The sequence below is a fragment of the Magnolia sinica genome, chromosome 2, assembly GCF_029962835.1.
Source record: "Magnolia sinica isolate HGM2019 chromosome 2, MsV1, whole genome shotgun sequence".
Taxonomy (NCBI): Eukaryota; Viridiplantae; Streptophyta; class Magnoliopsida; order Magnoliales; family Magnoliaceae; genus Magnolia; species Magnolia sinica.
The window spans coordinates 135,520,239-135,664,417 of NC_080574.1; the positions used below are offsets into that span (position 1 = coordinate 135,520,239).

General features: G+C 40.4%; 8 protein-coding genes and 1 long non-coding RNA gene across 10 annotated transcripts; 3 read left to right on the forward strand and 6 right to left on the reverse strand.

Annotated features, from left to right (window-relative positions):
• The first annotated feature begins 16,426 nt into the window (after positions 1–16,426).
• On the forward strand, positions 16,427–18,208 carry LOC131237787 (pentatricopeptide repeat-containing protein At1g77360, mitochondrial-like). The gene has a single exon (XM_058235778.1). It carries the CDS (start codon positions 16,496–16,498, stop codon positions 18,014–18,016), a length of 1,521 nt encoding a protein of 506 aa, XP_058091761.1. The 5' UTR covers positions 16,427–16,495; the 3' UTR covers positions 18,017–18,208.
• Positions 18,209–26,938: 8,730 nt separating this feature from the next.
• Positions 26,939–40,615, reverse strand: LOC131237788 (cyclin-B1-2-like). The gene is made up of 4 exons (XM_058235779.1): positions 40,382–40,615; positions 40,168–40,268; positions 28,948–29,045; positions 26,939–27,228 (listed from the first exon to the last, which is right to left on the reverse strand). The coding sequence occupies exons 1-4, from the start codon at positions 40,613–40,615 to the stop codon at positions 27,128–27,130; spliced, it is 534 nt and encodes a 177-aa protein (XP_058091762.1). The 3' UTR covers positions 26,939–27,127.
• A 4,612-nt stretch (positions 40,616–45,227) lies between these two features.
• LOC131228104 (uncharacterized) lies at positions 45,228–45,833 on the reverse strand. Its single transcript, XM_058223939.1, has one exon. The coding sequence runs from the start codon at positions 45,831–45,833 to the stop codon at positions 45,228–45,230; it is 606 nt and encodes a 201-aa protein (XP_058079922.1).
• A 2,812-nt stretch (positions 45,834–48,645) lies between these two features.
• Positions 48,646–49,807, reverse strand: LOC131237789 (uncharacterized). Its single transcript, XR_009167420.1, has 2 exons — positions 49,596–49,807; positions 48,646–48,876 (listed from the first exon to the last, which is right to left on the reverse strand). It is a non-coding gene; the product is annotated as an uncharacterized LOC131237789 (long non-coding RNA).
• Positions 49,808–67,305: 17,498 nt separating this feature from the next.
• LOC131228126 (putative B3 domain-containing protein At3g49610) lies at positions 67,306–67,899 on the reverse strand. Its single transcript, XM_058223959.1, has one exon. The coding sequence runs from the start codon at positions 67,897–67,899 to the stop codon at positions 67,306–67,308; it is 594 nt and encodes a 197-aa protein (XP_058079942.1).
• A 17,618-nt stretch (positions 67,900–85,517) lies between these two features.
• On the forward strand, positions 85,518–94,803 carry LOC131237790 (protein CHUP1, chloroplastic-like). Of its 2 annotated transcripts, none has more exons than XM_058235782.1 (9): positions 85,518–86,046; positions 86,493–86,581; positions 86,911–87,678; positions 89,334–90,665; positions 90,741–90,872; positions 91,431–91,612; positions 91,833–91,944; positions 92,788–92,931; positions 94,510–94,803. In XM_058235782.1, exons 1-9 carry the CDS (start codon positions 85,947–85,949, stop codon positions 94,609–94,611), a joined length of 2,961 nt encoding a protein of 986 aa, XP_058091765.1. In that variant the 5' UTR covers positions 85,518–85,946; the 3' UTR covers positions 94,612–94,803. The 2 variants fall into 2 exon arrangements, with proteins under 2 accessions (XP_058091765.1, XP_058091764.1); XM_058235781.1 differs by having other exon boundaries at positions 85,519–86,046; positions 86,905–87,678.
• A 2,348-nt stretch (positions 94,804–97,151) lies between these two features.
• On the reverse strand, positions 97,152–105,892 carry LOC131237791 (uncharacterized protein At1g26090, chloroplastic). Its single transcript, XM_058235783.1, has 7 exons — positions 105,552–105,892; positions 100,342–100,485; positions 100,164–100,238; positions 99,824–100,020; positions 99,576–99,744; positions 99,074–99,478; positions 97,152–97,574 (listed from the first exon to the last, which is right to left on the reverse strand). Exons 1-7 carry the CDS (start codon positions 105,786–105,788, stop codon positions 97,443–97,445), a joined length of 1,359 nt encoding a protein of 452 aa, XP_058091766.1. The 5' UTR covers positions 105,789–105,892; the 3' UTR covers positions 97,152–97,442.
• A 7,969-nt stretch (positions 105,893–113,861) lies between these two features.
• Positions 113,862–114,595, forward strand: LOC131230700 (oleosin G-like). The gene has a single exon (XM_058226631.1). The coding sequence runs from the start codon at positions 113,905–113,907 to the stop codon at positions 114,400–114,402; it is 498 nt and encodes a 165-aa protein (XP_058082614.1). The 5' UTR covers positions 113,862–113,904; the 3' UTR covers positions 114,403–114,595.
• An 11,134-nt stretch (positions 114,596–125,729) lies between these two features.
• Positions 125,730–126,347, reverse strand: LOC131230709 (uncharacterized). The gene has a single exon (XM_058226642.1). It carries the CDS (start codon positions 126,237–126,239, stop codon positions 125,772–125,774), a length of 468 nt encoding a protein of 155 aa, XP_058082625.1. The 5' UTR covers positions 126,240–126,347; the 3' UTR covers positions 125,730–125,771.
• Between the last annotated feature and the right edge of the window lie 17,832 nt (positions 126,348–144,179).

Sequence of the window (144,179 nt, forward strand, 5' to 3'; positions counted from 1 at the left end):
CTTGCACACGCTCGCCTATTGGAACGTGCACATGTGGCAGATTATGTTTACGACTTTGGGCTGACGACTCTAGGGAGTAGCCGTGGGAGCGTGCCTGATGTCGGACGCACTTTCCGGTCTACCGCCTATTGTAGGTGGAACCCTGTGGGGCCCACTACGATGTCCATGAGAAATCCATTCGGTCCATCAGTTTTCTCAGCACGTATTATGAGAATAGCACGAAAATGAGACGGACCCAATACTCATCTGGGCCACGGGACAGGAAACAGTGAGGATGGAGACAGCCACCGTTGAAACCATCGTGTCCATAACGTCAATGTTCCAGAGATGCTGTCACTGTTTTAGAGATGAAAAAGGCACTAATGGTGATTGACTGCCATTTTTAAGTTGTGGTGTTTCTACCATTTTACGTAAGAAGCACCCCAAAGTCCACACAGCCTGTACAAGTCATGGGCCCCACTTTGATGGAATATTGCTCGAATAAAATAAGTAGAATTTGCAATGCCAGATAATTCATTTATAACCGTCCTTTTCCGCATCATTTTCATGCTTAGGAAATTTTGGGTCAATTTGATTTTAAGGCTATTCTCTATCCGAGGACGTGTAGTCAGAGATGGACGGTCATATTTTTTAATTTTTTGGGTCCTTACACTTGCTCCGGTGGTAGACTCTTAGGAGTTCCAACACCCGGTCAAGGGTTCTGGGTACCTATAGGTGGTGAAATTCCACTATGGGGTGATTGTGTGGGGGTGTGTGTGCGTGTCTTAAAAACAAAAAAAGAAAAAAGAAAAAAAGGGTCTAGTATATGTTTTATTTACTATGTTCATGTATGTTGAACGATTATTTTAAGGCATGAGCAAAGTAATCCAGGCTAAAGTGGACCACACTACATAAAGCTGTGGGGATTGAAAGCCTACCATTGAAATGTTCTTATGTTTTCACTTCATCTATGTCTACATGGCCTCATGAACAAGTTGGATGGGCCTTTAAGAAGTTTTCAACGGTAGACTTTCAATACCTCTTCTTTCGTATGGTGTGGTCCATGTAAGCCTTCAATTTGCCTCCTCTTTGGGCACAAGTTCTAAAACGATCTGTTGAAATGGATGGACGACATTGATATAACATATATCACAGTACGCCCCACCAAGTCAGGACCGTTGGTCTCCAGCTAAGTCCTGATGGGGTAGTACAAATGTGCGTCCCAATGTGAGGCCCGTCCCTCTGCAAATTCCCCAGGTCTGGTGTCCGGTGATATGCAACCTACTGCTTGATGGGCCCATCTGATTTCTTGTGACATCAAGCCTGTCTTGTAGGGTTCCTCAGAAGTCACACCGTGAAGTTGGAAGCTTTGAAATTTTTGGATAATTGTCCCTTTCATTTATTTTATTTATTATTATTATTATTTTTTTTTTGGTATGGTGTGGTTCACCTAATGATTATATAGGCTTGATTTTTAGAGCATCGTTTTATCATGGTGTGTAGGGTTATACACGAACTGATCTCACTCAGTTAGCTTGCTCGACTCGACTTGAAAAAGCTCGATTCGACACGGTTCGAGGATGAGTTTGAGCCGAGTCAAGCTGATTTTTTGAGCTGGAAAATGAATTCGAGCCAAGTTTGAGCGGCCCCCAGCTTAACTTGACTCGGATCGAACCCAACTCGAATCGAACTCAGATCGAACCAGTTTGGTGACTCGATTACTTTGATATTGATGTTGCTCACCAAGTATTTGTTGAAATGACTTAAAGAAGTGTGGCTAGTGGCAAGGAAAGTATGTATATGAAACTAATACCCTTTTTTTCTTGATTTTTATGTTGCTTAGAAGGTATTTGATAAAATACCTGTAAAACCATGGCTGTTATCTTAAATATAGTAAGATTTTAAAGGTGCAGTTCAGGTGTTTGTGAAAATGCCTCAATGGCGAACTTGGCTCAAACTCAGCTCGAGTTGCTGACCAAACTCAGCCGAGCTGGCCAATCAAGTTTGAGGACCTAACCGAGCCGAGTTTGAACTGAGGTCAGCTAGTGGTTTGAGCCGAGTCAGCTCGACTCGGTTTGGATGTACAACCCTAATGGTATGACTTGTATAGTTCATGAGTTAGACAGCATATACAAAACTCGATAGGCCCTGTCATAAGAAAAAATAGACAACCACTCAAACACTTCAAATTCATGTGGTGGCCCATGTGATAGTTGGATCAAGCCTCCTCTAGGGGCATCCAACTTTCTCTATAAGGCTCACCTAATCCATAGGTTGGATGCCATGCCCACACCTAGGTGGGGCCTACACCTAGCACTTGCAAAATGACCAATTTCCTATGGTATAATTTACCTTATTATTATTGTGACATGTCACAACTTACAATGTAACGCTCATCCAACCATTGGGATGACCTATGGTGTTTGCGGATCAGTGTGCTGGCACATACTTGGGCTGATACGGGCACACTTTTGCTTTAAATGGGACCATTGACAACTTTCCTTGTTTGCTATCCATTATTTGCGCACACCGGCTAAATGTTATCATTAATCAACACCGTCTACCATGTGGGGCCCACTTTAGGAAGATTTGCAAATATCTTCTCAAATATTTTGATATATCCATTTTCCAAATGGCAACATGTCATGTATAGAATATCCAATTAGTTCAGGAGTTGGACTGCACCATAATGATCACTTCGTATGAATATCAGGGCGTATTTGCTTATCAAAGGGACATAACATTAAAATTTATAGACAACAAAGGTAATGATTGTTGGAGTTAGTGCCATGGAAAGCCATTCTTGCCCTTATCTACTAGCTACATGGATGTGATTGGGTGGATCTCATCCATTAGTTGTAGTGACCATAGGTCCTAGATTGTACATGCGATATGCTTTTAGACATATTTAGTGTCTATTCTCATTTTATGATCATTGGGTTTGTTTAGAGTAATTCATCTCTAATTTTTGGGAACTTGAGATTGGACATGATAGTCACTACCTAGGAGATTCGTGATCCATGGATTTTAATACCATGTTAGATCATGACAGTCACAAGTGCGAGGGACACACCCGTGGATATTGGTTTATGAGATGAACGGTTATCTTACGTGAGAGAACTTACTTGAGTCATAATTGACGGTCTTCACCATCGGGAGCTGACTTGGTGTCAGTTCATGCCTTGCCCTTATACCTTGCACAAGAGTGTGAGTGTGCTATATACAAAAAATTAAGGTTTAAACCTTTGGTCACTCAATTGGTGGATCGAGATCTAGTCAATAATTTGGGGGTTCATTAGCCTGGACTGTGATTATGAAATCAGAACTTGATGATGCATGAAAAATGGTGTGATACTTCGAGCAGAGGACATGTAAGAGTTATGATCTTGATTGATCGGCTTTGGTTTTTCTTATGATGCCTATGTGATGGCCAATAAAGTGAACGTAGTTAGATACTCCCATCAAGAGTCATTGATTCTTACATGAGCCAATAAGGGATTCACTAGTTTGCCTATGAACATATTTATGGCTTTGATATAAATGGATTAGGGATTTAATTTATCAAGTGATTTTTCTAATGGGGCATCACTGTAAACGTTTTGATCAGTTTTTTAATGATTTTTCATTGTCGAAGTTTTGTTTTAACTATTAAAAATGTTTTGAACACACTTGATGATAACTTGATTGCTCAAATTTGGTTGTCTACTTTTTATTAGCATGGGATATAATTATTAGTTGATATGCTATAATAGTGGAGAAATTGAATCATGAGTATATACATAGATTATATGGATTGATGAACTTCCTCCACACCGGGTTATACTGAAATCTATAGGGTGGTGGAGCACCATACTGGGTACACCACTCAACCTTAACCCTTCTTTATTTACATGATCTTATCCCAAAGGAGATGAATAGCTAGCCCTTGACGTACCCACCCCATGAGACATGTGAGTATAAGCAAAAATAGAAAGTTTGAGAGAGAGAGAAAGAGCGGAGATCCACTCCACCCTCTTTTATTATTCTCACGTGTGGTCCACTTATGTAGATAGTATATATCTTCATTGGTACCTACCATATGATTAGACATTGGGCTATCTCGATTCTCCAATATCGAGATAAGCATGGAGAGACTAATTGGCTTAGGAGATCAACATTGATAAATCGGTATCGCGAACATCTCATTCGTGCACATCATGTGCATGTATGATTTCTACCGTTTATATATTTTGTCATATCGTGGAAATTTGATGTTATTACAAATGAAAATTCTTGGGATGTGTCTCATGGGCAAGTTGTATTTTACTATTGTAGACACCCCACCTATGCTAGTATCTTGAGAAAGCTAAGATAACCCAAGAACCATGATCATATCCTAAACCAAGCCCTAATCCCAGCCTAAACCCTAATCCGAACATTAAACCATCGCCTAAGCCAAAACAAACATGCAAAACACACCCATTTGAGCCCAAAAGCCCAAAAGAAGACTTTCGGACAAGCCAGAGCACCAAACAAAGCCCATTGACCAAAGCCTGAACCAGACCAAGCTTGGGCGGTAGTCCGACTACTGCCCGCAGTAATCCGACTGCCTCTCCAGAAACAGATAGGTGTCTCCTCCGAGCAACAACCATCTCTTATCCTAAAGTCAACTTTTATATGAATTTACCTCCCCCCCAGCTTACTTTATTTACCATTTTACCAACCCCCAAGAGCCAATGAGAGCATGCCACATGGCATTCCTCTCTCCTCAACTAATCCCAAACCACCATGTCAGCTTTTACCCCTCACAAACCCAACAATTACCACAATGCCATCACAAAAGGCTATAAATAGCCATCTCCCCTTCACATTTCAGACGACACAACAATCCTACCACAACCACCTCATTTCAAGAGAGAGAAGGAAAGAGAGGAAGAGAGTGAGGGTGAGAAGGAGCTCTCAAGCCTCCAAGTTCGGATTTTTTAGCTACCCCTTAGCCTCATCCCCACCATCTCAACCCCTTAGTCTTGACTGGATTGACCATGGTGCAATCTATATCTTAGCCTACTTAAGATCAAGCTAAAGATCTTTTCATTTTTTTTTTACATACAAGCATTCATCATAACATCTATTCCCTTCTCAACCCCCTGCTTCTTTAGATCTCTAGTGGACGTATTCTCTGTGACTTGCCGTACATCGGATCCTGTCAGAAATTTCTAGCGATCTAGTACACTTTTCTTTCCCTTTTCGCATAAGCATCATCACATCTGCTTTATAGATGCATCATTGGACGTATGCTCTATGGCTTGCCGAAATCTCGGATCTTGCCACATAAGAAATCCACGTGTGCCTAGTCTTACTTCGACCACATCATTCATCCCTTGAGATTTTCTTACAACACCAAATAGAGACCGTACATTTGTACGGGCAAAGAGGGTACCTAACATCTTCCCTCTTTGTAACCGAAGTCCCTTAATTGGAATCTCGAATCGCAAACTAGGAGTCAATCTAAGGTAGGAGAATCTTTGGATTTCTCTAACCTTACATATTCCGCGGGTTCTAACCGATTGCGGGATTTTGAGATTAAGTGGCTAGTGGCGACTCCAAAACTGACAATCAAGGTTATATATCTCCCCACAACATATACACAAGAAAAAGGACAAAAAACCAAGATCACCTAAAGAGCGTGGGCGCCGATCTCCCAGCGTTCACAACTATATTTAACTGCATTTGTACGTTAATGACCCAACAATGGCTAAGTGCAATAAGTCGTCCACTAAATGAGTTTAACGACCTGATTTTTATACCAGGTGATCATCATAATTCATACACTAAAATATATAAGACAATTGAGTTTAAAAATATTTAAGCCAAAATCCATACTCATGTACTACTCTTTATTTGCTTTTGAAAATGTTGATTTGAAAATCATCCACAGGTGATGTTATATTAAAATCTAGTAACGAAGACCTCTATTATGATACTTTTAGAATAATGTATTTCTATTCAAGTGAACTTTAAAACCAATTAAATAAAAGACTATTAAATATGCATGAATATGGACGTTGGAAAGTTTGGTTTACATAGGACTTCCAACGTCAGCATCATACAATTCCTCCAAGAAGCTTTTGGATGGTTGATATTTGATAATTGATACTTGACTACCTAAAGCATTTTATAATTGGGTCGCATTGTTGTAAAAGGGAGCAGATGAGATGTGCCTTTACCATGGGACCCACTTTGATGCTTGTATTCTATATTCACATTGTGCATTCCTTTTGCCATATCATTTCATGCCATGATCTCAAAATGAAGCAGATCCAACTTTCAGGTGGACTATGCTATGAGTAATGATGGTGATTGACTATCAATGGGACATAAGATTTTTGGATCCAGCTGATATTTGTTTTTTTTTTTTCCCCTTTATTCAGGTTTATGTGACATTATCAACAAGTTGGATGACAAATAAACATTATGGAAACATTAAGGTGGGCCCTAATAAGCTTCTAACGACAAGACGTTCAATCAACATGGTTTTCTATAGTTAGCCTGGGAATTAGAACTGATTTATTTTTGGGCTCATGTCATGAAATGGTATGGCGAGACCTACAGTAAGGGCCACACCATCTTGGGTGAGGCTGAGATTGCAACTAATCTGCTCCCGCTGTAGAAGGGTTGCAACAAGGATGGTGACTATCAAGTAATTTCATCAATTCCTTCTTTGAAGAAGAACAACATTCCAACTTTTGAAATGAAAGCCTAAATGTTCAATTTTTGTAACAATCCTTGTTGAATTAAAACTCTCATTACTTAAATATCTACCTAGAAAATCGAAATCCACTGTTGAGTTATGTATCACCGAATCAAATTGAATACTTTATAAATGAATTTTGGAGATATTCTCTTGTTTTTTGTCTTATCTTTTTCACATGGATCACTCTAACGCCATAGTGATCTACAATAGATGTTGGAGTTCACTATAGGGGTGCACATAGAACCGGCAAAACCGGTAAATCAGACCGGAACTGACCAGACCGCATGGTTTGGTCCAGTTGTGAAGTGCATTGATTCCGGTTCTAAAAATTGAAGAACCAATTAGATCGAATTAGTTCTCTGTTCGGGGTTTTATAGAACCGAACCGGACCATAGGATTGAACATAGAGCCAGACCCTTTGGTCAATAAATATTTAAATTTAATTTATTAAAAGATAAAAAACTAGACCATTCATCAAATGGATCACAAAATGAATAGACATTGATAAAAAAATTATTTTGAAAATAAGAAAGGATCATAAAAACAAACCATGACAAGATTACTCTATGTGAAAATTTCCAATAAAGGAGCTTGGCTCGGATTATAAAAAATAAAAAAATCATACAATTGGGCTGGATTATAAAAACAAACAATGCAGTTGGGTTGGATTATAAAAAGCCAAGAATTGTATAACTGAACCGGTTTTTTTTACTCCAATTAGGTTCTAGAGTGCAAACAGTCTGATTTTGGTTATAGTTTTCCTGAACCGTTGGGAACAATTGGGCTCCGATTTCACTCAAAAATCAGACTGATTCGAACCGTGTGCACCCATAGTTCACACCCCCACACACTCACACAATATTGGAATTTCCCTACAATGGGTACTCGAAACCATGACCTACTGTCAAAACCCTTGTGAGTCCACTAAAGGAAACTGCTCTTGTATTTTATCCTTATGTAAAGCCACCATTCCGATGTGAGAAAAAACAACTGCGGATAAGGTGATTTGCTATATTAGCCACACGCCTTGACGCACAAACATCCGCCACTTTCAAGTTCCAATGCTTGTATAAAATACACCCGGCATCGATATCATGGTTATTTAATTAAAATAAAGAAATGATCTATTGGGATATGCTTTCACATGCACATAGTTGCATTTGGACTTGCCATCCAAATCACCCGTCAGGACCCTCCATCAGACTCAGTCCACTTTTTATGATCTTCCTTGAAAAAATCATACTTATCTGATGGTCCAAATTGTTTAGACAGTGGCATACAAAAATTAATGGACAATATCGTAAATATAAGATATGCACAGTCGTAGGTGTTCAAGACCATCTGATTGCTGTGATTTTTGCATAGAAGATGATGAAGAGTGGGCTGGACCTATCGGACGGTCCAGATAGGTGATGTGGAAGCTCATGAGTTCAAATACAACTATGTGCATGGGAACGTTCTGTACATTTAGATTACTGGATCATTTCTCATTAAGATGAGAATGAAAATAATTAGTTGATATATGCTCAAAGAGTACAGAGCATTCATGCACGTACACACCGCCACTTTAACTGTGGCATACCTGTATTGTAATCCAAGCCGTCCAAGTCCTGGAATCCACTGCAGATGGAGTACATCCCAAAATCAAATTGACTGGACGTTCCTAACCAATTAATGGTTATTTGTTTATTAAGCTTGGATAGTCACGTCTAACGGCCTAGCCACTGTTTAAATAGTCGTACGGACCATTTAATGCTGATCTTGATTTACCACCCATCTTCGGTCGGCCACGTTATTCGAACATTGTAGATTATAGGAGAACTGAGACGCAGTCGTATGTCGCGTACGGACGCGGATTGCGTACTACCCCCGCCCATCCCTAGCTCCGAACGGGCAGTTCTGTGGGCGGTCCACCGTGATTTATCTGTACATCCAAACCGTCTATCCCTTTTATCAGATTATTTTATGCATGAAAACAAAAATTAGGCAGATCCAACGATCAAGCCGACCACACCAAATAATAAGCTTGGTTGCATTAAAATGCACAAAGCATTAAATGTCAGTTGCATTAAATGCAATAGTCATCTGTGGTGTGGTCCATTTGATCGTTGGATCTGTCTCATTTTTGTTCTGATGAATTAAAAGAATCTGATAAAAGGGATAGACGGTTTGGATTTACAGATAAATCACGGTGGACCTGCCTACAGAACTGCCCGTTCGGAGCTAGGGACGGGCGGGGGTAGTACGCAATCCGCGTCCGTCGCGTACCGCATGATATAGAGAATAAGGTCATTAGGACAAGATTAGTTATAAAACGGTTTTGGTAGGATACAACGCCCAATGGACCACAGCTACTGTATGGGGCGGGTTTTCACCAACGATTATATCTTAATTAATGATCTGAACCGTTCATATTCTGGATTCTACGCTACAGGAGCCATCCTTAAAAAAGTTTATTGAATGGATGATTGTGTATAAAGATGGATTTGAATGGCTAGTATTCAAAGCCAAGAGTCACAGGTTAAGCACGATTGTAAGATCGTAACCTTCCGTGGTAATGAGAACATGAATGGTTCAGATCATCTTCTAAGATGCAATCTGGAGTGAAAACCCACATCCATATGGTACTGTAGAGGGGAGCGTATCCTATCAAAACCCATATTAATTTATGGTAATCAGCCAATCAAGGACAAACAACAAGATGCCGTGACACGTGGTCCTCGTAACCCACACCTTAGATTTGTCTAATGGCCTTCGCTCTCGGGACACCTGTTATCTGATCTATAGAATAAGGTCCTTTGGACGAGATTAAGGGATGTGATCTATTGGGCTAAGCGCATGAAAACCTTCCCATGCAAATATTGTATTTGGACTGGTTGGGATCCATATCACCGAACTGGACCGTCCATTAGGTCCAGCCCATCCTTCTCCGACTGCCATTCGAAAATCCTGCAATCAGATGGCCGTAAGTGTCAGTATTATAACCTATCTATTATGAATGATCTTGTCCATCTATTTTTTGCAAGTGATTTATTGGGCGGTTTAGATTAAATGATTAGTATGATTTTTCTAGTGGCAGGCTATTAAGAGTGAATTGAACCTAATCTACGGTCCAGATAAGCGGCTAGGATGTTGATTAGTCCAATTGCAACTATTTAGCCCATTAGATATTTTCTCCAAGATTAATTAGGGAATTGTGGATAAACAACACACGTGAATGTCAGTAATCCATTGGGTGATCGTCGAGCAACTCCCAACAACCATCAAAATCAAACACTTGAGAATTCATGTATGTTCTGACACGTGTCCACACCTTACATTTATATAATGCCTATATTTATTGAATATGTGGATCGCCTGATCATCTCACAAGGATGCCACATCGAAGAGGGAAGCACAACTAGCAGAGAAATGATTCAGTGCTCCTGAATGTACGGGACATTTGGATACTCCGATGGATCCATGTCTACTGTTCATTAACTGCAATGCAAATTTCACGGGCCATTGGGTAAAATCATAATCATAATCGTCCATTTTCCAATCAATCTATGGAATAAGTAGCATTGTCTGGCCTTAGTTGCATGAATATTCTAACTAACCAATATTCAAATTGCTGAGTGGCCCCAGCTAAAGTTCGCTCAAATTGTTGATTGGACTTATTTTTTAATTTTCTTTTTTATAAATGATCTTAATCATTCATTTTATAAGCTATTGATGGGATGGTTAGAACCATGGGACCAATGCGATTTTCCATATTAGCTCTTAAAATCTGTGCTGGAAGTCAGAACCAATGGACATGGATTGATTGTTTGGGCTCCACAGGTGTCCCAATCTAACTACGAGCACCATAACATATAGTGCAACGAACACAAGCTTTAGTTAGTAAACATTCCAGTATTATGTTTTTTTTTTTGTTTTTTCCAAAAAACATTATGCAAATGACTAATTTTAAAAGAGGCAGATTACCTAAACTTATTCATGCATATTGCTTGCTTATTCGCCTTCCTATGCACTATTGCATGTGTGGGGCCACCATCTTGTATGTGAGTATATAAAACCCGCGAATTAAGTGGGCACCACTATGCTGATGCAATGCCTAATATTCAGATCTATCCAATAATTAGGGGGGTGATGTAGAGCAGGTGTCCGACAGTTTCATGCACAGGATAGTTTTGAAAAGGCCCGATCGACAACAAAAGTGATCCGGACTGTCAAATCTTAACTCGAGTGTATCTCACAATTCAGAATGAATTATCGGACGTAAAATATATAATTTCGAAGTAGGACGAGCTACTTTACCAACCCAACTCGGATTTGTGAAATACCATCAGATTGACGATCATTTTCCTATTTTAATTCCGTTTTTATTATAAGTAGTAAGTTTTAGTCTGATTATAAATCTTCATCCAAAAACAGCGCGGTGAAGCCAAATAGAACACTTACTATTTTTGGCTGAAAACCTTTTGTATTAGTAGACATCGTGACCATAACCTTTCGTATTAGTAGACATCGTGACCATTTATAAACAGTAAGTTGTGAATTCTAAGAGTGTTAGTTGTATTTTGATTCTAAAATTTCTCTCATTGCTTGGTATCCTTATTTTATAGGATGTGAATTCATTTATTTCATTCATTAATCAAATTATGAAATTTATAGAATTTATTTCTATTTTTCTTATTTTTTAACTCATTGATTTGAGAAGTCTATGTGAAAGTCTAGAGAAGCTCCATGGATTCGAAGTAATTATACCTGAAGAAAATGGTGATCGGCCTCATCAAATTCATCCCTATGTCAGTGGGGCATGCACCATCATAAAAATAAAATAAAATATCACTGAAAAACCTCCAATTCCCATGGTGCCCAACCAATTGTTGACTTAACTTGATTTTTGAGTTGTTCACAAGGCCTTGGTGGACAGGTTGGATGCCACTAACACCATAGTAGGCAAACAACACCGTGAAAAATAAGCTTTTTATATAAAGGTAGAGTAACCTGCCTAATTTTAAAAATAATTTCTTAACATATACTCAATGACATGTTTAAGAGCTCATAGGCCTGACCTGAGCTCAACCCAGTCCTGCACATTTATAATTTCAAGGGCATTTTTTCATGTATTCTACATGATGGGGCACTAATGAACAACCCAGGGCTTGACAAAAGTAGGTCCTTGGGCTCAGGTTCTTGGGGTGTACTAATAAATAAGCCATGTATGATGACATTGCTCTTTTTATTGAGCTAGCTTTGATTGAGCTTGTTCTTCTTCACCTCTCTTCAATGCGAGAAAAAACCACAAAATGTGAGGGGACCAAAGCTCTTATATCCTAAGTAACGTAGTGGGTGCGTGGTTAAAAGAGAATTCATCGCCATTTTCTTTTGAACAAATAACCTCTAAATCTGTAAGGAGGGAGAAATCTTAATAAATAAATAAATAAATATGAAAAACAAAAGTGTTATTACTAAATGACAGAGTCTATTTACAAAACTCTTACCATGACTTCTATAAACCCTTAGCTCTAAATTTGTAATATTTTAAATTATTAAATTTATTAAAAATAGCAAAATTTTTAAAAATGATACACAATTTTATTTTAAAAGTAAAAGATAGCTCCAAAAGCGACATATTTGAAAAACCTTTCAAGGGTCAATTGTCATTTTCATTGGCTAATACGTAGAGCACATTATATTTGCAAAACAGATGACCATCATAAAATTATAATAGTCAAAAGTTATAGCACGCACTAGACCTTGAATTGAAATTTCTTGCCCATTTTCTTTGATCTTGGTGTTCCATGAGATTTTCATTGACTTGTCATTCATCTAGAAGGATTTTAAGGTTCAAAGAGACTGTAGTTCTCTCATAGATGTCTCCTTCTTCAAGCATAGCTGCACTCTAATTCTCATTGACTTCATTGGCTTTAGAGAAGCGGTCATACTAAGATTCCACTGCATGGCCAAGTGAATATGAAGCAGGGAAGAGAGTGAGAAGGTGAGGAGAGATCGCCGTTTTTCTTAAATGATTAAAACTTTGAATCCACAGGGTTATTCTTGAATTCCATAATTCCCAATTATATCACTTATATATATTTTAAAAAAAAATTATAATAATTAAAAAAAGCAGAATGCTAATCCTAATAAAAGTCCTAATTCAACTAGTACGATTATACACAATTTCTAAGAAGGTTGCATATACTTACTACTCTAAAATGAAATAGATCAAAAAAAAAAAAAGTAGTAATTTTTTTCTAAAATTACAATTTGAATTGGAATGGAGCATTTTCTTACAAAATGGACCGATGCAACCTACTATGGGGTTAGTTGACCCGAAATGACTGATTAAAGTAAAGATTGATAGGTCGTAATGACACTCGGATCAAAAGTTATGCCTAATTTATGGTGCACATTTCAAGCGATAATTTCTCCCTATCTAGAATAAATTTCTTCAAAGTGAATGTGCTTGAGGCTCAATTACATCATGCCCATTGAAGGATTGGGCCTTGATATAACGGACCATGTCCACTTCCATTCGGGTTTCCAAGCCAAAAAAAGGTACGCAATCTACTCTATATCAAAATAGTGCATAGGATGTATGACACTATCACATGAAGGGTGGCCCCACCAGTGTGATCATCGCTAAAGATTGAACAGCTGGTTTTGATCCAGTTAATCAAGACCATTGATCTATAATGGCCTACAAAACTAAAGTCTTAGAAATGTCTAATGAATATCCCAGATCTACACAATCATTACAGGCTTGCAAATGATCTTCCCCTATTTTTGGCTCATGAAGATAGAGCATATGCAGTCTACTTCAAGCCTTAAAAAAAAAAAATCTCTCTACCGAACTTGAATCCAAACCATCCAAAAAGTAGGACCCACACGCCACAAAATTATAAAATCTAATTGATTAGATAGTCCTGACTTCTTGTCAATGAACATTTGTGCTGAATTTGCATTGTTTGACTGTTTTCTGCTTTGACCGCCATTACATGTCTACCAACCGTCCATTTGGTATCACATGCACGTCGCTATTACTGATTTATAACTCATCCATGCAAGGCCCACTATTTGTAGGGGCTAATTAAACCATACGTGTGACAGGTGTATGGATCATCAAGCAGAGCATCTAAGCTTTTCTCCATCCCAAACCCTCTCTGCTAGGGGTGTAAACGGACAGGGCCAGCCCGGGAAAGCTTTGTCCAAGCCCACCCCCATTGTTCAACTTCGGCCCAAACCTAGGCTCAGCCCATGACGGGCTAAAATAATCCAATCCGAATCTGGTTCGGTTGGAGAGAGAGAGATGGGAGGTGTGGGTTGGAGGAGGGGCAGTATGTGGAGCGGTCTTTAGTCTTTAGTAAATAGTAATATCCCTATGCTTGGATGCAGTGGATGCTTTACCACACTACTTCATTGAAGTCCATAGGTATCCTCGGGTACCCCAAGCTCGGGTATGTTACCCCATGTTAGGCTCAGGCCCAAAAAGAAGTCCATAGGTATCCTCGGGTACCCCAAGCTCGGGTATGTTACCCCATGTTAGGCTCAGGCCCAAAAATCAGCTCCATTCGTGATACATGTGGACCACATAGTTTGATATAGGGCAACGTTTCCCCTCCAAACTGTTTTCATTAGTTTGGTCCACTAGGCTTTGGGATGGTGTATCATGGTTGGAGTGGATTTCAGATAATTATTATGGTGGGTCTTATAAAAATCAAGAGTGGACATCTCTCTCCTAGTTCTTTCCCTTGTTGTGGGCCGCTTTAATAATGAGTTTGGCCTTATGCCTAACTTGTGATTTTGTATAGAAAGGTCGGAGTAGGTTTCACATATCTATCATAATGGACTCCTAAAAAATTTAAGGGTGGGTGTGCTTTCCAACTCTTGTCTTTTTAAGGGGTCCATCATGATGTGTATGTGAGATCCACTCCGACCATTGGATGTGTAATACCACATTAGGCCCAGGGCCAAAATATCAAGCCATGACTAAATAAGGTGGGGCCACACATCCACCCTTGATTCTTCTAAGATCCACGTGATTATTACATGAAATCTACTCCAACCATAAAATGCTACACCAAAACCTAGGCCCTAAACCAAAAAAATCAAGCCCAAATATGATTTAGGTGACTCGAAGGAAAACAGTTTGTAGGGTGAGCATTACCCTATAAACTATTTCTAATTGTACGGCCCACCTAATAACTGATGGGACTATTTTTGGGTATGAGAACTAACATATGATATACCTTGCGGGTGGATTTCATGTAAACACCATGGTGGGGCCTACCGTGCCAATGACCTTTTTCTTCTCTCCCTAAGGTAGGTGACTCCAAGGAAAACAGTTTGTAGGGTGAACATTACCCTATAAACTATTTCTAATTGTACGGCCCACCTAAATAACTGATGAGACTATTTTTGGGTATGGGAACTAACATATGATATGCCTCGCGGGTGGATTGCATGTAAACACCATAGTGGGGCCTACCTGTGCCAATGACCTTTTTCTTTTCTCTCCCTAAGGTAGGTGACTCGAAGGAAAACAGTTTGTAGGGTGAGCATTATCCTATGAACTATTTCTAATTGTACGGCCCACCTAAATAACTGATGGAACTATTTTTGGGTATGGGAACTAACATATGATATACCTTGCGGGTGGATTTCATGTAAACACTATGGTGGGGCCTACCCATGCCAATGACCTTTTCTTCTCTCCTTACTATTAATTAACCATTAATTAATGGATAATTGCTAAGCCAGTTGAATGCAATTGAGAGTTTTACTTTTTATATCACAAAATTGCCCTTGCAAACGGTAATAAGTTGAGTAGGTGAACAGGCTATACTGTACATAAGGGTGTACATGAATTGAGTTAGCTCAGTTAGCTCGCTCGACTGGGCTCGAAAAAGCTTGATTAGACTTGGTTCGAGTTGAGTTTGAGCCAAGTTGAGCTGATTTTTTGAATTCGAAAAAATTTCAAACCAAGTTTGAATTTGCCCAAGTTCGACTCGACTTGATTCGGATCGAACACCAACTCGAATTGAACCAGTTCGGTGACTTGGTTACTTTGATATTGACGTTGCTCACCAAGCGTTTGACGAAATGACTCAATGAAGCGTCGGCTAGTGACAAGGAAGGTATATATATGAAACAAATACTATTTTTTAAAAAAAAATTTTGATGTTGCCTACAAGGTATTTGATGAAATACCTGTTAGCAATTGCTACTGTTTTACATATAGTGAGAAATTAAAAGTGCACTCCATGTGTTTGTGAAAGTGCCACAGAGGCTCGATCTTGGTTTGAATTAGCCTGAGATGTTGACAAAACTAAGCCGAGCTGGCTAGTCAGCCTGGAGGATCGAGCTGAGCCAAGTTTGAGTTGGGGTCAGCTAGCTGCTGAGCCAAGTCAAGCTGTGCCAAGCTCGACTGACTTGTATACACCCCTAACTGTAAAGCTTGGCCCGGCCTGAATATTAAGCCCAAGCCCAGTCATTGGGCTTATACCTCAGCAGAAGCTGGCCTAAGGTGGGCCTGGCCTGAAAGCCTGACCGACAGCCCAGCCCTAATTCAATCCCCGCTGTTCGGGGGTGGCGTGGTCCACCTGAATTTTGGATCTAAATTATTTTTGGACTCAGTGGATTCCTCACGGGCCGTAGGCCCCACATAAGCTTTCGACCACGGAAACTTCTTGTGGGCGGGGGGCACAGCAATTCGCGTCCGATTCTCCCTTCCAATCTTCCAGTCCCTCCCTCTCTCTCTCTCTCTCACAGCAAGACAGCAGCATCCGAAAAAAAATGTCTCACAACAGAAAACGCTCCCACAACGAATCCCCTCCTCCCACCACCAAAAAACCTCACCACCCCAAATCACCCACAGCCGCTATCCCCACAACCCTCCCACAACAACAACCACAACCAAACAACCCAAAACCCCCCACCTTCCCATCCTACCTTGAAACCCCAAACCTCCCACCCAAAATCAAACTCCTCTGCCAAATCCTCTCCACAACTTCTCCCCAGTCCCTAGAATCTACCCTCACCGACACCGGCATTAGCATCTCCTCCGACGATGTCGAATCCGTTCTCAAGCTCTCCTACTCCCTCCCCGGCCCCGCCGTCAAGTTTTTCCGGTGGGCCGGCCACCGCCACCTGGCCCACCGCCACTCCCCTTACTCATGGAATCTGATTATCGACCTCCTTGGCAAGAACCTCCTCTTCGACGCCATGTGGGATGCTGTCAAGTCCATGCGCTCCCAGTCCCTCCTCTCCCTCGCCACCTTCGCTTCTGTCTTCAGCAGCTACGTCGCAGCGGGCCGAGTCGACGAGGCCATCATGACCTTCGAGGTCATGGACCAGTACGGCTGCCCCCGCGACGTTGTCGCTCTCAATTCCCTGCTCAGCGCGATCTGCCGCGACGGGAAGACTGCCAAGGCGCAGGAATTCTTTGATTTGGCCAGGGCCAAGGTCCGGCCAGATGCGGATACCTACGCCATCTTGCTCGAAGGGTGGGAGAATGAAGGGAATGTGCAGAACATACGGCGTACGTTTGGGGAGATGGTGGTCGTGATCGGGTGGGACCCCATGAATGTCCCGGCTTATGATTCGTTCCTGAACACGCTGCTCAAGGGGCCTGGCGGGGCCCGCGAAGCGTTAAAGTTTGTTGGGGTTATGAAGGAGAAGCGGTGCTACCCAGGAACAAAGTTCTTCAGGAATGCATTTGAGGAGTGCTTTAAGACCAGCGATGCAGACACTGCATCTGAGCTCTGGGAGGAGATGAAGAGCCGGGATGGCTGTGTGCCCGACACCCAGATGTACAATTCGATGATTGCACTGCAGTGGTATCGGAACAAGGTTGACATTGCCCTGCGGCTCTTCGATGAGATGGCTTTTAAGGGGGCATTCCCGAACGAGCAGACGTACAATGTGATGCTCCAGTTCTTGCTCAAGAACCGGAAACTGCGGGACGCGGAAGTTATTTTTGATGAAATGGTGAAGAATGAGTGCCTACCAAATAATGCGAATTGTGAAATGGCGATACGGGTGTTCTTGGGTTCGCGGGATCCGGACACCGCTATCAAAATTTGGAAATGTATGGTTGGGAATAACATTGGCCCATTGGAGAGTAGTGCAAATTTCTTGGTGGTTGACCTCCCATTCTCACATAGGCTTCCGGAGGCAAAGAAGTACGCAGAGGACATGATCGAGCGGGGAATCAAGTTGAATTCTTCGACACTGTCGAAGTTGAAACAGAGTCTCGTGAAAGTAGGAAAGGGGGACTTGTATGATCAGCTTCTAAGGAAGTGGAAATCTCATTAGGAAGAAAATGCCTTTGGATTACTGTGATTTTTGGAATTGCCCAATTCACAGAATGTTTTCATTCATGCATATGTACATGCTCCAGCTGTTTGGCTGTGAATTGTGGAGAACTTCGGGTATGGCCTGAACTGCCTTTTTTATAGGATTTATTTCTCTTTCCTATCTCATATACATTGAATCTATATTGGTAGATGCTTTGGATGCCACAGCTGTTCTAATTGTTAAGTAACCACCAAGTGTGGAATATGCACTGGAGGGTGCGAGCCAGTGAAACTGTTGGACCTAGGCCAGTGGGGCCCACCGGTGAGCAATCAACAGTGGGTGGGTCCCATAAGTTTAGGCTTCTTACGGCCTCGTCCTTTTCTCTTATATTTCAAATTTATCTTTGAATATATATATATATATAAGTATTGCTTTGAATTGGTTTTAGTCGAAGTTTGTGAAAAATCAAGTTTTCAGAATAACTCGATAAGTTGGATAAGTGTGTATGTTGGCCGAGTACTCCAGACCGGGAGTTAACTCCATCTAGTGTGGTCATGCGGACTAGGACAGGCATTGCAAAGCTTGAGTTATTGAGTACTAGTTAGGTAGTCACCTAGTACTTAAGCACCTGTGAGAAGATTATGGTGATCCAGCTGGTCCCACCTCTCTGATTCTTTTGATCGTGATGTTTGGTCTTTGATTGTTATTAGACAAGTCAGATGGACAAATCTTTTGTGCCTATCCCACAATGTAATTGAGTGGGAGATGTTGGACCTAGGCCAGTGGGGCCCACCGGTGAGCAATCACTAGTGGGTGGGTCCCATAAGTTTAGGCTTCTTACGGCCTCATCCTTTTCTGTTATATTTCAAATTCATCTTTGAATTTGATTTTAGATGGGAGATAGGGATAAGACCGGATTATCTGGTCTCATCCAATCTCTCATTCTTTCCTATAAAAGGATGAGACTCTCTCCTGTAAGAGATATGATAAGTAATACCGAGAGTATACGGAGAGAGATATAGTGTGCACAGTAGTCTGTCCATTTTGGCTTGACCTTGGGATAATATAATCCATAGATCGCAATTCGGGGCTACTTATACCGTAGGATCAGAGGTGTGAATAGATCCATCTGCTCTAGTAGTAGATAGGCGGGCCGTTGGAGCATCAATCTTCTGCTTTGTGAGGGTTCTAAAACTCGTGTAGACCGTCGGATCTTGAGGGCTCACCTTCTGCGCTTCCCTACAGAAACTAGTTGTCTTTCTTTGTTAGGGTTCTAGTCTTAGAAGTAAATGTTTGTTAGATACTTAGACTTCTCTTTTCGAAAGAAAAAATATTCATCTAGTTAATATGCTCCTCCTGGGATCGAGTCTTTTGTGGGTGGCCACAGGTTTTCTTTTCTTTTGTGAAGATAATGAAAATTTATTTAAAAAAGAAAACAATGTAACAAAAAAGGTAATGGATTTCCCTAGCACAAGGATACATGAATCACATGCTTGGTGAAACAATCTGCAACATCATTTGCCTCTCACTTAATATGGGCAAACAAAATGTTTAACCTTGATGCCAGACTGCTCATTAAACACAAACTCTACTCCAACGGTTCGAATACATGCCATGATATTTCTTCAGTCACCTTCCATAGTGACTTGCTGGGAGACACCCCTGCTATAATACTTGATTCTTCCCTAAGGGCTAAAGATTCCACATTTTAGCAATTCCAACAGGAATGGGGTCTGAGGAAGTGGTCAAGATCAGTATTTGAAATAGCATATAGCATATAGCGTGGCATTCAGCCCTCTATTGTGTATAGCATAACTGCGTAAGCTACGTCATATATAGCATAAGTTACATGATACTTCTATTTTTTAATTAAAATAATAGGACAAAATACAATAAATAGTAAAAGTAAGTACAAAAACAGCAACAAGCCTTCACTATGATGATGGGATGCCCCAAAAAATCAGGCCTATCCAATCATCAGATGGGCCACACCATTGAAAACAATGTACAACCACCTAAAAAACCTTCACTATAGTGTGGTTGGCCAACATGATGGTTGGATCCACCCTGCTGGACTGTGTGGTGGGTGACACTATGGAAAACAATGGCCAACTGTCAGCCACCTAGGAAAATCAAGCCTATCCAACCATCACGTGGGCCATGCCATAGAAAAAATGCACAGTCACTCAAATACCTCCACTGAAGTATGGTGGCCCACATGATGGTTGGATAGGTTGCATGCTATGCCATACACACACCGCAGTAGGCCTCACACAGAAAAATGTTATAGAACAATCCTATCCTACAACATTTGCATAGGAACTGGTCTCCTAAAAAGAAAAAATTGAAAATATCCCAGAAGAACCATAAATCTTCATCCAAAAATAAAAAGAACTCATTAACAGATATTAAGTGGCAAGAGCATACCTCTATCAAGCTCAAGAAGAGATTCCATCAATAATAATAATAAAAAAAAACTGAATTTTTGAGCTTCATATCTGCATGGACATGAAAAGGGGAAAATTTGATATTTCCTTCATATGGGCTCTGTTTTTTTTTTTTTTTTTTAAAATAAAATTAATTAATTAATTTATTATATATAAAATAAAAATAGAACAAATCAACATTCTTGTTGGGCTGATTGATAGGTCAAAATCTCCTCTTCAATGGCTTTGTGGATTTCTAGAATTGAAATGTGGTTTTGGGGGTTGTTGGTGAAGTTGCGGCAGAGAGCTTAGGGCTTGAAGTTGAAGGGGTAGGCTTCACAATCATAAGTCTTTTCTTTTATAAAAGCTGGGCTGTCTGTCAAATCGGCCGCTGGCACTGATCTTCCTTCATGGTTTTTTGTTTAGCTTTGTATCCTTTCCTGCTTTTAGCAGCTTTTCAATAAATATTTCAGTTATCTCTCTCTCGCTCTCTCTCCAAAAAAAAAAAAGTTCATGACTCTTCTGCTGTATACTTGTCAAACTTGTAGAGATAGTTACAGTTGCCTGATAGGTGTGATTCTAGTAATATACTCTATCCACAATAGGACTCACAGTTTGAATGGCCTGGATAGCTCTATTTTAGTGCTACATCCTACATGTGAGGAGGATAAGCCACTGCCATCTTCTAATTGGTGCTCAACTAACACAGATGTATAGAGCCAAAATCTTAAAATTTTGGAGGTTTAATTGTTCCTTATGCTTTCACTACATGCTACACGCTGTATTGCATACGCTGCACTACAAATAGCTTGCACAACATAAGACTTGTGCCATCTGGCTGTGCTATGTAGCACTGCTGCCACACTATGCTATGTAGCATACGCTATCATCGCTATTCAAAACATTGACCTGGATAGCACCTTTGTTTTCTCTTATAATTCCATGCAGGAATGGCTAATAAGATCCTCACGACAAATGACCTTCAAAAAGGTTCTACTCCCTAACAATTACTTTAGGGATTTTTACCACAAAATTCATGGGGATTCTATATTTTACCAAATAATGCCTAGACGATTAGAAATTACATGGAGGTGCTTTTTGATGGTTGAAATTGCAAAATGCCCTCGTTTAATTTTTTCTTTAAAAAGTAATGGAAGGTGAGACTTGCGGGGCTCACTTGGTATGTGTATAACATCCAACCCATCCAATGTATGCACCCCACCATAGTGATAACATGAAAAAAATTCAGGCCGAAAAATCATTAGATGGCCTACACTTGAATTTGGATATTTTGAGTGGTGTATATTATTTTTCATGGATTGGTCCACCTTACGATAGAATCTGCCATATTTTTGGTTTGTGTAATAATCATGTTGGTGTGCATGTGTTGGAGGGGTTGGATGTCGGGCACACTCTGTGTGAGCCCCACAATCATCAATTCTCCTCTTTGTAAAGAAAAAATAAAGGAGGCTGGTAATATGATTTCTCCTCTGAAAAAGCACTACCTGGGAATATCTGTTCCACGGGGCATTATTTGGTAAAATCTGAATCCTCGAGGAATTTTGCAGTAAAAATCCCTTTACTTTATGTATTGCAATTTGCAAGAATGTAAAATTGGTTGATCATCTCTCTCCATTGCGAAGTCACTTTCTGCATTTGGTCCTTTGAGCTCTTTGAGGTTAATTGGTTTCTTCTAGGGTCAAATGTTGATCTCATGGGAGGACGGGGCAGTGGGCCTTTCAAGCCTAGAGTCAAGATCTTGTAGAGGAAGCTATTGTGCTCCATCATGTGGGGTATTGGGAAAGAAAGGAACAACATAATCTCCAATAGCAAGCAGTTGATTATGGATCAAGTAATTGATAAAATTATCATTGGTAAATTTGGATTTTTAGGCCAATGATTTCAAACGGGTTTCTAAAGTCAGTATTGTTCAAGTGTGGAGGAGTACCATCGAAAGATTTTCAAAATCCACCCCAAGATCTAGAGCTTGGAGGGTGCCCTTCTTCTAGTAAGGTGGAAGCTCAATATCAATGAGTGCTAAGGAATGAGCATGGTTTCATTAAGTTTTCTTTCTCTGGGCTGGTGAGATCAGGAAACTCAAATAAGGCGGAGTTGTTAGCCATCAAATTTGGGGTGGAGTTTTTTTGCTAGTCTGGTTGGTGGGTCCAAGATGGAGGGCGACTCTCTTAATGTGATTGTTTGGGTTATGGGGAGAAGTGCTCCTCCCTTGGGAGCTAATGTTTGTTGTCAATGGCATAAGGTTGCCTCCAGTTCTTCAGATATTTCCCGTCGCATATCCCCCGAGAGGCCAAGTTTTGTAGATTCCCTTGCTAAGGGTTTCTTAGATCTTCTTTGTGTATTGGGTCCTTGATATCCACTGCTTTGGATCTTTTTGTATCTTTTGGCATGCTGGGCTTTCTTAATAAGATGTGTTGTTCTTGATAAAAAAAGTAGCTGGTTAATGATAGGTTTGATTAGGCTTTTTTTTTTTTTTGTTATTTTGTTATTGTACTATTTTGTATTGTGGTTAATGCTTGATATGCATGAACATCATTGTTTAGAAGAAAACAAGTTAAATGCGCACGCGCGGGTATGCTGTCTTATGCGCGTGCGGGGGTATGTTGTCTTTTGTGTGCGCGCTCGCACATGTGTGTTACTTTTAATTATTGCCTCTCACGTGTGCGACATTGCTATAGTGGGTATAATCATTTTCACTCTTCACACTCTTCTTTTGTGAGAGGTTTTTGTTGGGTTTATTGCAATTCACCAAAGATGACTAGAGTGAATAGTATCTTCTTGATGGAGTAGTTTTAACCATGGGTTTGTTAGCAAGTGACAATGAGGCTGTTCACAGGCATTCCTTCTTCAAGAGCAGGTCAAGTGTTGGCAGGAGAAAGGAAGGGGTTGCAAAGGCTAGATATTGATCGCTAGAGATTCTTGCCGGCTTTGCACCCGTGACCTTGATGAAAGTGTTTAGGTCTTTGGATGGCTTCAATGTTTTGTGGTAGTAGTGATATATATATATATATATATATATATATATATAGCTATGGGTGGTCATGGCGAACGGAAGCTAATGTCGGGGACTGCTAGATGTCAGAAGATGACATGGCAGGAGACTCTATATGATGAATGTGGAGAAATCTTGTGCATCGAGGAGTGAAGTGAGAGTCTGAAATATCTGGCTTTAGTTTGGAACAAGCTTGAGGATCTTCATTTGGAAAGTTGGTACCTTTCCATCCCAATAGGATATTGTGTAAGTGATTTTGAAGCGGGCGAGTTTCTAAAACAGTAGGTTGTTCTTGGGGAGACAAAGTGATGATGTGGTGGATGTGAAATGCGAGCGTGTTTTCAAAGTTTTGAGCATCAAGGGAATTGATGTACCTATGAATACTAAAGCTGGGAGAGGGCAATTTAAGTTTTACTTAAGGATGAGGATGAACTGAAATAGAGATAGAGATGGATGATGAAGGCAGGAGGGTTCTTTCTTGGTTTGTGACGCATATCAAAGCACACGGAAGCTAGCGAGAAAAGTATGTTAGGAGTGATGATGATGGGATATATATATATATATATGATGACGACAGGGGGACCCCGCCCCCTTTTAAGGCGAGACTATTCCCTGCGGATGCACACAATGACCCGCAAACCACGTGCATTGGATAAAGCATGGGGAGGGGAATCGAACTCAGATGATGATGGGATACTATGAATGGTGATGGTCTTTGATACAGTGTTGCTAATGCAGATGGGCTAAATGGTTTGATAATGATTTCATTTGTGTTGCTGATAGGCATGACCCGGTGTACAGATGCATTGATGAAATGTGTAGATCCCTTTCTTGATGTGAAGATTGGAGTTTGGTCATTTATGTTGCAGATGATTGGATGTGGTGGCTGGATGACTAGAAGATTGCATGTACTCTACATGATGATGGAGAAGGCAGTTTCAATTATAGTGATTGACAATATTCAAAGACAACCTGTCATGGTGGGGGTGAGCATTGAGGAGTGTTGGGTCACCACCAACTCTTAAACACGCAGCGACGGGGCTGGGCCTGTGAAATTAGTTGTAATCTTTATGGATTCAGGTTTGCTGTGATGTGGATTTCCATCTAATCTTGCCAGGTGGTTATTATGGTTTGTATAGTGTCCGGATTACATGTTGGACATTAGTGTGTTGCTTTTAAGCTTCTGCATCTCCATTTATTAGCTCCTTCCTTGCAGTACAAGGCATCTTGGAGCCAATTTTATGGAAAATTGCTGCTCGTCTCAACGTGAAATGCGCTTTTCCCATTTTCCAAAAGCTTTTCACCTTTAATATCTCACGTGGGCACTAATCTTCTCTCTGAACAGCTATTTGGGTGCTTCACCAAATGCACCCTAGTTGTTATGTGATCTGGATTCACATTAATGAGTTTTTCAGACCCTCAGTTGTGCCATGCTTGAAATCATTATTCATAAAAAGAAAGAAAGAAATGGTATTGCATGTTTGAACCGATTAAAAAAAAAGATAGAGAAAATAGATGTATCATGGCGTTTAGGCACCACCATGGTTTTTAAAACCTGCTAATGAAAGCCGAACCAATATGTGATTGATCAGAAAAAGAGAAGTTTTCAAAATGAGATGTGATGGATTCAGGTTTGCTGTGATGTGGATTTCCATCTAATCTTGCCAGGTGGTTATTATGGTTTGTATGGATGGGACCCATATAAATGCCTTGGATCATCAATGCATTGCCCCACTTGTACCGAGAGTGCGGTCCAGATATATTCCAAGAAATGCCTCCTGCAGGCCTGTTCGTGTACTTTCACATGCAACCCCATCTTTCGCAGAAATGGGGTCAAAACAAGGAGGTCATCCATGGCAAAAAAGCGGGCAGGCCACAACGTCAAAATTCATGGCCAGCTGATGATCTCAGTCAAATGTATGATTTTGGTCCACCTAATGAGTTGATCGACCTTATTTTCACGGTAGGAGGTATCTTCATATCATCACCTCTCTTTTGCACGGGGTGGGCGCCCTGCACACTAGAAGTTGTCGGTAAAGACAGGCTGTACGTGGAAATTCAGATACAATTGCTGCCTATGATCATTTCTTAAGTTTGGCAATTCTCATTTCTGCCTTCTAGACCACTGCAATCTTCAGACTCTACAACCCGGTGGGGTTTGATGGTGAAATCTGTCCTATCTACTTCAAAGTTGTGATTGTTGTTGCCTGTTTTGGAATGGGGCCATCCTTCATATGCGATTCTCAAACGTTCAATTACACAAATCTGTTCTTTCACGTACTTGCTTGAATGCCGTTCACTTGAATATCGAATTCTAATGCAACATCTCAATGGGTTTTGCTTGGGAGGCCTGCAACGCTCCCTTGCCTCTCACAGCTCTACTGGACCTATTTCACACTTCTAGCGCAATTATAACCATTGGTTTCATGGGCCATGATGCAAATGGGATTTGTTTGGCCTCACAACGTTGCTAGGCAGAAAAATGGATGATCCACTTGCACAGTTGAAAGCCATCTGGTTAGAAAGAACGACTGTCGGCACTTTGACCTGCGTGAGCCACTGGCCCAATTCTCAGGCCACAAATACAGGAACACCTAATGAATGGCTTGGATCTCACTGCACTACATTCAGCACATGTGCGAAGAGAGAGCACATGGTACGGTTGCGTCTACCTTTCAATTACCTGAATCAATTATCATGGTCGATGAAACATTTGGCTAAAATTCTACATTGGGTAAGCCCAGTTCACTGCAAGCCTACCAGATGAATGATCTAGACCACTGAAAGGCAGGCCCTAGTCACATTGTCCTTTTAAAATACTGGCCTTCAGTCCAGTCGATCTGCTTTTGATTTGGTGATTTTCAGGACATGCTTTCATCACAGTGGACCCTCAATTTATTCCATCTCTATGGGCTGCTTGTCGGGCGGACAAGACACACCATGGTCGTAAAATACCCCTGAACAAATCCAGAAACACTCAAATCACAAAGCTAATGTGGAAATTAAGAATCTTGAAATCCCATGGATTTGGGTGTAACAATCATGTGAACTAGTGTCCCACCAGATTAAAAAAAGTCACCAAATACAATTGCAGTCTAGTGGAGATGATAAAGATGGCCAATCAACAATCGGTAGCATTGCTCATGAGCAAATGCTAGCAGGCGCTTTGAATACTAGCACAAGCTCCCCAGCAGGCATCACACCCCATGGGGCCCACATGTGAAGATGGTTGATGATCGGTACTGTCCACCTGCACACCATTGTAGAGGGCCGTGATCCTTACTAATGATCTGTGGAGTTGACTGCGAACCATTAAAAGTTCTCAACTAACTGTCAACATGCAACCATGTCTATATGGCAAAAATCACCTGTTCAGCTTAGTTTTTGACTGCCCCATCAATGACTGTCCACAAAATGGATGGTTCCAATTACCTCTGTGCGCAAGGACTCATGAGGTGACGCATCCTGGATGAGCCTGAGCAGCGACTTGAATACAAAAAGAAGGTCGGAATTGAGGATGCTGAGTTACTGATTTCAATTATGCAATTTGATCGCTCCAGGACTGGAGTGCACACATATTAAACAACACTGATGTCCAACATCGACAACTGCAGTATTAAGAATAATATCATATGTTACTGTATGGTCTGGAGGAGATTGAAGCTGTAAAAATTTCTCCAATTCTGCATTATATCAGATGAAGGTGGGATAGACCGGCCCTTTCGAGAGGCCGAGGTGGACTTCCATCCCATGATGCATGTCTGCTGGCCGGAATGTCTCCGAGTCTTGCGGGTCTGCAAATGGCAAGCGAGCACACACACACAAACACAGAAGGGTTAGAGGAATGCTACATTTTTATTTTTATTTTTGAAGTTCATAATTATATACACAAGATCTAACAAGAGAGGAGATCCTCGGTCTGAGAAAACCAAAAACCATCGCAGCAGGCCAATCAACCGGTAGAAACTGTTGTGGTTCCCAATGTTTGATCCAGGTGCACAATAAAGTGGTGGTTGTCCATTGGGGAAGAAATGGATTCTTAGCATCCCTGGAAATCTGGACCATTTCTCTTAAATCTCATGAGTGACTGAGGAAACAGCATATATATATATGAGGGGATGTAAATCTTGACAATTGGGAATGATACTGAGGGGGTGTTTAGGTGTTTTCTGTTTTGGCAGATGGGATCATTGTTTTATGACTCCCCCAAGTTAACTCAGATTCAGTAGTACCTGATCTGGTTTGACACCATGAGTCACCCCCAAGTCAGGCGAGTCCCCAGCAGATTAAGCCCTGAATCGGGCAAGTCCAGACTCAACTCAGGGCCAAGCGAGTCAGTCACGGTCTTTTACACATTGATGGGATGTGCCCCGCCCTGTTCACTACACTATCCAACTCTTGGCAATTTGGCGTGCAATAAACCTTAACAGGGTCAGGTTTCCAAGAAGAGGGATTATATATAATATGCTTGGGGCAAAAGGTGGTATAGCACCATTCCTTTTCGGATTGTACAGGTGGGGCAAGTGGGGCCCATGGTTCAGTGAAACATTTATCTCATGGCCCACTTTGGATGGCCTATGCACCAAAAGTCCCTTAATATTCGAGAACTCTAATCCCATGGGGAAAGTGGGGCCCATGGTTCAGCGATCCAAATGTTGATATTACTATGGCCACACTTTGAATGGTCCATACACCAAAAATCCTTCATATTGGAAGAATCTTAACCCTTCATTCGTGATTTGTGAAGCTCACTCATGTGCAAGTCAGCTAATGCACATTCACCGCATATGCCAGTGTGGCAAACAGGTGAAATATCCAAGACATCCGTTGTGGGTGCCTTACTATGTAGATGCTGCTGTTGAAACATAAAGGTGTCCACTCAATATATTTGCCATGATATTAGAAATAAGTGGATGAGCCAGAAAATTCTGCCAATTCTTTTCACGACTGTACATTTGTTTCAGCTAATTGTGGCCCACCTGATTAGTGGACCGGCCTGATTCTTGGGATAGGGAATATGCAGTGGTACCCTTCTCATGGATGGCTTGGATATTGCACCAGTGTTACATGCTGGCATAAGTGGTGGTGTGTGCGCTAGCTGACTTGTATACCCATGTTGGCTTCACAAAGCTTGGATCATTCAATCTCAAGATTTTTTGGTGCATCGGTCATCCTTGGTGAGGCTCATCATATCAAGGTTTGGATCATCGAACCATGGATCCACTTGTACAAATAGATAACCCGAAAGTTGTCATAAAACCATCTGGCGTGAGCATTTTCTCTTCCAAGAAAAGTGCCTATCCCAAACGGGCTGCCAAATGGATGTTTAAGCATTCCACCATGGATATATGATTTGGGGTTTCCCTAAATGGACCATCAATCATTCACTTAGGCTGAATCGAAACAGGGTTTTCTTTGTCAGTAACAATAGAATTCAAGCCAAAGAAAAAAGAAAAAGAAAAAGAAAAAAAACAGAGTGGAAAAGCAAATTCCAAAGATGGAAGCATAGTTACCATTGAGGTAATCTTCAAAACCAAAGCAATCCAAACTACCAGTGAGAGCTTCCAAACCGAGCATGGAGGATGGCAAAGGTCCTGGAGGCCTTTGGAATCTGCAAAAGCAAAACAACAGCAGGCGAAGCCAAGCAATTTCTTAATAAAAAATTCGCATGCAGATTCCAAAGCAGCACTTATTACAGCGTTCTGGAATATGCATAGACTATCAACTAAAAGCAGATTCTAATGTATGTGCTCATGTTGAAGTATGTGGAATGGTTCATAACTTCCTAGAGTTTTTTTTTTCCCTAAAAGAGCAGCAATTTTGTTACAAAGCAAGGCAACGCAACTACCAGATTACAACACCACAATCAGGGCCAGAAACTCATTTCACCAGTGAGCCTGCTTCCACATTGGCTCCTCAACGCAACATTCACCACTTTAATCCATGAAGGTAAAACTTTTGGTAGTAAAATAACACCAATCATGCAAATATTGGACAATGAGGTACTAGAGGTGAGCAACAGAATTAGAAGCTCAACAACCCTCTCCAAGTGAGGAATAAATAGTAAATCTCCATGACAACCACTGAGAAAGTGCTATCATTTCTACTCCTGAAGACCCACCTAGAACATACTCTTTTATCTCCAACTCCATTGTGCTACTGATTACATTATACCATTGTTTCTTTTAAGGGGCATCACTGTAAAAATGGGCCTTTTGGTATGTAAAAAATGTAATATTACAATTTCCTTTACCCATTTGCTTTACATGTGTATTTGACTCTTATTTTCCATACCATAATTCTCTCTTAACCAGACACCCTGCCAAACAGGGCCTCAATCGTATCTGCGAGCTTCCAAGAAGTCAGTCCTACTAATCCACCTGACATGTCATGCACATCACCTTCCACTTCAGAAGTGGAGATATCTGATAAGGGAAAGGGGTTTTTGCAGTTGTCCCCACCCTTTTTTGCTATAGTAGAAATAACCACCTCCCTTCTCCATATTTGAAAATAACCCCCTACCTTTTGCATATTTGTGCAAACTTCCCCTGAGGTCAATTCTGTCAAAACATGCAGACAGAATGTGAAGATGCTGTTACATTTGGATTTTAAAGTTAATAAATGACCACTTTCCCTCCAATTTGAAAAGAAAACTTAGACTAAAAATCAATCAACTTTTTTAAACACGCGTCTCAGTGTGATGGTTCCATCTACCCATCCAAATCATGGGCCCACTTTAGATGGGCAATTAAACCTGATAAACGACTAAGTGATGTATCTTTTTCTGTCCTTCGGGGTTTATAGAACATTGCCCATCTGGTGAGCCCAATAGATGGGCCAGTTTTAGATATTTGCATCCATATATGCGTCGTGCATTAGCCTACAAATGAAAGGTTAGACATAAAACTGGGAAAAGTTGCACTGGTAAACTTCAACATTCCACGGATAAAAGTAAGTGGTGCCAATCTTCCTTGTGGTGAAATGTTCACTTCATGACACACCTATGGTGGATTGCACCAAATGGGTAGTCTGAAATCTGGATGATGATACACATTAGTGCAAGTACCATGGAGATGGGTGTGTCTATAGTATTATGTCCACCACGGTGGAGAAAATACGAGTCCTAGCATGGTGAAGCATTGAATAACCTGAGATACGTGTACCTAAGTGCAAGTATAATGGATATGGGCGTGTCTACAGTATTATGTCGAAGGTGTTCTGTATCCATTACAATACGGCCGTAATGGCCGATATGTATCAGCAGCAACCGTGACTGTTACGTGATATGGGGGTGAAATGACGTAGGTTGGTTTTTGGGACCGCAACAGCCATTACAAGGCATAACAACCGTTATTCTTCTCACTTTTCCCCCCACTTTTCTCATTCTAAAAACTTTCCAAATTCCTCTAAATCCCTAATTTCTCATCTTCCAAATTCTTAACCCTTAGCTATCCAAAACCCTAATTCCCCCATTCTACACCAAAACCCCTAAATTTCCCAACCCTAATTTTAAACCCTAACACTAATTGCCTAATCCCCCAATTCTAGCCTATCCAAACCTTAATTCATTTCAATTCTGATCATCCTAATCATAGTTTGAATTTATTAAAACCCGAACCATCCCTCCCATCCAAAACAGCCCTGCTATCGTGGGATTCTTAATGTGCATGAAGGGTTTACGCGTGAATCAAGTTATTGCCAACACTAGATGGGAGTTCTATCTCCCATAGGACCATTTTCCTCTTTATCTTATGATTATCTCTTTGTGGGAATGTTTATGGTCTGAATTTCATGCTAAGTTGTAAATCTGATTTTTCTTAAATTGTGGAAGGAAAGCCTGATTTTGCATTCTAATTATTTTAGTTAACTTGTTTGATGATCTCAATGCATTCATAGTAGTTTAGGGCTTCCGTCCTGCATCAACCCATACACGAAAGCTACTTTGTTAAAGGTCATATGAACAAGGAAATGGGAGGGAAACATGGTTCAGATCTGATTGCACAGTCCAGATAGGTGGTTGACTCATGCTTTGGTGTATCCTCAGAACACCTAAAGAAACTAAAAGGGTAAAGGGATTTGGAGGTGGGTTACAAGCATGAGGTGATGTGCAAGTCCAATGGAAATCAAACTGGCCAACAATGGCAGAGGTGGTGGTGCAACGAGCAGATTTGATGGTGATTTTGATGTGGACAAGCAAAGATGAATGGAGATATGATTTGTGATAATGGAATCTGATTGTTGTGGTTGTGCAGGGGTGATGACAAGAGATTGACAGCTAGATGGGTTGAGTCTATGGAGGTGGGTTTCTAACAATGGTGCCACTGCATACAGTGATGGGTTGGAGATCAGATCTAGCAGTAATGTTGACAAACAAGGTTATTGTGGTGGTAGCTATGGAAAAGGGTGGTAGTGAGGAATTGATGCAGGACATGTGATCTAACCATTTGGAATCAGGAGATTATTAACGGATTAATCAAAGTCAAATATAATAACAAGCCATTCTACCATGATTAAAAGAGTACCAAATAGATAATAAAATTCAGATTTACGTTAATTCACAATCCCACGCAAGCATAAACCACGTAAGCATGAAAATTCAAGGCCCAATGAGAGATTGGAATGGTGTGCCATAAAGACTGTTACGTAAAGGTAACGGTGGCAACCGTTACACGTTACGATGTCGTAACAGCCATAACAACTGTTTTTTTGTTATGGAAAAAATGACCTATAACCGCCATTAACGGCCTGTTACACCCCCTGCAAAGGCTATGACAGCCCCATAATGATTCGTTACGCAGCATGCATACATACATACATACATACATACATATATATATCAGATTATTTTTTTTCCAATATAATGAGGCAGATACATGTTTTTGGGATTTTTTTTTCAATAAAAAAGAGAGACTATAATGGCCATTATGGGGGCCATAACAACCGTAATGACCTGTATTGAAAAGGTAACGGTGGTGGCCGCTATGACCACCGTCACTGTTACAGGATACCTTGATTGGAACTCTCACATTAGCATAGGTTTGGTTCTAATTCAATGGGCACATTTGTGCAATTCTAGGGTTAGGGTTTCAAAGGGTTTGGGGAATTTTGGGGAAAATGAGAGATTTGGGAAATAAGGATTTAGGGTTTCATAGGGAATTGGGAATTATGGTTTTAGGTTAGGGTTTATAGGGTATGAAGATGGATTGAAGAAAGGGAAGAAAGCAGAGGAAGGGGCTAACTATACGGTCATATGGCCCTATCTGTATGTGTGGGGATGGTGGTGATGGGTTTGGTTTGGTGGAGTGATGGCTAGGAAAAGATGAATTTAGGTTTAGAAGGAAATGATAAAGAGATTTAGGGTTTATAGAAGAAAAGTGGTAGAGAAGAGATGAGAATTTAAATTTTTTTGTAAAAAAAAATACCTTTTAGAAAAGAATAAGATAGGGATGAAAATGATGACTAGGCTTCACACCAAATAGTCTCTTTTCACAAAGAATCTCAAATCACATGAGAGAGCATTTTCAAGCAAAAGAATTATTTTTCATTCCACCATTATGGGCTAGGGCTGGACGTCCCCCCATTTAGTCTCAACATCGGCCATGGTGGCCGGAGTTGAGCACGTGCGAGTACCCTTTCAATACTCCTGGAGAGCACTGGATGCTGCACCTGACCATCTACCTACCGCAATTGATGATCGCGTCAGAGACGGGTCCTTTCGGCAGACGTGTGGCGTGGAGGCGTCTCCTCATCACGCCTCTTTCAACGGTGTTGCAACACGTGGCACCGATCCCTGTCTTCAAATTTCGGAGATGGTGACACGTCTCAGCAGATATAATGGCATCCCTTGCCTCTCTGACCACTGCGTCAGTGAGCCAGGGACGCGTGGCGATACCGATGTAGCCAGTTTTGGTTTTGGCTTAGGCGTCGAGAGGATAGGGTTCGGACCCGATTTCGAACCCATTGCAATTTCGCAGCGCCCGGGACCCGAAGGATGCAATAAGGCCTCTTCGGGTTATGAGGCAACCAGGTCTAGGGTCGACTCATGCTTATCAGATCCGGCCCCAGTTAACCTTAACCTTTCTCTGGAGTCGAACACGATAGACGACCGCAGGTTAGTCTTTCATCCTAGTAACCCGACTAACTCTTATGTCGTTATTTCAGCTTCCTCCGGAAAGGTTTCCTCCTCAATCAATCTCTCCCCTTTGCAGTAGTATCCTTCTTCCAATCCAGCTTCTCTGAAGATGAAGTCGACGCTGTATCGTCCTCCGCTGCTCGATTTGGACTCCAGAAGGACCCCACATCTCAAAAGCTCCAAATTTGATCAAGGCTCGTATTAGTCCGAAAATCCGCCTTCCCCAGCTTCGCTATGTTCCTCCTCCCCCTCATCCCTATGCGATTGGTCAGATCAAGGTCTTCTGGCGCTTTTCCAAGACCAACCAGACATCGAGGTTCTAGAAGCGGAACCCCTACAGTCCCGTGCAGGATCTCTTTCGACGCAGGCAGAAGGTGGTATTGATAAGTTGGCAGACGACTCAGACAAAATTATTCTGCGTGATAAAATTCATAGGAAGAAGTGGATCAGAGATACTATAGGTCACGTAGGCAGGTCTCTCGGTCTATCTTTTGGAGACTGCCCGGAGGACTTCATAGCTTTGTTCCAATGTGTCGAGTCCAGTGGTCGACCTTTTTCAGCTTCGAAATCGCCCAGAAATCGTCGGTCCAAGTCCTGCAGCAACAGGGAATTGCAACGCCTTGCGGAAGGGCCGAGAATCTCAGAAGTTTTTGCTAGGAGGGGTATAGTTCAGGGTCCTCGAGGAAGCTCGGTTCCCCAATGAAGCTCATTTCATGGAATGTTAAGGGTGTGGGGTCCAAACAAAAAAGAAGATTAATAAAAGATACTTGTGACAGATATAATCCAGACGTCATTTGTTTTCAAGAAACAAAGATCAATAACTTTGATGACAATTTGATGGGCTCTCTTTGGAAGGCTAGAGATACTAAATGGGTAGTGCTGGACTCTAACAGTAACGCATGAGGTATTCTGGTTGCCTGGAAATCGTCCACCTGGTTGCTCCTCAGCAGTTGGATCGGCATGTTTTCAGTTTCGGTTACGCTGCAGCACATCTCCTCTGGGTTTTTTTTGCCTCCTCTCCTCAGTTTATGACCCTTCTCTAGAAGTGGACAAGAAGCAATTCTGGGAGGAACTCTCTGCCTCTAAACAGAAGTTTTTAGGCCCCTGTTGCATAGTTGGAGATTTCAACATAATCAGGTTCGCCGACGAGAAATCCCATGGGCACTTGGTTACCCCAGCGATGACTTCTTTTTCTCGGTGGATAGATGAGCATGAGTTAGTGGATCTACCACTCCTTGGGTTCAGATTTACTTGGTCCAATGGGAGAGCCACCCCCACGTTGTGTAGGTTAGACGGGTTCCTAGTCTCTCCTGAATGGCTGGATCGTTTCCCTCTATCCTCCCAATCAGTTCTTCCCAGGACCACGTCTGATCACTGCCCTATCATCCTTGATGTTGAGGAGCAAAACTGGGGTCCCAAGCCTTTCTGTTTTGATTGCTCCTGGCTTAAAATTCATGGTTTAGTCAGATGGTTTCCGATTGGTGGTCAGGGTTTTCGGGTTCAAGGCTTTGCAGGTTTCAGGCTTAGTTCTAAATTAAAGCTGCTGAAGGAAGCTCTAAAGCAATGGTATCTGAGGGAATTTCGAAGTAGGGAGTAGGAAGTAGAGTCTCTTTTATCTGAATTGCTCAACATTGATGTCCAGGTTGAAGTGGATCCAATGACTCCAGAAATTCAGTCCAGAAGAATCCAGCTAATCCAATCTCTTGCGGGCAAGGCCCTCGAAAAAGAGATATCTTGGATCCGATTGTCTTGGATCAAAGAAGGAGACAGGAATACGCGTTATTTCCACAGCATTGCGAGCATGCACGCTAGGAACAACAAAATCAGCAGTATTTTGGTGAATGGGATTCGTATAGAGGACAAAGATGCCATAGCAGATGAGATGGTCTCTTTTTACAGATCTTTGCTTAGGGGAGAAGATTGGTGCACGCCTTCGCTGGACGGCCTTCAGTTTAATAGTATATTAGCTGTGGAGGCTGACATGTTAGAAGCCCCATTTGCTATGGAAGAGGTTAAACAGGCAATCGACTCCCTCGATGGTGAAATGGCCCCAGGTCCTGACGGCTTTACGATTGTTTTTTTCCAACATTTTTGGGAAGTGATTCATAAAGATGTGATGGACTTTCTTTATGAGTTCCACAGCAGGAGCAAGATTTCTAAAGGTCTAGGGGCCACATTCATAGCCCTAATCCCGAAAATTCCTGGAGTTGCATCTCTCAGAGACTTCAGGCCGATTGGTCCGCTGGAAGGGCCCAACAAAATCCTCGCTAAAGTGTTGGCGGCTCGATTAAGAAAGGTCATTGGGAATATCATCTCAGGTAATCAGTGTGCTTTTATCTCAGACAGACAAATCGTGGACGCGGCCCTCAATGCCAATGAATGTCTGGATTCTAGTTCTAAATCTAGTTCGAAGAATATCGTTTGCAAGATGGACATAGAAAAGGCCTACGACCATGTTGACTGGGGATTTTTGCAGTATTTGTTAAAACGGATGGGGTTTGGGGAAAAGTGGAGAGTCTGGATGGGAGAATGCATCAGGTCAGCTCACTTCTCAATCCTTCTCAACGGTTCACCTAATGGCTTCTTCAAGAGCTCAAGAGGTTTGAGGCAAGGAGACCCCCTCTCCCCTTTTTTATTTCTTATTGTTGGGGAGGCGCTGTCTAGAATGCTTCTCGAGTGTCAATCGAAGGGCATCTTAAGCGGGATCAAAATCAAAGGCATGCCGAGGCTAATTTCTCACATTTAGTATGCGGACGATTCCTTAATTTTCTTTGAAGCTACGACTGATAAGGTGGATAACCTTCGAACCATGATCCGATGCTTCGAGGCAGTTTTTGGGCTAAAAGTCAATTTGGCGAAATCCAAGCTTTTTGGCATTAACATGGAAAGAGAGGAGGTCGAATCTCTCGCAAAAGTTTTTGGATGCTCCGTGGCTTTCTTACCGTCATCCTTTGTGGGCCTCCCCTTATGCCTAGGAACTCCGCCTAAAAGACTGTGAGAGAAAGTCATTTACAAATTTCAGATGTATCTTGCTCGATGGAAGTGCCAATATCTCTCTTTAGGTGGTCGCTTCACCCTAATTAATGCAACCCTCTCAAACCTTCCAATATATTGTATATCTCTTCTCAAGTGCCCAACTTCGGTGTTGGCCATCCTCGACAAATTAAGGCAGGACTTTCTATGGCAAGGCAAGGAAGACAGAAAAAAGTTTCATCTCCCAAACTGGACTGAAGTATGTCTTCATACCATTGATGGGGGAGCAGGGGTTAAAGATCTCAAAGCTATGAATAAAGCTTTACTTGGCAAGTGGACTTGGAGGCTAGGGGCCGAAGATGGGAATTTTTGGAACTCTGTTATCAAGGGCAAATATGGGAGATCAGCCGGTGGTTGGTGGACAAAAGAATCGTCATCCTACAGGGCGTCGACAATCTGGAAGGACATTTTGAAGATGAAAAGGAGGTCCTCTCCGGCGTCGGTTTTGTTCTCGGTAATGGAGCAAAAATCCATTTTTGGGAAGATATTTGGGTCGGGGACTTACCTCTTAAAACTAGTTTCCCGAATATGTTCCTCATCGCCTCTAGAAAAGACGCTTTTGTGGCCGATTGTTATTCAGTGGCTGATGGAAAGATTGTTTGGAACGTGACTTGCAGAAGGAGTTTGCAAGACTGGGAAATCCTCGAATTTGCTGATCTTATGGCCTGCATTTACGCTTCTTATCCGATCCCCTCTTCAGTAGACAGCATGTTTTGGAGATTGGACAAATCCTCCAGATTCTCTGTTCGTTCTCTTTACAACCAAATGCATCTTCAGCTGCCCGACTCCGATCATCCCTCTTCTTTCTGGAAATATGCAGTTCCTCCAAAGTTGCATTTAGCTGGTTGGCTGGGAAGAAGAGAATATTAACTGTAGACAATCTGAGGAGAAAAGGGATGATCCTTCCCAACATCTGCTTATGTTGTATGCGGGAAGAAGAATCTGTTAACCATCTGCTAGTGCATTGCCTGTTCATTCATTCTATATGGTCAGATTTTTTGCTCCGTTTTAATATCAATTGGTGCTTCCCGCGAGAGGCTAATCTTCTCCTTCAGGCTTGGCATGGGGTACATATAGGGAAGGTTAGAACGAAGATTTGGAGGATGGTCATTCTTTCAGTCTGGTGGTCGGTGTGGGGCGAAAGGAACAACAGATGTTTCAGGAACATATCCAATGACGCAGGGGTGGTCTCCTCTAAGGCAAAGCGAAGTTTAATAGAGTGGGCCACTCACGTTGATATTCTTCTGTTTTTAGGAGTTTCAATTTGTCTGCTAGCTCAGCAGCCTTTCTTTTGCTGTAATCTTTTTCTTTTTTCAATATAATCGTTATCTTTCAAAAAAAAAAAAAAACCACTTGTTTTGAGAAAAATACCAATCTCTTAATAAAAACGTACCTCATATCTCCCATGATGCAATAAACTAAAAATAACCCATCCTAAACTATAAATAACCATAAAAACATGAAATCAGCTAATCCTAATACTAATAACCAAAGTAATCGAGGATCACAATGATCTAATTGCCCGATCCAATGGTCCAATTGTCGTGTCATTGCGATCCAATGGTCAAAACTCCTCAAAGAAGCAGTCCACATGCATCTTCTTAGTTTAAGATGCACGATCATGCATGTGTGGTCTTCAAGTCCTCAATGCGGCCCGCCCACGCCGATGTATAAGTCATCGAGCCAAAGTGAACGCTGGACCGACCTCCTCCTCCTTTGGTATACTTTAAATGGTCAGACGTCCTTATCAGGAATGGATCGAGAAACAAGCAACAACAATGCTGGCATATAGGAGTCTCAATAGTGGTGCGAGGTTCGTGGTGGTGACAGAAGGTCTCGAGATGGAGCTAGTGTAGTTGTAGGTGATTGCAGAGGTAAGAACAGTGTCAGATTTGTTGGAGTCATGGAGGGATTGCAATTGCGATGGCAAAGAATAGGATTTCAGTGTCAATGGGCAAGTCCAACAATGGTTGTAATGTGAAGGGGAGGAAGACAATGGTGCTGCCGAATGGTGCTGAAGACAATGGCAGGGTTCGGACGGCTATGACGGCTACGACGGTGGGTCAGATGGGAGGTAGCGGCTGCGGTTGATTATGGTGGTGGTGGTGGTGATGACGATAGGGACAACAGTTCCGATGATCTACTGCAGTTGCCTGTGGATTTGACACCACCACCGGAAGGAGAGAGAGAGAGAGAGAGAGAGAGAGAGAGAGAGAGAGAGAGAGAGTTGTAGGGTTCTAAAAACCCCTAGCTCCAATATCATGTTAAACCACAAGGGACTACGTGGTGGAAATTACAATTTATTTATTTCATTGAGAATTAACTAGAATATATAAAAGGGATAGGAGATCTATAGAGATCTCAAACCGCTACGCCTTTTAACAAATATAGAAGATTCCTAGTATAAGAAAATTATCCTAATCTAGAAAGGAAAAGAAAACAAATATCAAGGAATGGAACTTGCTTTGAACAAAAATAATGCAACTACAATAAAATAAATTGAAACTAATTGCAAACTGAAATTAACATACCAGGTTAAGAATTATTCACATGCACAGATGGATAGAAAGAAGAAAGACTAAGAGAAAGGATCAACAATCCTCCAGCCTTTATGCTAGAAAGCATGCAAACCCTTTCTTGTAACTCTGCAAAACATTGTTGAACATCTACATACCCATTGTAATTTTCATTACTAAGGGTGATCTTCCACCTAACTTCCTCATGTATCTTCTTGATGTGTTGTGCGAAAGCCTCGGTATCCGAGCTCGGTCTAGTCACAGTAGGATGGGAGACTAAATTGACAGGCTGTCAAGGTTAAATCCCAAACACAATTTCGAAATGAAAGAGTCTGATAGTATAGTTCCTAGAACTATTATAGGTAAACTCGGCCTATGATAGGATGAGGTCCCATGAACAACGAAGAAGATCCCTAAGGTAACGGTTGACAACCTCGGTATGTTAATATGTCTGCAGATGATAAACACTTAGAGAACTTTAATTTAATTCCATCTTAAATCACAAAGTCCGTGAAAAATAACTCATAAACTTAACATTGTGGTCAGACAAAATTATCTTAGGAATACCATATAGGTGAACCACCTTCTTCAACCATGTAGGTATTTTGAGCTTAACCTGGTACTAAATGTCGGTTTGCAATTACTTTCAATTTATTGATTCTAGTTGCATTACAATGACTGCCCTTGCACTGATGTGTGAATTGGATTCCTTTTGGACTTAACTGGTACATGTGAGTTGTAGATGGTCTGATTGCATCAGTTTATTACATTTTAGACCATTGCATTCTTTTCCATACAAAGAAAGAAAAAAAAATAATCAGAAACCCTATTACAAAATCAATTGCAAATCAGTTACTGGACGCATTGACCATCCGATCATCAATCTGGACCGTCCATTGGTCCAACCAATTCTTCTGAGACCACTAAACCAAAATCACACCAATCAGACAACCGTCATAACGCCATCATCAATCTAAACTACATTTCCTCCACGCAATTTGCATAAATCATTGCATCACAATATCAAACCATAACAAATACAATATTCATACCTCGAGAGGATTTGCCTTTCGAGATCTAATTTCAATGGGAGCGCCGACCCGTAGGTGTTGGAGAGAATCATCCGTTTCGTCTCCTCTTCTGTCCGCTTTGCCTAACCATTCTCAAAACAAAAAGATAAAAAGAAAAAGAAAGAAACAACTAGGGTTAGGGTTAAGGCTCAAACCAAAATCTTTGGGAATTTCACGATGAAGAGAGCGATTGTACGGATTCGTATATGGGTTGGAGAGGATGAGATTGGATAATTTCGCTCTTGACGCCTTGCAATCCGAATCTAAGCGGATCGGATTGTATGCCTGCGATTTCGTGCGCGATCGTCTTCGAACCCATCTCTTCCATTTTCTCCTTTTCTTTAGTTACTGGATTTCTACGAGACGCTTTGTGAAGGAGAAAGCCCGGATTTAAGAAACGAAATATTAAAATTACCAAAATGCCCTCCATGTTCTGGAAGGATTTTGTATTGAGAGCGCCGGAGTAACTCGCCTATGATGCGTGTACACGAGTCGAACCGAATCGAGCTCGGCACAGCTCGACTCGGCTCGGCCACTAGTTAACCCTAGCTCAAACTCAGCTTGGCCCAGTCCTCAAGCCTAATTGGCTAGCTCAACTCAGCTCAGTTCAGTTAGCGGCTCCGGTAGTTCAAGCCAAGTTCACCTTGTGCAGCATTTTCATAAACACATGAATTGTACCTTCAAAATCTTATTGTATGTAAAACAGCAAACATGTATTTTATCAAACACCTTGTAAGTAATATAAAAATTAAGAAAGAAAGAATATTTGTTTTATGTAAAAATTAAGAAAGAAAGGATATTTGTTTCATATATGTATCTTTCTTGCCACCTGCCACACTTCATTGAGTCATTTCATCAAACACTTGGTGAGCAACAACTATATCAAAGTAACCGAGTCACCGAATTGATTCGATTTGAGTTGGGTTTGATCTGAGTTGAGTCGAGCTCGAGCAAGCTTGAACTCGATTCAAAATTTTTTCGAGCTCAAAAAAATTAACTCGACTTGACTCAAACTCAATTTCGAACCAAGTCGAATCAAACTTTTTCAAGTTGAGTCGAGTGAGCTAACCGAGCTAACTGAGTTCATGTACAGCTCTACCTGTGCATGACTAGAGCTAGCCGAGCGCCACCGGCAGTTTGTACATCAGTCGTACTACCTTCCTGCCCATGAACAAACGCGTTTTTACATGAAGGCCGTGCACAAAACTCCATCGGATTCGGAATTGACGCGTATTGGCCAACGACCCTGCCACTAGCCAATGGCTGGTGGTTAGTGCTCTGTGGGACCCACCATGATGTATGTGCTTCATCCATGCTGTCCATCCATTTTTTTAGATAATTTTATGGCATGAGCTCAAAAATAAGTACATCTAAATCTCAAGTGGATAACATTGCAGAAAGCCGTGTCACCATTAAAAACTTCTTGAGCCACAAAAGTTTTGGAGCAACGTGATATTTATTTTTTACCGGTGAATATATAATCTATTTTCCTATAGTGCGGTCTACCTAATATTTAGATTTGAGCCCTAAAATGTTCTGAAAAAAGGATGAACAGCTTGGATAAAACACATGCATCATGTTTTGTAGAGCATCATTTACTAGCAACTCCACCTCCAGCCATTCCATTCGGAATAGGGTTCAAGTGCAGGCGGTTTGCCTAGTTACCCGAAACCGGCAACTGAGCTGGTGTCAAAGCTTTGTAAGCTACACCATGACATATGTGTTTTATCCACACGGTTCATCAAGTTTGCAAGCTTATTTTAAAGCACGGCCCTAAAATGAGGCAGATCAAGGCTCAAGCAAGCTGGCATCAAAGCTTTGTAAGCTCCACCATGACATGTGTTTTATCAGTTGTTTATGCAGTTTGCAAACTTGTTTTAAGGCATGAGCCTTAAAATGAGGCAAATCCAACTCTCAGGTGGACCATATCAAAGGCAACAGTGGAGATTAAACACTTACAATCGAAAACCTTTTGGGTTCATAGGAGTCTTGGAGCAAGCTCATATCCATTTTTTTTCCCCTTATCAATATCTGTATGACATTATGAACACGGGGATGGTAAATAAACATTACAGTGGGTCCTCGGAAGTTTTTAATAGTGGACTATCTATCAAAACTGTTTTACGGTGGTGTGGTCCACCTGTGATTTGGATATTTCTCATTTTTAAGATCATCAACTAAAATAAGCTGGAAAAATGGATGGACGGCTTGAATGGAACACATACATCATGGTGGAGCCCACGGAGCTTTGACAGCAGCTAGCTGGATGGTGTTGGGGTCATTAGCCAGCCTCCGGTCTAAGTAGAAATCGGATTGCCTACTGAGTTACTCAGTACGATAAGACCCGGTACACTCCTATCGTACTGAGTAAAGTCAGTTGGGCCCACCTTGAATGTATGTGATCTATACACGCTTTCCATCCGTTTTTTCATATAATTTAAGAGGTTGAGCCCAAAATTGAAGTATATCCAAGGATCAAGTGGATCATACCACACGAAACAATGGGGATAAGGATTTCCACTGTTGAAACCTTGCTAGGCCCCACAGTGATGTTTATTTCTCATCCAGCCTGTTCATAAGATCCTACAGACATGGATGAACGGAAAACACAGATATAACCTTGATCCAAATTCAACTTTTTCATGTGGAGTGGTCCATTTAAAAATTTTATATGCTTTAATTTTTGCTCAAGCCCTAAAATTATCTGGCAAAACGGATGGGAAGAGCAGATAAAATACATAAATCATGGTGGACCTCAGGAGAGTAACTCACTATGCAATCCGCTTCCATCTAAGTAGGGCCTCTGTGGGGCCACTGGGATGTATGGGTTTAATTCACGCAGTTCATCCATTTGCAAGATCATTTTAGGGTATGAGCGTAGATAAGTGGGCCATAAAACTATGGATTGAAAGCCCACAGTTGAAAACTTCCTGAGAGCTGCGGAAGTTTTGATGTTCTTCGTATTTGTATTTTTCCTTTCGAGTTCCGTGTGACCTTATGAACGGATCGGATGCCAAATAAGCATCGGGGTGGCCCCTAGGAAGATTTCAACGGTTGGCGTCATTAACACTGCAGTTTTCTGTAATAGGGTCCATCTGCCTCATTTTCTAGGATATTAGTCTAAGATGACCTGAAAAAGTAAATGGACGGTACAAATAAAACGGAAACGGATTGGCTACTCTCCTGCCACCAGCCAATGGCCTGTGGTTGGTGGTCTGTGGTCCCCAACATGATGTATGTGTTTCATCCATGCCGTCCATATATTTTTCCAGATCATTTTATGATATAAACTAAAAATTAGGTATCTCCAAATCTCGAGTGGACCACATTATAGGAAACAGTGTTGAATGGGCGTCGACCATTAAAACCCTTTGGGGGCCATAAAATTTTTGGATCAAGTTGATCTTTTTTTTTTCCTTTCATCTAGTCCTGTATGACCTAATCAATAGATTGGATGTCAAATAAACAGTACATTGGGCCTTAAGAGGATTTTAATGGTGAATATCCAATCACTATTGTTTTCCTGTGGTGTGGTCCAACTGAGATTTATATCCCTCTCAATTTGTTGTTATACTAAAATAATGTGTAAAAATGAATGAACGGAATGGATGAAACATATACATCATGGTGGGGCCCACGGAGCACCGACCACAGCCACTGGGCCAATCCGTTCCCGAATAAAATCCATACATCATGGTGGGCCTACAAAGCCCTGCCTGTATAGAGTCCGTCCATGAGGGTAGAACACAGTCCGCGGACGCGGATTGCATGCTGAGGCTACCAGCATCGAGTGCCTGTGGGCCCGCCATGATACTGGATAGAGTAGAGTCCGTCCAGTCCGTCCGTGCTGGTAGAACACAGTCCGCGGAAGCGGATTGCATGCTACGCTACCAGCATCGAGTGCCTGTGGGCCCTGCCATGACATTGGATAGAGTCCATCCATGCTGGTAAAACAGTCGGCGGTCGCGGATTGCATGCTGATCGAGTGCTCGTGGACCCACCATGATACTGGATAGAGTCCGTTCACGCTGGTATAAACACAGTCCGCGGACGCGGATTGCATGTTGAGGCTAACGATAGCGAGTGCTCTTTGGGCCACACTATGATGTATGTATCTTATCTATGTAGCCCATCCATTTTTAAGGGCATAAGCGAAAAATGAGGCAGATCCAAATCTTAGGTGGACCACGGCACAGGATAAAGTGGTGATTGATCTGCTACCATTAAAAGCTCCTTGGGACCACGAAAATTTTGGATGAACTTCGTATTTTTGTTTTCATTGACCTAATCAACAGGTTGGATAGAAAATGAACATTAGAATGGCCTCAAGAAGTTTTTAATGGTCAACATTTAATCACCACTGTTTTCCTGTGGTGTGGTCCACCTGAGATTTGGATCTGACTCATTTTTAGGAAAATATCCTAAAATAGTGATCCAAAATAGATGTATGGCGTGGATAAGGCACATACATCATGGTGGGTGTCTTAGAGTCTCTCTACCGGCAGTGTGAGAAATGGAGAATGCAATCATAAGCCGCTTCTGTTTCAACTAGGATAAACGGCCGCGGACGGTCATCCATGTGAAGTTGCTGCGGTAGAAAGACAGGTGGGATCACCTTGTGAGAAATCCACTCTATTCATGTTATGTCATCAATCCAAATTCAGGACAGCTAAAAAACTCAAGTAGACCGCACATTATGAAAAAGTGAGAAAGAAAGTAAAAGGGTCAACGGATGTGAGTAGTGGCCCTATTTGTAAAACGGACATCTCTGTGATCATGAACAATGCAAGAATCTTGGAAGGTCAAAACCACTTCATGAAGCAATGTGGACGTGAGCCGTGGGCCTATTTGGAAAACGGACGTGTAACGTAGTTTCTGAAAATCCAGCTTCCTTTATCTATGATAACAGAAACCATATAAAGTTACAGAAAAATCTCTACCATTGATGATAACATAAAAGAATGGAAAGAGAAACTGCTATGTATGATTGATTAAAAAAATGTATATATACAATTGATGGATGATTTAAGATAATTTTTTCTTCAATCCTCTTTGTTGTGTACAATAAAACCCAGTTCTTGATTTTGAGGCCCATAATAAAAAACCCAAACGCGGACAGTATGGAAATTAGCACATAACTCGTTTGCATCAACCAACTCGGTCCAACTGCCATTCAAGGTATAGCATCCAGATGATCTCCAGTAGTTGAAGCGCGTGATCCAATGTCGGCCCTTATGGTCGAGTGTAACACCATCAATCCCACCGTCAGTTATCAGCTTGGATGTTTGGTGGGGTGTAAGTGCAGGAAGGAGGGTGTGGCTGATTAATGATGTGGGAAGGAGGAGACGGTTTTGACGAGGTCTGGTGTCGCTGGGTTTGAGAAGTTTATCACAGACCCATATGAGACTCGTTGCTTTCAATTGGAATTGGGTCTCGATCCAATCAGGTGGAGATGGTTTTGCAATGCAGAGGTTCTGGTAAGACGTGTTGCGGGGAGTCGGCTTCTTCTTGTTGCTCTTGTTTCTGTGGTCATTCGTCTTCCTCTTCTTCTTGTTGTTAGATGGGATGATAGTGAATGTGGGGAGAAGAGGGGAAGCAGAAGCTGCCACCTCTGCTAACATCAACAGATTACTCCAGTCGGCTTCCATTCTTTGCTGAATTCTGAGAGAGAGAGAGAGAGAGAGAGAGAGAGAGAGAGAGAGAGAGAGAGAGAGAGGGTGTTCCTGGGGTATTGAATGAAAGAGAGACTGAGCACAGGGGGTTTTTGTTGGAGAGAGGATGGAACGAGGCTTCCCTTTTATTTTGATTTTAGAAAAATCCAGATTCTTTTTGGAAAGTTAATAAGTAAATAGGTGAGAAAAGAAAGTTTCTGATTATGTAGCGAATGAAGTCTAGACGGTCAATATATAGTTTGTAGTTTAGAGTGTGACACGTGTCATTAACCAACGGATTGAAAATTCGACGCGGGCGAAAGCCTTTCGCAGGAAGTTCCTGCGCTGGGACCTAGGTGGGGCCCACTGTCGTAGTTGTGAGAAATCCTCTCCGTTCATCCGTTTTTTGAGTTCATTTTAGCATATGAGGCCAAAAATGAACCGTATCCAATGCTTAAGTGGGCTGAAAATGTGATAATTGAACGTTTACAGTTGAAATATTTGTGGGGCCAAAATAGTTTTGAATCGTGGTATTATTTGTGTTTTCAGTTCATCCCAGTAAAAATGACGTTATTAACAGTATGGATGGTATTTAAACATCACTTTCGAGCCTAGGAGGTTTCAACGGTAAGAATTTCCCTAACTACCTTTTCCTTTAGTACGGCCCACCTGAGTCTTTTATGGTCCTCAATTTTGGTTTCATCTCCTAAAATGAGTTCCCAAAACGTATGGACGGAGTGGATTTCTGAAAAAGTCAGGGTGGACTCCACCTAAGTTTCAAGCGCAGGAGCTTCATGCGAAAGGCTTTCGCAGGGAATCCGCGTCCTCTGGTGACCTGACTGATTGGGATCGACTTTGATGTATCTATTTTATCCACGCCAAGCGTAGTGAGTAGACTCTGTGGGGTCCATTTAAGGTTTTATAATTTATCTACTCCTTTCATCTATTTTCCTAGATAATTTTAGTGCCTGGGTAAAAAAAATAAAGCATATCCAAAGATTAAATGGACCACACCATATAAAAAGTGTGAAATGAACTACTGTTGAAAATTTCTTGAGGGCCAAATAAGTCTTGGATCAAGCATATATTTGTGTTTTCCCTTCATCCATGTTTTTTCTAATCTTATGAACAGGTTAGATGACAAATAAACATCAATGTGGGGCCTACCATGGCTTCAACGGTGGAAATCATTATTAACCCTGTTTCCTTTGGTATGATTCACTTGAGCTTTAGATAAGCTTAGATTTTTGGATCAACCCCTTAAATGAGTTGAAAAAACGGATGGACGGCGTGGATAAACCACATAATTTCACGGTGGGCCCAACTGAGTTTACTCAGTACGATGAGATTACGCAATCCGATTTCGTTTCGCCATATATGATACGGTTTTGGGAAGTCCCGGAATTGAAATGGTTTGCGTTTCGCTGCTGACGTGGATGGAGGATTTTATGTTTATTAGATCCAACGCGTTGATCAGGTGTGCCACCCCTCGTTAGATATTGACCTTCAAAATTATACTGATCCAAAATTCAGGTGGGCCTCACCACTTGAGCTTCATATTACCTTGATCTTTAGAAATTTGACCTTTGTATCTGTGAAAAGAGTCATAAGAATGGATTGGATGGCTTAAATAAACAATGGTGGGAGCCACACACAATTAACGGTTACCGTCCCATTTCAACTCTTTGTTATGATTTGTCCTACTTTGGTTTTGGACTGATCTGCCTTTTGGTTTTCCGGGTGAAACAGGGGCAGCACACGTGATGGACGGCATGGATCTCGTTCTTTCACACATGGTGCAAGTCATTTTGGCACGGTTCTTGAAAACTAGCCGTTAGATTTTCCCTGTAGTTTCTTACAGTTAAGAGGACTTGTTTCCAAGGTTTTTAAACCGGTTTCCATCGGAAATGGATTGGCTACTCCCCCTCCACCAGCCAATGGCTGATGGTCGGTGCTCTGTGGGCCCACTATGATTTATGTGTTTCATCCATGCTGTCCATTTACTTTTCTAGATCATTTTATGGTATGAGACGAAAAATGAGGTATATCCCAATCTGAAGTGGACCACATTATAGGAAAGTGTTGAATGAGTGTCGACCATTAAAAACTTTTTGGGGGCTATAGAAGTTTTGGATCAAGCTGATTTTTGTTTATTCCCTTCATCTAGGTCTGTATGACCAAATCAACAAATTAGATGTCAAATAAACAGTACTTTGTGCCTTAGGAGGATTTTAATGGTAGATATCCAATCACTATTGTTTTCCTGTGGTGTGGTCCACTTGAGATTTACATCCCTCTAATTTTTGGGATCAATTCATAAAATGATCTGTAAAAATGTATGAACGGCATGGATGAAACACATACGTCATGGTAGGGCCCACAGAGCACTGACCACTAGCCACGAGGCTGGTGGTAGGAGCCAATCCGTTTCTGTTTCCATCGGATGAGGATTTCCTGCGAAAGCCAGGAAGTTTCTGCACAAGGATTCTAGGTGGGTCCACCACACTGTTTGTTAGAAATCCAACTTGTCCATAGAGCATTTTCACAAACACATGGATTGCACTTTCAAAATCTCACTGCATGTAAAATAACGCAGTGGTTTTACAAGTATTTTTATAAAACACCTCGTCAGCAACATAAAAATTAAGGAAAAATTGGTATTTGTGTCATGCCCCAAAATTTGGGTACCCGAATAGGGTGTCCAGGACCCAAATTCCAGACCCGTGACATATATTAAAAAATAAAAATAAAAAGATAAAGTATGTCAATTTCATATGCATTTCATTTTTTTCCCACCATATCCCAAAGCTTTAAAATCCAAATACAAACTAAGATAACTAATTACATAATCTGTTATTACATCGATGCATAATTATTTAACTTAACTTGAAGTAAGAAAATCAAGTCAAACATTACTACATTCAGAGTTCTAAAATAAAATAAAATTTATCCTATGTAGAATGACATGCCACGTGCATCCAACCACATTCCATGCTCCACTACTAATAGTAGTACCCTGCATCTTCAAAATATTCATAACCTGAAACGGTTAAAACATAATTAGTTGACAACTCAATAGGATCACATCAATCTCGAGTTGAAAGTCTCACAAGTATTACCAAATTTAACCTCGACATATTAATCAAAATAAGGCAAACATTGGATGTAAAATCATAGTTAATAATTTGACATTCATGAATATGAAATGAATAAATTTTTACCATAGCTTTTCTAAAAAATACTAAGATTTGGAGTGGACAAAACACTCATGTGTGCTGATCCTTTTAGGGGATGACCCATGGCAGAGCACCGGTGTTGATCCTTTCAGAGTATGACCCTCGGCAGAGCACCGATATAACCTTTTAGGGACAAAAGCCCAGGGTAGTGCACCTGTGTGTATTGATCCTTTTAGGAAATCACCCAAGGCAGAGCACCCGTGCCAATCCTTTTGGGAATGACCCTGGGCAGAGCACTTGTGTCGTGCTGATCATTTCGGGAATGACCCTGGGCAGAGCACCCATAATAATCATTGCATTAAAAAAATAGTTCACATAAAATGCATCTAACTTACAAGGAATTATGACAAATATAATGTGTATGTTCACATAATGAATATTCATTATCACCACTAAATAATATTAAAATAATAATAATAATAATAATAATATTTACATTGATTCAGTCAAATAAAGAATATCTCAATGTCTAGATTATATAAGACAATTACTTATAAAATTTTCAATAGGGAATGACCCCTACCTGCTATAGAAAAATAGTGTGATGGGAGGAAAATAATCTGAAGAGATGCTGATTTCTATGTGTACTAACTTGGATTGACCAACTCTGAACTCGACCCGACTTGGGAAGTAGAACTTCATATAAATGCGTCCATCTCCATAAAAATCAGATGTTATAGAAGGATCTTCAGGTTAGCCCGTACTCGGCAGATTCAGTCAACTTGGTGGAATGGCTCGATATACGTTACCTTCACTCAGGATCTCTCTCTCCTAAAATAGTTGCGAGGGATACTGGAAAAACCGACAACGCATCATTGGGGATTGAGTCAGCGAGTCATGAACTCGATGTTGAACCCTCACGGATACTCTCCCTACTCCTGATATCTCTTTTCTTCTCAAAATCTTTTTTTTTTGTGATTTTCTCTATGGTTTTTTATAGGTAGCATGAGAAATGGGGTATAAAAATAATGTCAGGTGAGTTTAGTGGGTTGGGAGTTCATTGGACAGTTTAGATTGATTAGTGGGTCCCACCATGATGATATCATGCATGGTGGATGGGTTCACATCCGCAACCGTCCCGCAGAGAAGTGGGGAAGAGAGGGAGTCGTGGAGGAGAGGGTTGGTTTTTGTGACGCGCGTCACTTGCTTTGTTTTTTTTTATTTTTTTAAGAGTGAACCCCACAAAATGATGTGATAAATCAATGCCGTTCATTAGTTTTGCCCATCAAAGTTAGGGCATGTGCCCAAAAATGAGAGTCATCCACAGCTCAGGTGGGCCACACCAACGACAACAATGGAACCCACTGTTAAAAGAAATTGAGTATTATATTTTACCCACCTTAATAAAATTTCGTCCTCGAAATTTATATACCTAAAGGAGGTTAGGATACTTTTCTCGAATTTCTTGTTCTTGCTCCCACGATGCTTCTTCCTCTCTGTGATGACTCCACTGTACCTTCACGAGTGGTATAACCTTCGTCTGAAGTACTTGCTCCTTACGATCGAGAATGTGCACAGGTTGTTTTTCATATGTGACATTTTCTTGAATCTCTAGTGGCTCCCATTCGATGACATGAGAATCATCCGGTTTGTACTTTCGAAGCATGGAGACGTGAAATACATTATGGATATTGGATAACTGAGGCGGTAGTGCCAGCTTGTATGCTACAAGTCTTACTCTTTGTAAGATCTCGAAGGGTCTGATAAAACGTGGCGCGAGCTTCCCTTTCTTTCTAAAACGCATAACTCATTTCATTGGAAAAATTTTTATGAACACATGATCTCCCACACAAAACTCTAAGTCTCTGTGTCGATTATCTGCATAGCTCTTTTGGCGACTCTGGGCGGCGCGCATACGTTCCCGAATGATGTCAATCTTCTTGGAGGTCTCTTGAATAAGTTCTGGTCCCAACAATGTCCTTTCTCCTACTTCGGTCCAGTAGCTTGGTGATCTGTAGGGTCTTTCGTATAAAGCTTCACATGGTGCCATACCAATGCTGGCTTGGTAGCTATTATTATATGCAAATTCCACCAGCAGCAGATCATCGTCCTAATTGTCCTTGAAGTCGAGAATGCAGCTGCGTAACATATCTTCTAAAATCTGATTCGTCCTTTCTGTTTGTCCATCAGTCTGAGGGTGAAATGTTGTGCTACAATCGAGAGTAGTTCATAAAGCTTCCTATAGACTTGCCCAAAACCGTGATTTAAACCTGGGATCTCAGTCGGAGACAATGGATATTAGAGTACCATGAAGTCGGATGATCTCTTTAATATAAATTTTACTCAACTCCACTACAGATGCAAAAATTTTTATCGGAATGAAGTGTGTGAATGTGGTTAACCTATCCACGATCACCCATACAGTGTCATGGTGTCGACTTGTCTTTGAAAATCCAACTATGAAATCCATGGATATATACTCCCATTTCCACTTAGGGACCGGTAATGGTTGCAAGAGTCCTGGTGGTCTTCGATGGTCTGTCTTCACTTGTTGACACGTTGCACATTTAGATACGTACTTAGCGATTTTTCGCTTCATGTTGTTCCACCAGTATTAATGCTTAACATTGTGGTACATTTTAGTCTCCCCTGGATGGATAGTGAATCTTGATCTATGAGCCTCGTCCAAAATCTCTTGCTTCAAATCAGGTTCGTTTGGAACACATAGCCTTCCACAAAACCTAATCCCTTCATCAACGCCAATTCGTCATTCTACATTCTTCTTCCCTATTCCTTCTGCTCATTTTTCTTGTAACCAAACGTCTTCCTTTTGAGTTTCTAGAATACGCCGAATATAACAGAACAGTTTATCATGATCTAATCTCAATTCTAAAGATTTTTTTTTTAAAAAAGCTTAATTTAGCTATTCAACTTAAGAAATTAAAAAAAAAATTATTACACACTAGGGCAAGTTGTGCTGCTAGGTTACTTAGATGCGCCTGAGGTTCTTCAAGCTGGAGTTGCAGATCGAAATTTTTGATAACATTTAGCATCTCCCACTCTTTGATCATTAGGCTGGCCACAAGTCTTCATGTCTTTCTGCTTAGGGCATTGGCTACAACATTTACTTTTCTTGGGTGATATGAAATATCGAAATGGTAGTCTTTCAAAAATTTCATCCATCTTCTCTAATGCATATTCAATTCATTCTGATTAAAGAAATACTTTAAACTCTTATGGTCTGAATATAAGTCGAATTGTTCCCCATATAGGTAGTGCCTCCAAATTTTCAAAGCAAAAACCACTGCTACTAACTCCAGATCATGCGTCGAGTAATTTCGCTCGTGAGTCTGTAACTGTTGTGATGCGAATGCGATAGCTTTTCCTCCTTGCATAAGAACACATCCTAATCCTTGATATGACGCATCGATAAAAATGACGAATCTTTCTCCTTCAGTCGGTAATGTCAGAACTGGGGCAGATGTCAACCGCTTCTTCAGTTCGGTAAATGCCTGCTCACAATCTTAATCCCACTTAAAGTTCGCATTCTTCTTAGTTAGATTAGTTAGGGGTCTTGATATATTAAAGAATCCTTCTATAAATCTTCGATAGTAACTAGTAAGACCAAGAAAATTTCGCACTTTTGACACATTCGAGGGCTGCTCCCATTCTAATATTGCTTCAATTTTAGGTAGGTCCACAGATATCTCTTTCTCTGACACCACATGCCTCAAGAATTTTACTTCATGCTTCAAGAAGTCATATTTCAACAACTTGGCATACAATTAATTTTCCTTTAACGTTTGTAGAGCGGTCCTAAGATGTTCCTCATGCTCCTCATGAGTCTTGGAGTATATAAGAATATCATCGATGAATACAATAACGAATCGATCTAAATAACGTTTGAATACTTGATTCATAAGATCCATAAATACCGCTGGAGCATTTGTCAATCCAAATGGCATTACCAAGAACTCATAGTGCCCGTAACGAGTCCTAAAAGGCGTCTTGTGCACGTCTTCGTCCTTTATTCTCAACTGATGGTAACCTGACCTCAAATCTATTTTAGAAAAGAACCTTGCTCCCTTAAGCTGGTCAAATAAATCATCAATCCTAGGAAAATGATATTTGTTCTTGATTGTTACTTTATTCAACTGACGATAATCGATACATAATCTCATAGTTCCATCCTTCTTCCTTACAAATAAGACCGGTGCTCCCCATGGCGACGTGCTGGCTCTAATGAAACCCTGATCTAGCAACTGTTGGATCTGATCCTTTAATTCTTTTAATTCTACCGGAGCCATGCGGTAAGGTGCTCTAGAGATAGGTGCAGTTCCGGGCATTAGATCGATACCGAAGTCCACATCTCTCTTTGGAGGTAACCTTGGAATGTCCTGAAAAACTTCTGAAAACTCCCTAACCACGGGTATTTGTTCAATCCCTTCTTCTGATTGCTCGATTCCCACAATAGCCGACAAACCAATCGGCGCATTCCTTCTTCGTGTCCCACAGAATTTCAGTGGAGATCGTCCTTCTATGTTCAACGTAATCGTCTTCCTGAAACAATCTATCTTGGCACGATACTGGGACAACCAATCCATTCCTAAGATGACATCATATTCCCTCATAGGCATAATTATGAGATTTGCTGGTAGTATTTCATTTTCAATTATGATGGGGCATTCTTCACATATTTGCTCTAAATTCATGGACTTACCGAGAGGGGTTGCTACGATAATTTTCTTATCTAATCGTACAGGTGATATACCAAGTGAGCATACGAAGAAATAAGATATAAATGAATGTGTAGCTCCTGAATCGAATAATGCTCTGGCAAGAGAGGTGTAAGCCAAGATAGTACCTTCCACCACATCATTAGTAGCTTCAGCACCATGTTGAGGAGTGATATCTGCAGGTTGTGTTGGATCCTAATAAGTAGAAGTAATAGTCTCATACATCTGTGCAGCATCATCTTGAGGTGGCGTTGGATCATCATAGCTTCGATTTGGATCCTCATACTCCTGAAGTTGGGCTGGATCATTTGTGAATGAAGATAGAGCATAAACACATCCTTGAGCTTGAGGTCGGGGCGCCTGACTTTTTGGCCTCAGTTGTTAATATTGGGGAGGCTTGACCTATTGTTGCGATTATTAAGGTGGTCTTGGATAAGCTTGAGGGGGTCCAGGCTGTTGGTATCATGGATGTAGCTGTACAGGCCTCCGAGGATAAGGTTGTGTTGGTTCGCAGTTGACTGAATCATCTGAGGGGACGGCGGAGGTCGTTGATATGATATACATGGTGCATAATGAAGAAGCGGCCTGTAAAACGATCATGGCGGTCCTTGATTCCCTGGATATTGATGACGAGGTGGTAGAAGACAATGACGGGCAGGATGACCCACCTTTTCACAGGTATGGCAAGTCCTAGTGAATTGCATTGAAGTCGAGTAGAAGTCCAACTCCCGAGTTCTAACGCATCACTTATGCAACATATTTAATGATGATTAAATGTTGTTTGTATTAGTGCATAAAATATGAATAAGATTAAGCCAAATCAACAAAACATAATCCAGGGACGGTTGTAATACGCAAGCGGAAGACCGACTCAAATATGTATAACTTTACAAATCAATATAAGTCCCCAAAATATGTATGCATTGCCAGTCAATAATTGCATGTATTGTTTCAAAATGCAAAATGTCAAAAATGTAATAGTCCACTATAAGTATAACCTCGAAGCCCCGTCGATTCGAACGGTCTATGTAAACCCACCTAAATATTGCATATATGAGAAAACATCCTCATCGTCTGCGAAGTCCACCTCTGCCTCATCGGGGTCTCCATCTGCAACTAAAACAGAGTCTAGTTGGTGTTTAAAACATCATCGTCTCGTAACGTGAGAGTGAGTGATTAACTCGGTGGAACAATAAAGCAAAGGTTAACATGTTCTCAATTCACCAAGCAATAATGATAAAACAATACAATCAAACATCCCTAGATACTCCGATTAATGCAAGAATGGTATGTATAAATGATGCATACCCTCGCCTGCACTTCCTCTGCGATCTTCATCTAACGGACGCGCATATCAATCACTTCCTCGTGCTCTCTACTCAACTCCAAACCGCACACGTAAGGCGGTGCATGAGCGTGATTACCAAGTTCTTATTAGTCCTTTTCATATAGCAGATTGGGAAGCTAAGGAACCTCCCTTATATCAATTCCCAAACGGTGATCCATTATAGGGTTGTCAATCTAGTAAATCTCATACGATGTTATGGTTTTAGGTCGCCGCAAAGGGCTTGTCACCTTATCGAAAGCCTAGTTTGTACTCTTGTTCTCAGAAATGCTCGTCGCCTCTACGCATCTTAGCGACTGGAGGTCACTACAAAGGGCTCGTCACCTTATCGGTGTAGGCAACTCGAATACGTTGTCCCATACCACCGTATTTTGCTCACGAGGCTATGTTGTTCACTGGACACTACGGGGAGGCTCGTTACCCCAACATAGGCCGACAGCTCAACCACGGTGTCCCATACCACCATGCCCGGCTCATGAGTCTTAGTGGATCAAGGTACCAAGGTTAAAGGGGTTTTCGCTGGTGAGTTTGGTACCTTAGATTCAAGCAGTAGCGTCCATACATGGTGAACATACATCGGATGAATTGGGTTACTTGACGAGCTCGACTAGTACGAGCACACGTTGAGTTGATCGACATGAAGTGCGTAAGCACTCTGTGTGGCCTGACCACTGCCGACATCCCAAGTACGACTCGGATTCATCGATCATGTCCTATGTGGCGAAAACAACCTCAGCCACTTATTCGATGCCTGTTACCGATTGCCTGGACTATTCCATAGTCCCAAACATATTCAATTATAACAGATAATCATACAAGCTAATCAGAACAGTACTGGATCAACAATTCCAATCATACAAGCATGTGAGCATTTGATGGATTTTAACTTAAACATAAATTCAAACATACGCAGTCCCTAAGTAAAACAGACAACATGGAGGAAATCATACACATCATTAAGGTAGTTGAGAATCTTATCTCAACACCCATGTAAAGTACAATTACTACATGCCTGATCATTCAGACATCTCTACAAACACTAAGACTACATATTCCAACGTACATAGATTAATTTACTTAAAATGTATATTATAGCAAATCCTTTCACATAGGAGTTGTAACACATACAATGATCATGTATTACCAAACATCCATCATAACAGGTATTAATCATAATTCCATATTCATTCAGACATTTCAATAAACACAAGAATACACTATATTCAACATAATTCATATATGATTGTAAAGCGAAACAGAAGACTCATTTTGCATGTGAAATAGCACCCACGTCAGTTATAAATCATTAACTGACATTGAAAGCCTTGAAAATCATAACCTATACGTTTATAGTCCGCACCTTAGACCGGAAAACGGGTAATGGATTCGTTTTAGACACTTAGCCTTTGTCAACGGCGGATTGACAACCTATAACATGAATTAGGTTAGCTATTTCATAACTTACACTATCTAAACCCTAAAATAGGTTAAGATTAGATTTTCTTACTTAAGTATGGAATCGGAATCGCCTGTATAGCGATATAGGAATGGTGGTTAAGTACGTGAAATAGCGGGATCGAATCCTAGGAAGAATCTCCAACTCTCACTCTCATTTTCTTTCTTTTTCCTTCTTTTTCTCTCCTCTCTCCCCTAAGGTTTCTCAAATTCGTATGAGGTGAGAGAGTGAGGGTTTAAGGTCCTTATATAAGTCCAGGATTGATGGAAATGACCACAGGGCCAAGGTATACTTAGGTTATATCCAAAGGGCGTTTGTTTCAGGTAGCACTTCTGGTGGCCCCTCTTTCACGTGCGGTCGGACTTAAGCTCCCTAACCATGGATCTAGGTCGGTCTGAGTTTTTTTCCGATCGGGTTTGCAGATCGGCCGTGGCGGACCAATTTCAGTTAAGGTCACGGTCACTCGATCAGGGCCACAGTAGTACATGGCCATGTATGAGACATTTTTCCTGATCCGAGGGTGTATTTGGGTCAGATTTTGACGGTCTGAATCCTTATATTTGGCCCGCAAGCGACACGACTCATATTGCTTAAATTCGGATTTCATTTCTAAAGATATTCACGTTTCTCAGATGCTTTGCTCCGGGCTCAAGTTGTGTATTTATAGACACAATTAAGACTTAATTTTCGAGGGAATTGTCAAGTCCAGTAATGCCGTCATAACTGTATAGTTTTGCGGTTATCGGACTTTCAACGTGTGGTCCAGGTCCGATACGGAGTTTCGATGTGCTCCCGAGAGCAACCGGGTTTAAGGATAGATTCTAGATTTTAACGTAGTGTAGTATCAATGATACTGCACGGTTTGGGTCTTGCAGATCATATTTAAAGTGATTAGTACTAATTTCACAAGTACTCTAGTTTAACACTTGCTAATATTAACTTAATTTCTAAAGGTTTTGGTCCTGGGTGATTTCTGCCTGAGGTGGTACTTGGGTCCTTGTATGGTAAGTCCTAGTGAATTACGTTGAAAGTTGCATAGTGGCATGACTGGGTACTGATGTTGGCATCATCTTCTGCCACTTAGTTGCTTCATGTTGTGTGAGAGATGAATGGGGCGTGGTCCTGGCTCCACTTCTCATGTTCTTCCTCGGCTTGCGGTTCTTCCAATGCTCATCAAAGTCCTTTTCTGTATACGTTTTAATAAGAAATGGCGCCAGTCGAGTACGGATAAAAGGTTTCAGTCCTTCAACAAACTTCTGCCCTTTACGAAGCTCATCCGGTATGAGAAATGTCGCAAATCGTGCCAACTCTGTAAACTTTGCATCATATTGACGCATCGTCATATCTCCTTGTTCTAATTTCATAAATTTTTTAACCTTTTAAGCACGCACATAAGCTGAAAAGTATTTATTTTCAAATTTTGTGCAGAATTGGTCCATGTCCACCTTTCTATTCGCAGGTTCTCCCTGGTCGTAGATTCCCAGCAATGATCGGCTTCTCCTTCCAACATATATATTGTTAATTCAGCCTTTTGTTGCTCGTTACATCTCATAGCTGAGAAAATTTTCTCCATCTGCCTTTTCCAACCCTCAGCTTCACTTGGGTCAGGCCCACCTTTAAACGTAGGCGGTCTCTGCCTCTTAAACTTTTCCAACAAGGACCCCGTCCCTTCAGGGGCTACATGTGTCACTTGAGTCTGCTCCTGAGATTGAGTTATAAGCACTTGTGTTCCCATAAATGAGGCAAATCCTTCCATCGCTTGGAGGATCTTTTCAATAATTGCTCCTTGCCTGGCTGCACCGGGTACTTGAGTCTCCGATGCGGCCCCGAAGTTCATACTTTGATCCGTCATAGCCTATGATAAATAAAAGGGAATTATGAATTTTACTGAATAATTTTAATATTATAAGAAATTAGATGGTTCAATGTAGATACATGAAGATTTAAGAGAAGTTGAACTAAAATGTAGTTTAGAACTATGTGCAGAAATTTCTAGTCATAAGGGTGCTATTCTAATTGATATTTTTGATATTTTTAGACATTATTTTAACTTAAATTTTTTTATATATAAATATATATAAGTCTACTATACCCCTGTAAAATTTTATAATATTTTGACACCTGTAAAATTTATAAAATTTCAGAGAGTATGCACTGTCCAGATTTGGATGATTTCTAGATAGGTTTATCTTAACCTCAAACACATATATCAACGGTCAGTATTTTTAATTTTTATTTATTTTTCTTAAAATTATACTTATTAAGCTTCAATTGAGTTTTTGAATCACCTCAATTGGAGTTTTAGTTAAATAGTTATGATTTTTCAAAGTCAAACATTTTATATTAATTATTACTGCCCAACCCAAGAAATAGTTAGAAAAATTCTCAAAAAATTCCTAACGTCCATATTTGATTTTGTATGTTAATATACAGCCTAAATGGGATCTAAGTATTATATTATAATAGATTAAAATGTCATACGTATGTATTCTAAATTTTTCATCTCCTAGTTAAGACCATTTAGGAAGACTTAGAGTTAAATCTCTATTTTAGGTCCAATGTTAAGATCAACCTGGCTCTGATACCAACTTGTCACGCCCCAAAATTCGGGTACCCGAATAGGGTGTCCAGGACCCGAATTCCAGACCCGTGACATATAAAAAAATAAAAAAATAAAAAGATAAAGTATGTCAATTTCATATGCATTTCATTTTTTTCCCACCATAGCCCAAAGCTTTAAAATCTAAACACAAACTAAGATAACTAATTACACAATCTGTTATTACATCGATACATAATTATTTAACTTAACTTGAAGTAAGAAAATCAAGTCAAACATTACTACATTCAGAGTTCTAAAATAAAATAAAATTTATCCTATGTAGAATGACATGCCACGTGCATCCAACCACATTCCATGCTCCACTACTAATAGTAGTACCCTGCATCTTCAAAATATTCATAACCTGAAACGGTTAAAACATAATGAGTTGACAACTCAATAGGATCACATCAATCCCAAGTTGAAAGTCTCACAATTATTACCAAATTTAACCTCGACATATTAATCAAAATAAGGTGAACATTAGATATAAAATCATAGTTAATAATTTGACATTTATGAATATGAAATGAATAAATTTTTACCATAGCTTTTATAAAAAATACTAAGATTTGGAGTGGACAAAACACTCATGTGTGCTGATCCTTTTAGGGGATGACCCACGGCAAAGCACCGGTGTTAATCCTTTCAAGGTATAACCCCCGACAGAGTACCGATATAACCTTTTAAGGACAAAAGCTCAGGGCAGTGCATCCATGTGTATTGATCCTTTTAAGGAATCACCCAGGGCAGAGCACCCGTGTCGACCCTTTTTGAAATGACCCTGGGCAGAGCACCCGTGCCGTGCTGATCATTTCAGGAATGACCCTAAGCAGAGCACTCGTGAGAATCATTGCATTAAAAAATAGTTCACATAAAATGCATCTAACTTACAAGAAAATACGATAGATATAATGTCTATGTTCACATAATGAATATTCATTATTACCTTTAGATAATATAAAATGAAAAATAATAATAATATTTACATTGGTTTAGTTAAATAAAGAATATCTCAATGTCTAGATTATATAAGGCAATTACTTATGAAATTTTTAATAGGAAATGATCACCTACCTGCTATGGAAAAATAGTATGATGGGAGGAAAATAATCTGAAGAGATGCTGATTTCTACATGTACTAACTTGGATTGACCAACTCTGAACTCGACCTGAATTGGAAAGTAGAACTACATATAAATGCGTCCATCTCCATAAAAATCAGATGTTATAGAAGGATCTTCAGGTTAGCCCATACTCGGCGAGCTGAGTCAATTTGGTGGAACGGCTTGATATACGTTACCTCCACTCAGGATCTCTCTTTCTCTAGAATAGTTGCAAGGGATTCTGAAAAAACTGACAACACATCATTGGGGATTGAGTCAGTGAGTCATGAACTCGATATTGAACCCTCACGGATACTCTCCCTTCTCCTGATATCTCTTTTCTTCTCACAATCTTTATTTTGTGATTTTCTCTATGGTTTTCTATAGGTAGCATGAGAAATGAGGTATAAAAATAATATCAGGTGAGTTTAGTGGGTTGGGAGTTCATTGGACGGTTTAGATTGATTAGTGGGTCCTACCATGATGACATCATGCATGGTGAATGGGTTCACATCCGCAACCGTACCGCGGAGAAGTGGGAAAGAAAAGGAGTCGTGGAGGAGAGGGGCTTTATTTTTTTTTTTTTGAGAATGGGCCCCACGAGAGTGATGTGACAAATCCACACCGTTCATCAGTTTTGCCCATCAAAGTTAGGGCATGTGCCCAAAAATGAGGGTCATCTACAGTTCAGGTGGGCCACACCAACGGCAACAGTGGAACCCACCGTTAAAAGAAATGGAATGTTACAATTTGTTTCATTTACGTACCTTCTTTGCCACCCGCCACACTTCGTTGAGTCATTTCATCAAACACTTAGTGAGCAACAATGATTATCAAAGTAATTGAGTCATCCAAATGGCTTGATCTAAGTTTGAATCGAGTTGGGTTCAATCCGAGTCGAGTCAAGCTTGGGCAAGCTCGAACTTAGTTCAAAAATTTTTTAAGCTAAAAAAATCAGCTTGACTCAGTTTTGAACCAAGTCGAACCTAACGTTTTCGAGTTGAGTTGAGCGAATTAACCGAGCTAGCTCAATTCATGTACAGTTCTACCTATGTGTGAATACAGCTAGCCGAGCTCCACGTGCAGCTTGTACATCAGTCCTGCTACCTTCTTGCACATGAACGGACACACGTTTTTACATGGAGGCCACGTGCAGAACTCCATTGGATTCAGAATTGACGCGGATTGGCCAATAACCTGCCACCAGCCAATGGCTAGTGGTTGGTGCCTTGTGGGACCCACCATGATGTATGTGCTTCATCCACACCATCCATCCATTTTTCTAGATCATTTTATGGCATGAGGTCAAAAATAAGTACATCTAAATCTCAAGTGGATGACATTACAGAAAGCCATGTCACCATTAAAAACTTCTGGAGCCACAAAAGTTTTGGATCAAGGTGATATTTATTTTTTTCCCTTTATCAACAGGTTGGATGTTAAACAAACATTATGATGGGCATAAGAGATTTTTATTGGTGGATATATAATCTATTTTCCTATAGTGTGGTCCACCTGATATTTAAATTTGCCTTATTTTTGGGACCAAGCCCTAAAATAATCTGGAAAATAATGAATGGATAGCTTGGATAAAACACATACATCATGATATAGCTCAACCACTAGCCACTCCACCTCCGGCCATTCCAGGTTTAGTGCAGGCGGTCTGGCTACTTACCCCAGACCGGCCACTTAGCTGGTGTCAAAGGCTTGTAAGCTACACCATGACATATGTGTTTTATCCACATCGTTCATCAAGTTTGCAAGCTTTTTTTAGGGCATTTGTTTTATCCACACTGTATATCCAGTTTGCAATGAGGCAGATCAAACGCTCAAGCGCGGGCCCTAAAATGAGGCAGATTGAACGCCTCAAGCGAGCTGGTATCAAAGCTTTCTAAGCTCCACCATGAAATGTGTTTTGTCCGCACTGCTTATTCAGTTTGCAAGCTTATTTCAGGGCATGAGCCCTAAAATGAGGTAATTCCAACTCTTAGGTGGATTATACCAAAGGAAACGGTGGAGATTAAACACTTACAATTGAAAACATTTTGGGTCTACAGTAGTTTGGGAGCAATCTCATATCCATTTTTTCTCTTCATCAATATCTGTATGACCTTATGGACAATTGGATGGTAAATAAACATTACAGTAGGTCCTAGGAAGTTTTTAATAGTGGAAGATCAATCAAAACTGTTTTACTGTGGTGTGGTCCAACTGTGTTTTGGATCTTTCTCATTTTTAGGATAATCCACTAAAATAAGCTGGAAAAATGGATGAACAGCTTGGATGGAACACATACATCATGGAGGAGCCCACAAAGCTTTGACATCAGCTTGCCGGCTGATGTTGGGGTCAGTAGCCAGTGTCCGGTCTATGTAGAAATCGGAGTACACTCTTATCCTACTGAGTAAACTCAGTTGGCCCCACCTTAAATGTATGTGGTCTATGCATGACGTCCATCCGTTTTTTTCATATAATTTAAGGGGTTGAGCCCAAAATTAAAGCATATCCAAAGATCAAGGGGATCATACCACACAAAACAATGGGGATAATGATTTCCACCGTTGAAACCTTGTTAGGCCCTACAGTGATGTGTATTTGTCATCCAACCTGTTCATAAGATCATACAGACATGGATGAACGGAAAACACAAATATAAACTTGATCCAAAACTTCTGTGCCCCCGAGAAATTTTCAATGGTAGAAGTTCAATTCAATTGTTTCATGTGGTGTGGTCCATTTAAACATTTTATATGCTTCATTTTTAGTCTCAATCCCTAAAATTATATGATAAAATGGATGGGTAGAGCAGATAAAATACATAAATCATGGTGGACCTCACAGAGTAACTCACTATGCAATCGACTTCCGTCTAAGTAGGGGCTCTGTGGGGCCACTGGGATGTATGGGTTTAATTCACGCAGTGTATCTATTTTGCAGGCTCATTTTAGGGCATGAGCGTAGATCCAAGGGTCAAGTGGGCATAAAACTGTGGATTGAAAGCATACAGTTGAAAAGTTATTGGGAGCTGCGGAAGTTTTGATAAAGTTATCTTATTTGTGTTTTCCTTTCATCAGAGTTCTATGTTACCTTATGAACGGATCGGATGTCAAATAAATATCAGGGTGGGCCCTAGGAAGATTCCAACGGTTGGTGTCATTAACACTGCAGTTTTCTGTAGTAGGGTCCACCTGATGGATTTTCTAGGATATTAGTCTAAGATGACCTGAAAAAGTAAATGGACGGTATGAATAAAACGGAAACGGATTGGCTACTCTCCCCTGCCACCAGCCATTGGCTGGTGGTCGATGCTTTGTGTGCCCCAACATGATGTATGTGTTTAATCCATGCCGTCCATATATTTTTCAGATCATTTTATGTATGAGACTAAAAATTAGATATATCCAAATCTCAAGTGGACCACGTTAGAAACAATGTTGAATGAACATCGACCATTAAAAACCATTTGGGGGCCATAAAAGTTTTGGATCAAACTGATCTTTGTTTTTTACTTTCATATAGGCCTATATGACCTAATCAACCGATTGGATGTCAAATAAACAGACAGTAGGGCCTTAAGAGGATTTTCATGGTGAATATCCAATAACTATTGTTTTCTGGTGTGGTCCAAATGAGATTTATATCCCTCTAATTTTTGGTATCAAGCCCTAATATGATCTTTAAAAATGGATAAACGGAATGGATGAAACACATACATCATGATGGGGCCCACAGAGCACCGACCATCACCCGTGTCAGGGGCGTGAGTAAAACCCATACATCATGGTGGGTCTACAGAGCCTGGTGACATATAGAGTCCGTCCATGAGGGTAGAACACAGTCCGCGGACGCGGATTGCATACTTGAGGCTACCAAAGATCGAGTGCCTGTGGGCCCCGCCATGATATCTTTGGATAGAGTAGAATCCGTCCAAATCCTTTCGTCTTTGGTAGAACACGGTCATGAAGCGGATTGAATGCTAGGCTACCGCATCTTGTGCTTGTGGGCCTGCCGTGACACTAGATAGAGTCCGTCTATCTTTGGTAAAACAGTCGGTGGACTTAGATTGCATCTTTGGTTGTCACGCTCCGAAATTCGAGTACAGAGTGTGCACCCTCAGACCCGAGTTTCGGCCCATGACACGTACACTGAGTGTACTAATTTCATTCAATTATACAATTATTCATTTACCTACTAGCTCTACTGTAAATTTACATTCCATTCATACTCAACAACATTTCAAAAATAAGAAACGATCATTTATTCCAATAATTAATCATAAACATAACTAATGACCCTCTCAATTGAGATCTTATGAAATAAAATAAACATATCCAACAACTTGAAAGAATTAATTTACAATCTAAGAAAATTAAATATAATTAAAGTAAAAATATCATGACTAGTCTAAGGCTGCAACTTCTTCTTTTGTCAAGTAGGGTCACGTGTCCCTTAAGTCCTTTCTGGCTTGACCACATATTCCTATTTTTGAGCCACCGGCCCACCCTCATTCACATCTGTACGGTTTTTCCATCAATAAAAAATATAAGCTGGCCAGGCTTAGTGATATAACCCAGCATGGTTCATAATCATATCAATTAAAATAATACAAAAATACATGTACAATGATGTAAAATGGTGTATGAATACATCAGATGTGATGATTGTCCATTTGCTTGGGTTGGAGATCATCAACCTACATCCACCCATTAGGTAGGTTTATACATTTCGCTAGGCTTGTGCATAGCTCACATCTGGTAATGCTCTACCAGGATCGACATTTCTTCTAGGGAGGGCCCCTAGGATCGACCATGCATTATGCAATGCAATGAATGAGGGATGATATGTAAATGCATATTTTTCATATTTGGCATAGTTGTCTCGATTAAAATATTCACATATAAATTTATCGTACAATTATCATATCAAAATATTCAAACCAGTAAATCAATCAAACAATCACAATGATTTATTTTAATTTTAATGAATTATAAAACAAGTTGGGTTACTCACCTGAGTTTGGTAATATTGACTCTGCAATGTAATTAGGTTGATTTGAATTCCGGGGTCCTATCAATTATATCAACAACATTATTATTCATATGTTTTTATTACATGGTGGGGCCCACCTCTGATTAACATCTTAGGTGGCCAGATCCTAAATAATTAAATAATTAAAATTTCTATTACATTTTTTCTCCTTTTTAAGATTATAAAATTGAATGATAATTACTTGATCGGGGTGGTCCATCGGATGGTCAGATCATTCAAATTCTTGAGGTATTATCATGTTTTGCCTCCACACATTAGATGGATGGTGTGAATCTAACCACACATACACCGATGGCCCATCTCGACTTTTTACGCTAAGTGATACCAACACTTGCGCAAAAATCTAAGATTCCTTTATTAAACACTTTTAGATCTGACTAATGTGGCCTATCTGATTATTAGATTGATCTAAAAATTATGGCCCTTGTATATTTTGACCTTAAGGATCATATGATTCGTACAGATCTATCTTAGCACAATCAGATTCCATCCATTTAATTTATTCCTAAAATATTACTAATTAGACCGAAATCATAAAAACATCACTTTATTAAAATTGACTCTACACACCTATACAATGATGGTGTGGATGATCCACGCCATCCATTGTATATATTAAGAAGAAATTAACAACATAATAAAAAGTTAAAAAGATCTAACGATTAGAACTTACCTGATCGAGCCTTCTTAGAATTTCCTCTTCCTTTTACTTTAGGCTTCCGATAGGATGAGCACATCCTCCCTTATCCTGAATTTGATTTTTTTTATGATTTTTAATAAAAAATTTATTATTACCACTTCAAGAATCGATCCCTAAACCTCTCTCTCAACTAAGAATTTCGCTACCAACTCAACTATTGACTTGTTTTTATTTTTTATTTAAAAATAAAATGCATAAAACTGTGGATTGAAAGCATACAGTTGAAAAGTTCTTAGATTGCATGCTGATCGAGTGCTCGTGGACCCACCATGATACTAGATAGAGTCCGTTCATGCTGGTATAAACACAGTCCGCAGACGCAGACTGCATGTTGAGGCTAACAATAGCGAGTGCTCTGTGTGCCACACTATGATGTATGTATCTTATCTATGCCGCCCATCCATTTTTAAGGGCATGAGCGAAAAATGAAGGTGGACGAGGGCACAGGATAAAGCGGTGATTAATCTGCCACCATTAAAAACTTCTTGGGGTCACAAAACTTTTGGATGAACTTCGTATTTTTGTTTTCATTGACCTAATTAACATGTTGGATGGAAAATGAACATTAGAATGGGCCCTAGGAAGTTTTTTCCTATGGTGTGGTCCACCAGAGATCTGGCTCCGCCTCATTTTTAAGATAATGCCATAAAATAGAGATCCAAAATGGATGGATGGTGTGGATAAGGCACATACATCATGGTGGGTCCCTTAGAGTCTCTCCACTGGCAGTGTGAGAAACCGATCGAGAATGTAATTGGCGTTCACAAGCTGCTTCTGTTTCAACCGGATAAACGGCCGCAAACGGTAACCCATGGGAAGTTGCCACGGTGGAAAAATAGGTGGGACCACCTTGCGAGAAATCCACTCCGTTCATCCATTTTTCCGACTCAAGTTTTGTCATCAATCCCAAATCGAGATAGATCAAAAACTCAAGTGGACCGCACTTTATGAAAAAGTGAGAAGTGAAGTAAAAGTGTCAGCAGATGTGAGAAGTGGGCCCTATTTGTAAAACGGACATCCCTGTCATGAACAATACAAGAATCTTGGAAGGTCCAAACCACTTCATGAAGCAATATGGATGTGAGTAGTGGGCCCTATTTGGAAAACGGACGTGTAATGTACTTTCTGAAAATCCAGCTTCCTTTATCTATGATAATAGAAACCATATAAAGTTACAGAAAAATCTCTACCGTTGATGATAACATAAAAGAATGGAAAGAGAAACTGCTATATATCATTGATTAAAAAACATGTATATATACAATTGATATTGGATGATTTAAGATAATTTTTTCTTCAATCCTCTTTGTTGTGTACAATAAAACCCAGTTCTTGATTTTGAGGCCCATAATAAAAAACCCAAACGCGGACAGTATGGAAATTAGCACGTAACTCGTTTGCATCAACCAACTCGGTCCAACTGCCATTCAAGGTATAGCATCCAGATGATCTCCAGTAGTTGAAGCGCGTGATCCAATGTCGACCCTTATGGTCGAGTGTAACACCATCAATCCCACCGTCAGTTATCAGCTTGGATGTTTGGTGGGGTGTAAGTGCAGGAAGGAGGGTGTGGCTGATTAATGATGTGGGAAGGAGGAGACGGTTTTGACGAGGTCTGGTGTCGCTGGGTTTGAGAAGTTTATCACAGACCCATATGAGACTCGTTGCTTTCAATTGGAATTGGGTCTCGATCCAATCAGGTGGAGATGGTTTTGCAATGCAGAGGTTCTGGTAAGACGTGTTGCGGGGAGTCTGCTTCTTGTTTCTGTGGTCATTCAGCTTCCTCTTCTTCCTGTTGTTGGATGGGATGATGGTGAATGTGGGGAGAAGAGGGGAAGCAGAAGCTGCCACCTCTGCTAACATCAACAGATTACTCCAGTCGGCTTCCATTCTTTGCTGAATTCAGAGAGAGAGAGAGAGAGAGAGAGAGAAGGGGTTCTGAGGTATTGAATGAAAGAGAGACTAAGCACAGAGGGTTTTTGTTGGAGAGAGGATGGAAGGAGGCTTCCCTTTTATTTTGATTTTAGAAAAATCCAGATTCTATTTGGAAAGTTAATAAGTAAATAGGTGATAAAAGAAAGTTTCTAATTTTGCAGCCAATGAAGTTTAGACGGTCAATATGTAGTTTGTAGTTTAGAGCATGACACGTGTCATTAACCAACGGATTGAAAATTGGACTCGGATTTCCTGCGAAAGACTTTCGCAGGAAGTTTCTGCGCTGGGAACCCAGGTGGGGCCCACTGTCGTATTTGTGAGAAATCCTCTCCATCCATCCGTTTTTTGAGTTCATTTTAGGATACTAAGCCAAAAATGAACCGTATCCAATGCTTAAGTGGGCCGAAAATGTGATAATTGAACATCTACAGTTGAAATATTCCTGGGGCCAAAATAGTTTTGAATCATGATATTATTTGTGTTTTCAGTTCATCCCAGTAAAAATGACGTTATTAACGGTATGGATGGCATTTAAACATCACTTTCGAACCTAGGGAGGTTTCAACGGTAAGAATTTTCCTAACTACCTTTTCCTTTCGTACGGCTCACCTTAGTCTTGTATTGTGCTCGATTTTGGTTTCAACTCCTAAAATGAGCTCCCAAAACGTATGGACGGAGTGGATTTCTGAAAAAAAAATTCACGGTAGACCCCACCTAAGTTTCAAGCGCAGGAATTTCCTGCTAAAGGTTTTCGCAGTAAATCCGCGTCTACGCGTAATTGGGTTTTGCCGGGAAGCAGATTGTTAGGGGAACGGATTGGCTACTCCCCCTGGCACCAGCCCCGTGGCTGGTGGTCGGTGCTCTGTGAACCCCACCATGATGTATATATTTCATCCATTCCGTTAATCCATTTTAAAAGATCATTTTATGGATCTAGGCCGAAAATTAGAGGAATATAAATCTCATTTGAACCACACCACATGAAAACAATAGTGATTGGATATCCACCATTAAAATCCTCCTAAGGCCCACTGTACTGTTTATTTGACATCCAATATGTTGATTAGGTCATACAGGCCCAGATGAAGGGAAAAAAACAAAAATCAACTTGATCCAAAGCTTTTATGGCCCCAAAATGTTTTTTAATGGTCGACGCTCATTCAACAATTTTTCCTACTATGTGGTCCACTTAATATTGGGATATATCTCATTTTTTGTATCATACCGTAGAATAATATTTAAAAATATATGGACGGCATGGATGAAACACATACATCATAGTGGGGCCCACAGAGCACCGACCACCAGCCATTGGCTGGTGTCAGGGGGAGTAGCCAATCCGTTTCCGATCGGTAGTGAGTAACTCAATAGGCCAAGCGTAGTGAGTAGACTCTGTGGGGTCCATTTAGGTTTTTATAATTTATCTACTCCTTTCATCTATTTTACTAGATAATTTTAGGCCTTTTTTAAAAAAAAATGAAGCATATCCAAATATTGAATGGACCACGCCACGTAAACAGTGTGAAATGAACATCTACCGTTGAAAAATTCTTAAGGGCCAAATAAGTTTTGGATCAAGCATATATTTATTTTTTCCCTTCATCCATGTTTTTTTAAATCTTATGAACAGGTTAGATGACAAATAAACATCAATGTGGAGCCTAGGATGGTTTCAACGGTGGAAATCATTATTAACACTGTTTCTTTTGGTATGATCCACGTAAGCTTTGGATATGCTTTGATTTTGGAATCAACCCCTTAAATGAGTTTAAAAAACGGACACATAATTTCACGGTGGGCCCAACTGAGTTTACTCAGTACGATGAGAGTAAGCAATCCGATCTCGTTTCGCCATGTATGATACGGTTTTGGAAAGTCCCGGAAATGAAATGGTTTGCGTTTCGCTGCTGACGTGGATGGAGGATTTTATGTTTATTAGATCCAACACGTTGATCAGGTGCGCCACCCTCGTTAGATATTGACCTTCAAAATTATACTGATCCAAAATTCAGGTGGGCCTCACCACTTGAGCTTCATATTAGCTTGATCTTTAGAAATTTAACCTTCATGTCTGTGAAAAGAGTCATATGAATGGATTGGATGGCTTAAATAAACAATGGTGGGACCCACACAAAATTAACGGTTGCCGTCCCATTTCAACTCTTAATTTGTTATGATTTGTCCTACTTTGGTTTTGGACTGATCTGCTTTTTAGTTTTCCGGGTGAAAAAGGGGCAGCGCACATGATAGACGGCATGGATCTTGTTCTTTCACACGTGGTGCAAGTCACTTTGGCCCGGTTCTTGAAAACTAGCTGTTGGATTTTCCCCGTAGTTTCTTACTGCTAAGAGGACTTGTTTTCAAGGTTTTTAAACGCGGTTTCCATCTTAATAATATGACACGTGTGAGGTGTTTGGCTCCAATCAGGACTCCAACGCTTTGAAGGCCAATGTTCAGATGGATAAGATCCTCTTATCCAATATAGGTGTGTCTTGAGCCTGTTTCCATCCAGAGCAGGGACCACTAGGTGGACCATCCTAATTGAAACGTGAAATGAAAGGAGGACTTCCTGTATACATGTAGCAAAACTAGAAATATATGATCAGCATGTTAAAGCAAATGAACGGCAAAAAGAAACGGACCATATTTGATTTTGATGTATCTTATCTACACAGAAAGTATTGTTTGATGAAGTGGTTAGATGTTAAACATGTCCCCACTTGGCTGGGACCCACGTAGCCTGGATCAAAGCAAGACTAGAGCAATGTGTGTCCAGTTTCTCTGAGTTTGGCCCATGTTATGGCTATTCAGACTGTTTTGGTGGATCATAACACAAATGGACCGTGAGGCAAAGAAAACATAAAATATATGGCTCTTGTCCCACTTCTTGGTCAGACTGTTATGGCTATTCAGACTGTTTGAAAATATGTTATGGCTATTCAGACTGTTTGGCCATGAAATTATTTTTTCATTTTTAGAAGACAAATGATTTTATGCCACCGTTGTCTGAAAATCATTTGTCTATATGTTATGGCTATTCAGACTGTTTGAAAATATGTTATGGCTTATTCAGACTGTTTGAAATTATGTTATGGCTATTCAGACTGTTTTAAAATATGTTATGGCTATTCAGACTGTTTGGCCATGAAATTATTTTTTCATTTTTAGAAGACAAATGATTTTATGCCACCGTTGTCCCTTGTACCGGAGGCATTTGTCCCATGAACTGCAAGCTCTTGTATTAAAAGTAGTAATATTTTTTTTTAAAAGAACATATCGCCAGAAAACAAATATTTGCCCCACTTCTTGGTTGATCTAATCTACTCATTTTAATCAGACAACCGTAAACTCAAAAGAAAATTTTTCCAGTTTTCTATTCGAAGTTCTCTATACCTCACAACTACACTAAGTGCATTAATTCTAAACATTGTGATAAATTTTGACATCAAAGTTGGGCCAGTATTATTACATAACCCCTTCTCTTTCACAAACTCTCATCATTTATATTTATAAAAAAAGAAAAGAAAAAGAAAGACAGAATAAAAGGAACCAAAAAACACCATTATTCTATTCATGAAAAAAAAAAACTAAGGAATAAAGAAGAAAACAGCCAAATAACCCCCATGTGGAAAGGCCTCATGTTTTAAACCCATCCACATCTTACGTGGGCTCACTGGATTATCATCAAGTAAATCCAACCCGTCCATATGTAAGGGGTTTTAATTTCATGTTAACAGTCCAAATTTGAAGGCAACTCATCACAAATGGACTACACCGAAGAAAATCGTTCAGAATTAATGCATAACATTAGCGTAGTTATGAGCCACATATAACTGTAAAAAGAAAACAAGAAAAAAAAATCTTATTGTGGGTTCACGGCTGTCTGATTAAAATGAATAGATTAGATCAGCTAAGGAGTGGGTCGAATTTCAATTTTTGGTGGGGCCCAGGTCTCTTTAAAAAACATATATCTTTTCGGAACGAGAGCCCTATTAGGTAGTTGGGATAAATGCGCATTTTCATCATAAAAAAAAAAATGAAAGAGCGATTTTAGGCTAGAAAAACTTATGTTTGGAAAGGACGTACTCTTGCCATGACCATGTCTTAGTACAGAGCTATTTGGACAAAAAATCCCACTACATGTCAATTGTTTCTAAAATGCTGATACGTGCAATGCTGCTTAGTAATCCAACCATCCTCATGATGGGTCCTGCAAATTTTCTTGGAGTATAGCCATCACTTCACACTAGGTGTGAAAAGATCGTGGCAAGGTGGTGTATCAACCAGGCCCATCCATGTGCTCAACCATATCATGGATGGTTTATGTTGTAGAAATTACACAAGTTAAAAATACAATGTACATTGATTTTATTCATATATCTCTCATAAACTTAACCCTTAACAATTTTATTTTCTACCATCGATTGTAGGGGGAGTTATTGAATATTTAGAGTCATCCAATCATATTTTAAATTATTTGTACTCACAATTGGGTTACTTAGATGGACGATTTGCAAGTGATCAGTCGCCCTTCCACATACATTTAGTGGGATGGCTCTATCTGTTGGGGGCCTTGCACAAAACCTTTGGATCTAGCCCTCTAGAACAAACCAGAATTATGGAACAACAAAGTGGTATCAAAGCTAAGTTCATTGAACGGGTAAGATCGGTTTTGAATTATGGAAGGTGACTCATCAAGGATGATCAGCCTCAATGGTTCTAACTGGACCATATTGAAAGCTAAGATGGAGGACTTGCTTTATTGCAAGGACCTATATTCTCCAATTTTAAGCATATCAGCAAAATCCAAGGATATGTCTGATGATGATTGGAAGAAGATGGACAGGAAGGCGGTGGGGTTTATTAGACAATGGCTGAATGATTCTGTGTTCCACCATGCGTCTACAGAGACCTCAGCCGTTAGCTTATGGCTGAAATTAGAAGGGCTGTATGAGAGGAAGACAGCTAATAATAAAATTTTTCTAATAAGGCGACTTGTAAATCTCAAGTTAAAATATGATGGTTTTATAGCCGAGCACATGAATGAGGTCAACAATATAATGAACCAACTCTCCTCTATGAAGATGGTCCTGGATGATGAATTACAGGCTTTTCTATTGCTTAGTTCGTTGCCTGAAGTTGGGAGACATTGGTGGTGTCTCTAAGTAATTCCGCACCAGACAAAAAGATATCCATGGAACAGATAACTAACTGTCTCTTCAATGAGGAGACAAAGAGGAAGTCTCGGAGGTCTACTTATCAAGAGGCCCTTGTAACTCAGGAACGGGGGAGAGGAAAGAACAGGAAGGGCGGGAAGGCCCAAGATAAATCAAGAGGCAAGTCGAGTAACAGAAAGGATGTTGATTGCTGAAATTGTGGCAAGAAGGGCCACTACAAGCATGAATGTCGTGGTAAGAAGAACGACAAGAAATGAAAAGGAAAAAGGAAGGAAGATGAATTAGATTCCACCGCGGTCGCTTCAGATGGCGACGTTGTAGTTATTCTTTTAGCAGATCACGATGTATGTCTCATAGCTACGAGTCAGGACATTAACTGGGTGATAGACTTGAGAGTTTCGTTTCATGCGACTTCACGAAGGAATTTCTTCACAAGCTACAGGTCAGGTGACTATGGGACCGTGAAGAAGGAAAATTCTGGCATATCGAAGATTGTAGGGATCGGTGATATTTGTGTGAAGACCGATGTGAGTTGCACATTGGTTCTCAGGGATGTGAGGCATATCCCAGACCTTCGCCTCAATTTAATGTCAACGAGAAGGTTGGATGATGATGGCTATGAAAGCCGGTTTGCTAGTGGGCGATAGAAGCTCATCAATGGTTTGTTTATCGTGGCCAGAGGAAAGAAGTGTTGCACTCTTTATAAGGCAAGTGTCAGTATGTGCAAGGGTGGATTGAACACAGTGGAAGATTCAGCTATTGACATGTGACATAGGCATCTAGGCCACATGAGTGAAAAAGGACTTTAGCTACTAGCGAGGAAGCGGCTCCTTCCAGACGTGACAGGTACACCTCTCAAAACCTGTCTTGATTGTTTATCAGGGAAACAGCATAGAGTTTCATTTATTAAATTTGCTTCTCATGTTAATAAAGTGCATGCATTAAATTTAGTTTATTCTTATGTTTGTGGTCCTATAAGGATAAAAACTTTGGGTGGGGCAGTGTATTTTGTTACCTTTATAGATGATGCATCTAGGAGAGTTTGGGTTTATGTTTTGAAATCCAAAGACGAGGTATTTGGTGTGTTTAAATTATTTCATGCTATGGTCGAGAGAGAGACAGGTAGATCATTGAAGTGAATCCGCACTGACAATGGTAGTGAATACATTGGCGACTTTCACGAGTATTATAAGTCTCTGGGTATACGACATAACAGACTGTTCCCAAGACCCCCCAGCATAATGGTGTAGCAGAGCGAATGAATCGCACTATTGTTGAGAGAATCAGATGCATGTTATCCCATGCGAAATTACCCAAGACATTCTGGGAAGAAGCAATGCACACGAAGGTGTATTTGATAAACAGGTCTCCATCAGTCCCATTGAATGGAGAAGTACCTGAGAAGGTGTGGATTGGACAGGATCCATCGTACAGTCATCTCAGGGTGTTTGGATGCAGGGCATCCGTTCACGTACCAAAGGACGAGAGGTCCAAACTCGATATAAAGATTAGGCAGTGTGTGTTCTTAGGGTACGGTGATGAAAAGTTCGGTTACAGGTTATAGGATCCGACCGAGAAGAAGCTCGTCAGGAGCAAAGATGTGGTATTTTTTGAAAATTAATGTATAGAAGACATTGGTAAGCCAGAGAAGAACCAGCCTAGTTCAGGTGAGCTAGAAGACATGGATTAGATTATTCCTCCCATGGTGCTTGATGACGGGAGAGTACAACAAGGTGCAGAAGATGAGGGAGTTCCTTCAGAAGATGGACCAGGGGAGCAGTCCTCACTTGATCTACCTGTTGAGCTACAGGTGAAGAGGTCATCTAGGGACAGAAAGCCGTTCAAGAGGTACTCGTCGCATGAGTACATTATGCTAACTGATGGGGGAGAGCCAGAAGATTATTCTGAGGCCCTAGTCGACAAGCATAAAGGGGAGTGGTTGAAAGATATGCAAGAGGAGATGAAATCCTTATATAAGAACCACACCTATGACATGGTGAAACTACCTAAGAGCAAGAAAGCTTTGAGCAACAAGTGGGTGTTCAGAAAGAAGGTTGAGCAGAAGAATTCACAGACGAGATTCAAGGCCAGACTTGTGGTGAAAGGGTTCAGTCAGAGGAAAGGTATAGACTTTGAGGAGCTATTCTCACCAGTGGTGAAGATGACATCCATACAGGTGTTGCTTGGGTTGGTGGCTAACATGGATCTGAAGATAGAGCAGTTAGATGTTAAAACTGTCTTCCTCCATGGTGACCTGAAAGAAGAAATCTACATGCACCAACCAACGGGGTTCAAAGTCAAAGGCAAAAAGCATATGGTATGTAGGCTGAGGAAGAGCTTGTATGGGCTAAAACAAGCTCTACGACAATGGTACAAGAAGTTCGACTCGTTCATGTTACAACATGGGTATGACAGAATGGAGTCGGACCACTGTGTGTTCACACGTAAGTTCTCAGATAGTGATTTCTTAGTTCTGCAGTTATACGTTGATGACATGCTCATCATGGGAAAAGATATCAAGAAAATCGACAGGCTGAAACAGGAGTTGGGCAAGTCGTTTGTGATAAAAGACTTGGGCCCAGCTAAACAAATCCTAGGAATGGAGATAATCTGTGACAGAAGCAGCAAGAAGCTTTGGCTGTCACAAGAGCGGTATATTGAGAAAGTCCTAGAGCGGATCAATATGAATGCAGCGAAACCGGTCAGTACTCCACTGGATGGTCACTTCAGATTGAGCGACAAGCAGTGTCCCAAGACGAAGGCAGAGGTGAAAGAGATGTAGAAGATACCCTACGCGTCAGCTGGAGGAAGTTTGATGTATGCTATTATGTGTATATGCCCAGACATAGCATATGCATTTGGTGTTGTCAGCCGGTATCTTGCCAATCTTAGTAAAGAACATTAGGCAGCGGTGAAATGGATACTGTGGTATCTAAGAGGTTCATCCAGGTTGAGCCTATACTATGGTGACGGAAAACCTGTGTTAGAAGGCTACACAGATGTAGATATAGCAGGTGACATAAACTCCAGGAAGTCTACATCGGGGTTCATGTTCAAGTTTGCAGGGAGAGCGGTCTCTTGGCAGAGTAAGCTACAGAAGGTCGTAGCATTGTCGACGACAGAGGCCGAATACATTGCAGTCACAGAGGTATGTAAAGAGATGCTTTGGATGAAGATGTTCCTACAGGAACTTAGCCTGAAGCAAGAGTAGCACGTGGTTTATTACAATGGTCAGAGTGTTATACACTTGAGTAAGAATCCAAGTCAGCATTCCAAGTCAAAACACATAGAGATTCGGTATCACTGGATCAGGGATACTTTGGAACAGAAGGTGTTACAACTTGAGAAGGTCCACACAAACGATAATGGGTTAAACACAATGACCAAGGCTTTGCTCAAGGGCAAGTTTGAGGTTTGTAGAAACCAGGCTGACTTGAAGAAGGTGCATCCCTCCTGAGTCGGAAAGGGGGAGATTTTGTTGGGGGCCTTGCATAAAACGTTAGGATCTAGCCCTCCAGAACAAACTAAAATTATGGAATAACAAAGCAATGAAATAAATTAAAGCATCAACCACACACCACATAAGAGATTTTTACGTGAAAAATCCTCAAAGAGGTAAAAACCACGGGACCTTGTCCAGATCAACAATCCACTATAAAGTAGAACGTTACAACCGATCACAAGCACACCTTGCTATGATCAAACCTTCATCACTCACGCAGGAGTGGATAAACAGTAAGAGAAACAAAAGAAAAAATGGAGAGATCTCACCGATTACAAGGATATAGAAGTGCTGAGATATGGTAGATCACCTTGACGAACATAGCCTCCCTTCCACAAGCTTCCTTTCTCTCTTTCCCTCTCTCTCTCACACCTTTAATAGCCCTCTTGTGTTTTTCCTATTTTCTAGAAAAACCCTAGGAACTCCTATTTAGAGTTTTAGGAAACTCCTTTCCGCATCCTAGTTGCGGAAGGACTTGCGAAACGAAATGTAACATCCTGAATTTTCATTGTTTTAGATTTTCAAAAATCCTTGAATTTTTTTATTAATTAACTTATAATATCACTTAAATGACCATTAACACTCAATGTTAGTCTATACAGGGGTGAAGCCAGTAAAGAACCACACAAGTCCGATTAATCAACCGTAGGGAGCCAACGAATCTGCCCAATCACTTGAACATCAAGTTTAGCCCCATGATTTACTCACATAGGGCCCAAATCTAACCAACCCATTGCTAACCAATAAGACAATCATAACTAAATTAAAGATCCAACCAAAGTCGAGTCAGATAAGGCTCAGATCTTGGCTAATAGATTAAATCAACCCCGTTACTCTTTTAGCCTAAAACCGATGGCTTAGAGTAATCATGACCAAATCTCCACTTTCACTAGTTATAAATAGGCCACACTATGAACATAGTTAATCCAAAACCTAATCATTGCCTACGAGAAATCTCACTACAAAATTTATTTCGAAAATGCCCCAAATTTCTAAACAAGATCTAGACCGCTCGTTGGTGGGCCACTAATTCCAAAACTATAGAGAAACGTCCGTCTTACTGAGCTTGACGTCCATCGCGGGAGTCGGACCTGGGTACTGTCCAGAACCGCTCAACTTGAGTCAAAGGACGAGTGCATGAGGAGTGCGAATACCCTAAATGAAGAAGCTGAAACTTAAATGAATTGGGTCGTCCACTCTCATACAAAGTTGAGGATTTCGAACCGTCAGTTTGCGACCAAACTTCACACGTAGAGTAAGGATATTTCCCTGCTCATATTCATATAGCTGCGGCCCCGATCGACTATCGATGACCGTTGAATAGACTTCTAATCATATCTGTTGATCGGCGCATCCAAATGGCGGGTCGATCATATCCATACGTAGATCATCACTAGGTCAACTATCCAACGGTGGGTATCAACTCCCATACCCTATAGTAGGCCCTATAGGCTAGAAAAATCCTCCCATAGGGCTAGTATAGTAAAAACCAAACACTTGGGGTCATTGGCACCAAATCTGGCATTATAAAAGGGCCTCATTTGGGGCACCCCTCTTTCCATACGATTTTTCATTTTCAAAGGGAAGAAAGAGAGGAAGAGGGAGAGAGTAAAGAGAGAGGAGAGAGAGCTAGGGAGAGTGAAGAAAGAGAGTGAAGGTGAGAACAAGGTGGGGCCTAAGGAGATCAACCCTTTCAACCCCCTACCTCTTCTCCAAGGAGAAACCCTCCACCACGACCGCCCATCGTTCCGTTGAATCATCTAGATAAGATCCTTCACCCCTTTCTTAAAACCCTTATGATGAGAAGGGTCTTACTTGGGATTCTAATATACAAATGCTTGCTTTATGGATTCCGACCGCCCCAAAAATCCATCTTCATAGGTCGTCTTCCAAGCCTTCAACAATCCGGAGGTGCGGACTATTATCTTTAGGTGGCCTAGCACCAATTTTATTACGAATCTAATGATTTTGATTGCTTGGATGCTATATTTGGAAAATCTAGAGAAACCCTAAGATTTGGATGTTTGCTTGAGGATTGTATGGGATTGCTTGTTTGCTTAGTTCTCATTTGATATTGTTCGTGTTTCCCACATGATTAGGCTACCATGGGTGATCACTTGTTTTTGTCGTGCTTGATCTCTCATATGATGTGCCTTATAGCATGTATGATTTATTGATTCTTGTGCATTTTGGTTCTAAGGGGTGTAGGAAGTGCTTAACTTCTTCACCAACCCACACAACACACACGCACCTTGTTCATGATATTGATAGCATTGCTTGCTAAGAAAAATCTGAATTTTATGTTGAGAAGTATGAGAACATGATGTTGTTATGCTAGATGGTACATTGGTACTTGTCTTGCTATGAATCACTATTCACACTCTTGGGTTGGTCAGGAACATGAGAAGAGCGGAGGTGATTTCGTTGGTAGGACCACCTTGAGGCTAAACCCATCGATTTGGGTGAGTGCATGTGAGCGACGGTAGTTAGACTACATGGGTTGCTTGCACCCGATGCCGTTCTGCCACGTATTTGCCTGGACTTGTGCGGCTTAGTCTACGGGCTGACCAACCTTTTTTGTTAACTTTATTTGCTCATATATGTATGAAACTTGGAACACCCTACAACCGTTGTAGCCCATTGAAAATCAAATTGAAACTGGTCCACCGCCTCGTGAGTAGGGCATAGTGGAATGGGACACTATGTCCGAACTGTCGGCCTACGCTGGAGTGCTGCGCCTTCTTGTAGTGACCGCGAGCGATCCCTTTCTCTCGGCACTCCCCATGTGCTTGAAGTCAGGGATGGGGAACCCGACGGGATCCAGGACCGTAGGGTCTCGGCCTCACACATTGGGGGGCCTTGGCCTCTCCACCAGCTCAGGGCATTGATGCGTGGGGTGTATCAGATTTCCCAACATACTGGATGAATGGACTTAACTAAGAACTTGGCTAACACGACCACATTGCATCGCACTAGTTAGGGTGGCGACTCGGCAGTTGAGGTCGCTCTGAGGGAATGTTGGTCATACGCGATCGTTAGATGGAGTCGCTCAAGGGAGAGTTGTGGCGAGGGCATGCATCATATCATTCGCCATGCATGCGCATTAATAAGATTAGTTAGGTATTTATGATTGATTGTTTTTCATTAAATTCATATTATAACTGATGCTTGTTATAACTTAAGACTAATAGCACCCACTGAGTTGATCACTCACTCCCACTCTGGGACGGTGTTTTAAAACACCAACCAGACATTTTACTAGATGCAGGTGAGGCGGAGCTCGACGAGCTAAGCAAGGTGAGCAAGGATAGGGAAGAGGAGCTCCTTGCTTCCACGCTTTCGACGGATTCTTTTTGTTGAGTTTGGACTACCGCGGGGTATGGACTAGGGCCCTAGTTGCTTTGGGTCACGTATGTGTGGGACTAGTTCCCTATTTAGATGATTTTGGATTCGTTGTCTGGATTTTTTTATATTTAGTAGCAATTGCTACTGTTTAATAACATACTTATGCTCTATGCCTTGCTAAATCCTCCATTGTTTATGAATCATCTAAATGTAATCAAAATATGAAGTCCATTAAGGCATCCATGACACCTGAGAATTCGAGAGCCGAGTTCTTACATGGCCCTCGAAAACCTGGGACGTTACACGAAATTCGTGCAAAATCACGGAACGAAACTGTATAACTACGACTGGTCGTGTCGAGTCCACGACCAGTCGAGCACACCCATGACCGGTCGAACACCTCCTACGACCGGTCGAGCACCCCAAAGAAAAATTACCCAAAGTTGCTGGACTTTGAGTCGTGTCAGGGCTCGACTTCACGACTGATCGTGCATCGCGGTGAACCACTCCAGATTTTTCACCCGCTGCGTTATCTCTCCTATAAACCGAGGAGGAAAACCCCATCACTATGATCGCACGTGCTTAAAACTCGGAATTCACATACACACTCACATACATCAACAACAACAACAATAGTGATAAGTTAACACCAGTAAAAACACTTTTCATTCTTTCCATGAATCTAGATCATCTTCTTGCCACAAATAAGAAATACATGTTTTCTTGCATTGTGATTAGTCAACATTACTGCTGGATTAAATGCAATGTTTAATGATGTGGCATAATTAAATTGCAACAAATAAAATTTACCTGTTTGTGGCAAGCAGAAGATCCAAATTCTTTTTTCATATGCTAAGGGATTTCACTTGGAAAAGAAAATATTCAATCCTAATGGATTCAAGTCTATAACCATGGGTTTTAATGTACAAGATCCTATACCACTTATCAAATAAGGCGCTACCAATTTGTATTATATATAAGAAATTAATTATAGACACTAATACAATTAGATAAGCTCTTCATAAACAAGCTTAAAATTTGTGACATTAGTTAAGATTAATTCAGGATTTGCGGTCCCTGACTTAACCTTCTTTTCTTGAAAAGAGTGGCCATTCAACCAATGAACACATTAGGGTGTGTGTATCTCCACATGCACATCTATGTATGTCTTAAGTTAAATTGATTAGACCACAAGTTATGGTCCATAATTCAAGATGAATTTGAGAATTCTCCTGTATTTCATATATATTGTATTAGCATCAATGGAACTTTTATAGAAATATACAACCATGCATATAAAAGAATTACTAATTATAAAATCTCTCTCTCTCTCTCTCTCTCTCTCTCTCTCTCTCTCTCTCTCTCTCTATATATATATATATATATATATATATATATATATATATATAAAGAAATGATTCACTATCACAAGTATTAAATTAATCCTGTCTTATAAAATGTGTGCTACATCCAATCCTTGGACCCATATAGTCCACTCATTGATAACTTATAAGTTATTGAGTGTATGTGACATCCAACTCTTCAAATAGGTTGCCCTATCATGAAGCCATCTTAGTGTAAAACTCAACGGTATCTACTAATCAAGTGGGACACACCATGTAAAACAATGTCCATCCACCGATGAATAGCAAACCACAAGCATAGCCTACTCAATGAATGATTGTTGTTGAGTTTTCCAAAAGAAAATCTTCACGGTGAGCCAGGAAAAACCTAATCAAGAATCCTTCGTGAGGAGTCCTCAAGTGGATGTTAATTTACCTAGAGTGGCCCCAACACGTGTTTTTTGCCAAGAGTTGGTTGTGGCCTGTTTTGGGTTCGCCAAATGAATGAATTTTACAACTGTTCTAATAAAGGCTGGACCGGGCTAAACTGGTCCAGATTTCATGGGCAAGATCAGGCCTTAATTTAAGATTAATCAATAAGTGGGCTGGGTTGAGTATCATCATTATCGGGCTTATTGGACCCGATATACCTTCTGGTGCTTTCAAATGAGTGAATCTCAAACCTTTTAAAATCTGATGATCCTGACCTCTCGTTAGTGACCATTTTGTTTGTTGAATTGCTAGTGTTGGCTACTTTCTATTTTAATGGCTAGTTCATCCACTCAATGTGATTTTGGGGATATGACCCATCTACAGTGGCCCCCAGAATTTGAACGGTTTGGATGGATGTACAGTATTGCACGTGCAAAATCTGCAAGTATGGATGATAATCTTCAGAGTCTGCTGTTATTATTTAACCCTTGGAACTTCAAAATTTCTATCGAGATAAGAGATGCCGAGAAACTGGTGAGAAAAGTGCCGGTACCCTTTGAGCGGACGTGGATTGCCTTGTCGGTAGCTACTGGATGGTGCTCTGTGGGCCCCAACATGATGTATGTTTTTCATCCACTCCGTCCATCCATTTTCTCAGATCATTATAGGGCTTAAAATTTATGCAGATTCAAATCTCATGTGGACCACACCACATGAAACAGTGGTAATTGAATGCCACCATTAAAAACTTCTTGGCGGATACAAAAAGTTTTGAATGGATCTGATATCTGTGTTTTCCCTTCATCCAGGTCTTTGTGACCTAATCAACAGGTTGGATGGAAAATAAACATTACAGTGGGCCTTATGAAGTTTTTAAAGTTGGGTGTTCAATCACCACTATTTTCTCGTTGTGTGGTCCAATTGAGATTTGGATTTTCCTCAGTTTCGGGCTTATGCCATAAAATAATATGGAAAAATAGATGGACGGCATGGATAAAACACATACATCATGGTGGAGCCTACAGCGCACCGTCCAGTAGCCACCTTGTCACTGGCAGCGTCAGTAGGCAGTCTGCGTTCCCTTTGAGCCACACGTGCTGCTGATAGCAAGGAGAAATATTTGATACTCTGGCAGAATGCGATAGATGGTACGCAGGAACTTAGAAAGCAGTTACAAATGCAGAGATGCCTTAGGTCAAAATTAAACCATCCAAATATGTTAACCACCGTCGATGTCTCATGAAACAATAATTAAGTTCATTTGATTATATGACCATCGGATTTTTCATTCTAACCATCCATTAGATGGCCACTGGTTATTTTTTCAGGATCTTCTGATTAATAGGATTTATTTTAATTCCTTTTCAAGGTGATCCAATGGTCTAGATTGAAGTAATTAGGTGACATATTCGTGGGAGATTGGTGCATGCATAAAATCTACCACATTCCACCAAAACATGGTGATAATATAAACCTCTCCCTTACGAATCCCTCCAAAGTTTCGTTTGGCAGCATAAAGTAACCGGGGTTTAGGGGTTTCCAATCTCCCACATTCCACCAAAACATGGTGATAATATAAACATCACTGCTGGATTAAAGTAATTATGTGACATGTTTAGGGTGTTTGCAATCCACGAGAGAGCTTGGATTACACCTGAAATCATTTCAATAATTACCGGTGTAATATGTGTGTCACTATACATTATTATTTTATTAGGCACATATCCCATTATTGATGATTAGTACCGTCCAAACATTGTCCATGTAAATTAACACCGTCCAAACATTGTCCATGTAAATTAACAATTAAAAATAGTTGGCTAGTGATTCAGATATGATCTTATGCTTATGGCCCATTCGAGACATGGAATTTTATCATTTTTAGGCAAAGCATATATTTCAGCAAACTTATCACAACCATTGTATCAAAAAATATATATTTCATTAATTGAAAATATTAAAGTTGATTTAGTAATTAAATTCAAATCCATATAAATATACTATGGATGGATACTTTTTGGATTAAAGTTGATTTACACTCTTGGATATCCAACACACCGGGAGGACTGCAAATCCAGGAGGTTTCTGATCATGGGGTTCTGAATCCAGGGTTTACAAATCCACGCTCCCATACAGGCCCCACTTAAATCCAATCCGCAAGGGCAGAAAAACTGAGGGAGAGGATTAGGTGCGGTTCCGGCTCCGGCTCCACCCAACCCGGTGCTGCCCTTACTGGGCCACTTTGATGTATTATTATATATCCATGATGTCCATCCTTTTTTATAGATTATTTTAGGCTATTAGCCCAAAAATTAAGAAGATCCCGATATCAGGTGGACTATGCTATAAGAAACACTGTTAATTGAACTCTCTACCATCAAAAACTTCTTAGGGACCATATTAATGTTTAATTAATTTTTATTTTCCATCCAACCTGTTGATAAGGTCACATGAATCTGGAAGAAAGGTAAAAAATAAATATCATCTTGATTCAAAAGTTTTGTGGCCCATTAATGTCCAAAAACCACTGTATCATATGGTGTGGTCCACTTGAAGATTGGATCTTCTTCGTTTTTGGGTTAATGGTCTAAAATTATCTGGAAAAACGGATTGACAGTGTGGATATAGAATAAATCAATCAATGTGGGCCCCACAGTAAGGACCGCATCGTCTTGGGTGAGGCTGGGCCGCACCTAATCCGCTCTAAAAAAACGAACGCCAGAAAGTACAAAATCACTTCGAGTTGCTTGCTTTGACTCGGATTGCGTGGTGTGGCACGTACCACCGACTCGGTGGTGTGTTCACGTGGTAAAGTTCTGTGGGCCCTACTATAATGTATGTGTTGTATCCACACCGTCTATCCATTTTTCTAGCTCATTTTAGTATATTAACCAAAAATGAGGCCGATCAAAAGCTCAAGCGAACCACACCACAGCAGTGGAGACAATGACGCCCACTGTTGAAACATTCCTAGGGCCTATCATGATGTTAGTTTTCCATACAACCTGTTCATAGGGTCACACAGACCATGAGGAAGGGAAAAAACAAATATCATCTTGATCCAAAACTTCTGTGGCCTCGAGAAGTTTTCAATGTTAGGCGTTCAATCCCCATTGCTTACTTTGGTGTGGTCCACTTGAAATTTTAATCTACCTCATTTTTTGGATTATGACCTAAAATGATCTAGAAAATTGGATGGATGGTGTGGATATAACACATATATCATGATGGGCCCACAGAACTTTGCACGTCAAGACACCACTGAGGTCCTTGTTACGTGCCACACCACGCAATCCGAGTCCGTTTTGCATGGCGTGGGCCCACGCAATAAACAGATGGGGCCTGAGCGTCAGAACATCCGCTGTTTCCTGGGGCTCCTAATTCCATGCATGTGGGGCCATGCTCAGATGATCCCAACCATTGATTTGATGGCCCCCGACCAAGGTGTTGGATGGTGCAAAAATTCTCCAACATTAGAACATCCTAACCGACGGTTAAGAAACAAAGTAAAGAAACTGTCCACGTTCAACGGTGAAAAGGCCAAAAATAGAACGCCAGAAAATCTTCCAGTTTGTGTTTTTGGGCGCATCCCCCATCCATGGTGTGGTCCATTATATCAATGGTCTGGATCAAGTTTTAAGTGGCCCCCATTTAAGGCATGGGAATTAGAAGATAGGGCCCCCTTCTTCCACCTTTGCTCACCTCTCCCGTATCTCACTGGCAAAAAGGTTAGCCATATCCAACAACTAAAAGAAAAGCAGTGGTTGTCTTTCCTGAAAATTACAGTTATGGTTTTTCTCACTCTATCCAATGTAGAGGAATTTGTCAGTATTCCGATTTGATTCTTTTAGTATTCCTTTGTAGAATATGTGATAGAGCCAACATGGCAAATTCCGTTAAAGAGGGTCAGCCACTACTTTTTTTATGGTGGCTGCTGCGGCTCCTCTTCAACATTTCCAGATCATAAACTTGTAGAAATGGGATAATTCTCACTGTTAGATTGAGAATTGAATTGGGTTTTCTGGAATCTTGACATGGGGTCTTGATTTATGAGATTTGGATATGTCTGAGTGAGCTCTATAGGCGATTCGGGTCGACTGGTGGGTGTTCGGATGCTATGTTGGATTTTTGTTTTTGGGTTTTGGATTGGTTATGGGTGTTTTGGTGATGAGTGAAGGATAAGGATTGTGCACCCACATATACATGTTAGTCAGATTAGGCTTCTTGGTTGCTGCTTCAATTGCAGCTTATGCAGTTAGGCAGGTCAACTGCCCGAGGCCAACCGCTTCTAGAAAGCGTTCAGGTACAGCCCTTTCCGAATCGTTGAGAGAATTTCTCTTGTAGTGCAGAAAATAAGCTCTTAATAATTCTAGTTTATAGTTACATCCATGATTACAGGGGCCTGTTTGGATACCTGCAAATTTGTGAATTGGGTGTTTGTTAAATCGTCTTGTTTTCGAATCGACGCCATGCATGAGTGTTTTGCCAACCATGGGACCGGGAATCCAATGGCCAGTCCATTTGGGCCCGCTCTTTTTGTGAATGAGGTGATTTTAGGCTGGGCCTATTTTCATCTCATCTGTGGGTTGCCGGCGACGGACTTGAGGCGTCTGGGAATTGGACTGCAGTCCAAACACTGACTGAAATTTTAGTGGGTTATTACGTTATTGCAAATCCTTGGTTCTGTTAGCTTCGTCTGGTTTATTTTTATGTGACTCTTTCTAATTTCATTTGGGTGTATTCTGAAAGAAAATGCTGAAGAAAGCTTTGAACAACAAAGAAATGAAGAAGCGGAGAGCAAGCAGCATGCGGATAATGGTGGCCTGGAAGACGAGCATGTATGTATCATTGAGCTCTTTATGCATTTTTTTCATCTTCACAGACACGGAAGTTGGCTGCGTTTGGATGCTCCATTTTGATTTAATTGAGAAATGACCAAATTGCAATAACCTTGGTATAAATAATGAGGAAAGTATCCCTCAAATTGCAGTTGCATTCCTTTCGAGCCCAAACTGAAAGTGAGTTTCAAATTGGAACGTATTCGGTCATTTATCAATGGACTAGTTATTGCAATTCAATCTGATAGTGCATCCAGACACAGCTTACGATCTGAATTAGACCTTGTGTTAGAATGATTGACAAGAGTTCTATTTCTTGCAAGATGGAGGAGAAAGAGGAGGAGGAAGAGGTCAAAAGAATCAGCAGTGTCATCAGCCCATCTTTGAGTAATCACGCTCTTTTAGATGACGAAGAATCAATCCTACCCGAATTCGAAGATCTTCTATCCGGCGAGATAGAATTTCCTCTACCCAATGACAAATTCGATCTTAAAACCAATTCTGAGCCTTCAAAAGACAGTTCATCGTACAGAACAGAGATAGCGAGCAATGCTAGTGAATTAGAAAGGTTACGGAACCTTGTGAAGGAATTGGAAGAGAGGGAAGTGAAACTCGAAGCAGAATTGCTAGAATACTACGGCCTGAAGGAGCAAGAAACAGATGTTGTGGAGTTACAAAGGCAGCTAAAGATTAAAATGGTCGAGATCGACATGCTGAAAATTACCATTAACTCACTGCAAGCAGAAAGGAAGAAACTCTATGAAGAAATCTCACAAGGCGCTTCAGTAAAGAAAGATCTTGAGATGGCAAGGAATAAGATCAAAGAACTACAAAGGCAGATTCAGCTTGACGCAAATCAAACCAAAGGGCAGCTGCTGATGCTCAAACAACAAGTTTCGAGCCTTCAGATGAAGGAGGAAGAAGCTTTGAAGAAGGATGCAGAGGTCGAGAAGAAACTGAAGTCTGTGAAAGATTTGGAAGTGGAGGTCGTGGAGCTGAGGCGGCGGAACAAGGAGCTGCAGCATGAGAAGAGGGAATTAACTGTGAAATTGGATGCAGCTGAGGCTAGAATAACAGCCCTCTCCAACATGACAGAGGTGACAATATATAAAAGAAGATGGAGCTTTCGTTCTGCCCAACCGTGCGCGTGGGGCCCTCCTTTTGGTGATCTATGTGTTTAGTATGGTGGGCCTGGAGATGGAATATGCGCCAAAAATCCCCCTGTCAGATGATCTTAACCGTCCGATTTGGCCCCCCATTAAATGTTGGTCATTGATTGTGACCATTCAATATGGCAGATTTTGGAGCATGACCCATCCCATGATGAGTCCTGCCTGATCAATGGATTGCACATCACCTAAACATGGGCCTGTACATTGCTGGGTAGAGCAGCAAAATGGGGTGTTTAAAGTGTGGTGAATACACTAAACTTTGGTGTATATACTATTCGCTCCCATCTGATCTGGCAGTGTGATGAGTGGACCCCACCTTTTTCTCAAAGTACAGCTCTTCTTGAGTTGGGTCCATAAATTGTCACTGTGGAGGCGTATACACCAAACAGTTGGTGCATATGCTGATATGGTTTTGTTCTGTTATTGTTTGCTTTGTCAACTAAGCTACTGTTTTACTCTCTGTTTTATGTTGTGAGACTCTTTCTCATGTGGAGTTAGCTGTTGTCTGGATTCAAATCCCCAAAAGCATGAAACATGGCATTTCTGTCATTTTGTATGTCTATCACTTTTCTGCTAAAAACCAGTCTATCTTTGATTTTTTTTTTTTCTTTTTAAAATCAAAATCTTCATAGTACTTAGAATTTCATTGCTTACACTTAAAATCATCAAGAACCATTCATTTCTCTGGCCCAAAATGGCCTTGGATTTTTCTCAAAGTGGACCCACTATTTCACTGGCCCCTGATTGATAAATACACCCATCATGTCTACTTTTGATATGACAGAAAACAAAGTTGTACTTTTGTATTGCCAAAAGTACAAAAAAGGGTGGATTTATCTGTTGGGTGGTTTTCAATGTCACTTCTAACTTGCCCTCCATGATCAGATTAAACATTATTTTGCACAAATTAGCATGACTGTGATTTAGGAATATGACCGAAATGCCCTTCGGTTCGGATTTTCGAAATATCCAAACACTCCTAGGCTGATCAGGTTTCACTCCAAAACTGTTTAAACTAGCATGCTTCTAAGATGGCCTTGGATTCTCAAATGATTTTGATATCTGTGCTTTTGCACATGAAAATGTTCCTCTGATGGGGTCACAGTCATTTGAGTCTGATCATATCCAGCTTGGACTGATCCACTCGGCTAGAATTGTGACAGTTGATGCACTGTGATATCCATAGGAGAATCATAGCATACATGAATGAAGTATAATGGTTAATAATCGGGCGCATATCAACCATACCCATATGGCATTTATATCAATCTGGGCCCCACATACTGTGGCCTGGTTATGGATGGACCATAACTCAAAGCTTGTACCAATTGGATAATCCTAACTGTTTGAGTATCATGATGAGTTCAGACCAAAAAAATGAAGGGATATGATTATGTATCCGAGCTTTAAACTATAATCTATCTGGTGATATAATGTTTTTTGGGTTTATTTTGAAATACATTTTCATTGAGCCAAATCAAGAATGTTGGTTTGGTCAGATCATGAATCATCCAAATTCGAATGGTGTGCGTGTTTGGTAAACAGGAAAAATCTCATTTACATCTTTTCTTATACTGCAGAGTGAAATGGTAGCCAAGGCAAGAGAAGAGGTCAATAGTCTACGGCATGCGAACGAAGACCTTTTGAAGCAAGTGGAAGGGTTGCAGATGAACAGATTCAGCGAAGTCGAAGAATTGGTGTACCTGCGTTGGGTGAATGCTTGTTTGAGATATGAGCTCCGGAACTACCAAACGCCAGCTGGGAAGATCTCCGCCCGTGAGCTCAACAAGAGCTTAAGCCCAAGATCTCAAGAGAAAGCTAAACAGCTGATGTTAGAGTATGCTGGATCTGAACGTGGGCAGGGGGAGACCGATCTCGATAGTGTTTCTTCCCAACCTTCTTCTCCTGGGAGCGAAGATTTTGACAATGCTTCTATAGATAGCTACTCTAGCAGATTCAGCAGTATGAGTAAGAAAACTGGTCTAATTCAAAAGTTAAAAAGATGGAGTAAAAGCAAGGATGATTCTTCTTTATCATCACCAGCAAGGTCTTTTGGAGGTGGGTCTCCAAGCAGGACGAGCATTAGCCATCGATCGTCTGCGTCCAGGGGCCCATTGGAAGCATTGATGCTGAGAAATGCAGGAGATGGTGTGGCCATCACTACATTTGGGGAGAAGGAGCAGGATGCTTCTGAATCATTGAATAGAGTGGCGGATTCATTCCAAGTGATGTCTAAATCAGTTGAAGGTGTGTCGGATGAGAAGTACCCTGCATACAAGGACCGTCACAAGCTGGCCTTGGAGAGGGAGAAGGCAATCAAGGAGAAAGCAGATAAAGCAAGAGCGGAGAGATTCAGCGACGGTGTGAATTCCAAATCCAAGTTGGATAAGCCTGTTGCATTACCGCCGAAACTCGCTCAAATAAAAGAGAAGGTTGTGGTGAGCAGTTTGGTTGCTAGCGATTCGAGCGAACAGCCCAATGACAATGAGGTCGATACCCCATCGGTGAGCAAGATGAAACTAGCCCACATTGAGAAGCGAGCTCCACGAGTGCCTAGGCCGCCTCCGAAACCATCGGGCAGTGATTCTAAAGCCACCTCTGCAACTACAAATCCTTCAGGTGGGATACCTCCCCCACCTCCAAGGCCACCAGGTGCACCCCCACCACCACCCCCACCCGGCCCTCCAGGTGCACCACCCCGCCCGCCACCCCCACCAGGAAGTCTACCAAAAGGGTCTGGAACCGGTGATAAAGTCCATCGGGCTCCCGAGGTGGTTGAATTCTATCAGACGTTGATGAAGCGTGAAGCTAAGAAAGATCCCACTTCCATAGCTTCCCGAACATCCAATGTGGCTGACGCCAGGGGCAACATGATCGGGGAGATTGAAAACCGATCAGCATTCCTTTTAGCTGTAAGTAGATTTTTCTTTCTCCTCCTTCCATAAAAGAGTTGAGCAGTCTCAAATGGGGATTTGGATTGGTTGTAGGTGAAAGCCGATGTGGAGACACAAGGCGATTTTGTGCAGTCGTTGGCCACCGAAGTCCGAGCTGCTTCTTTTACTAATATAGAAGATCTAGTCTCATTTGTGAATTGGCTGGATGAGGAACTCTCCTTCTTGGTATGGCATTTTAACTCAAGCTATTTAAGCATATGTTTGTAAGGCCTACGATTACGAGCTCTCCGTCCACAGAAACTGCATTCAACACTAAGTACTTGTTTCCGAAGCACTGTGGAATTGGCATTGGTCCCACAATTTGGGTGCAACCCATCTGCTTGGCATTTAGAGTGGGACCAAAAATGAGAACACGTCGAGCAGAAACACATTTCCCCATGTTTCCCAACTCTAAAATCTTCGACATCTGTGTTTGAAGACTCGAAAAAAATCTACTCACTAGATTTGGTCAAGACTCAAAAGGAACTCGATTTGGTCAGGACTCAATCAAGACTCAATTGACTTGGTTGATTCAATTCAATTTCACTAAGAAACTCAGAAAAACCCAACAAAGCTCGAGGAAACTCGCCGAATCTCAATTTACTTATAATATCAATAATTTTTTTAATATTTAGATAGTAATGAGTCATGGCTTTCAAGACTCGAATAAACTCGACCTACTCAACTGAGTCAAGTAAACAGTTGAAACTACTATCAGTATTGAAGTATATTTCTATCTCGTAGGTTGACGAACGTGCAGTTCTCAAACACTTCGACTGGCCTGAAGGGAAAGCGGATGCATTACGGGAGGCGGCTTTTGAATACCAAGATCTGATGAAGTTAGAGAAACAAGTATCATCTTTCATCGACGATCCTAAACTTCCCTGTGAATCTGCTCTAAAGAAGATGTATTCATTGCTTGAAAAGTGAGTGTTTTTTTTACTCATAGCTATGAATGAATAACTACAAAGCAGTTTTCATGACTTCACTAATCAATGTTGGAGCTCCATTTATAGAAATCTACACATCTTTTTATATGATCTGATTCTTTAAAGCAGTATTTCTATCTCGTGTTTTTTTTATTCTTTTTCTTTCTTTCCTCATCAAAATTTCTAGCATGATTGCTTAGTATATCTTAATTTACAGGGTGGAACAAAGCGTTTATGCACTGCTACGAACCCGCGATATGGCTATTTCACGGTACAAAGAGTTCGGAATTCCAGTCAATTGGTTGTTGGATTCCGGCATTGTCGGGAAGGTACACTTCGTTACTAAAATTCCACTGGGTAATATGATGATCTATTGAGAGAATTGGCATGTTTATTCAAACAAAGGTCGGGTCTGTTGGGGGTAATGGCCCATCACCTTGCTTTAGGTGAGGGGAAAAATGGTCATTTTTTTTAAAAAAAATGTTAAGTTAGGGGAATCATTTCAAGGGCAAAGGATCTTTTCACTTGTGTCTCAAAGTTAGGGCATGTCATAAAATGTAAAGAGACGGTATTTTCTCTTTGGAGTCTAGACAGGTTTTCTCCTGTGCTAGCAAGATGGAGATGAGAGGGGGAGAGAGGGTCTCTCTCAAGGGGAGAGTTTATCTAAGCGATTGGCTGGCCTATGATGATCCTGTCCACCTGATGAAATGGACAAGTACAGCAATGGCCCATAATCAATGGCTTTAGAATCAGACAAGTCTGAATCATTTGATGGGGTAAATTTTTTGGGTTTCTCTGATCCACCATGGTCCCACCCTGTGAGCGACCTGGATTATCAAATGGTGAACCTCACATGCAGTTTATCGGGTTCAGAAAATTCTCAATCTAAAATGTGATTGAGTTTCATTGCATCATGGAAAGTTGGAAACAAAATGTATTTGCCTTTCCTTGCTGAAACGAAAAGCTTGTGTATTGATGAATTTCTGCAGGATATTAGGCTGTGTTTGGCTACACTGCTGCAAGAAAAACAATTTCCTTTTTTGGGATTGCTACTCATTTGTAGAATTTCCTAAAATCATGAAATGTCATTCCCACACATACAAAAAAGCTCTGTTTCCATTACAACACAAAATTTATATCAACCCATGAGTGGTCTCTGTCTCCCAATGCAGATCAAGCTCTCATCTGTTCAGCTGGCAAGAAAGTACATGAAGAGGGTGGCAACGGAGCTTGATGCTTTGAGTGGGCCCGAGAAGGAGCCGAACAGAGAGTTTTTGATTCTGCAAGGCGTGCGTTTTGCCTTCCGCGTTCATCAGGTAAATTTAGTCTACTGCTCTCCATCTAAATCTCGAAATTTTGAATGGTTTACATTAGATAATAATTTCACAGTCGGAAAAATCTTCATATAGTACTCAAAGACTCTGAACAACTTACATTTTTCAATAAAAAGATTTCTTCAATCAGTTGATGAAGACTTCTCTACATTGTTTTCAAAATTATCCTGATCTATGAATCTTACTACATTGAAGACTTGAATTTTGGAGCTGCTTCCTGATGTCTTTGTAGATGAAAATCATCAATGATCCTTTTTGTGGAGTATAAAATCATCACTTCAGCTAGTGCAAATGTCCATCGATCCATACCGTCCATTTAGTTTGGATGGGACATGGCCTTAAGTCAGGATGAATGGGCAATTCTATTCCTATCAGTCTGATTAACTGCCTATTTTTATGTGGTTGCTGAAAGCTATGGACAATGGCCTATACAAGAATCCATCAATATGATGATTAGCTTGTGTTGATGGTGTGCTATCTGGACGATGGCCCATCCAAGAGATAGTCCATCAACCGGAGGTGCACCATTATGTGAATGTATCACAATGTAATTTCCTGATACGAGATGATACCTTCCCATGTTGTCAATCATTGTTGAATTCCATTTGGGGCCTGTGTGGATCACAAATTATTTAGTAATGTAATGTAAAAATATGATCATTCTGATTTTACCACGGCCAAACCAAACCCCGGATTCGTCAGTCCAATGCAATGTTTTCGGGAGACAGGTAAAAGGAATTTGTAATCATTGCAATTTTCCATTGCATTACAGTGGAAATCTCAAATCGAAACATGCACATCAGTGTATGGATTTGATGACGTGACATTGAAGTAATGGAAAAGTGTCATCCTTATGATTTTGCGACAATAAACCAAACAAACCAAACATAAGAATCGTCCAAGTGCAATGTTCTCAGGAAATAGGTAAAGGAAATTGCAATAATTGCACTTTTACATTACATTACCGAGGATTCGCAATCCAAACAGGCCTATTATGGGGAGTAATACATGGACGATACATTATGCATCTGTATCGGAATGCACGGATGATACAAACCGATACAAATAATGGTTTTTGGTACATGGCCATAAATCCAAACAAACGTTTATATTGTATTGTTGGCATGCCGCATTCCGATAGTTTGAGCCTTGCTCGCCTGCGTACAACCGCCGGACAACGCTTTCCAATATGGAAAATGTGTAAGATCCAAGTGATCTGTCAGGTGGGACACACTATGTAGATTCAATGGGCCAAGATCCAGCTAGCTCACTCATCAGCTGGACAACTGTGCCATGGCTAAAAGAATGTTCCAGCTGTTCATTTGGTTGGCACATTGGCCCAACTGATGAGTTGACCTATCTGATTTTTAGACCGGAAGATCTACATAGAGTGTCCTACCTGACAGACCCTCTGATCTTGCACAGATGTGCCATATCGGCACGATCGCATGAAGAATATCCATCATCTGACGGACTTATTGCAACTGTCCGATAACTTAAATGATATTATGTTATATCAGTAATAAAATACTCAAAATCGGGTGTGGAAATGTTTTCCAGTTTGCAGGAGGCTTCGATGCAGAGAGCATGTGCGCTTTTGAAGAGTTGAGAAACCACGTCCACGCCACCCAAACAGTAGAGGCTGATAAGATTGAAATGTAACGGGTTTTCTTCTCCCCCCCCCCCGCCCTCGTATTTATTGTATGTTCACATTCTCTGCTGTATATTTGTATTTATATTTCAATACCACTGTATATTTCACTGCCTTCTCAAAGAAAATATAGGATATATCGTGCTTTGTAAGTTAGTAACAATTATCAGGTCAGTTCAAGCAAAATATAATTTTGTATCTGTGTGTGCACACACACACACACACACACACACACACACACCATATATAATGCAAGGAGCTTTGGGTCATTTTTGCCCTTGTTATTAGTTTTTCAAAGATGGAGAACTTTTTTTTAATGTTCAAAGGGCTTGGTAAGCCATTTCAAATGAAGGTAAAACTGGTTTGGGAATGAAATGGTGGCTATTGTGGGTGATACTGCTTGACACAGCCACACTAGTGATGGGCTGGGATTCATTCACGTGTGTTGCATGTATGTATTTGCTGGGCGTACTAGAGACAAATGCAATTTGAATTGAACATTTGGTATCACAATAGCTAGATTAGGATAAGATTTATGAAAATTGCCCTGACTACTCAACCCTTGATTTTACGGAATTAGGCGATTTGCAAAGGAGAGAGTTAGTCCTTCATATAAGTTATTTTTTACCTTTTTACCTTGGAAACAAGGACTTTTATCACAATAATAATAGCTTGTACCATTTATCAACAAACTAATACTCAAAAAGCAAGAAATATAAGGTAAAGTGTTAATTTTATTAAATAATAAGAATGCAGTACAATTGGCAATAAATGAATAAGGCAAATAAAAATTATAGTGGCAATTCTTCCAGGCAAAAAGGCCATGAGTGTTTGAAGGTCATCTAAACTTGGACGGTTGAGAGACAGTCATAGCTTGGCCAATTGGTTGTGGCCTAGAGAAATCACTAAGAACTTAAAATTTTGGGTTCCAACAACAAAGTCGTTGCTAAATAACTAAACTAATTCCAACTTATCATAATGATGCACGGGATGGAAGTGAATGAAGCTAAACTAAATCTACACTAATAGATGGACAGAAGTGGAGAGATTAAACTAGGCTAAACTAATATAGGCATCTATATGAGATGACAAGGATAAGATAGGCAGTATTGTGCTTAACAAGAAATTTATGTGTTTGGATTGGCAAGGGCCTGGAACTCTTCATTCTCTATTGCTTTTATAAACTTAGATAAAATGTGACTTTTTGTATTCTCTCCTTTACTTAGGTGATTAGTCGGCCGATTAATTAGTGATCTTGGCTAACTATGATTCTAATTTAGAGTGAGGCCAACCAACCAGTTTGTTGTTGCATCTATTTACATTTTTAATTCCCGATGGCTTACCCTTCTTACCGCACCACTAACAAGTTTTCATACGTGCGTGGCTAATCATATCTGGCAATGTGTCGGTATGCATCACCGTCTTAGCATTACGTGGGCATACGCGTGTTCTTTAGAAGCTCTGCATACATGTGACCTGTATTCTTTAGCCACATGTCGCTGAAAGAACGACCGCCTCTAAAGTTTCCACCATGCGTACATCTCCAGGCATTGTAGTACTCCTGGCGTGACGTGTCTCTGACAAAGATATCCATTTGATCCTTATAATTTCTCTCTATCGGTCCAAGATGTCTTTTCTAGTGGCAGCATTCCATTCATTGGATTTGACCATGGAAGGTTGGGTGTTATTAGGTAGAATATAGATTCGCTGGCAAAAAGCATGCAACAACTTATATTCTTGCTTGTTGATAAGCATTTGGACAATTTTACCCTTATCATTAGCTAAAGAAGAGGTAGTTTCTAAAGGTTATTTATGCGCTTTTACTTCTTTAGGCCACACCCACTCTCCTTTTTCCCCAGCAGATTGCCTCGAAGATTGACAAAGATATGCCTCATGTTTTAGCCCTTGCCCTAAAATAACAACGTGGATAAAAGATATACATCAAGGTCGGCCCCAGAGCGTCAAGTCACCGAGGATGACGGGGTCCGGGCAATCAGCGTCACATTATCCCTCTCTTCTTTTATCTCTTCATGTGTGTTGCACGTGCCATTGGAATGCTCAGAATTTTTCAATATATTCATAGGAATGTTTATGATATCTCAAATCAGCTTTAATATCTTAAAGCAGTGTACATATGTACATATGTGATATTTAATCGAATGAATATAATAAGCTCATTGAAATATATAATTTAGCAAAAATAAAATTTAAAAAAAGAGAGAAAATTTTGAGCCTTGGGTGAGCTAAAGGCGTAAGGATCACAATGGTGTGGTTTTAGTGATGTAGCCGATAACTAGATTGTTTTGGAGAATCATTAGTGTGACACAGGTATGGGAGACATGTATCTAACGGTGCTTTTGTTTACTTGTGCAAATCTCCGGGGAGCTCAAAAAAAGTAATTCACCCATTTTCTTTCAAATCCTCTAGTATGAAGGATTTTATTTTTAGGCCTCTGCCATACAGGCCCTAACATTTGGAAACTCAACTAGGGTGGAATTTGGGGGCATGTAATTGGTGTGGATTTTGCAGTAAACCTCATGAAGAGGCAGACTATAAATTGAAGGGCGAGGGGCGTGATGGATGATATTGATGAACATTGGAGAACACCTACCTCCATTCAAGGACCTAAATAATTCACCTGGCATTACATTACAATAGATTTGCAGCTTCTAGAAAGAGCTCAATGACTTCTCTTCAGGAAGAAGTTATGTTGAAGACACTGCAATAATATATACTATGGTCAGGCCACCACTGCCGCACATGGTACATGAGCTCTCTCTAAGCCAGACCTGGTATGTTTGCTTGGTAAAAAATCTTGAAGCTGAGTAATCTACAAAATCTTCTACCGCAGTGTGATTACAAGGCTTCTATCACTGTACTTGGCACCACCCACCTTTCCTTGAATCCCGGGAGGCAGACAGATGACACGTCTTTGGTCCCCTGCTTCCACCAACAGCTCGGACCCGCCCCTATACTGCAATTTACAATCCAAAAGTAAAAAAATCAACAGCCCATAGTAAAAAATCACAATCCTGAGCAGAGACCCAATACTGCAGGTAAAACACATCCATTCATGGGGATCATGTAGTTGAGGAGTTTGGAGATTATACTAGCAATGCACGTGTAGTGCTACAATTGCATTTGGATGCATTTGACAGTTCAATCAATTGATCTGTTCAGTCAAGCACGCACTTCATGGGTCACCATGTCTCTATCCTATTGTTGGCCCTCTAAACCACCGATAGGATGGTTAGGATCTGGAAGTGATTCTTTGGAAACCATAAACAATCTTTTTGAGGCTATACCAAAAAGATGGTTCAGATTGATGATTGGACCCACCATTCCCCACAATCCTGAATGTCGATTTAGTAGGTCACTCATTGGATCATTATGATTGCCAAATCGCTAGGATTTCTGTTGAGTGGAACTTGAAGACTTGGCTCAACCATAATGTATAATCCAGATCAATTGAATGGACTCCCCACACATCAAAACACATCTCATGATGGCATGACTACTGTTATCAAAGCATTGGATTATTTCTCTATGTTTATGGATGTATATTGAAATACACCATGGAGAGAAGAATGTGGAATTGATGTGAGAGGAATATGAAGGCATGAGCAGTTTCTCAGTATGAATCAGGAATTAGACGTTCTGTAAATGTAGTGATCAGTGATGTAGAAAGAAGAACCAGTTTACATAACAGTGCATTTGGGGAGGGGATCCTGCAAATCAGGATTAAGCCTAATCGGCAGACCTTGTGCCGTCTACTTTAGACTTGCTGCACTAAAGCAGAGCATTTTTTTCCACTTAATTGCAAATTTGGGTGTGTTTGCTTTTGCTTCCTACACTTTCATAACAGCAATTGAGTGGAGGAAACCACCACTTCAGCAAGCAAATCAGATGCGGAGGCCATGGGGCCCGCTAGACTTAATCCCAATGTTGTTGAAAATAATCAATTACTGTTAAGACCAACGATAATATGAGATTCTACTCCTATGCAGTAGATAACATTGGAGTACATTTCTGTAATTATATTCTTGGTTTCAATAAACCATTATATCATCATGATGATCATCATAGCCTTATCCCAGCCCAAAAGATCATTCTATCGAATGAAAAAAAAAAACAGGTAGAAAGACATTAGGAAGTATGGGATTTCCTGAGAATGGTTTAAAATATCATCAAGATACCAAGTCATCTTGGTAGAGACAATTCAAGGGCCCAATCCAGAAAAGAGTCCTGCATCAGATGAATTCCTAGCAACTCATTCCAACTAGTTGAATTTGTGTGTGATTCGTCCCTTATCGCACGTATCCAGACCAACTCAATAATCAATAAGACCTGTCCAGATCATAGTAAGATTGGCATGCTAGGACTTCGTGCAGACTGAGTTGGACACACCGAAACTAGTATTCTAATACATGATTTCAGAAGATGAAGTTCTTAAATGAGAGGACATGGACATACTTGGAATAGCTTGATTTCTGACTTATCAAAGCCTGGCATGAAAAGGGTCACTGACTTCTGGGCGTGGTTGAATTTGACTGATGACTGGCAACAGTTGCCTGCCGTAGAAAGGAGGCTCTGTGCACTTTTACCAAGAACTTTGAGGGTTGCATTCCAATCTACAGATGAATCCATTGAAAAATGTGGCAGAAGCGCAAAAGGTAGGGGTGCAATCTTCTTCTGAGCAGCTTCCACTGACTGTATGCATGATTCCGGAGCAAAACCAAAGGCTCCAGAAATTTGTGCTCCTGCTTGGATTGCGCATCCCCAATAACGTAATGCACAAGTGATAGATCTTGCATTGCTTGGATCCATAACAAGGTAGCAGCTGAACTTCAATGGTTCAGTGAATGCAGCTGATGTTTTCTGCAAAACATAAAGCCAATAATGGCAGCTGATTAGTAAATATAACAACTGCGAGGCAAAATATTGAATGGAAAGACGTATGTAACTATAGTAATACCTCTAGAATTCCTTCTACATCATCCCATATTTGTGCAGTTGTTCCCACATCCGTGCCAAACCCACCATTGAACCCTAGAGTCTCATCTGCAAGTTTCATGAGAGAAGGAGAAGTCAACCTCCCAAGATCGGTCTTTTCAGCTATGCTCCGGAAATATTTCAGATACCATCTGCAGATGTTTACATGTCATTCTTGGTACAATCTAATGGTAAACGGGGCAGGTCAATGTGGAGATAGAGAGGCCCTACCTTGCTCTCTCAGCCGCACCAATCATCCGTAATGTCTCCTCAGAGCTAATTCCGTCATATACAATTATATCAAACTTTTCTTGTGAGTTATTTCTTCCACTTGCAGCCCCTCCACGAAATCCTACAAGTTTCTCAATCTCTATAACTGAAAGAACTGAATCCATCCCCGGTAGCACCCCAAGCTCTTCTCCCACCACCTATCATATGATAAGATGCATAAACAAAGCCCTCTACAAAGAAAAGAAACGGAGCTGTGTTACGTCCTTCTACAGACGTGGAAAAATTGAAATGGAAGCCCTACTGTTTCTAACCTAATGAAAATAAAATTTTGAATACCCACCCCTTGAAGAACTCCTTGGGTCAAATTAAGACGAGCATCGGCTTTCTTCATCCGATTGAGAGGTTCAAGAAGCATCTATATTTAATAAATAGATAAATAAATCCCATTTGTGTCCATACCCATTCAACATATTAACTCAAAAGGAGTCAAAGCAGAAGAAAATGCAAGAAGTGCATACCTTGGTGGTTTCTAACCTAACAGCCGAAAGATTGTCACTGAATACCGTAGGAGAAGTTCCAATCTTGCAGCCCATCAGGTATTCAGCAGTTGGGTCTTGAGAATGTATGACCAAGCATGTATGCAATCCCAGCTTTGCATAATACTGAGAATTAAAAATTAATTCAGTGTCATTCTAAGCCAAAAAGATGAAAGAAAGTAAAAAAGAAAGAACGGAAAAGAATAGGAAGAACTTGTAAACATAATTGGTATATGATGTAGTGAGGACCCTCCATCGAGAAAGGGATAGACATTCTATCTGGTGCAGGTGTCTTTTTTGTTTTTTTCAGTGCAAGGGGTCTACCCCTATCATTTCTCAAAGTGCTAGTTCAAAATTCAAGAAAATGAGGTGAATTTGATTATGGTTATCAAGCAGTCACAGCATGAATTCGAAAACAAAAGTGGATCTTGAAATAGAAAACACGAACCTTGGTAGATCTACATGATTTTTTTCACAACAATTAAAAGAAAAGAAGCGAAAAGAAAGATTACATCATTGTTCTGAATTAAAAATTTGCTTTGATTGAATCAGAATAGCATATCAACTTGACCATATGCACAGCAGTATTCATTTGAAACCATTTTTAAATGTCTTGATTAGCTCTCCTGTATGCAATGGAAATCAGGGCTGTCAATGTGCTGGGCCTGGAGTTGCTTCAGCCTCGATTTTAAACAGGTTGGCAGGCCAGGCCTAAATTTGAGTTTCCTAGGCCCAAGCCTGGCCCATTGGCAACACTCATAGTCAAAATCGTTATCTTTTCTTGAAATAGTGATTGTAGTGCGAGTTTGCTACATTGTGACTCTGTGATGCAGCAGCATTTGGGCCCAAGATTCATCTCACTCCCTAAAATCAAGGTTCATGGGGAATCATGTGCGGATCATCATCTGTGACCCTAAAGGGCATCAAAAGCTGGACACTAATCATGTGGACCCCACCTTTGATGGACATGTGACACATACAAGCCTTAGGATGGGAGGATGAACTTCTCTCAAAATTTTTTAAGATATTCTCTTGTTGGACTTTTTTAATTGAGAGATCTTCTTTCTTGGTTCCTATTTTTTAAGAGTTTATAATTAGAAGCATATAGTTAGTATGTGTGCGTGTGTGTGTGTGTGTGCGCGCGCGTGTATTCCTTCTTTGAAATGTTTACTATTAGCAAACCTAATTGGTTTCTCTTTTACGAGTCCTCAATTAGTAACGTGTCATTGAGAGAGTTTGTTCTCCTTTTTTTAGTAGTCTCAGGATTTAGGAGATGTGAAGATTATTTTCTATAAAAGCCATCTAAGGGATTGCTATTGGATTACTGATGTTGAATGTATATAATTAGAGTTTTCTATGAGAGAATAAGATGAAGAAACGGGCATTCCTTCTCTTGCTCTTTGATTTTGAATTTGGGTTCTTCAACCATTGCTAGATTGCACATTTTCAGAGGTTTATGTTCTTCAGTGCTCAAGTTGTTTACCAAATTCAAAAACTTCGATTGTAGTTGGTCTTGCTGTGGATTCCGCAGGTACCTGTGTTGCTTCAGTTCATATTTAGAGCAAGTTTGATAGCTGGCATATGACAGATTGCTTAACCAGATCCAAGGTTACTGAAGGAAGCCTACTGCAGTTCCAATCATTCCATTAGGCAGGATGCAAAATTAGCCAAAGTTTCTCCAAAAGTTGGGTGTTTGTAGAAATGCATGCAAAGGGTTCAAAAAGTTGCTTAACTCGCACAGATTTCTACAGAGATTGTGCTTGTTGACCATTTAACAAAATTGTCAGATCCACAAACGGAGCACGAAATTATCAGAGTTCTGCACAGATTTGCTTAATTTAAGCAGAGCAAGTTTGATTGCCGGTGAACAACAGGTTGGATTTATTACCTAGTCAGATCTGAGGTCACCAGAGGGAGACTGTTGGAGATCCAATCATTCCATTTGACGGGTTGCGTTATTAGCCCAAGTTTCTCCAAAGGTTGGATACCTGTAGAGATGCATGCCAAGTGTTCAAAATTTGTTTAGCTCGTGCAAATTTCTAAGAAGGTTTGATGAATTACAATTGTGCTCGCTGAGCATCATCTAAGCACTACAGAGGGTTGGTCACATCTATCCTCTACATGTATTTGACGGATCGCCTTAACATCACTGAAGTTCTTCATGATGGTCAGTTGATGCCTAGAGCATGCATGTTCTATCAATTGCATAATCTAGGTTACCTAATCCAGACAATTTCCATTTCCTTTATGCCACAACAAAATACCATCTGAACAAAAGCATGCACCTTATCTCATAAAGCCATCAAATCATCAATAATCCCATGACAACCTTCCAAATCAAACTAATCAAGACCATACATCTCCTTGGTCCCACAAGTTACGGGTTGATGACAATATACTCTTGATACAAGAGATAAGAAGAATGACCTCATAGAGCAAATAATCAAGAAGTTGACCCAACTCATCAAGCTCAAATGCTACAACATCAAGTAAATGAGATTGTGTTGCAAATAGAGCAACTTGACACCTAAAGATTGAGCCACATTGGTCATGAAGCCATTAGCCCGCAAGTGTCGTCTAACGATTGATGGACAAAACTGTGGAAGTCTTCGGCCCTTGCATCGACATTGAGATTCCACAAACCTTTTTAGATGTAGTTCATGAAGTGGTGCCTGATGTACATGTTAACGAGTTGGATCTCGACGCAGCTCCAATCTTTGAGAAGGAACATGAGTATATGAACATCATTCCAAATCTAATTTTCCATGAGAAAGGTGTTGAGAATCACAATGCCATTGGAGATCCAATCTTCAACAAAGAGCCAAAGGAAGTTGGCATGACTCTCAGTGAAGAGAGTCAGTTGCATGCAGTTGTTCTCATTCTTGCCGATTTGGATGAGCACATTGCGATTGTTACGGCCAAGTCCGATGAGTTTACAGCAACACCATTGCCTTTCATAAAGTCTTTTGAAGATGAGTTGTGAGAAGGATTCCTTAAGCAAACTTAATTGCATTTCTTGCCTATGAGGTACGTCACACTCAACTCCAGCAATATGATATATGGTGTTATACAGACTTCTAGAAAACAAGACTTAAGGACGAGTACTTTTCAATCATGGGAGTCTGATGCAGCGGAAATTGGGCCCATAACTCACTTCACCATTTGATCATCAGTGGCACAATCAACAAAATCAATGGTCTAGCTTCATGTGGAATCATGTGTGGATCATCATGCTTCGACCGGGGGACATCAACAGTTGGAAAGCGATGTGCAATCCCCACCTTTCATGGACATGAGGCACACAGCAGCTTAGGATGGGATGAGGATCTTCTCTCATCTCTCTCTAGGCATTCTCTTATTAGACCTTTTACTGAGAGATTCTCTCTTGGTTCTTATCTATTGCGTGTCTATAATTAGTAGTGGTATTTTAAATAGTGAATAGCATGTAGCGTGGTATACGCCCTTCTAAAGTGTGAGGTGTAAGCTACATAGCATGAGGTATAAGCTACATAGCATGAGGCATAAGCTGCATAGCATGAGTTATAAGCTACATAGTGTGAGGTATAAGCTACATAGCGTGAGGCATAAGCTACATGCTACTAGATTTTTTGATCAAGAATGAGCTTGGTTGCACCAATTTCATGATACTCATAAAATTAGGCTGATTAATAATGAAATTTAACAAAATTTCATGATGTTTGGTGCAACCAAAAGCAACCTAAAGTAATAGGAAAGGATAATCATTAAGTATAAAGGTAGAGAAAGAGCAACAAAACTGATTAATACTGTTACTTACATTATTTTTAGTAAAAGCATTGAAAAGATTAACTTTTTTTAAAATTGAAAATAGAAAATTGTAGCAAATCATTGAAAACATTAATTTATTTTAATGTTGTAGTGAAAAATAACTTGTAATGTGAGCCATGTAGCGTGTAACGTAGTCTATATAGTATGTAACGCATGCAAATTATAATGTTGCGTAGGTTACATGCGACTTAAGCTACTTTCATGAGTATGTAGGTTAAGGCTACGCTACATGCTACACAGCGTAGCTATTTAAAACACTGCATTTAGTAGTGTATAGTTAGTAGAGATAATTCTTTTCCTTTTTTGAAATGTCTACAATTAGCAAAACCTAGTTGATTTCTCTTTTAAGAATCCTTAATTAGAAGGTGTTTCATGTTTCTCAATTGTCATCGAGAGATTTTATTTATTTATTTATTTTTCTTTTGGAGAATCTCTAGATTTGGGAGATTTGGAGAATGCTATTATTATATAAGCCATGTATGGGAATGTTATTGGATTGTCAATGTTGAATGAATAGCACTAGAGTTCTCTCTAAGGGAGATATGAGGAAGAAAAAGAGGGTAGATTTCCTTTCTCTTGTTCTTTGATTTTGAAGGTGGGTTTGATCGTCGCTAGAGTTGTACACAGATTTGCCATTTCCAGAGGTTTCTGTTGTTCCATGCTCGAGTCACTTGCCAGATTCCGAAATTTCGGTCACAGCTGTTCATGCCATGGATTTGACACTAAACATGCTGCCTCACACCATAAGGGAGCATCAATGGCACGTAAGTACATGTAAAATTGTCCATCTCCGCTGGATCTGTTTCTCAGACATTGACTTCACTAATCACTGAATCAGCTTCCTTGAAACTTTTACTGTGACTAGCAGCGAGTGACATGCAATCTATTTCAATCTAAATTGTCCTAATCGTGGCCACTATGGATGGGGCATTGCTCAAAATGACATCTTTCAAATGATCTTCACTGTCCAATCGATGGTCATCAAATGCACAAATAAAAAAGAAAACTGCCTGCAGTCCAAATTGAACAGCTGAGACTAGATAATTAAGATCATCTGATCAGTATGGTTTCATCCTATGCCATATCCACAATGGGGCCCATGATTCCGTTACAGTGCAGAAGTGCCGCTAACAGTCCCTTTCTGTATAGCCAATTCATACCGTAACCAACTTCAACTGGATATCAAAGCAGATAAATCCAAATCCTAGCTAGATATTGAAACAGAGTTCAAATCGATAATGCCACTAATACACTAAATAATCAACAATTCAGTTCAAAAATAAAAATTAAAAGACAAGGTCGATCTCAAATCTAACTCAAGATCATGAAACCCTAGATCGATAAAAACGAAGATATCGAAGTCTGAGTTTCGAGGAGAAAAGTACCTGAGCGGCTAGGAGAGCAGAAGTAGTCTTTCCAGAACCTCCTTTACCTAAAAAAGTCACCAGCTTCGTCGATTTCGGGGGACGATCAGAGGAGGCTGCCATGAACGGAGCTTGATCTCTTCTGCGATCTTTTCTGCAGCGGAATCGAAGGAGATTTGGGTTTCTGAGAAGGAGATTGTTAGGGTTTCGATGGAGAATAGATGGAGAAGAAGAGACAGGATAAATAACCAATGCCATTTTTTCTAACTGGAGCTGAAACGAGATAGAAAATGCGCATTTCGCGCCCTTCTCATGGATGGGTAATCTGGAAAATGACACTTGCTTGGGGGTGCGGATTAGGTGCGGCCCGACGCGAATTAGCTACTGACAGTGACAGGTTGAGTAGCGAGACTCGCTGAAGAGACGTAGTTCTGTGGGCCCTACCATGATGTATGTTTTGTATCCGCACCGTTCATCCATTTGCAGAGATCATATTCGGTCATGATCCAAAGAAAGAGTCAGATCCAAATCTCGAGTGGACCCCACCACAGAAAACAGTGGGGAGAGTGACGTCCACCGTTAAAAAGTTCTAATGACCACCAAAGTTTTCGATCAACCTGATATTTGTGTTTTCCCTTCTTTCGTATCTGCGTTAACATATGAACAGTTTGGATCTTAAATAAACATCACGGTGGACCTTAGGAAAGTTTCAACGCTAGGCGTCACTCTCCCCTATATTTTCAACGGTGGGGTCCACTCCAGCCTTGGATCTACCTCATTCTTTGTAATCATGCCCTAAAATGATCTCTCAAAATGTATGAACGGTGTGGATACAACACATATATCATGCTGGTTTCACAGAACTTGGTGACGTCACTTCAGTAGGAGTTTCTCTACTCAACCTGTCAGTAGCCAATCCGCGTCCGGTGCGGCCATTACCGAGGGTCCACTTGATGTATTCAGCCTATATCCACGCTGTCCATCCGTTGTGCCAGATCATTTTATCGTGTGAGTTCAAAAATGAATCAGATGAAAATCTGATGTAGACCATACCATAGGAAACAGTGGTGATTGAATGGCCCACCGTTAAAAACTTCTTCGGGCCCGCCGAATTTTTTTGTGTAATTTTAATTTTCCATCCCACCTGTTGATAAGTTCCAGAATAAGTGGACGGAGTGAAAATTTAAATATCAGCTTGATCCAAAGCTTTCGTGACCCACGAAAGGTTTTCAACGGTCAATCACCACGTTTTCCTACGGTATGGTCCACCCGAGATTTGGATCTAAATAATTTTTGGGATTGTGTCTAAAATGATCTGGCACAACGGATGTACGGCGTGGATATAGATTATATAATCAAAGTGGGCCCCACGGTAAAGGCCACACCGTCTTGCGTTGGGCGGGCCGCACCTAACCCGCTCCCTTGTCTGGGACGAATTAACGCGAATGGCCCTCCGTACGCTTTGTATGTGTGACTAGGGGTGTACGCGAACCGAGCTAGTTCGGTTAGCTCGCACGACTCTATTTGAAAAAACAAAGGCTCGATTCAACTCGGTTTGAAGCTGAGTTCGAGCTGAGTCGAGCTGATTTCGACTCAACTCGGATTGAATCCAGCTCGAATCGAACTCGGATTGAACCAGTTTGGTGACTCGGTTAGTTGCCATTGATATTGCTCACCAACTGTTTGATAAAACGACTCAATGAAATGTAGCTGGTGGCAAGGAATGTTTTGCTGGTGACAAGGAAGGTCTGGCCAGGGGCAAGCAAGATATGTACATTAAATAAATACATTTTCTCTCTTCTCTTTTTTTTTTTTTGGTTTTTATGTTACTTATAAGGTGTTTGATAAAACACATGTAAAACCATTGCCTCTATTTGTAAAATAGTGGGTTTTTGAAGTTACAGTTCGAGTATTTGTGGAAATGCCTCAATGGCGAACTCGGCTGGATCTTGGCTCGAACTCGGCCCAAGATGGCCTGAGCTGCCGAGCTAGCCAATTAGGCTCGAGGACCGAGCTGAGTTTGAGCTGAGGTCAGCTAGTGTTCGAGCCAAGTTGAGCTGAGGTTAGCTCAACTCAGTTCGACTCGACGTACACCTCTATATATGACCATTCAATCTCGAACATCGATTGGCTGGTGTCCCCAGCACCAGCCAGCTTGCTAGTGGCAAAGCTATATAGGTCCACTGTATGGATTCTTCCAGCTCATTGTATACTCAAAGTCCATTCATATTTTAGCCCAGATAAGCTGGAAAAATGGATGGATGGCGTGGATGAAATACATACATCATGGTGGGCCCACAGAGCTATGACACCAGCAAGCTGGTTGGTGTTGGGTCACCGGCCAAATTGCGTTGACACACATGCACACCTTCACTATATTCCGAACGCATGGCACATGTTCAAGGGGAGCTACTTAAGTATGGCCCCCTCCTCACCAAACAGCGCAGGGTCCTGTGGGGCCGTATTGATGTGTGTGGTAAATTCAGGCCATCCATCCATTTTGCTAGCTCATTTAAGGTTTGAGCCCAAAAATGAAGCAGAGAGCATACCATACTATAGAAAATAGTGTGACCACGCTATAGGAAATAGTGTTGATTGAATGCCCGCTATAAAAATTTCCAAGGGCGCATGGTAATGTTTATTTGGCATCCAATTTGTTATTAATAGGCTTGGATGAAAGGTAAAAATACAAATATCAAATTTATCTAAATCTTTTGTGGCCCACAAATAATTCTTATTGGTCAATCACTACTATTTCCTATCATGTAGTTCACATGAGATTTTCCTACTAACTTAAGATCCAAACACCTCCTTAGAAACTGTTTAGATGCACTTTCCAAAAGGCTGCTCAAGGCCTAGAGGTCCACAATTTTATACAAATGCATTTGGATGCAACCTATGCAAACTGCCATCTCATTTTCCGCTGACTAAAATCAGCGCCAAAATGTCAACTCCATGGAAAAGGCAAGCTTGGGATTTTTTGATTTTTTTTTTAAATTCCCTTTTGAGTATATGCATTGGGTTCGGTGATTTTTTATTTTTTATTTTTCACACCCACACCGACGCATTCACACCACAATAGTTTTTTAATTACAATAGATACTCAAGCCCATCACCTAGTGTTGAAACTTGTGTGAGTCCATCACCGAGGCATGAGTAAGAATCCATATGCATTGGCTTCGTTTTGATGCGCAATCAAAAGAGATCCTTGACAACTGAACTTGGTCTTGAGCTAAATATACTTCGAGTTGTTTGTTTGGATGCACCTCCACAAAACCGTGTTTGATTATTGTAGTATTACACTCAGAAAATTTTCCACGCTATTCATTGTTAGCCTTGGCCTAGCTCAGCCTAAGTTTCAAGCATTAGACTAGTCCTTGGGCTAAGTTAAATAGCCCAACCACTTAAGGCCGGCAGCTGTCCAGTTGCCACCCCTAACCACAAGCAGCAATTCAATAAGACCTTACAACCACACATGGAGGAAATAGCACTCGAATTGAAACTAAAGCCACCATAAATTGAAATGATTCCAAATTTTAAAGAGCATATAAACCAACTTTGATAATGTGCGGCCCAAAAATAAAATTTTTGGCTGAAGTATGAAAGCCATCAGTTCTTGATGGAAATCAATTCCATCCAACTACTGTTCTGCAAGTCCACTCATCTATTGAGCCAATGATATATGTTCCGTTAAACAGGAAATCTTTCTTCTTCAAGTATTTCAAATCATCCATATGTGATTGGTGGCCCAAATTAATTGGTTGGGTTGTCCATCTAAATGCAACTTATAGCACCATAACTTCCAGTGCTCCGATGTATAGAGCACCTAAGCTCTTCTCTTACTTATAGTATTTTTACTAGTTAGCAATAGCAAATCGATTGATATAAATACATGTGCACATGCATGCTAACCTTGTAAGGAAGTTTAGATTGAGTATGTTTTGCTTGTGTCATGACTTGGGCTGGCCAACATGTGTCAACCCTGCAGGGACATTACCTATAAATATCCATCTTTTCAATGTTAAATTTTGTGGGGCCCATTATACTATTATTGACACGTGTACATATTTATCTATTGTATTATATTAAGATTTTATTACCTATGAGCTTATATATAAATGTGATTATTTCATTATAATATATGTATATATATATATATATATATATATATATTCAAATTGGCCTTCATGATGAGGTGTGGCTAATATAAGGCTTGGCCGGGTTCTCACATGACATAAACCATCGCATGATATATATAATATGAGTGATGCATATTGATATGTTTATATATATGAAACGTATCTCCTCCTTGATTTATTAAATAATTAGGATAAGATTTTACACAAATTATCATGATTGACTTCATAATCAATCACTTATTATAAGATTATTTTGTAGCATAGATAGATTATTAATTGATCAGATGGATCCCATGTGATGATCGCATAGATGATGGATGCTTAATCATTCATAATAATATGTGCACTAAGCCACATATGCTATGGAACCAATTGCCTACAAGCGAAAGATTGATTCAAGTTCAGGGATTGTGCGAGTATGCTAGTCTTATAGATGATTTTTGTGTCCCTATCACGCTATGCTATATAGTAAAGGCATGATAATGTAACACTATTTTGGTGTGCATTCTCAAGGCCATACACAAATATTCAATTAGATAACAAGCATGCTAAGAAAGCAATTAAATTAAAACCAGGTCACTGAAAATAGGTTAGAGAAATATTATAGATAATCACACAATTGTGATAATGTGATGAAACTTGTTAAAGCCACTTGATCAAATAGACAGTTGAATTTTACTATGAATTATTGTGAAAATATTCTTATCTCATTATATTAGTATTTTCAATAGGTTTTAATCATTAAGTATCTAAAGATAAAATACATTTAATATCAAAACTTGATAAATGTGCATCACATTTGGAGCATTATACTTTGTGTGCATGTACATATGGAATCCAATGTGCCCAAGTGAGAGTGATTTGATCAATGGTCTAGGAAAGTGACCGGAGATTATGATGAATAATTTATGGTATATTTAGGGATTTTATGTAATGTCATTCCCTGAGGAGGATTGTAGTCTCAAAGATCTTATATCGAATTTTCTCAATTTAATTATGTAGCTTGCATTTTATTATTATTATTATTAGGAAGGTGTAAGGCTTCCTAATAACTTAATTAAGAAATATAATGAGTTATTCTCTAAATATAGGTGTAAGGCTATGTCCTAGACGCTTCTTTTTCTGCTCTCTAACCCTGGCCATAAAGAAATCTATTTGTTCATAAAAGCCCTAATCCACTAAATTTAGAGGTCATATAATAATATTTTTTTCGCTTGTAGTTGAGAATCAACATCTTTAATAAGCTTTCCTTTGTTTCCATGTATATATCATATGTAGTAATAAAAAATGATCAAGATTATACATTGAAGGTAATTTTATTTCTAAAAATTTTAAAATTGACATATTTTCGATATTTCTACTTACACATAGTGCTATCATAATAAACTTTGGGATACTAATCATGTTCCAAAAAATGATATGGACCTTTGAATTTTTAAGTTGAATGCAAGCTTTTAAGAAAAACTTTTCACTCTTTTTTATCATCTAGAAATAGTGATGACCATAATCACCCATCCAGCATAAGATTCTTATTATGACCCCTATAGAGTAGCATTTATGACATAAATTACTTGAATCATCAGATCATCTCAGTACATATGCTACTAATCATGAGTTTATTCTAAAAAATGCAATATTCAATCATATTTACAGTTCTTCTCAATACATATTGGCTAAATAAACCCTTTTAAATTTATGACATGCTTGTGGGAGCTAAAATGCAATATTCAATCATATTTATATAGTTTATTCTCAAACGCTCCTCTCATCATACTGCATGTTTACAATTGTTCATTCTTTAGATTATAAATACCTTTTCTTATTCGGAAATATATTCTCCATTCATTTGCAACTTTATAATCCCGATTGTATTTTCAGTGAAATGTAAATGTTGTACTCGATTAAATTGCAAATTACCATCCATTAAACAAAAATAAAAAAAATAAAATAAAATTTGATAGTATCTAACCACCAACATTTTTAGTCTACCGTACAACAACAATTTCATTAAAAAAATGTGGGGAACATCCACTCATGAAAAGGGTAGGAACTACCATAAACATGCCTAGCACAAAAAGTGAGATGATCTTCTCCTTAGTTAAGTCACACAAATAGATTAGGTCCAATCAATAATTTAATGCGTTGGCTCCTTTGGTTTTCATTCCGTACAAGTGGCCCATCGTCCAGTGATTGTGACCATTAATCGGATTTCATCTTACTTTTGTGGATGGACCGATCATGTCTAAAAAATAGTTTCAATTGAGAACTCAAAAACTTTCAATTTCTGTGGCCCGCAATGTATGAGTTAAGGAGAGATACAAAAGTGGTCCATATTCAACACGAATTGGCATGAAATTGAAGGGGCCCATATTAAACACTGATTGGCATGAAATTGATGGTTACGATCTTTCGAAGGAGGATATTATTGGAACATGGCCCATCGGGGACAACGCCAACCATACCAACGGTTTCGATCAGTGAACTGCTGGCCGCGCTTGCACAAGCCAAAAACACCGAACGCGCACTGCGAATAGACTAGTAGTAGCATCGCAGCAACCTGTCTGTGGTCACGTGCATCCCACGTGACCCTAGATCCGCTGGGAGCGGATTAGGTGCGGTCCCGGCCGTAGCCAACACGGCGCGGCACTTACAGTGGGGCCCATCTTGATACATCCATTCTATATCCACTCCGTCCATACATTTTTTTAGATAATTTTAGGGCTAAACCTGAAAATAAATCAGGTAAAAAGCCATCTCAGGTGGATAATACTGTTGGAAATAGTAGTGATTGAATGCTCCACCGTTACAAACTTCATGTGGTCTACAATAAATTTTTTTCTAATGCTTATTTTAAATCCAACCTGTTTATAAGGTCACAAAGATCTGGATGAAGTATTAAAACCAATATCATCTTGATACAATACTTATGTGTTCGACAAAAAGTTTTTAATGGTCATTCACCACTATTTCCTCTAGTATGGTCCACATGTGATTTCGATCGGATTTTTTCTTTAAATAATACTATAAATTTATCTTTAAAAATTTTGGACGGTGTGGATATCGAATAAATACATCATAGTGGACCCAAGGTAAGGGCCGTACCGTGTTTGGTGAGACAGGGGCCGCACCTAATCCTCTCACAGATCCGTTCCAATGCAGGAAAGAAAAGGTCATTGCTCAACCCAAGGCTCCGAACTCCGAGGGAAGTAAAACGGTACAGGCGGTAGAGCCGGGGCATGGAACAGCCATATCTCCACCCTACACGTGTCAGGACGAATTATCATCCGACGCCGTCCATCTCGTTTCGCCTACAGAAGATCTTTCAAAGATCTTCTGAAACATACAAAGATCGAACGATCCTAGCCATCCGATCAGTAACCTTCAAAGCAAAGGTCTAATCAAGAAATCTTTCAAGGAAAAAGATGGGTAGGAATCTCTTATAGCCAGTGTTTAGAGAACGTGTTGCATCCATGATAGGCCCACTAGATGGACGGTCTCAGATGACAATGTACTGGTCCAAATGTGACATGAAGAGAATCCGGTTCTACCGGTCCAAAGTGAGTTACATCCACTTGTGGACGTAGGACGCGGATTCGGTGGATCCGTGGCTATTGGGCCCACCTTGGTGTATTTGTTTATATCCACGCCGTCCATCCGTTTTTCCAGATCATTTTATAGCGATAACTCAAAAATAAGCAGATTAAAATCTCAGGTAGACCACAACATAGGAAACATCGGTGATTGAACTCCCACCATTAAAAACTACCCAGTGCCCACCGTAATTTTATTTTTCCATCCAAACTGTTGATTAGCTCACACAGACATGGATGGAGGGCAAACACAAATATCAGGTTGACCCAAAACTTTAAAGACCCCCTAGAAGTTTTTAACGGTGGGTATTCAATCAACAATTTTTCCTGTGTTGTGGTCCAACTTAGATTTGGTTCCTCTTAATATTTTCCTTTATACCTTAAAATGATCTTTAAAAAAGTATGGACGGTGTGGATATAGCCTGAATATATCAAGTTGGGCTCCACAGTTACGGATCCACCAACATCAGGAGTTCCCCCGATCCACCGAATCCGCGTCACCACTTGTAGCCTTGCATGCTGTTTCTCTTCCCATCTGTCAAGGCCACCTCAAAATTCCATCTTTCTATAACCATTTCAGTCCCTCTCTCTCTCTCTCTCTCTCTCTCTCTCTCCATCCCTCCCTCTCTCCAACAGCCTCTAGCAATGACAGACCGTCACCCTGGCCCAGGCCCAGTTACCAGAAGCCCAGGCCCAGTTACCAGAAACCCATCAGGGTCCGCATTCCTCAGGAGGTTCCATGGCCAAACACCCAATTCAACCCAAGTAGTCGGGTTCTTGACACTCATAATCTCGGGTGGGATCCTACTCCTTCTCACCGGCCTCACACTCACCGCTACTGTCCTGGCTCTGATCTTCTTTACGCCGTTGATCATCCTATCCAGTCCGATATGGGTCCCAGCTGGGACCGTTCTCTTCATTGCCATCGCTGGCTTCTTGTGGATGTGCACGATGGCTTTCGTGGCCTTGGCAGGAGTCTCATGGACGTACAAGTACGTGAGGGGGTGGCACCCGCCCGGCTCGGACCGTGTAGACTATGCGAGGAGCCGGATTGCTGACACGGCTAGCCATATGAAGGACTATGCTAGGGAGTATAGTGGATATTTGCAGAGCAAGGTGAAGGATGCAGCCCCTGGTGCTTGAACGGTGAGATATGTGAGTTTTGTTTGTCCTTTTCATCAACCTGTCTCTGTTTTTTTTTTTTTTTTGGGAATTTTGGTATGTGACTTTGAAACGATTGTTGCATGCATTTTGATGGCTGTGATCTATGCATTTTGACGGGTTTTTTGGTGTATGAATGAGATATAAATGGATTTTTGGAAGATCCATTTGATTATTTGGAGGTGGGGTCCATTTGATTTGGTTCTTGTTGTTGAGGATTTTTGTAAGTTTGTGCAAGTAAGGTCCATGATTCATTGATCTAGACCGTTGGTCTGTTGGGTCCCACTGTGGATTGACCATGTGCAAAAATTCTTCCAGGTTGGAAAGTTCCAGTTCCAGCTACCCATCTTAGGGCTTTTTTCTCAATTGAATGTGGATCATTACTCTAATTTTCTCATCTTAACCGTCTATCTTCAGGCCACATCTTGGGAATTGGGTCTTGTTGAAGAGATTTTTTGGGTTATAATCCATCCATGGTTGGGCCGGTGGATTGATGGTCTGGATCAGTGAACCATTAGCCACACTTGCACAAATAATAAAAAAAAACCCATGTTTAGTGTGAATTTCCTCGAGTCCTCTTATAAACCCTCTTCATATATTAATGTATGTTGGTAGAATGTTTGCATGAGGGCACGGCCAAGGTAACCGTCTTGATCCAAGTCTCCCACAAGCATGTGTGAGATCAGAGCCCTCCGTGTGGGTCCCACAGAAGTGAGCATCAACTGTATCAAATATGGTCCGTTGGCCAATCTTTTATGACCGTCCACTATTCATCCATGTCATGATGATCTTGTGGGCTACCACAAGCCCACCAGATGATTGACCCAGATCATACGCATGATTGGGAGGGAGAGAGTGGCCATCAGATTTCTCTCCCATGAACATTGAACTGCTGCGCTTGTGTCTCCTTCATGTGATCATGTGCATAGGTAAGTTCTGGATACCAGTTTCCATGGAATGCCATGATATTGGAGCATGATGGGATGTTTGGCTGGTAATGTCATATTACAGAGGTACGTTGTGGATGGCACTTTCATGTGTTTGTATTGTGATTTTGGGATGTGGGAACCATGAAAGGAGTCATCAGATAAAGGTTTTAGAGACAGGAATACAAATGGTTCGGATTGGGTAAGAGGGTCCCAGACCCAATCAGTTAGATGTTTGGCTACAAACTAAACAAATTAAAATTCGGGTCCGGTCCATGTCAAAGAAAGAAAAATAAAACAAAAAAGAAAAGAAAGAAAGGAAAAGGTGGGTTTGCTTAGGACTTAGACTCGGGCAGATTTGGGTTTTGGGTTGGTTCTTGGATCTGGGGTGAGTAGTGGGCTTTCACATGGATAATGTTCCAAGTTCCCGCCAAAGGATGCTGGGCAGGGTCCACCGTGATGTTTGCGAGAAATCCATTCTGTCAATCCGTTTCGCTAGCTCGCTAGCTCATTTTAGGATGAGCCACCAAAAATGAGGTGGATCCAAAACTGAAGTGGATCACAGGTGAGGGAAAATTCAGTAAAGAAATTCCTATTGTTGAAACCTTCTTGAGCTCCACCTTGATGTTTCTATGCCATCCAAGATCAATCCCACTGGGATCAAGTGAAAAGAAAAAGAAAAAAAAAAAAAAACCTGATTCCAAACTTTTATGGCTATAAGATTGTTTCAACGGTGCTCACTGAATCCTTAATATTTCCTCTCGTGTGGCCCACTTGAGTTTAGGATTCACCTCATTTTTGGTAGCATGTCCTAAAATGAGCTTGAAAAACGGATGGATGTTTCCTCTTGTGTGGCCCACTTGAGTTTTGGATCCACCTCACTTTTGGTGGCATGTCCTAAAATGAGCTTGAAAAACGGATGGATGTTTCCTCTTGTGTGGCCCACTTGAGTTTTGGATACACCTCATTTTTGTTCGCATGTCCTAAAACGAGCTCAAAAAACGGATTCTAATAAATTCGAAATGGATTGATGAATAATTGATAATCCTCTAATGTGTCTCCTTACACCATTAATATAGGAAAAAATAAACTAAAATTCGTAATTACAAAAATAGCAAAATTCTAACTCTAATAAAAATCTTAATTCTAATAAAACTCTTCTAAGACCTAATTTCTAAAAATAAAAATTGCAAATAAACTTTCTCTAGAAGAGTCCTAGTATAACTATTTCTAAAAGGAAAGAAAATCTAATTTGGATACACCTCATTTTTGTTCGCATGTCCTAAAACGAGCTCAAAAAACAGATGAACGAGGTAGATTTCTCACAGCATCGCAGTGGCCCCACCCAGCATCCTTACTTCCTGCGAAAAGGCTTCCATCCTTCTTCCTGCAAAAAGGCAAGTATTTTATAGGTAAGTGAAATCAGGACTTCAAATGCATTGAAAAGCTATTAATGGCTTGCAGCTATGTGATTTCATAGGTGAAATTATAACATCACCTGTAATTCATGAGTGAAATTTTTTTGTCTAAACACTGCTCATGAGTGAGTTACCCACAAACCCTTTTCAACTAATAAAAATTGCAGGCATCCAAAGGATCCTTAAAACCAATTGGAATCCTTATAAAAGAAAATGGAGTGTAGTTCAAGACACAACAATTAAGAATTAAATCGCTGGGCAAAATAAACTATGGCGTCTTATCCTAATAATCAACCAATGTAGGGAGAGGGTTGTGGATAGTTACATGGCTAAGATGGATCAGAAAAGGCCCGGTCGACGACAGAAATGATCCGGACTGTCGGACCTTAAACCAACCCTACTACGCTAGGTTATGCAAGCTTGATTTGTGAAATACCCCCAGATCGATGGTTGTTTCCCTATTTTAATTTCATTTTTACTATAAATAGTAAGTTTTAGTTTAATTATAACTATTCATCCGTTAGGCTTTACGAGTTGCGTCCAACATGAAAAGAGCTTGGAAAAATTGGAAGAACAGCTTGGTGAAGCCAAGTAAGACACTTACTATTTTCAGCCAAAAACCTTGCACACTAAGTAGACATCACGATCGTTTATAAATAGTAAGTTTACTATTTACTGTAAGTCACAAATTCTAGAAATTTTAGTTGTAATTTGATTCCGATTTCTTTCCCATTTTTTGGTACCCCTATTTAAAGGGTTGTGAACTCGTTTTTATTGATGCGTCAATCAATTTCGAATTTATTATAATTTATTTCTATTTTCTCGCTTTCTTTCCTCGTGTATTCGAGAAGTCTCTGTGAACAGTCCAGACAAGTTTCATAGATTCGTAATAGTTATCCTCTTGAGGAAGACGGTGCTAGACCTCATGTCCTTCCCTACATCAGAAGCACAACAAACTATGGACTTTTATCCTAATAATTAGCCAATCTCTAGGTGGGTCCATCTAGGTCAATCCAAAACACATTCAACATCACTTGAAATTATGGCACGGTTGTATAAGTGTACACGAACTAAAATCATTTGAAACTTGAACAATATGAGATTTATGTGATCTCAATCTTGTAAAAAGGCTTAAGTAATAAGTTTTCAAGTGAACTATTTTCACATTATTCTAATATTGTTTGATATTTCAAAAGTGTAAGCTTGCAAGATAAGTGACAGAAACAGTTAAGTTTGGCCTTAACTCTGTCTTGATAATTAAAAAGCAGGAGAATTTCTTAGAGCTCGTTTGCATACCACTCAATAAGTAACTTTTTAACTAATGTTAAGTTGATTAGTTACTTTTTAAGTTATTTTAGATTGGTTGTTTAAGTTAAGGCTCCGTTTCGATAGCACCTAACACGTAACTTTTTTAACTTATAATGAGTTACTTAAAAAAAAAAAAAAAAAAAACCTTATTTAAGCCAGCACAGTTGTAAAAGTAACTTTTGTGATGAAAGTTACTTAACCCCTTGGTTTCTATTTTTTGCTTTTCAACTTTCAACTTTTTTTTACTTATCTTTCTTCTCCCCCATTTCATGTACAGTCCACATCAAAGGTGAGGCCCACATATAGCCAATCCACATCAAAGGTGGGGCCCATGTTTTTGATGACCCACATCAAGGTGAGCCTACATAATGGATTGTCCACATCAAAGGTAGGCCACTAATGATGTGGTCCCACACGATGGATGACCCACATTGAAGGTGGGGCCCACACGGTAAATGATCCATATCAAAAGGTGGGCTCTACATGAGAGGCGGTGGATATTGAAGGTGGCCAACATGATGAACAACAACATTGAAGGTGGGCCCATGTGATGGATGGCCCACATCAAGGTGGGCCCCACATAATGGATAGTGGATATTAAAGTTTGGCCCCTAATGATGAATGACCCACATCCAAGGTAGGTGTTGCATGATGGATGGCCGGCATTGAAGGTGGGACTGACACGATGGATGGACGATCCACATCAAAGGTGACATCAAAGGTGGGCTTTACATGATGGGCAGTGGATATTAAAGGTGGGACTCACTTGATGAACAATAACATTGATGGTGGCCCCACATGATAAATTATGATAGATGACCGTATCAAGGTGGCTCCCACATGAGGACAATTCACATTGAAGGTCAACCCCTAATGATGAAATGCCCCACATTCAAGACGGCCTACTTGATGGATGACCCACTTCAAAGTTAGGCCCTACATGATGGACGGTCCACATTAATGGTGGGCCCATATGATGGATGACCCACATCCATGGTGGGCTCTGTATGATGGATAGCCCACATTGAGGGTGGGCCTCACAAGGTGGTCAATGTGAGCAGAGTTAGCAGAGCGCTGTGATGAGTGGACGTGCCATGTTGGGAAATCTATACCCTTGTGTTTTTGAGAAATCCTAGAAATCCACCTGGCCCTTTTATTCATCTCATCTTATGTGGTGGGGTGGGTCCAAATATGAGGTATATCCAACATTTAAGTTGGCCACACTACTTGCCACCATTGTTGAAACTATGCCCATTGTTGTGTGACCCATCTCAATGTTTTTGAGAAATCTTCCCTCCATTGGTTTTTTCAGCTCATTCTAATTGATTTTCCAAACCTATTTTAATTGGTGTCTCTAAATATAATAAAGATCCAGAACTCAAGTGGGCGACTAAGTTTAAGAAGTGTTATTAACCCCCCACTATTGGAATGAAGGAGTTCAAAAAAAATGGAGTGTCCCACCAGAATGTTCTTGGGAAATCCACAGTCTATCATTTTGTTGGATTATTTTAGGCTGTGTGCTCAAATACAGGACACTTAACTGGGCCACACTACAGTGGCATTATCAAAGTTACAAGGCTCACATTTATTTTTTGAAACTTCACCTGTCAGCCCATTTCTTCATATGATTTTATGGGGTTAGGAATGATGTTATTCTATATGCCCTGGAGCTTTTCACGTGGGACCCATATGATTTTATGGGGTTAGGAATAGAGGTGAGCGCGGGATGACTCGATCAGGCTAACTCGACTCATCTGGCTCATTCCGATCGGACTCGACCCGAACCGAATGGGTGAGTCGGTCCAAACCGAGTAAGCTTCACCCAATCTAAATAAATCAAGTCGAGTTCGAGTTGCCCAATAACTCGACCCGAAACTCGATCCGATTAGACTCGACTTGATCCGAAACCCGGCTCGACCGACTATCTAACCCTATCCGGACTGATCCCAACCTCTCTCTCTCTCTCCCTCCCTCACCCTCCTCTTTCAAGCCGGGCAACCACCCACCACCATCACCCTCTTCCTCTTCCTCCTCCTTTTTCTCCTCTCCACTCCCTCCTTCTTCAAGCCCGGCAAGCACCCACCACCATTACCCTTCTCCTCCTCATCCTCCTCTCCCTCCCTCCCTCATCTCTCAATCCCACTTGGTCCCAACTCCACCTGACTCGGTACTTCTGACCGGATCGGACTCGGTCCAGATCAGTCCAGGCCAGACCCAACTTGGATCAAGTCAAGCATGTTGGACTCGGTATCAAGTTCGGGTCAGGCCTATTTCAAAACCGGATTGAGTCGAGTCAGCCCTAACTCGGTCCAACTCGACTCGATGCCCATCTCTAGTTAGGAACGATGTTATCATACATGCTTTGGAGATTTTCACGTGGGACCCATTATGTCAGCCCGCTCTTTACGCAACTGTGGTCAGTCTTCTAGAGTATGGTCATAGTCTTCCAGAGTATGGTCGTTCAATCTTCTAGAGTAAAATTCAAAACTGACCATCCATACATGATTGGTAAAAAATTCAACCCTTTGAACGGTTAAATTCAGCCCTCTGAAAATCAAAGAATGAAAGACAGAGATTAGTCTGGTCTTGGTCTGGTCCTAATGTTGTCATTATCAGCTTTGGAATTTATGGATTTTTTATTTTTTATTTTTGTTTTTGAAGTGAACATAAAGTTCCATGTGCCCATGTAGTATTAATTAACTAATGAAATGTTAAAGCTTCCTTATATTAATTAACTACTTTTCCTAGGTCTTGTCACATATGAGTTGGGTCCATCTTAGGAAGGCCAAATCGAACCAACTAAGCTAAGCTGGGTCCATTTTTAAATAAGCTGAATCCAACCCATTTAAATACAGGGTCTAAGTTTGGTCAAGGTTGATTGTTTTTTAGAGGTGTACCAAGCCCGACCCGTTTATTAATTCGGGTATATGAACTTTTGGACCCATACCCACTTAGTGAATTAGGTCGGATTAAGCCGGGTCCATTTTAAGATAGCTAAATCGAACCCATTTAAATATTGGGTCTAGGTTTGGTCTAGGTTGATTGATTTTGAAGTGTCCCAAGTTGGACCCGTTTATTAATTCGGGTATAAGAGCTTTCGGACCCATACCCGCCTTTATTTAGTGCAGCACAGAGGGCAGTTGAAATGCATTTCCATGCGTTTTCGGTAGGATTTACAATTAGTGTACAGCTAATAAGTTGTGATTGGGTCATCTGTAGATATGACCCACTAGCTGGACGGTCGGATCCACCTCCCACCTGCCATGTTTCAGGTCTTGAGCAATGCTTGGCCCGTTCATGACCCAGTGCTCTGATCAGGACCGTCCTACTCGATCTGCTCCGATCTGGCACTCAAATCATCTGAATAAAGTGGTTATGAGAAGAACAAACAATCAAAAGTGGGACCCAAATGATGGGCGATCCATAAACTTAATAATGGGACCTTTTTAATGTGATCAACCAAGACCGTCCACTTCCTAGACCATTAATCAAAGGGACAAGAATTTCCAACCAATGTGAAGCTCGAGAGAGCCATGAAAAACTGAAGGTGATTCATCTAGGCCATCTTTTCCCAGCCATATATCATACCGTTAGGATTGTCTCATTTATTTGAAGTAAGTTTTCAGGAGGCACAAAAAATCAAAGGCAACCCCACGTCATGGATGAGCAGTGGAAGATAGGGCTATTAATATTATTTTTGTAAGATAGGATTATTAATATTATTTTTGTAATGGATAGGCAATCAAAGATGGGTCCCACGATGGACAGTCTAGATCTAGATCAGTTGTCGGACCTTTTTTAATATGATCAATCCATATCATTTATTATTATTATTATCATTATTATTATTTTTTATCATTATGTCCATTGGTCAAGTCCAATCAAAGGGTTATTGAGAATCATGGGCGATAAAGGGCGGGGCCCACATGATGGATGCTCCAAACTGATGATGAGACATTGTGACTGATTTTTACCATCCATTTATCAGATTGTTTGAGTTGTCTTATTGGTTCATAGGCAATCAAAAGTGGACCATGCATGGTGGAAAATCCAAATGTACGGGCCACCTTATGCACTGCTTAAATGGCCAAGTTGGCACGTATTTTTTTAAGGAAGAGAATTGAACAACTAAAGGTAAAGGTACTACCACTTATGGTGTGTCTAATGAGATGTTGCCATGTGTTGCTATCACATATAAATGATGGACAAAATTCTACTCGTAAGATTTTTTTCACCTCCCATACTTCGATGGCACGTCACCTAAGAAAAGCAGAATGGCATAGAGACGTACACAAGTAGCATATGTTGTTGAAGCAATGTCCTAGATAAGTTTATAAAGATCCATTGAGATAGAGGGATCTTATCACAATCTAGATATGATCAATAAATCCATCGTACACAAATCCTACCAAAGTGGAACATTTTTCCATAAATGATTGTTGCTCATGCGGCGATTATGAAGTTTTGAAAAGCGGATTCTTCTTAAAATAGAAGGAAAATGGAAGGAAATCAAAAGATGCTGTGAGGAATTCGAGTACGACAAAATTGATCCCGTATGTCATGCTGGCTTTGTACTATAACCACAAAGGATTTCGTAATCGACAAGGATCCTGAATTAGTAATGAAATCCGAATGGGTTTGCCACTACCCGAGCTATATAAGGAGCATGCGAGGAAGAGCTTGCGGCCCATGCAAAATACAATCTCTCTATATAACGCAACACTATTTATCTTAATTTAGCTTTAGATTAATCTACTTCTATACAATCATGCTGCAGAACGTCCGAAGGTTAGGATAGTTTTAGATTGTTGTTGCCTAGCACCACTGTTGCAGCACGTATAGAAATAGTACAAATATCCACGACCTACCATCATTAAATCTTCAATCAACTGAGTCTTAATTTGGAAGATCATAATCTTATCACATTCTGTTAATCATCTGCCTCGATTGTTTGTTCATATAGGCAATCATAAGTATTTATTTTTTATTTATTTTGTTGCAAAAGTCTTCAATGCAAGCTAAAAATTTCCCATTCAGAAAGACTAATCCTTTCAATTCGAAATTGTCTTATCGTTGTAACAATCAATCGCCGGAAAGGCCACTAATCTTCACAAATTCGGCCTTAATTAGTCTATCTTAATGCTTAGAATCATTAGCGTTCAATCAAACTCAAATCAAGTACGACTTTTAGCACGCTTGCACAATCCTAATCACATTCATTTGTCCGAAGACAGGCCTTCATTAACGAGTGTGGCCTCGTATTTGATTGAATAGCAAACACCATCACGAAGATCACCTTCTCGAGAGTCAGGTTGATCACCTCTCTAGGTGGGGCACAACTGTATGTTGGATCAGACCACCAGTTGCCCACTGATTAACATAGTGTGCCCCACCTAATTACGGTACCAGCTATTTTTGTTCCAGATGATGGTCTTCATGGTGGGGCCTACTGTAATGATTTGGAGACTTTTTTGTTGGAATAGTACCTATGGGTACTTTTAATTGTGTCCCCCCATCTGATAGCCAGACGATCAAATAAATGTAATTTTTTGTTCATGATCCATCTGATATGGGACCCACAATTTGGAGGTTTGATTTGAATGACTTGTACGCCACGTATGCAATTTCATAGTAATTTGCCTGAGCATCACCCATTGTACTCTGCACGAGTGAGTTTTTATCCTGATATAATATGGAGTGATGGATGTGGGGCTGATGTGGAGCCCAGTCAGGTTAGGCTTACGCTCTTTTAGATAGAAACCGAGCCTTGTTTCCCTAAGTGGGCTTTATTTCAGACACAAGACCGGCGCTAGAGCTGGATAGTGTGGGAGCCCGGCCAGAAGTGGGCCAGGCCTAAAATGCCATCAGTAGGCACATTACATGAATGGTTCTAAGACTGGGATGAGTCCCTTGTGACCTGTCCAAGTCGACCAAGACTACCTCAGCCCTGAGTCACCTCAGTTCATGACTTTTAACACGTGACCAAACGTACGGACTTGGCCATGGTCATGTGAAATCGTGACGAGAAACATGCTAATTCTCTAAGAAGGGAGAGTAGTGATTTTTGTCAAGTGGTCCATTGATGGACCTGATGTACGCTCCTGATCAATTGATTGAACTGTCTACGTGTGGATATTTAAATGGGTCTGGCCTTAGCCAGTTGGCATCCAAAAGCAGCAAGAGGGCTAGACAAGCCACTAGGTCCGAGCCCAGTCAACCATCCAACTACCCATTGCCTGGGCCCATTTATTCATAAACTTGGACTCCGGTTTATGGTCATGCCTCAGGATTCAAGACCAAGACAAGTCCATGGGCTTACTTTCTTCAGAGTCCCTGATCATCACGGAAGATCGTAGAGAGGTGGCAAAGCTCCTGGCAGCCCTGCCCGGTAGGGCCTGAAATCTAGGCCCATTACCCAGGCCAATGATGCATGGCTAGCCCAGTAATCTTTCAATGGCCTGGTTGCCACCCATACTGGAGAGCTCTTGCTATCGACGGTTGTTTGGATGACTGTTAAAGTCATTAAGTTGTAATCCAATTATAGGTGTAAAGTGTTTAGATGCGATTCTGTTTAGCTTTAAATTATAATCTAATTATGTAGAAACAATTGTCAATGCTTTGATAGCTTAAAATCTATTTACATACTGTATTTAGGTATTCACTCCCAACGATGCGTAGAGTAATAAATCATTTAGAAATAATTAAAGAACATAAAGTTTTTATATAATATTAATCATTGGGATAAACCCAACTTAATAAAACTTGTGGCCAATATTTATAATAAATGAATTATTTGGTGAACCACAGAAATAGGCTCACTGATTCAAACACATCATTAAAGTTTGACAACATTCCAACGAATGAGAAGTTTCAACCATAGCAACAATAACAAAAAAACAAAGGCAAATGGTTTGTTTTCTTCTTCTTTTTCTTCACCTTTTTTTCATTTTGAATATTTGTTGAAGGATGATCTACAATTCTCTATGTTTTGAAAATTTTCAAAAATTATAGTTATTACCTAAAATACCTTTACTTGTAACATTACTTTTTCTCATAATTTAGATTACAGCCTACAATCTGATTATGAGCAGATAGTAATCTAATTACCAATAAATAAATACATACTTGAAAAACTCCACAGGCATCCAAAGGATCTCTTAGCAAACTCCTATGATAAGAACTAGGAAGGGGTGTTATTCCATACTCTACCCGGTTATGGCTCTTGATACGCAGGCACTCAAAATCATGTAAATCAGATTCTTAAACTGTCCAATAAACGTCCACCGATACAATAGTCAGATAATCAAGTAAGTGTAATGTTTGGTTCACCAAAACATCTAAACTCAAAACCAAAATTTGGACAGTTCAATTCGATAACCTCCATCCGGCTGCGTGCTAACTTGTCATGCATCCCATCTTTCCCTCTAAAATCTATCTCGTGTATGACATCTTCACCATTCAAAAGGTGCTATGCCCATCACGAAGATCATCCATCTTTAAAATCAGGCCATCCATTCATTAAGTAGGCCCCACGGGATGCATGACAAGTAATCATACAATCGACTGTAAAAAAAAAAATTAAATTAAATCTCGCAGTGTTAAATACAATATTGCAGTCGTTTACAAAATCACGGAAGTTTTCATTTGAAAAAAAAAAAAGAAGAAGAAACCGTTAAACACAGACTACTATTAACGGCCGTTAATAGTTCCCGCCTTTCTCCACCAAAGTCGTTGGAAAAGAGAAGCTCTGATGCAACGGGCTCCCGCAACGTGGAGACCTCAGTGGGATTTCCGACAATTGCTTCCCCTCCCTGTCGTAATAGATGACGCCCGAGAAATCCAACGGCTGACACTTCTCCCCCATCAAGATTTCCCTCTGCCACAACCATCCGTCTTCCGATGAAGACCCCTCGGACTTCTCCTCTGCGATCTTTTTCTTGTGCAAGAAGGGGACGATGGCCTTGTTGCTGAGAGTCGTCAGTAGCTGCTTCGACGAAGCGAGCGGCGACCTCGGTGCGATTTTCGAATTACTCTGCTCGCCGTTGCTACTGAGCTTCTTCGAGAGTCGGGTCGCGTGCTTCGCGCAGCGAGCGACGAGAGCAGATAGGACGAGCAGCAAGTTTGGAGATGTCTTTCCCATCTCTTCTCTTGGAGATGTCTTGCCCATCACTCTGAGAGAGAGAGAGAGAGAGAGAGAGAGAGAGAGGGAATTGCGAATTCTAACAGGGCTGAGAGAGGGGGAATTGCGAATTCTAAAAGGGCATTTAAGGCTGCTGGTGGGAAGGTTGAGGTGTGAGTATATATAGAGAATGAAGGATAACCGGAGGTAGACGGTGACTTTTTTGTATTGACTGACACGAGGGCAGTGACTTTTTTGTGCTTCTTTTGGAGATGGACTCATGGTTCGGCCACAACTCTCCTCTCTAGCTCAAAACGGAGTTAGTTTTGGACGTCAATTGCCTGCCGCCATAAGTTTTATTGGGCCCAACTTGATGTATGTGTTATATCCACTCCGTCCATCCATTTCTCCAGGTCATTATAGGTAACAAAACAAAACATGAGATAGATATAAAGCTCAAGTGGAATATACCATGGGAAATAGTGGGGATTGAACTCCCACCGGTGAAAACTCCTTGGAGCCACAGAAGTTTTGGATCAAGCTAATATTTGTTTTTTCCCTTCATCCTGATTGGATTCACCTTATGAACGGGTTGGATGACATAAAATCATCACGGTTGCACTAGTAAGGTTTCAATGGTTGACATCTACATCCCCACTGTTTCATCTTGTGTGGTCCACTTGAGATCTTGATCTACCTCATGCATGGTGGCGAAACGAATGGACGAAGTGGATATAACACATACATCACGGTGGCCCCCGCAGAGATTAGGGATGCAGGGGATTGCAATCCGCTTCCGTTCGTTTCGCCTCTGTCGCGACTCAGGACCATCGTATGTCGCAACCCACTGGGGCCCCCTTGATGAGATTCTTTGACAATTTTAACGGCACATGTTCTTTTTACTACCGTAAATAAGCATCTATTCCACATTCAATTTTCAACCATGGTCGTAACTTTTGATTTTTAAGTTGAATACGAGCCATTGAGATTTTTCTTTTTACTGCTATAAATTCAACTACATATAATGATTTTCAAGTGTAATTTTCTTTTGGGGGCCTTTATATCATAGATTCCAGAAGATGGACGGTTAAGATAATGGAACCACTAAGCGTGTCGTCCCCACTGGGGGCAACACGCGCTGGATCCTAAGTCGCGACTCTTGACATGGGCGGAAGTCAGAGCCAATCCTCAAAGAATTATTTGATACGCTGACGGAGTAGGACTACTTTCATACGCACGGGCACGGGAATCGTACTTCTCGGCGTGCGTTTATCTAAATCAAAACCGTTCAAATCATGGGCCTCGATGTGGATGGGACATTATCTGAAAAATGCAGTGAAAGGTGATCACTAAATGGCTTTCATAATGAATATTTTTTTATCGTACATATTTGATAAACAGATTCTGATTAGTCGGATGGGATATTCCAATTGATCTGATTTTGGGGCTGGCCTGATCTAATGCGGAGGCCACCATTTGAACGGTTTGATTTTAGAGCTGTGCGCAAGATGTTTGCAAGCGTATGAAATTTTATATGTGTATGCCACCGTTTGGTTTATGGCCCACTCACTACTTGATCTACTGAAGGAACGGTTCCTATATCATCTGTTTAGATGGACCATATAAATATCATGATGGGATATAGCCTGAAAATTACGGAGATTGAACCATCTGATTTCACTTGATGGATTTGGACCACTCCGCCAGTCCACCGTGTATGTGGTACAGATCTTCTGTGATCCTGAAATAAAATTGAGTGTAGCATGACAATCACAATGATTCGAGCAACCTTAACCATTTGATTTCGCTCTATTTTATTTTTGACCGTTCATTTGATGGCGTCCGGTCGGTTGGTTGAGATCGTTCCATCACTGTGATCTCTGTGATCTCAGGATGTTCGCCATGAAGAAGGAAGCACATGATTTGGACGGTCTAAATTGAAGTACACATATGTACTGCTACGATGGATGAGTAGCCGCAGTTTAGATAACGATACTGATTGAAGTACACTAAACAGTGGTTCACGTAGCCATGCGATGGCCCAGTCCCATGGAAATGGGCCAAGCTAAAAGTGCAAAAGGCTTACATCTAACTAGGAAAAAAAATATTAGATGGACGGTTAGGATTGACTAAAAAATCTAGGTAGGCCGGTCGGATGAAGGGTTAGAAAAATGATAATCAAAAGTCTATATTTATTGTGCATGTGTTGCTGACGTGATGAGTAAGCCAGCCGGTATTTTCTGATAGCATATATGAGTAATAGTGGTCACACGTTGTACGTACCAGATCTCTTACACATGTGCCACGTTGGCACCTTCAGTGAGTTTGTGTTCGGCGCTTGAAGATGTAGAATCAGGGAATTAGCATTCTTGAGTCTGGCTAGTGGCTCGACATTGTGAGCCGAGCCGAACCATGTCCAACGAATAACCACCCTTGAAATTACGCGTCGGCATGTTGGCATGGAACCTTACAAAGGTAGAATGGTGGGGTCATGCTCATTGAAAAACCATACAACAGCACGTCGTATTGGGTATATTTAAGACATATATATATATGATCTAAACCGTTGATATGCTTAAAATTAACGTTGATTGATAAAAAGTTGAAACCTTTTGATTGATGGACTGTTATTCTTGAATATGTGTCCATCCTTTAGTTAGGCATCCATTTAAAGGTTACCATATCATTATCTTAAAAATTCATCTTGATCACTATCAACTATGTATATCATCATATCAACGGTTTGGATTACCCAATCATGGCCACATATGTACGGAACGATGTGAATCAGACTCTAGAATTCCGCGGGAGTCTTGTAGTCAAAGCAGAATGGAGCCTTCTTTCGAAGAATTGTACACTATACGTGGATTTTTATTCTGAAAAGTGGGGCCTATGCATCAGTAATCCAGACCATTGGTATGTTTCATCGTATCATAAATGATTAATAATACACAAATAATTTTTGTTATAAGAATTGCTATCTAATTTTTAGCCTTTCAATTGAATGTGGACGGTCTCTATGTTTCTCTTCTGAACAATCTATTGGCAGGCCAAAAATCGGAAATTTAAGACTGTACTTTTGAAGATAAATCTTGGAACAGTCCACCCATGGTGATGCACAAAATATCAACGGTCGGTATTTAGTAGAACGGCCAACTTTATCGAAACGGAAAACTCACGTGTACCGTCAAATGAAGAAGGTCGCGTATACTATAATTACTGGCCTGAATTGAAGTGGTTGGGTCAACGAAAGAGTGTGAGACTCGCCATAAGAAGACAGTACGAAAGCATGCTTCTTTTTTTATTCAAATATCAGTGTGTGCAGGATGACACCGTTGCAACTTGGGCCTTGTAGTCTTCGGTGGGCCCCACCTTCTGTTTGCAGTTTTGGACTTGGTCTTTTCTATATAAAAAAATTCCTAGCCAAGTTCTGCGTATTTTTGGGGTTGCGTGAATAATGGTACGTACCATTCAACCACATCAACTTCCTTCGCATCTGAGCCGTCTGATCAGGTTCGTATTATTTTTACATGTGGGACACATTAGCCTGATTGGAAGGTGGGTCTGAAATCATATGATTAACAACCGTCAGATTTGTGGAGCTTTACTCTTTGAATTTACAATACGATATTTATGTGGGGGAATGACCACATTCGTTTTAACGAGTAGGAACTACCATAAGTTTGAGCTCTGTGGGGTCCATTATGATTTTTTAGTGCCATCCGACCCGTCCATTAGATGTGGCCCCCCATGTTAGGTCTGGTTAACAAAATATAGACTGATCGGGCAAGGGAACAATAGGGGACATTAGGGAAGGTGTCTCCCACCATAGAAACTTTCAGTTTGAACATGGGTTATGTACTATCCAACCAATTAATCAGGTGGTCCCAATCACTATGAAGTGACACAAAAAAACTCAGGCCATTGCCAATATGGGCCACACCAAGTGAACATAAAAGTTTTGGTAGTGATAGCGCATTCCTCCCTTTGTTGTGTCCCACCTGAATTCTAGATCAGGATTATTTTTGTCATATAAGATGAAATTGAGGAACCCTACCAGATTCACGGTTTGGATTCTACATACACATCACTAGTGGGCCCCACATAGCTAAAACGTTCGAATATCTGTGATCATCGCACTGTCCACGGTCGTATGACCCACCGTTCTGAGTTTGGGCCCCAGATGGTGGGCCTCTATATTACTTCTATCTGATCTTATGAGAGGCACTGATCAAATACACAACGTTGGTTCACATCCACTCTAACTTGGTAGTGTGCTGGGTCCTACAAAAGATCAACGGTCCATCTTGGGGAAGCGACCTACCATCAGCGACCGTATGGACCCTACAACTTATGAGAATTACCAAGGGACGGGCCGTAACCTAAGCATTTGGAACGATTCTTTGATCAGCAGTCTTTCTTTCTGGACTAATGCAGTAAGTCGTCTGGACCGTTCAAAAATGTGCAATAATAGCTCTAATAGTTATGAAGCTCTGATCGAATTATGTTTCAGGCTATCTTTTAACCAAGAGGTGGCCCACTAATTTGATGGTCCCGATCGATCCAAAAAATAGAGAAATACGGTTTCGTAGCCTATATCTCAACATTTTTTTATTTTTATTTTCATCGTTTTTATAATAATGAGAATTTATCCAGTGCTTTAGAGCACTATTAGCTGGAGACGTGGATTGAACGAATACGACAATCGACAATCCAACCAATATCAGCCACAATCTTTATCCAACAATTAGTTGGAGACGTGGACTGCACGATGACCCCATGACAATGTAGCTATGTGTATTATATTTTGGCGGGTCTAAACTGAGTCATGTTTCTCTGTCAAAGATTGGAGAGATACTCAACCTAAGAACTTTCAAACAAGCTATGCATGAGCTTTATCTCTACTGCGAATTGTTTGCGTCAAAATCTAGCAGAATCAAATAAATAATGTAGAATAAGCCACATATTACCGGCAATATCTTTTTTAAGCACGCATTAGAGATATGAAAGATCATTTATATCTTCAGGGAGCCTTGGTGTTTATGCAATCTTTAGATAAGTCTGAGTAATTATTACTACTATGTCAGCACTTTGCACGTCATGAGCATTCGACAAAGGTACAATATGATATAGAAAAAGGTAATCATGGGTTACATACGAAGGCATCACATGGATAAGCGATTATCCTCGCACCTCAACTAAGAATGCTATAAATAACAAATGCATATATGAAGAAAAGGATCCACAATTAAACAAAAAATCCAATTAATTAACTAGTGCAATGTTGTTTATCTATTTTAGCATAGCATATAATCTCCCTTGCTCATCAACCGTGAGGTATTTAGTTTTTAGGAGTCGTTTAACCCGTCTCTATGCTCATGATATACTGACTTTAGCAGTAGAGAGTAACTGTGATTCTCTTTCATCTATATTTGCATGCTTGATCTAAAGGAAGTTCGTAATTTTAAAAATTGTTCACCTACACTCATAAGCTAGGTTGGCCATATCTATAATTCCTGGTATTGTCTTTGCCTTGCCTATGGGCATATTGCTACATAAATTATTCTTGCTACTCTTGGTTAGATTAGTAATCTTGTTGTAGTGGTAAGTCTCACTCATTTCTGCATTCCTCTTCCAATTATCATTGTTCATCCCGACAATTGGCACACCTTCAAAAGTCATTGATTCTCAAGATTAAAAAGAATCCCCCGGAGAAAGAATCCAACCTCCACAAATTAGCTAATATTATGTTTAACAGTTGGTTAAATAGATGAACGGTCAAATCACAACTAAACATCACTTTATGATTTCGATGACAGAGGTTAGTGGTCACAGTTTGAATTGGACCTAATAAGTTATGATATGTACGCATACGAACAACTCGTGCATCCTGCATGGCTGAATTCAAGACCAACACAAACCAATCAAATCCCCCATCTCCTAACATGGACAGGCCATGTGGTGTCGAGGGCCATCTTTGACGAACCTATCAAATCTTGCCACCTCCCAACACCACTGTACCATGTGTTATCGGTGTCAGGCAATCCAAGTCCGTTGGGGTCCACAACGGACTGCTAAGTATCATTTTATCACTCAATCATAATTACCATATCACATTCAACGCTCGGAAAATTGGATGGCTATAGAAGACAAGGCCAACTTTGATTCACCTGCTCGGTTTTACTTTCCCGTGATGGCCCATGAAAAATGTCTTGGAACTTAATGAACGGTTCAGATTGATCAATTTAAATGTCCAAATATCATGATATAACAAGGAATACTACAGCTTTACAGTGCTCTGGGAGCACTGGATCATTTTTCTATTACAGTTATTAAAAAATAAAAAAGAACAAAAAAAATTACGTTATTCATAAATAGTGATCACAAGTCACAATGTAGGTAGCTGCATATACAATTTCCACGCATTTTTGTTCATGGTACACATGGGAAATTTTTTCCAGTGATCGGATCTGCTGTTCTGATGAGACACCATTTTGATAATCCACAGATCAAAGATCACGGAAATTGGACTCAGATCAACATCCAATCGGTGGCCAAAAAAATGAACGGTTAGATCAACATTCCAAACTCAATCAACAAATGAATGATTACAGTTGTCCGATCAATATGAAAGTCGTCCATTAACCGGCATAATATCAGTGCTTCCAGTTATAAAAAATACTTAGACCTGATTTTGGGTTGGGTTTCGGGAGGATGTATCACCGCTAACCGGATAAAACTTGTGTCTGGCTAGGTTTATTTTTTATTTTTTTAACATACGCATGCACACACCCCCACACTCACGCTGGTGGAATTTCACCATCTATGGGTATTCTAACCTTTGACCGGGAGTTGAAACTCACCGAGCAAGAGTAAGGACCGGCTAGGGTTGCCTAACCTAACCTGAACTTGATCATATATAAGTTTCTTAGAAATTATAATTGAGTGTGGATCATTTGAGTTGAAGGCATTGTAAATTCAAGTGCTGTTGGTAGAGGTGTACACGAGTTGAATCGAGTTGAGCTTGGCATTGCTCGACTCGGCTTGGCCACTTGCTAACCCTAGCTTGAACTCGGCTCGGCTAGGTCATCAAGTGTGACTTGCCAGCTCGGCTCACTTCAGTCAGTAGATCAAGCTAGTTCCGACTGGGTTCAAGCCGAGTTTGCCTGTGCAGCATTTTCACAAACACATGAACTGTACCTTCAAAATCTCATTGCATGTAAAACAACAGCAGTAGTTTTATAGATATTTCATCAAACACCTTGCAAGCAATATAAAAATCAAGAAAAAATTATATTTGTTTCATATACATACCTTCCTTGTCACCGACCACACTTCGCTGAGTCATTTCATCAAACACTTGGTGAGCAACACCAATATCAAAGTAACCGAGTCACCAAACTAGTTCAATACGAGTTCGTTTTGAGTTGGGTTTGATCTGAGTCGAGTCGAGTTGAGTCAAGCTCAAACAAGCTCAAACTTAGTTCAAAATATTTTCGAGCTCAATAATTCAGCTCGACTCAGCTCGAACCCAGCACTGAACCGAGTCGAATCGAGCTTTTCAAGTCGAGTCGAGCGAGCTAACCGAGCTAACTCGATTCATGTATGGTCCTAGCCGTCGGGTCTCATTGGTCCAAACCATTTCTGATGACTCAAGCTAAAGATTTCTCTTTCTCAAATAAATTGAGTGCTGCACAACACGACTTTTAAAGGAGTAATTGTCCTATATTTTAACTTGTTGGTTTATTTTAGAAAAAAAAATTTACGATAAATAACAATATATATAATTAATAAAATTATAAGTATAAGAAATAAGCCATGTATTAAAATATAATAGAATAACATAATAATGAAAACATTAACATGTATCCACCTGACCAACTCCGCTTGGGCTTGGGTTGAGGATTTCCAACTCGCAGTTGGATTACGTTATGGTTGAGGTATAGAAACCCTGGGTTGAGTTAGGGTTGAGCACCAACCCGCCCTAATATCGGACGCGGATGAGGTGTCACGGGGAAACACCCTAGTTAGTGGGTGTTACCCTTACTAGTGTGGGGCGTACCTTGATGAACTTTTTATATATCCACTCGGTCCATCCGTTCACCCATCTCATTTTCGAACATGATCATAAAAATTAATAGATCCAAATCTCAGTTGGACCATAACACAGTAAGCAGAGGTGAATGACCATTAAAAGATTTTTATAAGCCACAAAAGTTTTGGACCAAGCCGGCCCATTACTATGGCCCTATGAAGTTTATAATTGTAGGCGTTCAGTCACCACTGTTTCCTTTGGTGTGGTCCACCTGAGATTTATATCTTCTTAATTCATAGTAACACGTCCTAAACTGGCCTGGAAAAACGGATGGACGGCATGGATATACAACACATCATTAAAGTGGGCCCCACGGTAAGGGTAACACCAACTAACGTATTTCCCGGGTAACACCTCATCCGCTCTTGCGTGGCCTTATATCGTATCCATGACTTTTTTCTTTCTTTTATGTTTTTTTATTTTTTAATTTTTTTAATAAAAGTTTTTATAATACAGACCATTGATCTGACTGCTCACACCTTGGATGGGCCAGATCTAAAAAATAATTGCAATGTAGATAGACCATTGTTCTGGCTGCTCATACCGTGGATGGCCCATTTCTAAAAAAATAATTGCAATGTAGATTTTCGGGATATGGTAGATTCGTGGTGGGCCATCGAACCAAAACTAAGATCTTGAACCATGAGGCTGCATGCATGGAAAACTGAAGACTACTCGAGTATACTAGCCTTGTACTCGGCCCGTTGACGTTGTAACTTGTGAGTGTTGTGCGTAGATGACAATTGACACGTGGCCTCCATCTTGACCAGTGGGGCCCAGAATTTAATAATCCAGAACTAGTATATATATTGCATCTCACCGTGAATAGAGTATTTGTTCTTAATCTCCAAGATATAAAGATCCTAACTCTTCAATTTCTAAACTACACTATCATTGATATTTTCATTATCCTCAGGCTAACCAGTTGTTGGACGTATAAAAAAAACTAAATATCGCTCATATTTTAGATAATATCAACCATGATAATAATATTATTGATATCAACAATATTTTGAAAAAAAATTCTTATAAAAGTTTATTGTATGAGGGACATCATTGTTAATATTTCTTATACCAAACGATAATATCTTCGATATTAAGGAAATATTTATAAAATAACAAAAAAATGATGAGCAATTAGATAATTAAAAAAATCCATTGTTTAAAATAGACCAGAATTTTTAGTGAGGAAGAAATCATAGAAATTGCATCTATTTTCTTGTGGTAATTAAAATGGTTACAATGAAAATTTATATTTAAAATGCATATTCTTATCCATTAATTAAAGTTTATCTTTGTAGTAATAACCCTATGAACATTTAGAATAGCATATAAACATCATGGTCGGCTCTGGGAAGATTTCATCAGCGTTTTCGTCCCAACTGTTTCATGTGGAATGGCTGATAAAAGTTTTTGATCTACCTCATTTTTGTATTGCTATCCTATTATGGTCTTTTAAAACTAACGGACGGAGTAGATTTGTGAAAGACATCTATGTGGGCCCCACACACAACTTTCAACTACAGAACTTCCTGTGGCCCTGGTACAAGCAATCCTCGTCCGCCTACATAAATTAATCCGAAGAAGTACTTAGATACTCTGGGGATTGTCCCGGTCGATACATATTCACTTAAAATTTTAATATATTAATATAATTTAAATAAAATTAAACTGTTAAAATGTTGAATCTCACTTAGTTAGAATATAATAAAAGTTATTGCACTAATATAATAACTCAACTTATATATTAAATTACATTTATTATACGGTTGAGAATAAACTCAGCTAAGAGTGCAAAGTAAGTGTCCACAACCAGGGGCTACAATTTTTTAGCAAATCTAATTTATGGAATATGAGTATCTACAGTAGATTACACAATGTGGACAGTCTAATTCGAGTTAGTCTATCCCATTGCTACGTTTTTTAAAGTGCCATCGTATCAACCCTCACATTGTACCAGAGCATCAAATAATTTTCTCATCCCTATGTCGGTATGGATTATCTTTTTGGTTGGGTTCGGCATTAGTTGACTGAAGTAGTGGTTATCTAAAATACAAATTCCTTTGACTGATGAGGCACCACAACCGTCCGATTATTGACTTTTCAAATTCTGTACACGTGGATCCAATGGTTGATCCAAACCGTTGATCCAATGGAACTGATGATAGATGGGATACCACTCAAAAATCTCGAAGATTGGAGTAACCTAGCCCTTTAACGTTTCACCTTTTCCCATTAAACACGTCCAATTAAGTACTTTTCCTTAACCATCAGTTTGTGGATCACTGATCAAAGGGCTACCATATTCCAGCCTGTGAGGCGTTTGGTGCATCCCCCATCAATCGGAAGTGGGGCTATTAGATAGACAATCTGAACCGTCGGATGGCAGTACCCACACGTGCGGAGTTGAGCAAACAGGTGCACTATGCGTTTTCTACTGGTTAAGGAGTATTTGACTATTTCCTCATTATATCAGCATAAAAAAAACAAACGGATCACCACACCACATAATTAAATGTGAAGTTGCAATATTGTAATGCGGCCATTCAATGGCTGTTGGTTGCTGAACGAACACATCTTTCAATTGTTTGGACATGAATTCCCTTAAATAATAAAAGTGTAGTACAAGAAAGATTTGCAGCCGTTGATCATGCATATTCAATGGCCATAAATTAGAAAACATTGATATTAGTCAATGCACTTCAAAAAGGGAAAAGGAGGTTTGGTAATTCCACACGCGTGCGTACACACATGAACCATGTTTGCTGGATCTTCTAGAAAATCAGGCAGTTCCATTTTCAGGTGGGCCATAATTACAAAGTAAACGGACTGTTAAAAGAATATTTTCTTTATAGTCGTCCATTTGTTTTATATCTTGTGGCCCACCTGAGGTGTGAAATGGCTTGATTAATCAAATTTAGGTGGTCCAATTTTATTTAATTTTTACATTTATATTCTATATAGTCTTAATTTGGGAGGTTTTGGACCGCCAATTAGGCTGATTTAGGCCACCAATCACAAATTTTCCATTTTGAGTTTTCTATTTATATGAAAATATTTTATTATTTGTTGTAGGCTACCAGTCACCTAAAACCGGTTGTAGGTTAGTTTAACATATATACTACCTGCCTCACGGCCAAGTATCACAGGTGTAGGACATCCGAACCTATGTGAAAGGTGGGCCCCACATGAAGATCACCTGGCACAAAAGTATCTTGGCGCCCACAGAGCACCGACCAGTAGCGAGTGGCTACTGGCAGCGTCCCATTAATTGCGATTGCCGCTAATTGGATGGGATTATCACATCATACATTGACAAGGAAAAGGTCCATCCAATAAATACTAACCATAGGGTCTGATCATCTGGACTGATGTGACTGGACGGTCCCTCTTGAACTTCTCAGCCACGTGGATGGATAGGATTTGATCATGTGTGGTACTTGTATAAATGTGGATGTGATTAACGGGGACATAACAGACTACCCGAGGTAACTGTTTGGACGTGTGGACACGTCATGGACCACACATTAGGAGTGCCCTGAAGTTGCATTGTTAACCATAGATCGTGAGTGACCTCAGATTGACCGTCCATCTCATATCTGGCTGTGGTGAGATGGACGAGAATCGACCATAGCCATTTGATGTTAGAAGTCCATATCATTTCCATTTCTGCTCGCATAACCACAAGTATCTTGTCGCAACCAGGCTACGCTGGGCTGGCCATGACTTTGGTTTTAAGACTCGGTGACTCGGACCGACTTGTTTGGTTCAGAGTCGAGTTGTGACTGGGTCAACTCAGCTGGTGATTTGGTAGAGTTGGGCCTAATCACTCCTTTTTTCTTTTCTTTTTTTAAACCCCCCACACACTCATGCTGGTGGAATTTCACCACCTATGGGTACTCGAACCCTTGACCAGGAGTTGAAACTCTTGGGAGTCTACCACCCGAGCAAGAGTAAGGATCCGGGCCTAATCACTCCTACTTTCAATACTGACTTCTGGTGATGGACCGGGTTGAGTCAAGTACCGAGTCATAAATCCATGAGTACGACCGACATTGGGACCTATGGCATCCTATGGGACCCTGGCCAAGCAAGTCGTGTGTAGGCCCACCGACTATCTGTTGTATAAAAGTGAGTCGAATGGTGGGCCATGTCCCACATTATACGAAATATGATGTAATTATAAGATATTTCGCACCAAATTATAGTGGTTTACTTGGAAGATGGAAAGGACTTTGGTCTAATTGGAGAAGGCCAGTACAACCCAGCATAGTTCTAGATCTCATTCTCAACTAAAACTCATCTGAGTCAACTCAACTCAACAAGATTTTCAAAGTCATCACACCTGCTCCACGCCATCAAGTTATGCATGACTTTAACATGGGGTTGCCTAATTTTCAACGGGTATCATATGTAATTAATCTAAATATTCCTTCCAGTTGGGAGCCGAAGCATCACCTAGTCATAACTCAGATGTGAATCGTATATGTATAAATATAAAAAATTCAAGCATGTATGCATAATACATTAATTTACATGGAAATTTCTTACATGAAAAAATTATAGCACAAAGTAACTAGCAGCCTATCATAAAAATGAAATTATAGGAGATGGATAACTTATGATCAAATCTTAGAGTAAAAAACCCCAAGTCTCCTTCTACTAAACTCTATTTCTCTATGAAACAATCATGTGTTAACCATAATCTCACAATAAATCAATTTATATAAGACAATTTCAGAATTAGAAATAAAATCATGCACTTGCAAAAAAAATGCGTGTACCATCAACCGAACTTTTAATCTAACTTGCCCAAAAGTTTCTAGAGAGTTAATTTAATTTTTAAGAATTATCTCAATTGATTGAGACACTCTATGTTTGATTAGTAAAACATGTTCAAAACAGTGAAATTCAAAAGTTTCTCAATTTGATTGAATTTGTTATTGGTTGATTAAAATTGACCATTTCAGCATAAATTGAAGGCACTAATTTCAACACCTTTCATTTTCTAAAAATTTAAAGTTAATTTATTAAATATCCATCGAGTCACATCTAGACAACTTGAATGGATGTATATCGAGTCAAGCTGTGTTTGCCGGTGTTAAAACTATGCATTTCCACCTTAGCAAGAGAGTACATCAATGACAATTGACAAGGCAAGAATAGATGAGCTGTGTGGGTAAATTGCACTCATCAAAATCTCACCATCCATACAATGGCCTTTTGAAAACAGCTTCTGACGTAGTGATGAATGTGATGAGGTCAAGCACCATCTTCCTCAAGAGGATAACTGTCCCAAATTCAAAGAACTTCTTTGACTCCTCACATAGGTTTCTTGAATCCACGAGAAAGAAAGCAAGCAAAATAGAAAATAAATTCTATAAAATTTGAAATTGATTAACAAATGAAATAAACGAGTTTACAACCCTTTAAATAACAGTAGCAAGCAATGTGAGAGAAATCAGAAGCAAACTATAACTAAAACTCCTACAATTCGTGACTTACTATAAATATAGTAAACTTATTATTTATAGACAGTCGTGATATCTACTATTGTGCAAGGTTTTCGGCCAAAAATAGTAAGTGTCCTATTTGGCTTCACCAAGCTATTATCTTAATTATTTTAAGCCCTTTTCATGCTGGACATAACTCTTAAAGCCCAATGGATGAAGAGTTATAATCAAACTAACACTTATTATTTACAGTAAAAACGGAATTAAAATAGGAAAATGACGGTTGATCCAGGGGTATTTCATAAATCCGGTTTGTGCAACCTAGCATAGCGGGGTTGGTGGGCTAAAGTAGCTCGTTCGACCTCAAAATCATATATTTTACGCCCAATAACTCATTTCAGATTGTGAGATACACCCGATCTAAAGTCCGACAGTCCGGATTACTTCTGTTGTCGACCGGAATCTTTCTAATCAATCTTGGCCATGAAATTGTTCGTGACTCTACATCAGTTTCCAACTCTCATGTAGACGGTGAGATACTCATGTGTGAATTTTACTCGTGTAGACCGTCCACAGTGGGACTTCAGAGAAGAACGACCTGGATTATCACTGATTAGAAGTATTCGTTCCGGTTAGTGTATTCTTGCCATTATTGCAACACTGATTGAACAGGATTCTTGCCAGGGTGGCAATTGGGCTGGGTTTGGCCATATCCGATTGGATGCAGTTTGGCAAGTAACCCCAACGCCAGCCTACCTTGATGCATGTATTTTATTCATGCTGTCCATCTATTTAGCCACTGCCTGAGCCTAAAACTTAGGTGGATCAAAATCTCAAGTGGACCGCCCTATAAGAAATAGTGGAAATTGAATGTTTATTATTAAAATCTTCTTGGGGTCATGAAAGTTTTGGATCAAATTGATATTTGTGTTTTCCCTTCGTGTAGATATATATGACCTTATCAACAGGTTGGATGGAAATTGAAAGAAAGTAATCAATCCACACTATTTTCCTGAGTCCTAACTTATGCATCAGTCTGAAAGAGGTCATGGTTCAGTACTCATAGTCAAATCTCATTGAGGTGTAAGTGCATGGTATGTTGGGTGGTGATGGAGTGCATCAAAATTTAAAAAAAAATAGAAAAAAAGAAAAAAAGCCTGTTTTCTTATGTGTGGTCCACCTTAGATTTGGATCTGCCTCACTTTGACACCGGCTAGTTAGCTGGTGCTGTTGTCACCAGCCAAACTCCATCCAATCCCATTATAGTCTGGCCCCTATTCGGTATTTGGGTTGTAATCTAGGCCCGAGGGGTTGTATGTGGTCTTGAATTCAGGCCGGATGCTTAACTGAACTGGACATCGAGTGCGGGGCCTGGCCCACTAGACCATGGTTGGGCTAGAATAGTAGGCCATTGGCCTGGTCGAGTCCAAAAATTTAAGCCCATTTAATAAACAAGCTGGTTTCGGCCTTGTTTAAGAGATTGTCAGCCCAGCCCGCCTGTTTTCAGCGGCATTTTTGTCATATATCATTAGGGCTGAAAGTTGGGGAGGTTCAACCTGACCGACCCGACATTGGGTTAGGCTTGGGCAAGATGTATCGAGTCCGGTCTTAGGCTTGGGCTATATAGACACCAACCCGATAAAACTTGGGTCTGGCTCGGGTTGGGGTCTTGGGTTGCCCGACCCAATGCGAACCTGATCAATATATAACTTACTTATAAATTATAATTAAGTGTGGATCGTTTGTGTTGAAGACATAGGAAATTCCGGTGTTGTCGGGTCTCATTAGTCTACATCATTTCCGATGACTCAAGCTAACTCTCTCACAAATAGATTGGGTGCTACACAACACTACTTTTAAATGAGTAGTTGTCCTATATTTTAGTTTGTTTGTTTAGAAAAAATAAAGTTATTTATAATAAATAACTACATATATATAATAAACTAATTTAATCATGCAAATATTAGCATGTATCCACCTGATCAACCCAACCAACCCGACCGAACCCACTTGGGTTGGACTTGGGTTGAGCACCAACCCAACCAACCCGACCGAACCCACTTGGGTTGGACTTGGGTTGAGCACCAACCCGACCCAAGCCGCCAGACTTTCAGCCCTATATATCTTGCATGATAGGCACACTCGGTTCAGGCTCCTGCCGTGCACAACCATCATGGGCCAATCTTAGTCCCGTTTGTTTAGGCCTGTACTGGTCCAGGGCAGGCTCGGGCCTTGGTTTTACTTTCTGGACTGGGCTTGGAAGATCAGGCTAGTTCGAGCCCAACCTGTTGATAGCCCTAACAGGACGAGTATTTTTCATGGAAACGGATTGCAACATACGGAGTATAGCGTACGTAGTAAACTCTATGGGCCCACCGTTCTGTATGTGTCTTATCCACACCATCCATCCGTTTTATCTTCTCATTTTAGAGGATGAGCCAAAAATCGAAGTATATCCAAAGCCCAAGCAGACCACACCACAGGAAACGGTGTGAATTGAACACCTACCATTGCAAACTTCCTGGGGGCCACAGAAGTTTTGGATGAAGCTGATATTCTTTTCCCCTTCAACCATGTCTGTGTGACCTTATGAACAGGTTGGATGACAAATAAACATCACTACAGGTCCCACTTTTTCCCATGGTGTGGTCCATTTGAACTTTGGACATGCTTTAATTTTGGCTTCATGCCTTAAAATGAGCTGGAAAATGGATGGACGGTGTAGATAAAATACATGCATCCACAGCCACAATAGGCCCTACAGAATTCTCTCAGTACCCTATAGTCCGCAATCTACTTCCATTTTTCATAGGCCCGTCCCAGTTCTTCCAATGCAAATTCCATTTTCTTTCTCGAATTGGTCATTGATGGGCCCCACCAAAGTTGAAAGACTGAAAGAAGCTGGATTTGATTTTGCCCGAGTCAACTCAGCTGGACCATATTTCACTCAGGCTGAGAAAAACTCAATTCGTTCATGACTCGGTGTAAGCTCAAGAAAAACTCAGTTAAATAAACAAAAACTCAACTCCACTTGACACTATTTAGATATTCGTTGTAGTTTAATTTTCATTATTGAATAATAATTCAAGTTTTCAAAGAACTTAGTGGAATTTTCGAACCGAACTCGATTCGAGTTTCATTGGTGGTCCCTTTCTAAAACCTAAGGTCAATTTAGTGGACGGCTAAAATTGTCTGGCTGTGATGACCAACTACAAAATTTGAAATTTTTTGGACCATGGATGCTTAATGAATGTACCGTACTGATGAAATATCATCACCGGAGGGTGGAGATAGTCTTCAGAAACTGCCATACAGGTCATTTTCTCTCTCAATTTGAGTTAACTCGAATTAGTGAGTTTTCAAACTAAGACTACATACTTGCATGCATTGGTCAATGTGATTTTTTCCACAAATTTCCTTAAAGCTTTCTAGTTTTATCAAACAATGCTTTGGACTGACCGAAAATCGCTAAACGTAGGTGGAGAAATGATCAACACAGCGGTCAACACCTCTCTTTTTGGGCTGTTTGATTTTTCAGGTGAAAGGTAATTATCTTGTAAATGAGTAATAATTATTTACTTAAAGTAATTACTGCATCTTTCTTGATGTAACAGTGAGGACACTACAAAATAAATGTGGAGCCCATCGTGATGTGCGAAGCTTATATATTCATATCATCCATCTGTTGTGTTAACTAAACTTAGGGCATGAGACAAATAATGAGGTAGATCTAAAGCTCAAGTGGACCATAACATATGAAACAGTGGGAATCGAATGCCTATCGTTAAAAACTTCTTAGACGCATAAGTTTTGGATCAAGCTGATATTTGTGCTTTTCTATTATCCAACCTTATGAACGGGTTAGGTGACAAATAAACTTCAATGTGAGCCTTTGAAGGGAAAACTTTCAATGGTGGATATTTCATGTGGGACCCACAAACTTAAGCAAGTACTTCTAGACTAATTTTCAGATGTGAAAATTTTCCAACCAAGTGAAAAGGTAATAAGAATCCAGACCCTCTACACATGTAGAAAATTTTTGCATGTTGCAGTCTAATTGGACCACATCATCAGATACTGCATTTAATACAGTAATGCTGACATTATTAGTGACGATATGGACTAATCACGACCTAGGAAAACACTGGATTCAAGTAATATTAATTATTTATTTAGATTTTCAGAACTGAAATACATTTTGAATTATTTCAAGTACCTCCTTTTTGGTTTATAAATTTATTGCACATTCTCCACCATGAGATTTTTAATAAATTGATTGTTTCATCACATCTTATAGGTAATTAGTTGTAGACACATGAGCCTCTCATAATAACTGTATGTCATCTAACTTATTTAAGCATAGCCACTCCAATGAAAATGGGGGAACTTAAAAATCATGATATCTAATCATCAAGTAGCCTACCACATAAATACGAAGGT

What these genes read in the sequence shown, in the direction of transcription:
- LOC131228126 (XM_058223959.1), bottom strand. Translation starts at nt 67,899, where the DNA reads ATGGAAGCCGACTGGAGTAATCTGTTGATGTTAGCAGAGGTGGCAGCT.
- LOC131237787 (XM_058235778.1), top strand. Translation starts at nt 16,496, where the DNA reads ATGTCTCACAACAGAAAACGCTCCCACAACGAATCCCCTCCTCCCACC.
- LOC131230700 (XM_058226631.1), top strand. Translation starts at nt 113,905, where the DNA reads ATGACAGACCGTCACCCTGGCCCAGGCCCAGTTACCAGAAGCCCAGGC.
- LOC131237790 (XM_058235781.1), top strand. Translation starts at nt 85,947, where the DNA reads ATGTTAGTCAGATTAGGCTTCTTGGTTGCTGCTTCAATTGCAGCTTAT. An exon ending in CGCTTCTAGAAAGCGTTCAG is followed by an intron (nt 86,047 to 86,492) that starts GTACAGCCCTTT and finishes GTATTCTGAAAG; the next exon opens with AAAATGCTGAAGAAAGCTTT. An exon ending in CCCTCTCCAACATGACAGAG is followed by an intron (nt 87,679 to 89,333) that starts GTGACAATATAT and finishes CTTATACTGCAG; the next exon opens with AGTGAAATGGTAGCCAAGGC.
- LOC131237788 (XM_058235779.1), bottom strand. Translation starts at nt 40,615, where the DNA reads ATGGAGGGCATTTTGGTAATTTTAATATTTCGTTTCTTAAATCCGGGC. An exon ending in TCCAACCCATATACGAATCC is followed by an intron (nt 40,269 to 40,381) that starts GTACAATCGCTC and finishes GAGAATGGTTAG; the next exon opens with GCAAAGCGGACAGAAGAGGA. An exon ending in TTTTGAAGATTACCTCAATG is followed by an intron (nt 27,229 to 28,947) that starts GTAACTATGCTT and finishes TGCCATTTGCAG; the next exon opens with ACCCGCAAGACTCGGAGACA.
- LOC131228104 (XM_058223939.1), bottom strand. Translation starts at nt 45,833, where the DNA reads ATGGAAGCCGACTGGAGTAATCTGTTGATGTTAGCAGAGGTGGCAGCT.
- LOC131237791 (XM_058235783.1), bottom strand. Translation starts at nt 105,788, where the DNA reads ATGGCATTGGTTATTTATCCTGTCTCTTCTTCTCCATCTATTCTCCAT. An exon ending in CCCAAGGAGTTCTTCAAGGG is followed by an intron (nt 100,021 to 100,163) that starts GTGGGTATTCAA and finishes ATCATATGATAG; the next exon opens with GTGGTGGGAGAAGAGCTTGG. An exon ending in GGTGCGGCTGAGAGAGCAAG is followed by an intron (nt 99,745 to 99,823) that starts GTAGGGCCTCTC and finishes AAACATCTGCAG; the next exon opens with ATGGTATCTGAAATATTTCC.
- LOC131230709 (XM_058226642.1), bottom strand. Translation starts at nt 126,239, where the DNA reads ATGGGCAAGACATCTCCAAGAGAAGAGATGGGAAAGACATCTCCAAAC.